The sequence below is a fragment of the Microtus pennsylvanicus genome, chromosome 2, assembly GCF_037038515.1.
Source record: "Microtus pennsylvanicus isolate mMicPen1 chromosome 2, mMicPen1.hap1, whole genome shotgun sequence".
NCBI classification, from domain to species: Eukaryota; Metazoa; Chordata; class Mammalia; order Rodentia; family Cricetidae; genus Microtus; species Microtus pennsylvanicus.
In genome coordinates, this window is record NC_134580.1 from 139,266,670 (window position 1) to 139,408,206 (window position 141,537).

Sequence of the window (141,537 nt, forward strand, 5' to 3'; positions counted from 1 at the left end):
AGGAACTGTCTGTCCCACTATCAGTTTTTCTTGAGGAGCCGTATAGACTGTGGCTTAGGCTAATGATTAAAAAATGAGTCCCAGAAGTTAAGTTCGCTCCAGCTCTTTTAATCTTGATGTTGAGAGATGTGCTCACAGGTTTCGGTGTGCATTATAATAAAAAAGCTTTAAATATGACCTAAGATTAGGTTAATACGTTTTTGTTAATGGCTTTGAGATAGAAAAATCTTGAAAAATAATTTTAAAAGGTATATTCTTAATAGTTGAGCAAGGGACTCGTTGAGGTCAGGGAGTAAGAACAATGGCAGTCTGGCTATTGCTGGCTAATTGCTAGGATGGGTTGGTAACCAAAGGTGATTATTACTTCCTGATATAAATACTATTGATGAATGGGTATGGGCCCTGAGGATTTAAAGTACAGCTGACTGGTTGTTTTTTCATATATATATATATATATATATATATATATATATATATATATATATATATATATGATTAGATTTGTGATTCTTTTAAGATCCATCATAAAATTAAGTAATAAAGTGATTGATCCTTTCCTTGTGACTCCAAAATGCAACCTGCAAGTAAAAGAATTGCCTGAGAAAAATACCACGCTTACTTGCTGACACTCTGTTAATCTATAACAAGTTGTTTGGGTATAAATATATGTGAGTTCTTGGGACAACTTGTTTTTCACCTGTAATGTGTAAAATATTTAATCATGTAAGGGAGACAGAAAACATGTTGTTTTTACTTTTACTCACTGTAATTATTCACTCAAAAAGAATGTAACCACCTTGTGATGTTTCTACTCCTTGAAAGATTCTGCTGGGATATATAAGCTATGAGGGAAAAAATAAAGACACGAGAGAAGGAAAACACCAGGAAAGATGTAGAAGGAAGACATCCAGAGAGACCGAAGGGAAACGTCAGTGTAGAAAAACAAAGCAGAAAGGCATAGAGCAGAACAAGCAACAGTAAGAATACAAATGGCCTACTCTCTAGGACCTAGTCCCTGGAGGCACCCGACTTGCCCCAGAAACCTGGGAGCAGCCTCCCCACACCACGAAACCACTCTTCATGGCATCTATGACCACCTGAGCCTTGGCCCCGCCCCCACCTGGAGAGGTGAGTGTCTAGGTCACCTGCTTTAATTCCCTGCCCCTAGAGGTACATCCCACACCCTACCCCTACCCACCAAAGTTTCAGAGATCAGGGGGCAACCTCCCCACATGCCCAGCCATCCTGCATGGCATCTGAGACCCCCAGAGTCTTGGGCCCACCTACACCTGGAGGAGCTTCAGAACCTTATCAGTGTCCACCAGAGGCACAGACCCACATGCACCTGGAGGAAGAGGGACCCCCCTGAAGCACAGATCCCACCTTCACCCATTGAAGGAAGAGACGGGCAGATGGCAGTGTAAGAACACATCCAACAACATAAAGACCAATATGGCACCACCAGAAACTAGTGGTTATACATCAGTAAGACCTGAACATCCCAACACAGACAAAGCAGAAGAAAACAACCTTAAAATAATTTTATGAAGATGATAGAGGCACTTAAAGAGGAAATGAAAAATTCCCTTAAAGAAATTGAGAAAAGGGCAAACAAAAAGGAAGAAATCAACAAATCCTTAAAGAAAGCAAAGAAAGTTAAGATAATAGTGAAGGAAATGGTTCAAGACTTGAAAACTGAAAAAGAGGCAATAAACAAAACACAAACCAAGGGAATTCTGGAAATAGAAAATCTGGATAAATTATCAGGAACTACAGATGCAAGCATAACCAACAGAATACAAGAGATGAAAGAGAGAATCTCAAGTGTTGAAGATACAATAAAGAAAATAGATTTATTGATCAAAGAAAATGTTAAATCCAACAAACTCTTAACACAGAATATCCGGGAAATCTGGGATGCCATGAAAAGACCAAATCTAAGAGTAATAGGGATAGAAGAAGGAGCAGTCCAGCTCAAAGGCACAGCAAATATATTCAACAAAATCATAGAAGAAAACTTTCCCAACCTAAAGAAGGACATGCCAATGAAAGTACAAGAAGCTTACAGAACACCAAATAGACTGGACAAAAAAAAAGAAAAGAAGAAAAGAAAACACACAACTCTCCCCTTGTCACATAGTAATCAAAACACTAAACATACAGAATAAAGAAATAATATTAAGAGCTGCAAAGGAAAAAGGCCAAGTAACATATAAAGCCAAATCTATCAGAAATACACCTGACTTAGTGGAAACCATGAAAGCCAGAAGGTCCTGGGCAGATGTGCTGCAGATACTAAGAGATCATGAATGCCAGCCCAGACTACTATACCCAGCAAAGCTTTTAATCACTATAGATAGAGAAAACAAGATATTCCACGACGAAACCAGATTTAAATAATACCTATCCATAAATCCAGGCCTACAGAAAGTACTAGAAGGAAAACTCCAACCCAAGGAAGCTAGCTACACCCACAAAAACACAAGCAATAGATAATCCCACAACAGCAGAACCCAAAGAAGAAAAACACACACACAATACCACCACCAAGAACAAAACCAAAAATAACAGGTACTGATCATTAATATCTCTTAATATCAATGGTCTTAATACGCCTATAAAAAGACACAGGCTAATAGAATGGTTACGAAATATAATCTATCCCTTCTGCTGCATACAAGCAAAACACCTCAACTTCAAAGACAGACATTACCTCAGAGGAAAGGGTAGGAAAAAGATTTTCCAATCAAATAGACCTGAGAAACAAGCTAGTGTAGCTATCTTAATATCTAACAAAATAGACTTCAAACTAAAATTAGTCAAAATTTGATAGAGAAGGACATTTCATATGTATTACAGGAAAAATCCATCATGATGAAATCTCAATTCTGAAAATCTATGTCCCAAATACCAGGGCACACACACTTGTAAGAGAAATATTACTAAAGCTTAAATCAAACACCAAACCCCACACACTAATGGTGGGAGACTTCAAGACCCCACTATCACCAATAGACAGGACTGCCAGACAGAAACTTAACCGAGAAATAAAAAAAACTAACAGAAGTTATGACTCAAACGTGTTTCACAGACATCTATAGAACATTCCACCCAAACACACACACACACACACACACAAATATCTTCTTATCAGTACCTCATGAAATCTTCTCAAAAACTGACCACATATTAAGTAAAGGAAAACAAATCCCCACAGATGCAAAAAAAAAAAAATGGAATAACCCCCTATATTTTATCAGCTCACCATGGCTTAAAGTTAGCATTCAACAACACTAATTGCTGAAAGCCAACAAACTCATGAAATTGAACAATGCTCAGCCTTTGGGTCCAGGAAGAAATAATGAAATTAAAGACTTCCTAGAATTCAATGAAAATGCATGTACAGCATACTCAAACTTATAAGACATGTTGAAAACAGTGCTAAGAGGAAGGTTCATAGCACCAAGTGCCTGCATAAAGAACCTGGAGAAATCTCACACTAGTGATTTAGCAACACACCTGAAAGTTGTAGAACAAAAGGAAGCAAACTCACCCAGGAGGAGTAGACACCAGGAAATAATCAAATTGAGGGCTGAAATCAATAAAATAGAATCAAAGAAAATAATACAAAGAATCAATGAGACCAAAAAAATAGGTTCTTTGGGAAAATCAACAAGATAAATAAACCATTATCCAAACTCACCAAAAGGCAGAGAGAGAATATGGAAATTAACAAAATCAGAAATGAAAAGGGAGACATAAAAACATATACAGAGGAAATCCAGAAAACCATCAGGTCATACTTCAAAAATCTGGATCCCACAAAATTGGAAAATTTAAAAGAAATTAATGATTTTCTAGATAGGTACCACACAGCAAAATTAAATCAAGAACAGATAAACAATTTAAATAGATCAATAAACCCTAAAGAAATAGAAGCAGTCATCAAAAGTCTCCCAACCAAAAGAAGTCCAGGGCCAGATGGCTCAGCACAGACTTCTACCAGAATTTCAAAGAGCTAATACCAATACTCCTCAAATTATTCCAAACAATAGAAATAGTAGGGACTGCCAAACTCTTTTTACAAGACAAAAGTAGCCCTTGTACCTAAACCACACAGAAATTCAACTAAGAAAAGGAATTACAGACTTGTCTCCCTCATGAACATAGATACAAAAATACTCAATTAAATACTGGCAAACTGAATACAAGAACACATCAGAAAAATCATGATCAAATAGACTTCATCCCAGAGATGCAGGAATGGTTCCACATACAAAATCCATCAATGTAATCCACCATATAAACAAACTGGAAAAGAAAACCCACATGATCATTTCATTAGATGCTGAAAAAGCCTTTGACAAAAGCCAACACCCTTTCATGATAAAGGTCTTGGAGAGGTCTGGGATACAAGGAACATACCTAAACATAATAAAGGCAATATACAGCAAGCCAACAGCCAGCATCAAACAAAATAGAGAGAAACTCGAAGTGACTCCACTAAAATCAGGGACAAGATAAGGCTGTCTACTCTCTCCAAATCTATTCAATATAGTACTCAAAGTTCTAGTTAGAGCAAGACAACAATAAAAGGAGATCAAGGGGATAAATATTGAAAAGGGAGAGTCAAAATATCACTATTTTCAGATGATATGATAATATACATAAGTGACTTCAATAATTCTATCAGGGAACCCCTACAGCTGACAAACACTTTCAGTAATGTGGTAGAATTCAAGATTAACTAAAAATAAAAATAAAGGGACCAAGAAAAAAATCAGGGAAACATCACCCTTTACAATAGTTTTAAATAATATAAAATATCTTGGGGTAACTCTAATCAAAAAGTGAAAGACCTATATGACAAGAACTTTGAGTATTTGAAGAAAAATAATGAAGATATCAAAAAAATGGAAAGATCTTTGTTGGAGGGAGGTAGATTGTTGGTTCCCGGGCCGCCCAGCTAGCTTAGACGCAAAATAATTGGGCCAAGCAGTGATTTAAATAATATACTTTCTGTGTGATTATTTCAGTTCTAGGCGGCCGGGATGAACAAGCAGCTCCCTACAACAGATCTCCCATGCTCTTATATAGGTAGGATCAACCTCATAAAAATAGCAATCTCACTAAAAACACTAGCCGGGCGGTGGTGGCGCACACCTTTAATCCCAGCACTCGAGAGGCAGAGGCAGGCGGATCTCTGTGAATTCGAGACCAGCCTGGTCTACAAGAGCTAGTTCCAGGACAGGCTTCAAAACCACAGAGAAACCCTGTCTCGAAAACCAAAAAAAAAAAAAAAATTAAAAACTATTGTTACTTTCAAGAGATAAGCATAGCACAGTTTTACAAGGGCTCCTGGGACGCATGGTTTTAGACTAAATGTCCATTGGCCTCAGGATCCCATCTAGACTTGGTCTTGCTTATTTAGGATACTGTGTTCCTGGGCAGGGGAGCATGTCCCTTCATCTCTATCAAGTTCTTCATCTCCCTATTAATTCAAGGTACCCTGTGTTCTGATTCTCCTCTAGATTCTAGAAAATCCCAGTGGACATGGAAGGGACAAAGTTCCCTGTTTTCTCTAAGCCTCAGCAACACCAGAGGGCTAGAGTATGTCAAGGTTTTTGGGGATTTTTAAGTGTCATCTCAGCAATTTATAGTTCACTTCTGATACCGAGTGATGTCGGGGAGGAAGTCAGAAGTTGGAGCTGAGTTATGAACTTAGTATAACTGTTACAATTAGGTTCACATAAATGCCATTTGAGTTTCTATGAAGGCTCAAAATGCACAGATGATACTCAGCATCCCCTAGTAACAGCACACAAACATTCACTTTCTTTCTACCTTTCATTCCTGAATCCCAAAGGCAGCATGCAGTAGAACCTGGTCTATCGTCTGCAGTAGGAACCACTCTGCTCACTTCTGACTCCATAAACACACACCTGAGTCACTGTCATGACCCTTGGACAGAACTAGACACCACAGCTATCTTCTACAAAGATCTTTCTGCTGAGCCCACTCAGGGTAAACACTGAGTGGAATTAGCAGGTAAATTCAGGCACTCGGTGTTTACAAGTTCTTGATATTGCCCCTATCACAACACATAGCTTTTTCATCTAATTTAGAAGATGAAGTTCAACTTGATTATTAGAAATCATACCACTAAATGAGAGATAAGGAAATGAAGTCCCAGAGAGGTGGGAGATGGATTCCCTAATCACAGAGTGTTCTCGATGGTACTGGAGGATCTAGAATTTGCTGTATAACCAACTTCTTAATTTGTCCACATTTAATGATAGAAGCCAGCCTGATCTCACTCTTCTGCCTGCAGGTATTCAGTTTTCCCAGAGCCATGTGTTGAAGATGCTTTCTTTTTCCAGCTTACATTTGGCATCTTTGTCAAATATTAAGTGACTGAAGTTATGTATACTTATGTTTGGGTCCTCAACATTGTTCCATTAGTCTCCATTTCTGTTTTTGTGCTGATTTTTATTACTATGGCTCTGAAATATAGCTTAAGTTTTGAAATTGTAATTCTAGCATTGTTTTTTTGGTTCAAGATTATTTGGGCTATCTGGGGTCTTTGTGGTTTTATTAATTTTAGAATACTTTATCATTTCTAGATATTCTCTGGTAGAACCTTTGAAATCTCTAATGTATAGTCTCATGTGTTCTACAAATAGGGATAGTTTGTGTCCCTTTGATTTCCTCCTCTTGCATTGTTGCTCCAGCTAGTATTTCACAGTATTTTAGTTTGCCAAGCACTTGGTAACTGTGGCTTTCAAGCATCCTCAAGTTCCCTTACTTCATTGTTTCAGGTTTACTTTTTCCTTTCAGCATGAAGACACCATGTCTATGACTTATTTTCCACCAGGTACCCATTTCCTTTTTACGTCATGGGTTTCACCTTATTATTGCATTAATTTTTTATGTTTCCAAAATTCCTTGAATTCTGCTCTTAAAATATCATGCCAGTTAGTATTGCATTTTTGATTTTTGTTTACTTGTTATATTTTGTTTTCTTTTTCCAGTCTTATTATCCTTTTTGATGTATGTGGTCTTTGGCTCAGAGGACTGGACAGGACTTTGTTCTTCGACCCATGAATAAGATCAGCATCATCCTATCTGTTTATTACTAAGCTCAGTAAGAACTGGTTCTTGGCACACAGTAAGTACTGAGCTCACAGGCACTGTGCTCAATGTTAGTTGCACGCTCTCTCAGTCTAATCTCCAAGGCCTGCTTGAGGGCAATGGAAAAGGATTAGACAGATTCCTAGGGTACCACGTAGCTCTCCTATCTCAGATTTGACGATTGTGCTTTTATCTATGTTCCTTCTTCAGCACAGCACAGGGAATGGATTTCTCTGTGACATTTCCTCACATGCACTTCGTGTACTAGGCTCACACTCCGCCTCCATTGCCTTGTCTCGTTCTCTTCCACCTCTCTCTGCTTGCCTTTATTTACCCTACCGTCCCTGTCTTAGGTATATGCACTCACACGTACACAAGTGCACACACACATGCATGTGCGCACACATACACACACAAGATTTCCCATGCAAGAAAAAGCATATGGTATCTATTTTTATGACTCTGTTTTATTTCATTTAACATAGTGATATTCAATTCAATTCTCTCTGTATGTCCCTTTCTCTCTCTTATTACAAATGACATAATTTTATTCTCTTTATGATTGATTAAAACTAAATTATATACTGGCCAATCATTTGTTGGTAGACATCTGGGCCTATTCCACACTTTTGCTATTGTGAATAGGGCTGCAACACCAACGTGCATGTGTCTCTGTGGCAGCTATCCTGCCCTTGTGGTCAATGCCGTCCCCAGAAGGTATAGGTTATTAAATGAAAATCTCAGTACCAGGCATTGGATTCCTCATTATGAGTTATTGACTATAGTAGTATTTTGTTTTTCCCCTAGGTCCATGGTCAATCTAGTATCAGATTCTTAGCCACCCAAGCAGTGTTAGGGATGGGCTGCTTCTCATGGAGTGGGTCTTATATCCAATCAGATAGTGGGTGGTTACTCCTACAACTTTTGTGCCACTATTGTGCAGACTTATGATGCAGGCAGGACACCATTGAAGATTGAGGGGTTTGTAGTTCTTTTAGTATTTACCTTTCTCCTCTGGTAACGTGCAGAGTACCTTCCAATACCATTAACCTAGTAGTGTGGGTGAAGACTTTTGGTAAGCAACGGCTTGACTTCTTCATGTTCAGTGAGCTACGTAGGTGTTATTTTCAGCAACAGGGCCTCCCCATCCATTTGTGGAGAGCACCCAATAGCCTTGACAATAACCTGGGTTGTTTGGGAGGGTTCCAGGGGCCCCTTTACCCAACAACTCAATTAGATGACACCCAATTAAGGCTATGTCTCTCCTATTATTTGGTCATTCCATTTAGATTTCTTTTATATATGTGTATATTTTACAATGTTTCTATCGTATTAGGTTTTCATTTGACCCCTCAAATGATATTTAGTTTTAGCTGTACTTCCCTGTGTTTCTTCCTTACCCTTATCTTCCCTCCCCCTTACTGTTGAGTCTTCCCCTTCCAGTCTCTCTGCACCCCATCCACCCATAGCTGTAGATACTATTTCCCTTCCTCGGAAGAGCCTTCCTTTCCCAGGAATACCTTACTCTATACCAAGCAGCTGTGATTATACTGATTGTATCCTGCTTCATGGGCTCTGCAAGGTTACACAGTAGATCAGCTGACATTTGGAAGGCCGACACACCATAGATTTACTCATCTGGTGGAGGTTAGATTCACGTAGACTGACTGACTCTAACTGCAGAGTCTCTTGTGTGATAGCATGCCCCTGTGGTGTGTTTCTCATATCAAGCGCAAGTTTCCTATGCTCTGTTAGAAGGATGACTTTCCCCACAACTTTGCAATTTTGACAAATAAAATAAAACAGTCAAACCTTTTGTCATACCCTGCAATTTAAAAAAATTAGAAGCTTGTCATCTATAATTAACTCCCTGGCAGGATGATTTGGCCAAATGGAAGTCCTTGTGGGGTGATTGCAAGATGGACTTTCACAGAATGGAAATAGTACATGTGTTCTTTGTGTCTTCCTGAGATCTCTCAATGGTTTAATCTTGTCCTTTTGCAACCTGAAGCAGCCCTCTTTAAGAGATGGCCAGGACCTCCTCACAGCTGCAGCTGTAGTTGACTACAAACTAGCTGCCTTTGTAAGTTTTTGATAAGTTTTGCTTCTTATCTTCAAAGAATGCCTGAGTCCCTGAGAATTTTCCTTGTAGTTTTTTTTATTACTAACAAGTTACTAATGAATGTGTGTGTGTGTGTGTGTGTGTGTGTGTGAGAGAGAGAGAGAGAGAGAGAGAGAGAGAGAGAGAGAGAGAGAGAGAGAGAGAGATGCTTGGGAATTTGTAACAACAGAAGAAATAAGATTGAAAGAGTAAAGAATGTAGAAGGATAAAGAATGTAGGAAAATGAAGGAGAAAAAAGAATGTAGAATAATTAGAGCAGGAATGAATTGGAACAGAGATTTTTGTTGTTTCTTTCAAGACAGGGTTTCTCTGTGTAGCCCTAGATGTCCTAGAACTAGCTCTTGCAAATCAGGCTGGCCTCGAACTCACAGAGATCTGCCTGCCTCTGCCTCCTGAGTGCTAGGATTAAAGGTGTGTAAGAGAGAATTAGAACTGGAATTAGAATCGAAGCAGAGAATTACAGCTAAGAAACTATCAACAACTAGGACAAGAAAATTAGAATTAAAACAGAACAACAAAGGGCCATGGCTGGAACGGCAAGCATATGAGTTCAATCCATAACCTAAGTCTCCTTTGCTACTCTGAGGCCACCTAACTGAACCCTGGGAGGCCGTTAGCAGAACTGGATTCTGTTGGATTTTGATATCTACTTATTCATATACATATTACACACACTTTGCCCCTTTCTGCACCCTCTGCAATTCCATACACACTGCATCCTTCTGCACACCCTGCACATTATACACACTCTGTACCCTGTTGCAACCGCTGATGCCCCTTTCATTGTACTTCAGTGGTCTCAGTTAACACTTTGAAGGTTAAAAACATGGTATGTAGGAGGTAAAGTCATTTTTCCTAATGTCACAGCATCAGTACAGTTAGATTCATAGTGTAGATTCAAGAGTTCCCACACCTGGTATCATCATGCTTCTCCTCCATGAGTGTAGAAGGAAGTCTCATCCCCAAGCCTACCCTTATTGATTCTTCCCACACTCGTCCTCTCAGTAAATCACAGAGACAGAGTGTGCTTAGAGAAGTAAACACGTTTATTTATTTGCTCTCCAGTGGTATTTCCTTAAGACCTCCTGAGTGCTGAACAAAAGGAGCTACTGGTGACAGAAAACCCTGTTGACAGGATCCAAGCCTGGAAGTTGGGGAGCCTGGGAGCAAAGAAGTTTCTAGAACACACAGAGCACAGGGTAACAGCTGTCTCCAAACATCAGGAATCAGGTTAAAAGGGAAAATAAGATAAGACCTTTAACATAGGGAGCCAACCAAACCATTTCCATAAGATCCTCCATGAGGAAATCGGTGGAAAGAAATTAAAAGCAAAGTGGGGCTGTAGTTGAGATGATTTGGACTTCAGGAGAATGAACTCGAGGGTCTCATTTTCATTGTAAAATTCAAAATTCAGAACACTGAACTAAGCAATCCTCTAAATATATCTATCCTCTGTGTTTTGACCCTAGACACCATGAAGTAAACAAATTGGATAACAAATAATGTATACAGTGCCTTGCAAACCCTTTTTAACTTCAGGATTTCCGTTCTGCAGATAGAGAGACTCAGAAAGTCATTCATCCATGGCTCTTACCCAGACAACCTGCAGGAGACTCAAAGACACAGGCAATCCTATGTCTTTCCCTAAGATATATGGGAAAATGCCTTAAAGGACAAGCCACACAGCTCTTGGTTAGAGTCTCCCTGCCCATAAGCCTTGACCTCCAGAGCCTAAAGCTGAAAAGGGCTGAAGAGAGATGAGATCTATCCACCAGAGCCCACTCCGTACCTTACTGTGGGGGAAGGCAGATTTTCCCACACATGCCCTGGCAACACTTATAGTTGCCATGGCACTGGCCATCCCTCTCACACTTATTGGGAGGATTCAGCATCAGACATCGTCCTTGAATCTTTGGGCACTTTCCAGAGTATAGATCCTCATTCCAATAGCCCACAACTTCCAAGAGAAATATCTGACTAGCCCCAGGTGAAGAAAACAAAACAAAACAAGCAAGCAAAAATGACAGACTTGGTCAAGCAAGACATGACCGGGAAAACTCACAGACTGAAAACAAAAGGCACAGGGTGCCCAGTCAGGTTTTTCCACCTCAGGGTTAAGATAGAAGGGGAGACAGAAAAGACAGAAGTGGAGAGAGGAATAATGGAGGCCAAGATAGATAAATATGAAGAGAACATGTGAGATCAGTTGAGAACTAGGCCAGAGGCAGAAACGGAAATGTTAAAGGATAGGAACAGAGATAGAGTGAGATCTGAGCTCGCAGGATGGTTGAAAATAATGAGAGCATTTCCATGTGCCTTGAAGCCTCATAGAAACCTCAGACCCCAGAAAGACATGGGTTCCTCCAGCAGGTCCAGAGTAAGCTGGAATACCTTAGAGGAGGGAGCACACTCAAAACTACCACGAGCCCTCACCTCCTACATTCTAGGCAGGTTGGGACCAAAGTAACTCCAACTCACCTGTAACTAGAACTATTCTCCATCCCTGTTCGTTCCCTGGACCAGTTTTTCTCTGTCCACCTGTTCCTGAAGCTGCTCATGAAGTAACCGCTGTGAGGCTTATTATCAGTTACAATTGTTTGGCCATGACTTAGGCGTCTTACTGAGTAGCTATAACCTTAAACTAACCAATTTCTATTAATCTGTGTATTGCCACAAGGCTGTGGCTCATTGGGGTGGATTGTTACTCCTTCAACAGCTACATGGTATCTCTCCTCTTTATCTCTATTAGGATTTCCTGCCTGGTTTTTCTCTATTAAGCCATTGGCCAAAACAGCTTTATTCAACAACCAATAAGAGCAACACATAGACATAAGGACATCCCACACTATCTCCCCTTTTCTGTCTAAATGTAAAGGAGGGTTTTAACTTTAACATAGTAAAATTACATATACAAAATAGTTATCAAGCAAGAATTACAGTTACAATATTTAGTCTACTTGTATTAGGAAAAAATTAAAGAAAATATTCTATCATCTATTTTATCCTTGTGAGTCTAAAGCTTTGTATCTAATTTATCTTTTATTTATAACTAAGGAAAACTATAATTATCTATCTTTAACTCCATCAAAGACTCCAGAAAGATACATTACCTAAGTAAACAGGAGTTAAGTGCATTGTAAGCAATTTCCAAATTTCTAGAAATGACAGAGACATCTTACAGCCTGGACAGTCACTCAAAGTTCTTTTGCAATAATGGGGCATCTATCTTCAGCCTATAGTGCCATAATATCTGAAAGACTTTTCAGTGAAGTGCAAGAAATTAGATCTGTTTTGCCTTGTACTGGCAAAGTTTGTCAGTTTCTCTCTTTTGGCATCCTGAAATGTATCACCATTTTTATCTCCTTCCACAGTCCGGGATGCCAGGATCCCCAGAGCAAGGAGCCCCATGAAAGAGTAGAAACTGTTGAACTTTTCAGTGAATGCAAAGTGACTCAGATGACCAGTCCCAGGCATCACTCTTGTGGCTCCAGGGGAGTGTATTCGGACTCTCCCAGATGCTATTGCATAAGCAGGAAGCTTAGCCAGAGAACAAAAGTCTTGATACTAAGTGGGTAGAGGGTAGACACCCTGTTTCAGGCAGGACCATGAGGCCAGCAGAGGAGCTACCAGAGAGTTGAAAATGAAAGAAGTTGGTTTGACGTTGTCCTTAGAGGGACATTCCAGGTGACCAATCACCTGAGCCCTAAGCACTGTGAAATCTGAAGGCCTGTTGCCCTTACTGATAGAGAAGAGCAAAAAGGGTCAGTCACAAAAGGGCCACCAGGACCTGACACTGAAACATAAGACGTGGATTCTCAGTTGAGATTGTGCAATGCACCTCTACTTCTCATGTTCCTGGACCTTCTGAAATTTTGAAACTCTAACCCACCCACCCCCAGCCCATCCCCATCTACTCCTTAGAAAGAGTAAGGCCTCCCATGGGGAGTCAACAAAGCCTGGCACATTCAGTTGAGGCAGAACCAAGTACCTACTCTCTGCATCGAGGCTGAGCAAGGCATCCCACCATATGGAATGGACTCTAAAGAGCCAGCTCAGGCTCACATGGGGGAAAGCAGGAGGTGAGGGAGGGGGAACTGTATTTGGTATGTAAAATGAATAAAAAAATTTTAGAGTATAAAAGAATTCATCATACTCCCATTACCTTACAACCTGATGCTTTGTTTTTGTCCTTCAAAGCATTCAATATGTATTTGCAAAGTTGGTTAGAATATAGGTGCATTCTGTAAACATTACAAGGAATTTTTACAAAGATTAGTTATCATATTAAAATAATTTCATTTTCATTAGTTAAAATATAAAATGATACTATATTCCATATTTTTTCTTTTTAATCTTTTAACTTTTGGTATTATGTTATAACTGTTATAACTACATTTCTTACTCACTTTTCGTTCCTCCAAACTCCTCCATGAAGCTTTCCTCAATCTCCATCCAATTAATGGCCTTTTTTTCCCACTGCCGTTGAATGCCTTTATATATGTATTCCTAAATATAACCTGTACACTCCCTCTAAATATAACTAAATAATTATGACATAAAAAAGAAACTCTAACCTATTGCTCAATGCAAATTTCTTCTCAAAATACAGATGACACATGGCTCAAACCACCGACATTTATCTCTGCCAAATTATTTGCACCGCTGTTTGCCCAGTGCCTATTCCATGACTGAAACGTGGAAAGCAATCCCTAAACAAATAAAAAGTGTACCCAGAAGGGCCTTGCCTTCCGCAAATCTCTTGGGAGATCAGTTTCCTAGGCATGAAAGGACTTGGAAATGAGATTATTCCTGGGATTAAGAGTTTGAAACAACCCTTAAAATAATGAATGAATTGCATCCCTTGCTACAAGAGTTCATTGCTGAGAGCAGCTGATAGCAAAGGCTTTACCGGGGCTACTGAGAATCTACAACAGATGACAACTGACATAAGTTCAACCCACCAAACATACAACTGTCTGATAGAGAGAATCTCATGAAACAAGGCTTACGGGACCATTGTCTAACTGGACAAGGGGAGAAGAAAAAGAACGAATTAATAGCTTTACACTGGGTGCTTTGTAATGGAGAACCAGTCAAAAATGGAGATGTGTAAGCCACTGTTTTTACAATAGTGTAAACATTTTATAATAGTGTAAACATCTTTTATAATATCATCATTACTGCTGCCACAAAACCATAACTGCAATGAAAAGCAGAGACCGAGGCAGGATTCATAAATCAATTCACAAAATATCCACTCAACCACTTCTCTAAAGCACGGAGATGAGAGCATTCAAAACAGCATGGCCCAGACTCCTTGAAGCTAGGCAGAGCTGTGATCTGGGCGTTACTGATAAATTATATTCTCACGGTCTTGAGGCAAAGCAAAACTGGAAAGAAGCAGAGTGAGGGCTGCTTTTGCAGGTGCACACCATGGCAGAGGCGGAGTCTGCAGCCAGGACTTCCTAAACTAAGGCCAAGGGCACCATGACTCTGGGGAAGGGAAATTGTATAGCACTGTTGACATTTTCCTCTTACAGCCCTTGGAGTAATTTCATACGCTATCTAATCCTGGTAATAAACCACCTTTTCATCCAAACAGAAGCATTTTTGCCAGGCACTAAGGCACACACCTTTAATCTCAGCACTCAAAGGGCAGAGACATTGTGATCTCTGTGAGTCCTAGGCCAGCCTGGTCAACATAGGGAGTGCCAACTTTGCATAAAGCAGACAGATCTCTGTGAGTCCTAGGTCACCTTGGTCTACACAGGGACTGCCAAGCTTGCCTAGGGTCAGTTAGCCTGTTGATGGCAGAGATGAACGAAGTCCAAACCCAGTGTTCTTTAGGATGTGACCTCCTGCTCCCCAGTCCCAGAAGCCTCTGCGATCGGGACCCTGCCCACAGGGAACATCAAACAAAATTCTATGGGCTTCTGTTTTCACCCTATTGGTGAAAGTTCTTTCCACATGAGAACTGTTAACGATGACACCTGACACCCAACACCCACCTCACAGATGAGTACCACAGCCGATACTGGTCAGTCACAAATGCTCAAAGCCTGGGGATGAGACACCAAGGAATAGCCTTGTGTGGCGGCACACTCCTTTTATCCCAGCACTCCGGAGGCAGGCACAGGAGGATCCCTGTGAGTTTGAGGCCAACTTGATCTGAAGTTTGAGGCAAGCTTCAGAACAGCTAGGACTACATACAGAGACCCTGTGTCAAAATAAAGAGAGAAAAAAAAAGTGTGATGTGTTCCCTAGTGCCCAAGGGAGGATATGGTTGGCTTTGCTGAATAATTTCCCCAGGTGTCAGGGATAACCAGAAACCAGACCTGGTCCTCTGATGAAAGGTTGCTTACCTGGGGGGAACAGGGACATTGTCTGTGAAGAGTTGGGGGGAAAGAAAGGAAAATTTACTGTTGGAAAAGTCGGATCTCAGAGGTTAGTAGCACTGACTTCGCTTTTAAAGGACCTGGGTTCCATTTCTAGCACCCTACATGGCAGCTCACAACCACCTACAACCCCAGTTGCAGGAGATCTGAGAGTGCTGCATGCACGTGGTCCACGGACACGCATGCGGGGGAAAAACTCATCCGCATAACACAAATTTTTAAAAAAGAAAGAAAAGCCCAGGCCCCCTGATCCTATCAGGTGTCAAGCCAAGGCATAATTTGAATCTGAATTTTAGGTGTCGTGCTATTGCAGAAATAATCTGCCTTCCCAGTGAGTAATCCCTCTACACACTTAGCAACTAATAGAGGGAAGAGCTCTTTGATAATAGCGCACATCCTACTCTGGTTAATGCCCAAGGAAGTGCCTGCCACAAATAGATTTTACTGACTTGTATACACCCTGGGTTTATGCATTCCACGTACGCTGTCATCCTTAAATCTCTTTCAGGTTCCTGCTCCAGTTCACTCTTTGAACAATTTAAAAAGAGACAGGAGACTCAAGTTTGGCTGCTTGAGCAGACCGGAGACTTCCACAGCAAGAATCGTCAGAATGATTTCTTAAGCACACCAGTGTTGTTCTTGTTGAATTGTCTTTACCCAGGGTCATCTTGCCCACTTGGCAAAATCACATTTTTCCTGATAAGGGCACAGGGGAACTTGGTGGCAGTCTAGGACTTGACAGTTGTGACCCTGCCTGCCCCCTTGAACTGTCTGTCCTTCAGAGTCCCGTTCCTTGACGTGAGCGTGAAACTACTGGCTGGTGGCCTGTCAGCATTGTCTCCTTTTGTTATAGGAATGGAGCCTAACTGGAGGGCAATCTTGCTGAATAAACATTAGCAGAAACTTCCTTGGCAACTCTAAGCTTCAATTACAAAGTAGCTCTCTCCCTGTTTCTAACCAGCCTCCTTAGTATACCAGGTACCTCCCACTCCCATTGGGGGAAGTGCTCCTTTAACTAAATTCTTCAGGTAACTTAATATTTGCTAGGCAAGTTTATGAGTGATTTTTTTATAATATCAGTTTTGATACTTCAAGTTTCTCCTGCATCAGTACCACCGCACGTTGGGCAAAACCATTGAGATGATGACAGTTGGCTCCGCAGTTAGGAGCACTTGTTGCTCTTGCAGAAGAGCCTGGTTCAATTTCCAGCACCCATCTGGTAACTCACAACAATCTGTAAGTGCAGTTCCGGGGATCTGATGCCCTCTTCTGACTTCCAAGAGCAAAATCCTCATATACATTTTAAAAGATAATAAATCTTGTTTAATTTTTTTTTTACAAGAAGAGATGATGAGGGGCTGGAGAGGTAGCTCCATAGTTTAGAGCACTGACTGTTCTTCCAGAGGTCCTGAGTTCAAGTCCCAGCAATTACATGGTGGCTCACAACCATCTACAGTGGGATCTTTTATGCCCTCGTCTGCCATGCAAACAGCACTCATACATAAAATAAATGAAAATCTTTTTTAAAGAGTCAGAGAATGAAATAGTTGAAGATAGAAGTGTCAGGCAGATGTCTCCCCAGTGAGAATAAGCAGGTGACTTCCTATTGATTGCCAGACTCACCAGGGAGTGAGTTTCACGGAATCAGCTGTTCCTGGACTCTTCACAGTCGACATACATGCCTTTCCTTACATGGCCTCAGAGTACTGAAAGTCACTTTGGCAATGGTCTTTCTTCTTTAGGGGTTTGGCATCACAAATTGGCCTCTGGTGCTTCCAGGACATCAATAACAAAAGGATAACAAAAGGCCACAGGACATCCCCAACTCTATGCTCTTGCTTCATCACTTCCTCCTGTTGGTGCAACATAGCCTGAGGACTGCCATCAAGAATAAGCAGCTTCCCCATTCGCCAATGTTGAACTTCCCCTGGCAATACAACCCATAATTGTAGCCATTTTCTGGCTTCTTGCCTCTTGGCAATGCCATGGACTTATAGTTAACGCCAGATATCTTGATGAATAGATGATGCTGTTTGTTTTGTTCTATTCTTAATCGGCGGATTTGATGTAATCATATCTTTTCTCTATTCTAATATCTTCCCCCATCATTTATATAAACATCCCTCCTTCTAGAACTCTAGATGAGTGAATTTGCCCCATCTTATTTTCCCATATCCACCTGCTCTTGATTCAGACCTGCCTGGTTTCTGTTTTGACCTCTTCGTTTGTGGAGTTAGTCCTTCTAGCCCCTTAAGTGTTGTGAAATTACTATGATTTTTTTTTTAAGAATTGGGCCCTTAGCAACTGGTTTTGAGTCTCCTCATTTCTAAAGTGTATCAGCTGTCCTCTCAAGTGCTTAATCTAAATGTCTTTTCTAAGTCTGGACACTCCTAATTCTCACTTATCTCTGTTGACTTAAAAACTTAAACTAGGAGTATCACAATTAATCAAGTTATACTGAGATCAGTATGTATTTTCAAAAACATAAATCTTACATGTTACAACAAATAGAACAGGAAGAGATTACAAATTACCACGGGAACCACTCATGCCAGTTGGCTTTTTAAAGCTACAAGGTGCGTAGGTGTGTGAGAAGGGTGTGCCATTAGGACCTGCCTCGGGGAGAACAGTACTGTTAAAAACGATCTCACCACAACTAATAATTTGTGCACCGAGAGATTAGGAAAGGGTTGTGATGCCTCCTTTCTCAAAGATGAAGCTGCTAGGAGCTGAAGAGATGGCTCAGTAGCTCAAGTATTGGCTGCACTTCCAGAGGACCAGGGTTCAGTTCCCCACACCCACACAGTGGTTTACAACCATCTGAAAGTCTAAACCCAGGGGATCCAGCATCCTCTCTTAATTGACATTTCAGAGATCTGAACACTAGGGACCTTGTCATCTTATCCAGGTATTACTCCATTCTGAGCCTCAACTACCCTATATAAACAAAGACTATTGTTCCTTTAACCAAAGATGAAGCCTCTCCCAGCACTGAAATCCCTGGACACTCTGGGAGTGCTTTCTGTGCTCCCTAAGCCAGTCGGGGCTGCCGAGCCACCAGTGACCATTGATCTATGACACCCAGCTTCAGGCATGTTTCTTGGAGGACAGGAAGACTTCTTCTGAAATAGGGCCATTATAGCCATCTCTGGTCCCTCTTGACTTCTATCCCTCTGCCAGAGCTTCTATTTTTAGGATATATTTTATTTTTAATGTGTGTGAGAGAGAGGGGGGAGGAAGAAGGGGAGAGAGAAAGAGAGAGAGAGATGTTCACATGGGAGTGTGGTGTCTGTAGGGTTCAGAGGAGGGGGTATCAGACCCCTAGAATTGGAGTTGCAGGCAATTGTGGGTCACCAAGTGTGGGTGCTGGCAACCAAGCCTTGGTCCTCAACAAAAGCAGTTCACAGTCTTGACTGCTGAGTCATTTCTCCAGCCCCTACAGAACTTCTTTAGATGAAGTCCATACATAGTTCCTTCCAGATCCCTAAATCTCAGGAACGAATGTTCAAGTGCTATGTGAGTTTTTCAGATGAGTCCATCAGAATTGCAAAGTGATCAAACACCAAAAAGGCTAATGCCCATTGATTTGAGTTTAGTTCATGCTTTTGGCCTCTCATCTCCTCTCCTACGCTGGATGATTCTCTGGTCTTCCTCAGAGTTATAAATTACCCATTTGCCTGCATCACCCTGAAGGAGACGAAGATGCCCTTAAAAATTAGGAACTTTATTAGCTTTTCCCCCTCTCTGTATTCTCAACAGCCTAGGACACACCACGCCAGTATGCAGCACTTACTCGATGACAGAGGATGTGAGTCCCCAAGAATATGCAGTCCCACTCATGTTGGGTCCTTTTTCTTTCCTCAGCTAGAAGAGACAGGACTGACACCCAGCATTCAACAAACATTAAAGGCAGAAAATATGTGGAACAAACAAATGGGTGGGAGAATGAAAGCACCCGGGCAAGAGCTCTACTCATCCGGGGAGCCATTAGATTCTGTCCCAAAGTTCAGGGCTTTTCTAGTTTTTTATTAGAAAGGGTCTATTTTTTCCCATTGTAATTTGTTAATGTTTATTAGAAGCAATACTTGTAACAGCAATATTATAATTTCAAAAACTAGGGAATCCAGATTTCCCCTGAACACCAAGTTTTGATTCAGCCTTAGATGGATTCAGATGGAAGCATCACAATAGAGACTGGCTTCGAAGTTCCCAACACAGTTACAACCCACAATGCCCCTGTGCTCTTTCTTTCTCCCATCTACCCCTGTAACATCCCAGAGTCCAGCAGGAGACAGAGCAGGGAGTCGCCAGTAATGCAGCTTCCTCTTGCCATCCTGCTGGCCCATGGCTTACAGCTTGCTGTAGATTTGGATGATCCTGCCTGTCCACTCAAGCAATCAGTTCATTGATGGGCAGAGATGCTAGTCTGAAGTATGCTGTATGTGTGGAATGCTGAATCCAGAACGTTTCCCAGGGTCAGAAGGAACATTGCTTTTCTCCTCAATCTACACGAAAGGAGGTTGTGGATTCTGGAAGCTTGAGATTTTGAAGATGTAGATCCCATAATGTCACCTGCTCTGATTCCATGCTCACCAAGCTTAGTGGGGCAGACACTGGAGGGCCGCAGGTCTGATTGCATTAGAAATTAAGAAGCAGGATGTGGTTTCATGCCTTCTCTCTTGAGAGTTTCCTAAAGGACTGGTGATCTAGACGAACAGGTTAGGTGAACTCCACACGCTGGCCCTTTAAGGTTCTGAGACAGTTTAGATGACCTCAGTGAGCTTGTCCCGGAGAGTACCACTCAGTGAACAGTAGAAGAAGCCAGCTGGGCTCTTGAAGACTCTCCTGTGCTTACAAAGAAAGGGTCTATTTTTTTAATGCTAATTTGGGGGCTGGAGAGATGGCCCTGTGGTTAAGAACATTTGTTGTCCTTGAAGAGGACCTAGGTTTGATTCCCAGTATCCACATGGGAGCTCATAACCTCCATAACTCCAGTTCCATGGAATCCAATGCCCTCTTCTGACCTCCTTGGCACCAGGTACAGAAGACATCCATACACATAAAATAAATTAAAAAATAATTAAAACCTGTTCTTTAATTTCAATGGCAACTGTGAGAGGAAGGAAGGGATCAGCTAGTGTTGGACTGGACACAAGAAGATCATCAAAGGCCTCAAATATGAGCAAATGTATTTCATGTAAATGCATGAACTCTCATAATGAAATCCATTTTCATGTTTAATTAATACATACTCATAAAAAATTAATGCTGTTTTACACTAAGCTTGTTAAATTTCCCCTAAACGGAGCCAAAAGCTAATGACTAGGGTCATTGAGATACATCAGCGGGTAAAAGCACTTAACGCCAAACTGATGACTTGCAGTTGATCCCTGAGTGGTGGCCACAGTGAAAACACCTCTGAGTGAGAAGTGAGAGAGTGAGTGAGAAGGATAATAAGGGGGAGGGGTGAGCAGTGAAACCGGAAAGATCAGGTCCTTTTGACCTGATAACCAAAGGCTCTTCCCACACAGAGGACTACTTTGTGGTCAACCACTCCCTGTGGGGTTTTCCCTGATTAGGCTATTCCTGACTTTTGCCCCACTGTCCAGGATTCCCAGAAAATGATCTTTGCAGGCTGGTAAAGGCATGCTCCTCTTCCAAAATGGAATGTCCACTGCGGTGCTTGAAGGTCTCAGAGAGATGGAAACCAGAACCTTGGGAGAAGATGGGGAACCCATACTGGGAGATCTCAAGTGCTTCCCCACCAATAGCCACTCCAAATACTATCTAGGATGAGATATGCCTGGGCTTTTCCAGAAATCCCTCAAGGCCCTGGGGAAACATTTCATTTACTGAGTCCTTAATGTGGGGAGCTCATGTCTTCCACAGACTGCTGGTTTTCGGAAGACCTAGAAGAAGCCTCATTGGAGAACAGACACCTGCCAGTTAGAACCAAATGCTACCTTCATGGAAGACTCAGGGCCAGGCATGGATTCTCTGAGACCTCCCTGTGTTCAGTTTAGTTTTCCCACCTACCTATATTCTGCCCTGCTGTAGGTCAAAGCAGCTTCTTTATAAACCAATTGTAATAAAATATATTCATAGCATACAGTTGGGAATCTGACATCACCAACAAAATGCAGGATATTTCCATTCCCTCATGCCATTTCCTTGTGCGTTCCCTTATAATCAGTTTTATAATCCCAATGCTAAGATTGTCTTGCTTTCTTTCACTATAGATTCATGTTGTCACTTCTAAATATTCAGATATATGGAACCACATTTTATATAAACTTTTATATGTGGTTCTTTAAAAAATGAAACATGTTGTTGAGCCTAATTCATGCTGCCTGTGTTGAAAGAATGTTACTCTTAATGCTAAATAATATTCTACCATAAATGTATAATGTTCTCCGTTGATAGACACATGGATTGTTCTCGCTTTGGATATTCTGGGAAGAGATTTAATAAAAATCTGTCCACATGCTTGAACATACACACCTGGCCAGAAATGAGTTGCTGGCCATAGAGTAGGCACATATTTAACTTTAGTATAAACTATCAAACGTTTCCAAAGTAATTGTACAATATTGAGCATATGCATAGTACGGTGACCCTATTTTGTCATTAGCTGTGTGTGAGAGTTCCAGGAACTGGACATGGTGGTACACACTGGCAATCCCAGCACTAGAAAGCCTGAGGCAGGAGGATCATGAGTTTAAGGACAATCTACTACATGTCAAGGCCTGCTTGCAGGGCTCAGGGAATACCTCGGTTTACTTGCCCCCGCATGTGTGAGGCCCTAGATTTGATCCCCTGAACTACATAAAAATGAACGATCGTCTTTCCACATTCTCAACAACATTTCATATTGTTACGTCTTAAACAGTCTAGTGGGTGTGAAGTGCTATCTTGCTGTGGATTAAATTTATGTTTTCTGGTGTATAATGATATTGAGTATCTTCTCCTGTACTTAATGGCCTTTCCTAGATAGTCCTTGGCCAATTTGAGGGCTGTGTGTGTGTGTGTGTGTGTGTCTATCTGTCTGTCTGTCTGTCTGTCTGTCTGTCTGCGTTTTGTCTTCATATGACTGACTTGGTGTTCTTCATATATTGTCACTGTAAGTACATACTTTGTCAGACACAGGCATCCATGGTCACATCCACGTACTGTGAATGTTCTCTCTAGGTCCCGGGGTCAGACTTTCACTTCCTCGCCAGTTTACTTGAGGTACGGAAGTTTTAAATCTGGAATAATTGTCAAAGCACCATTGCAGTATGAAAACCATCAGCTTCTGGCTCTCTGCCCCCTTTCTGGGACAAAAAGGACAGGCTACGGCACCATGGCAAGCTGGGGCCCACTTCCGAATGCCTTCATCACATCTGGCCCTCACAGCAATCCTACAAACTAGGTCTTGTTAAGGTTTCATTACACAAATGAGAAAGCGGATGTACAGAGATTTGTCTGAGGCCATAATTCAGAAGATAGACACCTCAGACCTGGAAGACGAGCAAAGGCTTCTGCATCTACCTCTAGCGTCCAAGGAAAGAGCAGTGGGAAGGTGCTGCCTGTGGTCTTCCTGAGGCAGATAATATAGGGCTCCACCTGCATTCATTACCTAATAAGACATCAGTGGAAACCAGTGTGAGCATCTCGGGATAAGCAAGAGGCCGGTTCCTTTCTGAGCAGTCTTAAAGGCCGTTAGATCATTGTAAGACTCCAATGGAAACAACAGAAAGTCCATCAGTGGGCAAATGACATACAACGTCAGTCCTAATTTAATTAAAAAAAAATCATTGGAAATCCTTCTCATACCCAGTCACTAGAGGAAAAGAAAATCTTCCAGATTGCTCTGCCTGAGTACTTCCCAAAGTCGTCTTGAGCTGCTGTGTAGTGGTGTTCCATCCAGTGAAAACGCAAGCCCCAGCTCTCTTAGCCAGCCTCCCACTACTGAAAACCAGGCTTGATTTGCACTGGCCTTGAATCTGGGTCCTACCTCGTCACCTGCTAGTTGTGCACCCAAGCCAGTCACTTCCCCTTTCGTGCATCTGCAGACTGGACATTCAGATCATCTGTGAAGACGGAATGCCGCCTCGGCTTGTTTTTGCTGTCTTAAAACTGCGAGCTCCTCCTCAACTGTTGTGTTCTCTGTGCTCAATCGGTGGACTTGGTTCCTAGAATGTAAACCCCCAAGGAAGCCAGTAAGACTTGTGAACCAGAAAAGTGGAAGGACCAACTGTGGGAACCAAAGTTTAAAACCGAACTCTGCACTCAGAGCAGATGCCAGAAAAGGGTCAGCACCACCTGCTCTAAGAACAGACACTTCGGAAGCCCAAGCTCAGCTCTTCTACTCTTTCTTTCCTTGGTCAGCAGAACTCAGAGCCGGCCCTCCTCCGCATCACCTGGTTCGCCCCTCCCATAGAGTAAGTGTTTCCATGGTATGACTTTAGAAAAAGAGTTGTGCTGGGCCTCAGGCTCCTCCTAACATTTGCTCCCAATCCCAACACCACCCAGCTCAAAGTTCTCACGTTACCTCTTGTAACAGCACTTTCACCCGCTGGTCTGCCTCTCAAAATCCTAAGACTCCCTTTCAAGCATGAAAAACACCATATGAACCCCAATTAATGAATTGCCTAGGAAACACCTGACTTATACTCCCCAAAATTATCAGAGTCAGGCTATAGAGGTAGCGCCGTGAATGAAGGCATTTGCCAACAAGACCTGATAACTGAACAGGGCATGATAATGCACACCTTTAATCCCAGAACTCAGGAGGCAGAGGCAAGTGGATCTCAACGAGTCTGAGGCTAGCCTGATCTACAGAGTGAGTTCCAGAACAGTCAGGGTTACATAGAGAGACCTTGTCTCAAACAAACAAACAAGAAACAAAGACTTGATGATTTGTGTTTAATCCCTGGAACTCACACAATGAAAGGAGAGAATGGACTCAATGGATTCCCACAAATTGTCCTCTGACATCTACCTATGCACCCTGGCATACAAATGCTCCCACAGACACACACAATACATAAGTAAGTATAATTTTTAAAATTTTTAATGAGCAAGGATATTAGAAAAAGGAAGGTCTTGGAAGCAGTCTGGAAGAGTCTAAGGAGATTTGAGAATAAGCCCTGAGTAGACTTATGAGATACTGGAAAAAAATAAGAAAATGTGAAAAAATATGGACTGGAGTTATAATAATGTGTCCATGCTGGCACATTTGTTGTAATGAATACACACCAAAATAGATGCTCAGATGAGTACACACACGGAGACAGACCCCCAGAGGAGGACTCACACCAAGACAGACGCTCAGACGAGGACTCACACCAAGACAGACGCTCAGACGGGGACTCACACCAAGACAGACGCTCAGACGGGGACTCACACCAAGACAGACGCTCAGACAAGGACTCACACCAAGACAGACGCTCAGACGGGGACTCACACCAAGACAGACGCTCAGACGAGGACTCACACCAAGACAGACGCTCAGACGAGGACTCACACCAAGACAGACGCTCAGACGAGGACTCACACCAAGACAGACGCTCAGACGGGGACTCACACCAAGACAGACGCTCAGACGGGGGACTCACACCAAGACAGACGCTCAGACGGGGACTCACACCAAGACAGACGCTCAGACGAGGACTCACACCAAGACAGACGCTCAGACGAGGACTCACACCAAGACAGACGCTCAGACGAGGACGAAGACGACATGATGACTCCACATCTCCAAAAGCATTCTGTGAATCTGAAACTATTCTCTAACAAATTTTTTAGAAGTAATGTGTGTGAGTGTTTTGTCTGCATGTCCATCTGTGCACTGTGTGCATGCAGTGCTGGTGGAAGCCAGAGGAGAGCATCAGATCAGGAGCTGCTGGAACCGGAGTTACAGCTAGCTGTGAGCCACCATATGGGAGCCGGGAACTGAACCCTAGGTCTCTGGAAGAACGGCCTGAGTTCAATCTGTTGAACCATCTCTCTACTTCCCTAACACATCTTTGAGTTTATCTCTACAGTTAAATTTCCTAGCCAGAGGCAGGTAAGGTGTTGTCTACAGCAAAACTGCCCCAGGGGTACAGGAGAGGGGTTAGCCGGAGGGAACCGTGGGGGGAAGAAGTGTAATTATATTATAGTATCAAAAAAATAAACAATTATTAAAAAAACGACTCCACTCATGCTTGACAAACACAGTGATTAATCCCAGCACTCAGGAGGCAGATGCAGCAGATCTCTGCGAGCCAGAGCTCAGTCCAGTCTACAGAGGCATTGCAGACCAAGTAGAGCTACATATTGAGACTCTGTCTCATAAAAAATACTCCTCTCTCTATATAAATATATATATATCATATATAATCTCACCATATCTTACATATAACATATAAAACTCCATGTAATATATACCCTCCCTATATAAAATATCATGTATATCACATTAAATATAGCATATATAATCCCTGGCTATTCTGTATATGATGTATATAATCATGTTCTATATATTTATGCACACTCTCTAATCTTTCCCTCCCCAGCACTCTCTCTCTCTCTCTCTCTCTCTCTCTCTCTCTCTCTCTCTCTCTCTCATGCCTAGTCCAATCAGCTCACAGAACTCCCAACTCCACGTCACTCCACTTCATCCCTGTCAAAGTCACTACTGACTTCCAGGCTGCTAAGCACAAAGCTCAGTTGTCATCACTAGTCACTCTCTTCCTTGATTTGTTTCCTCCACAGCTGTTTCTAGGACACCATAACGTCATAGTTTGACCCCTTCTTCTCCAACCTAGAGTTGCTCCTCAGATTTTCTTCCTAAGTCCTGCTCTCCTCCCCAGCCTCTGAATCTAGGTGAGTAGGGAGGACAAGCCTAGGTTTGGGCCTTCCTGATCCACACGCACTTCCTTCCCCTCCATCTCATCCAGTACTGGGGCTCTCTGCATCAGCTACACAGTGGAGGCTGGCTAGTCTCTCCAGGCTCTCTCCTAATTCCCAGCTCTCAAATCCAACCGACTTCCGATTTCTCAAGTTGAGTGCTTCCTACATGCCTCCAGCTTAATATTTCTGAAACTGAAACCCTGATCTTACCTGCCCAAACTGCTTTACCGATTCTTGTCTCCAGTGATGACATCATCCTCGAGTCATTCAGACCAAAAATCCTGACATCATCTGACTCATTTAGCTCCTAATACCGCATGTAATGCACTGAGAAGCCCAACTTATGCTACCCTTGAATGTGATTGTGAAATTGAATTTGAAGGACCTATAATTTCCTAAATTGAATGATTTGCCAAATGGAGGTGGGGAAGTTCTGCCTTCCCATCTCTTTCTCAATATCAAGATCTAATGCAGTCTGGCCTACAGTACTTCCCAGACACATGGCTGCCAAGCATTATTCTCCAACCCACTTCCTACTTCCTATTCTCATTCTCTTAAGATCTCTTCTCCTGACACCAGGAAACATCTTTAATCCCAGCACTTGAGGCAGCAGTAGGCAGATCTCTGTGACTTCAAGGCCAACCTAGTCTACAGAGTGAGTTCCAGGAGAGTCATGGCTACACAGAGAAACTCTGTCTTGAAAAACCAAAAGAGAAAAAAGATCTCTTCTCCCTTGCTGTGATTTCTTCCCTACTCACTTAGTATGTTCCCTATGCTCACAAAATGTGTTTCTTCTAATTTGCTGTTTCTCTCAATCAGGAGGTGCACCCAGCTTCCGCCTTTGTCCCAGATCAGATGTTAAACCTGGTCAAGTTTTCTTGACCCTTTCCCAGGTCTCAGGAAATCTCTCTGCAAGGCTCCATAAAACTGGGGGAAGCGGTGTGTTCTTGTCTGCAGTCCCAGCACTCGGGAGACTGAAAACAGAAAGAAGACAAGCTCCACGGGAGCCAGAGCAAAACCTTGTCAGAAAGAAAGAACATTTAATTCCTAGGACTCACACGGTGGAAGAAGAGAATGGATTCAGTGGATCCCACAAATTATCCCTCTTCCTGTGCGCCCTGACATACATATGCTCCCACAGACACACATGGCCGCCCCCCTTCTCTCTCCCCCTGCCTCTCTTTTCCTTCAGACAGAGGCCCCTCAAATTCCTCGCCTCTCTTCAATTCTGCCGCCATCTCTGGCACAGCACCAAGTGATGAGCTGAGTTCAATGCTAATTTATCCCTTCTCGGATGTGCAATGAGGGGAATTACAACATCTACTCACTCTGCGAGCCAGTCTGGAGATTATTGAAGATGATGGATGTCAAGGGCCTGGCACACAGCAAGCACGCAAATGATTGTTGCTGTCATCTCTGCTTATTACTACCATCCTGTGGACAGTGCTTCGCATGCATGCTCTAATTGAATCCCTGCATTCAGGCTTGAGATATACAACCGGGAACGGGCTGTCATTATCCCACAGAGAAGTTAAAGCTCAAAAAGACCGCGAGTGGGTTTTTTTCCCCCTAACATCATACATCTGAAAAAAGAGAAGTGACTGAAACTTGGATATGTCTGGACTTAAAACTTTGTTCTTGCTGTGAGATGCATGTCCTCCTTAAAATTACTTAAAACACAAGTTGGAAAAACGTTCAGTAGACACAGTCCTCCTATGGAAACAAATCAAAGTCTTATAAAATGTCTTCATAAAATGGTGGGGATTATGAAGATCGAAACAGTATTGTGTACCTTTGGGCTGTAGAGATGCAGATAGAGTTTCTTGTTAATTTTACAGGTTTTATTTCTGTGGTCTGGAGGCCACACCTTTCTAGATTGCAGAGTGTAAGAAAGTGCAATGGGTATATAATCAAAGAGATCAGTGAGCCCATGATTCCTCCATTCTCCTTCAGGAGACATCAGGGTGCTTTAGGCTAAAAGTGACATTCTCTGGAGGAGGGAGGATGTGAACAGCTTCTGTCAGAGAATGTAACTGTGGTCTCGATCTAGTTTGTATTGATCAGTGCTGGCATCCAATTCACCTCACATATTTAAAGGGTGGTATTTGTTCACTATCTGTCATTTTCTTTCTATCTTTTCATTCACCATGTGTTTCCCACATCTGAGATAATACATAAGTGTTGTAGGAGGCTGCTGTGTTAAAGTTAAAACCTTTCTTTTGCCGGGCGGTGGTGGCGCACGCCTTTAATCCCAGCACTTGGGAGGCAGAGGCAGGCGGATCTCTGTGAGTTCGAGGTCAGCCTGGTCTACAAGAGCTAGTTCCAGGACAGGCTCTAAAACTACAGCAAAACCCTGTCTTGGAAAAAAAAACTTCCTCCTTTTTATTTAAGCAGAAAGGGGAAATGGTATGGGAAGTCCTTCTGTATATGTGTTGCTTTTATAGGTTAATGAATAAAGAAATTGTTTTGGCCTGTGATAGGGCAGAACAGAGCTAGGCAGGAAAATCTAAATTCTAGGAGTCATGAGAAGCCATGTAGCCCAACCAGAGACAGACACTAGATGGAACTTTACCCAGTGAGCCACAGCCATGTGGCGATATACAGATTAATAGAGATGGGTTAGTTTAGGATATAAGAGTTAGCCAGAAATACACTTAAGCTATTGGCCAAACAGTATTGCAAATAATATATTTTCTGAGTGATTATTTTGGGTCTAAACAGCCGGGAACGAACGAGAAGCCTCCCTTATCACATAAGCATGATGGAGGATGATCTACTGTAGGGCTATGGTATACAGTATACCGTAGGGCTTCTATCTTGCTTGGCATTTGCTGTGGAGTCCAGATGCAGGTCCTTCAAGAGCAACACAAGTATGCTCTAGGTAGTAGGTTTTTATTGTTAAATTTTTTTAAAAATGAGAATTGCTGGTTGGTTAAAGATGGCAAAATTACGGTGACAGCCCCCCATGTCTTTCCCTGAAAGTCAGAGCACACTAATGAAGTTTAGAAAGAAATTTCAGCCCTCAATCACAAGTTCATTTTGAACATGGAATAGGAGGGTAAGAGCAAAAATAAAATCCACCACAGAGGGGTGAGGCGTGGTACACACGGAGACCACAGAGGTGAAAAGGTCCCACACAGGACCTAGCACACAGTAGGAACTCCCAAGAAGCTCACTTTAGCCGAGGGACTGCAAAGTTTGAGTCAAGTTAGAAAGGAGGGTCTTGGTTGAGAGAGACAGAGAGAGGAGGAGGAGGAGGAGGAGGAGGAGGAGGAGGAGGAGGAGGAGGAGGAGGAGGAGAGAGGAGGAGGAAGGGCATTCAAAGGGAAGGGGCATAGTCCAGGCCATTCATGGAATCGAACACTGGGGCAGGACCAGCTAGCAAGCAGTATGAAGGAAGCCCGAAGTATTCAGAGGTCATTTGAGGACCAACTCCTCACTCTAACTAGATCCTCCTGCCCCTTCCTACCCCAAGCCTCCTGTCCAAACCATCTCCTTAGGCCTCCCTCCAAGGCTGCAGAAGGCATGTGCCTGAGCTTTGGCTCCGACAAAGGCCCCATTCTCTCTGGCTGGCCACAGCTGGAGCCCATGTGTGGCTGCGAGCCAGGAGGCCTCGGTCTAGCCCAGCACTGGCATTAATTTGACATAAACTTGAGCAAGGCACCCTCCACTCCACAGCCTTGTGCTTCCTTTCAGTCAAACAGCAGTAATCACAGTGCCCTGTCCTTCCCTGGGGTGGCATGTGGCCCTGGAGTGGCTCTGCTGAGTTGTGACCGATGGGAAACTTCCTTATGAATCACCGTAAACACAGTCCCTGTGACTATTCCTGCCATTGCCATCAGCATGGCTAGCCGTTGATTCACATGTCTTCCACTCCCTCTCTCTCCTCCTGCCCTTCTGGAATGTGACTTCAAAGAACAGAAGGTTCCCAGTGCTCATGCCCTTCCCTTCCCAGCTCCTCTCTCTCCTCTAAGATAGCCAGCCTCTTGCTGCCTCGTGTTGAGTCCAGACCCCTCCCTTTTATCCCAATTCTGACTATTCCCTGTTTCCTACCACCCTGGTGAAGCAAGGAGAGCCCTGGACATGAAGAGTGAATGGTTTGGGACCTGTCTTCCCCTCTCTCATCTCAGTTGTTTCCTCTGACAACGAAAGTGGACATGCTAACCTCACAGTATTGCCTTGAGAATCACATGAACTCCCGTAGGAATCCAATCCCTGAAAACAAGACAGGCCCAGGACACTCATGAGACCTTGGCTGGCTTAACCTCTTCCATCTCTTCTCTTTGGACAAACCATTGCTTCTTGGCTGCTCTTAAACTTTTGTGTGTTTTTTTTTTGTTTGTTTGTTTTTGTTTTGTTTTTCGAAACAGGTTTTCTTGTGTAGCCCTGACTGTCCTGGAACTCTCTCTGTCGATCAGGCTGGCCCAGAACTGACTGATATCCTCCTGTCTCTGCTTCCCGAGTGTGGGACTAAAGGCCTGGCTGACTCCTCTTACACTCTAAAAGCTGCTGGGAAAACGGAACACATGCCGTCGGTCTCCCAAGTTAACAGAAGCTGAATAGCTGGCGCCTCTCCTTCCTAAGCGAAATGATAGAAGACCGACGTTGAGAAAGTGTGTACGCTTAGGGGGAAACGGAGCAGGCATGAAGGCTGTTTCCATCTTAGAGTCACCTGTGACTTCTTCCCTGGCCCACCGACCTTGCCGCCATTCTCAAACCTTGGTATTAAAGGGAAGGGCCATCATCGGCCCAGGCGGCAGATGCCAAGGGCCTCCAGCGAGGGCTCGGAGTTACAGTTCTAAAGCAGAGCTTCAGGCGCCATCCTGTGGCCACGAGGGAGATTGCAGAAGTAAAGAGAGAGGAAAGGATCTAGCTTCCTCCTTTCCTCACAGACCCCATCGGGAAGTGCCCTATTCGGGTCTCACACCTCCGGAAGTCTTCTGTCTGGCCCTGCGTCCTCTTAGACAAGAACCTGCGTCCTCTAGGGCTCCCTTTCTTTATCTTCAAACTTGAGGGATTAGGCAAGGTGAGATCCAGGTGTCATGCCAGGTGCTTAGTTTATCTTCTCGTGGTATCTAAGCAAGCTCAGATCAACCCAGCTTCTGTGCCCAGCTGCTCCTGACCCACATAGGCAAACACGGAAAATGCAGCCACGTGGTTTAAGGTTTGACATGAAAAGTCTCCTCTATCCCCCTTTCCTGCCCTCTGCAGCATTCTCTCGTCAGACACACTCTCTTTCTGTACAGTTCTCCGCAAGTGGACTTCGCTCCCCTCGATCCTTGAGCTCCCCCAGCTCAAGGGCTGTTCTCAGGGACACGAGGCTCCGTCTCCACCCAGCCTAGCAGGGCGCCAAGTACATGGCGCATCCGCTCTGAAATCAGTCAGCCTGCCTTCAGCCATGGATGGTAGCAGAATCGTGTGCCCCTCAACAACTTCCACGTATAAATCCTGGGACGCTGTGAGGAAATCTCTGGCACTGAGCGACAAAGGAGACCTCTGCAGATATTTTGATGTAGAGGCATATCTGCAATTGTCAAAGTCGCAGGGATATAATCACACACAGAGATAGGACTGTCCAGATCAGAGGGATGCAAGACTGTGAGCCAAGGAATTCTGGAGGCCTCTAGGCTGCAAAAGAAAGCAGACCTCTCCAGAAGGAATGCACACCTGCCTCCCTGCCTCGAACTTTCTGTTTGGAGAACTGTAAAACAAGGAACTTCTGCTTTCAGGCTCCTCCTCCGTTTGCTAGAGCATGCACCAATAACATGCCCGCTCAGCCTCTCTCTAGATATGCGGCTTTGGTGAACTGCGTGCCTCTATTCCTTCATGTGTATAATGGGAATGAGGCAGACAACATTTACTTATTAATCGGGGATATGGGTGTGGAGGTCAGAGGACAGCCTGCGTGCCTTGGTTATCTGCCTTTATCATGTGGGTCCTGAGAATTGAACTCAGGTTGTAAGGCTTGATGGGTAAATGTGCTCGCCAGCTGAGCCATCTTAGATAATACTTAGCTCACAAGATTGTGTGCATAAAAGAGGATACCGTGGCAATGCTTGAAACTCACTTAAAACCATGTCCAAGATTGAACATGATACCAATTACAGTAAGAATAGTTGCCAACTACCATTAACTGAGAGCCTAAAATGTGTGTTGGACACAAGAGCAGGCGCCTTAGCCAAAATTCTTCTAACCACGTCAACCCCTTTGGGTATAACAACAAACCCAGAGGAATTTACCTGAAATTCACTCTGAAACCGAAAGCATTGTAAGCTTTAGTTTCCCGTGTGTATCTAGGAAGTTTGTGTTCTTTGACGGTAGAGGGGTTTATGTTGCTTGGCTTTGTTTCTTGAGGGGGTGGGAAGGGCAGAGGGAAAGCCACAGGCTCAGCGTGCCACTGAGTGCCAGAGGCAGGCCCAATCCAGATGAAGCGCATCTCTCATGCCCCACTCGACCGAGGCTCCCACCTCCTCACCAAATCCCCAGCCAGGTCCCAAGCGGCCCTTGAGCGACTTTTTTGGCGCCAGGAGACAGGAATAGCAAAAGAACGAAGTGATGGAGGATGCGGGACTCAGACTTGCTCAGACTCAAGGGTTCTTGGGGCACCCCCTCCTTCCCTGCGTCCTGCATAACGGGCCATCTGTTCTGGGCTGAATAAACAAGGAACGGGAAGCGGCGGCCGGGCCCCCTGTCCCTAGCCCCCGTCCTGCACAATGCGCCTTTCTCCGAGAGGACGCCGTCCGGGCGCCTGCGAGAGAGCTCCATCTGAACTCCCTTCCCCCTGGCGGGGCAGCAATAGCCACAAACCGACGCAGTGGAAACCCGTATAGGCTTTTTTTTTTTTAAGAAAACAAAACAAATTTAAAAAAAGAAAGAAATCCAACAAAGAACTGGACTCAGCACGCGGCGAGGGCATGCGAGTGTAGCGTGTTTCCCCACCAGCACCTCCCCATCTCATCCCACTCCAAATCCGGCTTCTGGTCCAGGCGAGGCCAGCTCTAAGGCAGCGCTGGGGGCCCGCCAGCGCCCCCTCCCGGACGGTTCATGCCGCGGGGCACGGGTGCTCAGACGGCAGGCGACCTTCACTTTCGGCTAGCCAGCTGGTTCTCCAGCTCCTCCAGGCGCTCTGTCAGCTGGGCCAGTGCGCAGTTAAGGAAGATGTGGGCTCAGAGATTCTCTCACCTGCCCTGCAGCCCGCGCCTCCAGGCCCAAAGGATATGATTCTGCGTCAGGCTCTCAAGCGCTCCCAGCGTGCGGCCCTGGAACTCCACGAGACTTTCGCATTCGCAGGGACTCCGAAGTTCTGTCCCCGCGCCAATGCCCTCCTCTGCAAGCAGAGCACCAAGAGTCAGGAGAGTGAGCCAAAGGAAGCCCTTCGGTCTGCGGCCTTGACCTTCTGATCTCTACCAAGTCGATGGTTGAGTCTATACAGGCTTTGGATTCAAACCTGGCCTGAGTTCCAGCCAAGGAGCCCAGAAGTCCTGGGGAAAACTCAACCCCTGTAATCCTCAATTCCTGCATCTGTAGAGAGAATCTAGTTTACCCACTGGTGGTTGTGAGGATTAGACTATTTGTGTATGTGTACAAATTCTGAAACCCCGGTGCTTTCTGGGATATCCACGGAGCTTACTAGAATCCAGATTTTGATTCATAATGAGGGTCTGTATTTTCAATAAGCTCCTAAAACATGCGGATATTAAAGTCTATGGATTTCACTTTGATTAGAAATAACCTAGAGGCCAAGCAGTAGTGGCGCACCTCTTCAATCCTAGCACTAGGGAGGCAAAGGCAGGCGGATCTCTGTGAGTTCCAGGCCAGCCTAGTCTACAAAGCAAGTTTCAGGACAGATAGGACTGAGAAACCCTGTCTCAAAAAAAATAAAATAAAATAAAGACTCCAGAGTGACAAACACTCTCCACACGAGACATAAAAAACAACAGGAGTGTTCCGTATCTGTCACACCCGACTGGGTAACCACAAGTCACCTGGAGCTACTTAGCCCTGGAAATGTGGCAGCTGCATCTAAGTACTCAGTTTGTGTTTTATTTACTGTGTTCAGTTGTAATTCATTATACACAGAGAGCAACTGAAAACCACACTGACACAATGCCTAAAGCCATGCCAGGCACAAGCCAACCCTGTACCAGCATTCCTCAGACTGTAGTCTGTGGACAAGCAGAAGACCATAACCTAGGAATAAACATAGGTTTTGTCCAACCCTACCCCAGACCTACTGAGTCACGGTGAAGCCCAACAATATGTGATTCCATTGGTTCTGAAGAAAATAATGTTTAAATTAAGGATCCACATATATCTCCACATGCATTTCAGCATCCGAGAGTGGAGTACAGTTTTTCTTAACGGGACATAAATAAAATGATGGTGAATCTTACCAGAGATAGCGTCACTGTAAGCCCATGCCTTTTTATTATGTACGTGTATGGTGTGTGCGTGCGTGTGTGTGTGTGTGTGTGTGTGTGTGTGTGTGTGTGTACATGCCACAGCACTCCTGTGGAAATCAGAGATCAACTTTTGGGAGTCAGCTCTCTCCTTCCACCTTGTTGAGACGGGGTCTCTGGTTGTTTCTGCCCCCCTGTGTACACTCAGGCTAGGGTGTATTTCCAGGCTAGCTGGCCTACAAGCTCGCAGGGTCTCCTTCTGTCTTCCCCTTCCATCTTGCTGTAGGGATGCTGGGTACAGGTGCGACTGTATCATACCTGGCTTTTTGTGAATGTGTTCCAGGACAGAACTCAGGTCATCAGGCTTGCGTGGCAACTGCTTTTACCTGCTGTGCCACCTCACCCATTCCCATTCTCAATATTACAGGTAATAAAGTCATTGGCACAATTCTTGGCACTTGCCCTCCCTATAAAGTTAGCATTATGACTCCCATACTTGGCAAACTACTTTGTGTCATATTACTTGATGGTCTCAGTAACAACCCCAACAGGATTGCCTATGGCTTTAGAATCGTAGCCACAGAGGATCACGGAAGAAAGAGGATCAGACCAGGCCATACTACAGCCAGCCAATGAGGAGCCTTAACCAGAGAGCCCCAACTTGCCTCAGAAATCTAAAGTTGGCAGCAACTTTGAGCATCCTTCCCCTTGCAGAAAAGGGTGAGGAGGGGAGAAGGGACTTATCCAGAATCCCCTGCAAATGACAGGGTCAGGACAGGAAAGGCCCTAAAGCCCAGTGCTTCCAAAACACCTTAGTTAATCATTAGAGTTGATTACAGAGACTCTGCTCTGGGCACAGCCCTGCTGACCTACCTCCATGGGCAGTGCCTGACATACTAGATGGAGAATCCCATCTTAGCCCTGTGTTGGACTCTAAAGACCCTGGGGTCAAAATCAAGACCTCCCAAGAAACTCTGTCCCTTATAAGGTCCAACTGCCACCCCCTACCACACACACACACACACACACACACACACACACACAGGTACATCTGAGTCTGTATCCCTCAGGTACATTAGAGTGATTGCATTTATGGTCTGTGTCCCCCAGAAAGCTCAAGCTACTGTGTTAAAACCCAGTCCTGTCACTTTGCCAAGTCCATAAAGTTGAACTCCAACAAGCTGGAGGGCTATAGTTGGTTCCACTTACCTATGCTGAATTTGGCTGGCTTTTTACAGTTTTCTCCCGGGCTGGAGAGATGGCTCAATGGTTAAGAACACTGGCTGCTCTTTCAGAGGACCTGGTTCAATGCCCAACACCCACGTGGTGGTTCACAACTATGTGTAACTCCAGTCCCAGGGAATCCGACCCCCCCCCCTTCTGGCCAACACAAGCACCAGGCACATATGTGGTGCACAGACATACATGCAGGCAAAAGACGCACATAAAAATGCAATAAAAATAAAATTATGTTTTCTCAAAGTATTCCAAACACTATTAATTTGAGCAACAAATCAAGAGCTTCCTTGATTCTGATGTGCACCCAAAACACTTGCGGGTCTGACTCATTGTCTGGGGCCTATGTTTCTGACAAGCTACAGTAGGAGACAGGCCTCTGCTGGTCCGGGCTTAAATAACAAGCTCTGTGTAGAGAGCTGTGATGGCTGAAGGGTGTGTGAAGTGCTGAGGACAGGGTATCTATGAGAGGCAGGGCAACAAAAGACCAGAAGGCCCAGGGGAGATGCGCTCACCTGGGCAAATGCTGCCTTTGAGATTCTCCAGCAGGTGAGTCATGGTGCCAAAATCGGGAGAGTAAGACACATGCAGCTCGGACGGTTCTGATGCGATCTCACGCAGTTCTTCCTCCACCGCCTTACCCACGCCCACAGCATACATGACGATACCTAGAGGGCCCAGGCACTCGAGAGGTCTCCAAGCTTCGAGAAAACTGCCTCCCGGCCGCCCACTCCAACCCCACCCAAGTCCATCCCTTGCCAAACTTACCTTCCTCTTTTGCACGAGCTGCCCACACGGAAATGTCGTCCTGAGAGCGGCCATCAGTGAATACCAAGCCCACACGAGGCACATTAAGGTCCCGAGGCCGTGCACCCTGCGCCTCTGAGAAGCTGTGCTCCACCATGTGGCGCAGCGCCAGGCCAGTCATGGTGCCCCGCTCCATGTACTCCACAGCCAGGACTGCCTGCTTCACCTCCGCTGCGGTGCCATAGCGGCCCAGAGGGAACTCGGTGCGCACCCGGCTGGAGAACTGCACCAGGCCAATGCGTGTGCCTTCGGGGGACACGTCCAGGAAATCCACGATCTGGTTCACAAAGCGCTTCACCAGCTCGAAGTTCTGTGGGCGCACACTCTTGGAGCCATCCACCAGGAGAACAAGATCCACATGGCCCTCCCGGCACCCTGCCAAGGAGAAGGTTTGGATGGAGGGGTCAGGTCCTTGATCAGCAGAGCCACATACTCAACCATATTCACCGCCAGTATTAATTATATAATGCATGCCAGTTATGGGTCCTGCCCTGCGTGCCACTGGTGTGTTCAATCACTGCTACCATGGTTACACCATCCTCTTTTATATGACAGACTTTAATGGGTTAGTGCTTAGCACTAACCAAATGCTCTGCTAAAAAGCATTTTTTTCGGCCGGGCAGTGGTGACGCATGCCTTTAAACCCAGCACTCAGGAGGCAGAGGCAGGTGGATCTCTGTGAGTTCAAGGCCAGCCTGGTCTACAGAGCAAGTTCCAGGACAGCTAGGACTGCTACACAGAGAAACCCCATCTCGAAAAAAACAAAACAAAACAAGGAAACATTATTTTAAATAACCAACAGAAACAATACCACCACAGCTATCATTCATCGATGACCTAGTACCTATCTTCTGTCACAATTCGAAGCATCGTATCTGTATTAATAGCAATGACAAAAACACCACTTACTGGTGTGTACCATGTGTCAGGCACTGAAAACGCGCACTGTGTTCACTTTCTCCTTGAGTGTTATCCCGTTCTCTATAAACTGGGATTCAGAAGGATAAAGTAATTTGCTTCCATAGTTAGTAGTGGCAAAGTCAAGACTGGAAGGCAGGGTTAGCTAAACCACAAACTGCTGGACCTGATCTCTACATCCTTGCCCCCTTTGCTCTGAACCAGGAGATTCGGAAGTACCCCAAGGAGCACAACAACAAGGAAAACATAATCCTGGTCCATGAGCTCAGGAAAGAATGTGACCGGGTGAGGCATGCCATCTGCTACAGCTAAAGAAAGTGCATCATGAAGGGACACAAGGGAGCCCAAGAGAGGATAAATCATTTTACCTGGAGAGGCCGAGAAAGGCTACACGGAGGTGGTGAAATTCAGTTCAGTATTTGATTTGGATTGGATAACCGTGTAATTCAAAGCTCATAGACCAGAACCCTTCCTCCTAACGAAATCATCTTTGGGAGTCCATATGCTAGAAGCTTGGTCCCCAGTGTGGCAGGACAGAGTGGTGATTAAGACCTGCAGGGTCTATTTTCCATCACTATGACAAGAATACCTAGCATAAGTAACTCAGAGGTGAAAGGATTTGTTCCAGATCATGTCCATGGCTGTCTGGCTCCATGGCCTTTGACCTGGGGTAATGCTGACATCAGGAGAATGGTGGAAGAAAGCCACACCCTCCATTATAAAAGGAGAGACGGACAGGAAGGGACCGGATCAAAACACTCTTCAAACAGGACGAGGTGGCACAGGCCTGTAATCTCAGCACTTGGGAGACTGAGATAGGATTCCTGTGAGTTCAAGGCCAGCCTGGAATACTCATCAGTAGCTCAGTTGGTGGAGTTGCTGCCTAGGACGTACCAAGTTCTGAGTTAGGTCCTGAGGCAGGAGGATTAGGAAGCTCAAGGTCATTATCAGTTACTTAGCTAGTACAAGGCCAGCTTATGCAATATGAAACCCTGTCTCAAAAAAGAAAGAAACTCTCAAAAGACATATACACTCCATGACCCTTTTTCCCCAGCTGGGGCCCAACTTCTACAGTTTCACCTCCCAACAGCCCAAAACTCTACTCCCATACTTAATCTATGCTTGGATTAATCAATTAATAAAGGCAAAACCCTTGTGATCCAATCACTTCCAAGAAGTCCAGGCTCTGAACATTCTTGCATTAAAGACCAAGCCTTTGATACATGAGTCCTGAGAGGAAACACTTTATATCGAAACCATAGCAGGCCTTCTGGGAGATAATTAGGTCATGGAGCATGCCCTAGGAAGAAAGTAATGCCAATATCAAAGAATGGAGTAGGTCTCGAGAGACTAGCTTAATGATCCTGACAGCAAATCGTTACAAAGGACAGGCAATCTCCTGTATTTGATCCCTGGTACACACACGCTCCTCACTCTCAAGATGGTCATGTGGCCATCACCAACACTGAGATGTTGATACTATGCTCTTGGACCTACAGATTTGGGTTCCATAAGCTTTGTTCTTTATAAGTCGCCCAGCGTTGAGCAACACACAACAGCACAGCCACACGGCAACCTGAATGTCACCCGGTGTTGAGCAACACACAACAGCATTGCCACAGAGCAACCTGGATGGACGAATGCACTCTGACGACGAGGAATTTGCCAAGGCAAGAAGAGACATTCTAGAAGGTTGATGGAAGCACGTACAAAGGAATGGGAGCTGGGAAGCTCATGCTACATTTGGGAAGAAGTAGGCCAGTGTGACTAAAAGGTTCAAGTGTAGCAAGAGATGGGCTAGAGTTGACTAAAGCGAGATTGTAATGAGCTTAAGTGATACCTTCAAAACTGACCTCAGCCCACAACGAGAAACGAGAATAATAATATATCACGATGCACTTCACATTCTTACATGGAACTAAACTGCTGCCTCATGAAGCAATACTTGCTTTCCTAAGACCAGGAAACCGTTTTCTCTTCTTTCCCTTAAATGCTGATTTTAACCCACTAATTTGGTTTCATTATCCATTAATGTGGTTGTACCCAGCCCTGGAAAAACTCAAGGGAAAGGCATTTGATCTTTATTTTGTAGACACTGGTGAGCCACAAAAGGATTTTGAGTGAAGGAGGAATATGATTAGATACAGATTTTGAAATCAGCCTTGGCAGCAGGGAAGAGGACTGGTTGGAACAGAAGCTGGGAATAAGCCCATCCCCCCCGCAGACAGACATCCACACCACATCTTTGGGGCTATAACAAGGGCATTGAGGAGGTCAGATTGTAGGCAATGGGGCAGAAGAAGACCCTCTGCCTATAACTCACGGTCGCAGCTCTTGCCATCAGCCTGAAGTCGCCTCCCCTCAGGGCACAGGCAGCGGAAGGAAAGACCCTCACTCACACACTGGAACTCACAGCCGTGATCCACGCCATTGCAGAAGTCCCTGACTTAGAGGAGATACCAAGCAGAAAGAGTCAGGTTAGACCCCAGCACCTAGAATCACCTCCCATTCTCTACAAATCTGAGAGACACCTCCTCACCCCGACAGCTCCTCCCATCAGGCAGCAGGTCGTGGCCCTCTCTGCAGCGGCACTGTGGCCCCGCTAGGGTGCTCACACACTCGTGCTCGCAGCTATGGTTCCCAAAGCTGCAGTAGTCAATGGCTGAAGGAAGGAAGAAATGGAAGGATATCACTTCTGGGTGAAGCCAGCAGGAGTCTCGGTCTAGCATGTTCACAGGGGTGGGTGAGCAGGGCTTACTTACCCCTGCAGCTCCTCTGGTCCTGCTGGAGTGCAAAGCCAGCTCGACAACGGCAGAAATAAGAGTCCAGGAAGTTGACACAGAGGTGTTCGCAACCGTGAGTCCCTTCTGCACAGAGGTCCATGGCTGGGAAGAAGATGGAGTCATCGCTCAGAGCTGTATTTCACAGCCGGGCCACACAGCCCTCAGAGGAGCTCTTTAACAAAGTCTGGGGCTGAGCATCAAGGAGATGGCGTGGTCTGTGAAGTGCCTGCCGCATAAGCGTGAGAACCTAAGTGTGTCAGGATCCCCAGCATCCACACGAAAGCTGGGTATGGTTGCTGTAACCCTAGCTCTGAGATGGGCAAAGACAGGCAGATCTCCAGAGACCACTGGCAAACCATACTAGCCAATGGTGAGCTCCAGCTCCAGTGGGAGGACTTGTCTCAAAAAAAAGAAAGAGGAGCTGCCAGGCAGTGGTGGTGCATGCCTTTAATTCAGGCGCTCAGAAGGCAGAGGCAGACAGAGCTCTGTGAGTTCAAGGCCAACCTGGTCTTCAGAGAGAGAGTTCTAGGACAGCCAGGGCTACACAAAGAAACTCTGTCTCAAAAAAAATCTTAAAAAGAAGAGAAAACAAACAAATAAATAAACAAAATTTCAGGAGATCACTCCATGGTTAACACAATATTTGCCTCACAAGCCTATGACCTGAGTTCAAAACCCATTTCAAGTCCACAGAGTTGTCCTCTGGCCTCCACATGCACACTGCCACACACACACACACACACACACACACACACACACACACACACCTGAACTCACACGTGATACACACTAATAATAATCAAAAATTGTTCGATAATGATGAAGTGAGGAGTGGGGGGGGAGATACTTGACACTGACCTCTGACCTCCACAGGCATTTGCATACACATACACGCACCAATTTTTTTTAATTAAAGAAAAAATGCTAACACCCATGCCTTGCCCTACCCCAAAGGTCACAATTAATTAGTCTGGTGTGCTTTCCAGACATTTGTAGTCCTCTTTCTACAGGGTCGGGTGACACTTCCCAGAGCCAAAGGGCCCACTGCTGAGTCCAGCGTGTGGAAGACTGCAGTAGGAGGCCATTGTTCATTTCCTAGCCATTTAGACTCCCAAAATAATCACACAGAAACCATAGTGCTTGCAATATTATTTGGCCAATAGCCTAAGTGTATTTCTGGCTAATTCATATCTTAAATTAATGCATCTCCATTAATTTACCTGTGGCTTACCAGGTAAAGTTCTGGCATCTGTCTCTGGCAGGACTACATGGCTTCTCCTGACTCCACCTCCCTTCTCCCAGCATTCAGTTTAGTTTTCCCCACCTAGCTCTGTTATTCCCTGCTCTGCTATAGGCTCAAAGCAGTTACTTTATTCATTAACCGATGGTATTTACAACATACAGGGGGGAATCCCACATCAGAGGAGGATCCCATCCTCCACAAGCTCAATGGCTCACAGCTGAGTGTGAGGAGCAGCATCTTCACCTGTCCGAGAAACGCGGTAGGAAGAAGCTGTTTACTATTTCCTTCTGAAGGGGCAGAAGGAAGACCTGTTGCTGGATAGATTACTTTGACGGTTTGGATATGCAAAGATGGCCTAGATCTGAACTGGGGAAAATGGTGAAATTTTGGGATTCCTGGAGAAGGGACTTCAGGGGACAGGCGGAGATACGTCACAGATAGGATGAAGTTTTGTAGCCCTGTGAACTAAAGATGGCAATGGGGAAATCCCTGTAGTAGGATAATTGAGGGCTTCCAGAAACAAGGGCATCTAGTGGCAATTACAAGTAATGTTTTTCTTTGTATGTTTGAGTTTTACATTACTCATATCCCTGCCCACCTCCACCTTTTACAAAATGGACATGTGTACACGTACATATGAAAGCAGAGCCTTCTGTGCACATATGTTTAAACTGAAGACTGTAACAAGGTGAGCACATGGGACTAAAATTTGGGAAAATATCATAAGTAAAAAGAATGCAGCAAGGTGAGGCACAGTGGAGCATATCAGTTATCACCGTACTCTGAAGGTTAGGGCAGAAGGGTCATAAACTTGAGATACACATCAAGAAAGTAAAGGAGAGGTGGGGGAGACAAAAGAAGAGGAGAAGAGAAGAGAAGAGAAGAGAAGAGAAGAGAAGAGAAGAGAAGAGAAGAGAAGAGAAGAGATGAGGAGGGGAGGGGAGGGGAAGGGAGAAGGGAAGGGAAGGGAAGGTCAAAGGAAGAAGAGGAAGGGAATTAAACAAAAACCCAGAGCAAAATATAGCTACCAAAATGCACGTTCTAGATACCTTAGGAAAAGAATGTTGACAGTAATCAAATAAGGTGCATATCAAACCTTTTTAAGCTTGACTTTTGAATATTTGTGTGTGTGTGCGCGCTGGTGTGCACAACTGTATGGCACTCAGATCAGAAGGGTGTTGGACATCTTCCTCATCGCTCTCCACCTATTCCTTTGAGGCAGCATCTCTCCCTAGACCTGGAGCTCCTGTTTTCTTGGCTACGCTGGAGACCAGCAAGTCCCAGAGAGCTTCCTGTCTCTACCCACCTCAGAGCTGGGGTTACAGGCACTTCCCAGATGACTGTCTGGTCATGACCACTGAGATCCAAATTCCAGTCTTCATGATTATGTAGCAAGTGCTCTTAACCACTTTGAGCCATCTCTCCAGCCCCCCAAAACCTTTCCAAGTTTCTAAACAGAAGAAGACCCAGGTGGTATCTGGGTTATTGGGATCACATGACCTCTTTTTCCAGACTGTGAAGTTAAAACTGTGGAACTAGTTGCTGTGAATGTATGGAAGTCTCCTAATACAAAGTCTGATATAACTGGGACTATGTGAGTGGTAGAAAACACAGTCCCAGGAATACTCACCAAAATATGCTCATCACAAAGAAAAACCCAAATATTCATATATGTTTGCTTTTTTTAAAAAAAGCCACTCACCAAAAAGAAAAAAAAAACAATCATCTAACGAAGGTATCACACATCATAGCTTTTCAGAATTAAAGTGAAAAAAAAATAGTCAGGCGAAGATGGCACATGCCTTTAATCCCAGCACTCAGAAGGCAGAGGCAGGCGGATCTCTGTGAGTTCGAGACCAGCCTGGTCTACACACCAAATTCCAGGACAGGCTCCAAAGCTACAGAGAAACCTTCTTGTCTCAAAAATAAATAAATAAATAAATAAATTCGCAGAGAGGAGAGGAGGCACCACAGAGAGAGAGCTGAGGTGCAGAGGTAAGAATGAAGAACATTCAGGGTGAAGAGTTGAGAAGGCCGCATAGCTGAGGATATCCCAGCGGTGTCTAAATGAGAAACTTGAAGGGTTGGACTTGGAGGAGACAGGAGAAACAAGTCTGGGAGGTGGATTGGAGACAGGTAGGCGATTGTACCAAACGGAGGAGAAAGAGTACAAAAACAACGATTAACTGGGTGGGGTCAAGACTCCTAGATCTGGTTCACCATAGACTTGTGTGGCCCCAATTAATATCCCCTCTTTCTGTGGCTTGTAAGATAAAGGGGGCGTGCTTCTACTTCCAAAGGACTTGCCAAAATCGTTGTTGTGATGCTGGGAAGGCAAAGAAGGTTCAGGAACAATGAGACCCCAGGATGGGGCAGTGCTCACCCAAACACTTCTTGTTATCTGGGGCTAGCTTGTAGCCAGAGTTGCAGGTGCAGTAGAAGGTTCCTGCAGCATTGACACACTGGTGTTGGCAGCCATGTCCCTGCTCGGCACACAGGTCCTTGCCTGAGGACACACAAGGAGAAAATCAGCAGAGAACAGGGGAGCAGAAGTGTCCAAGGAGAGGGCTCAATGGTAGGCAGCGGGGTCTTGAAGTAAATACCCAAGTCTGAACTTGGGTAGGCTATGGATTCCTTTCTTTGAGAGGGCCAGTCCAGGGGAGAGGGCTAGGGGAAGGAAGAACCTTTGAATGGTCTTAGAAAAGAACACTGCCCTCCATGAAGAGGGTCATGCAGGAAGGTGGAGAGGTACTAAATCACAGGAGATGAAATAGCTCAACGTGTGAGAACAGAGCTAGTGCCCCATGCCTGTAATCTCAACACTTAGGAGATGGATTCGGGAGGATCTGGAATTCAAGGTCAGCCTCAACTACAAATCGATTTCAAGGCCAGTCTAGGTTACAAGAAATCTTGTAGTCATTTCCCCCCTCAAAACACATCCCCCACAAAAGTGACTAAGAGAGTTCTCATAGCTATTGTAAAGGGAGGCGGGGCTTAGAGTGGGAGGAACCATACTCCTGTGGGCGGAGCATGACTCCTGATAGCCAATGCTCTTAGTTTGGAGGGTTGATGATTCTGTTTGTTTTTTGTTAATTAATTTGGTTTTTTTTGTTTGTTTGCGACTGGGTTTCTCTGTGTAACAGCTCTGGCTGTCTTGGAACCGACTCTGTAGACCAGGCTGGCCTCAAGCTCACAGAGATCTGCCTGTCTCTGCCTCCCGGGTGCTGGGATTAAAGGTGAGTGCCAATATTGCCCAGCAGTGATTCTTGTTTAAAAGACATTTTTGTGTTGGAGTTAGACATTCAGCGTGTGACACATGACGCAAAGGACATAGCAAGTCCCTGGTCCAGCACGACTGGCTGCAGGGTGTTGTGGGACCAAGTCTGAATTGTGATGCACTTTTCTGCAGACATGAACACCCTACTGTGCCTGGAGGGTGGAGTAAAGCTGAGGGGCCACCCCACAGAGAGTGATTTGTTTGTAATGACGCAAACTTGAATGTAGCCTCTGCCAAGCCAGAGTTCGCTCAATGCTCTAACTCACCGCACAGCCGGCCCTGGAACTGCAGGCCAAACTCCTGGATGAGATCGAAGGACTCCACCAAGAAGACATGCTGGTCCAGGGGCGGTGAAGCCATGGCGCGTAGAGAGCCCACGTCTGCTCGCTGCACTCCCACCGCATAGATCTCAATGCCGCGGGCGCGCGCCTGCGCAGCCACTTCGGCCACTCGGTCTTGAGGTCTCCCGTCGGTCACGATGACCAAGATTCGCGGCACTCGCTCCTCAGATGGGCGCGCGCCTTCGGCCTCGCTGAACGCCACGTTCATGGCATACTGGATGGCCAGCCCGGTCATGGTACCCTGAGCCAGGGGCACTACCGCGCGGATGGCGCGCTCCATGTCCTCCCGGCGCGAGAATGCGCCCAGGGGAAATACACTCTGTACTTGGCTAGAATACTGGATCACGCCAACACGCGTGGCGTTCAGCCCCACGTCGAGGTTACGGAGGAGGCCTACTAGAAACTGCCGCATGGTCTCAAACTCGAAGGGGCGCACGCTGCGGGAGCTATCAATCACGAACACCAAATCCAGGGGGCCAGTGTAGCACCTAGGACCTGCGGGGAGATGGGAAAGAACTCTCTCAGGCCAACTAAAGTTGATCTCTCAGGAAAAGCCAGAAGAAATGCTGTTATCTGAATGAAACAGCGCCCAGCATATTAGCCTAACAAACATGTCTTGGACACAGCCACTCATTCATCACTGACCCAGGAAATGCACAAGTTCCCTGCATACAGCTCTGGGGGCGGTTCTGAGTCGGCATTATATATTTGAGAAGTGGGCAAAGAGATGTCCCAATCTCCAATGCCTTCATGGAACAACCAGATATCATAAATGTATGAACTGGTTCAGTTATGTCTATGATATCACAAGCCTCTGTATCCCTGCTAACGTGGGTTGTCCCAGCTACATATTGTTATAAACCCAAATGGACTGGATGTTTAGCAGGTTCTTTCATTTTTTTTTTCAGGAAAATTCTCAAAGAGGGGTTTTTATGTGAAATCGCCTGATTTTTCCATATTTTCAATATACTTCAATAAACTGCAACACCAGATGATCAGTTCTGCATGAACCCAAAACTCTACCACATACTCCAGGTGTAGAAACAACAGGAGGGGTGAGGTGGGAAGCCCAAACCCAGCCCAAAGTCCCAAGGTCCTTGCTCCCCCCACCCCAGCAATGCTGGCTGGCAATGGATGAAGGCACTGTTTCTGCACCCTTCCTCCCGTGATGAGGGCTGGGCCCCAGCTCACCTGCAGTCTGGAGCTGGATTTCCCAGGGCTGGAGAAAGAGCAGCAACAGAAGCAGTGGCCAGCAAAGGTGGCCTCTCATGGTGCTTGCAGGGTGAAAAACCGAGGTACCACAGCCTGAAGGGAACAAAACAACAGTTTGACTTCGCTCTCATCTCAGGGGGTGTGCACTTGGTTTCTGTGTATGTTCAAAATGTCTTCCCAAGCATGGTTGCACACTCAGGAGGCAGAAGCAGACAGATCTCTGTGAGTTTGAGGGCAGTCTGGTAGACATAGCCAGGGCTACATAGTGAGACCTTATCTCAAAACAAAAGCTTTATAATATTTTTTCGATGTCACCACCCTGGGATTGCTGAAATTCACAGGTGAGTCTTAGTAGAAAATGACATTTTGCAGAACTACAAGACACCAAGTAAATAAAGAGTAGACAAAACATATAAAATTCAAAAGGGGATAAACGCCTTTATAAAAAGATGTTTTACATGTATTTTTTATTGTGTGTGCATATACACACTACGACACACACAGAGGTCGAAGGCTCTCTCCTTCCATTATATGGGTCCCAGGATTAGACCGTCCTGAACTCCGGTGGTCGGTCTTAGCAGCAAGCACCTTTACCCACTGAGCCATTCTACCAATCCCCCCCCCCAAAAAAAGCCTTTTTTCAATACCAGGTACAGCGTTAAATGAGTTCATTCGATGTGGCATTAACTCTCTACCCAGTTCTGACACTCGAGGCAGTTGTTGGCTTGGCGGCACCTATTCAGAAAAAGAGGTTTAAAGAAATTAAATGCTGCTAGCCAGCCTCGCGCAGCAGGAAAGTGGCCACACCGGGATAGAATCCTGTCTGTCTGGCCTGGGAATCAGCCAAGGTGCTCCATACTCTCTTCTTCAGCAGAGAGAAGCCAACCCCACTGAGAAGAGTAAGCCCTTTGGGATTCTAGGGTCTTTGTGGTAAGCCAGTGAGTGGGCCATGAACAAGAACTGCCTCCGCGTCTTTGTTACTCGCCTGCTCTAAGAAAAGGCCGCCAGGGGGCGCCGCTGGGTCTGGCTTCTACGGCCGTGGGAAGCCCACATCTGCCCAGCAGGTGCCCCTGCCCAGAGCAAACAGGACGCTGGGGAGCCCCGGGACCTTGAAGATAAGGCTTGGACGAAATATATCCGGTGAGAGGGTTGGGGGGTGCAGAGGTGTGGAGGGTACCGAAGAAAGAGGCACTAGACGTGCCCAGAGAGCTGCTGGGGCCCCGACCGGCGGCCATGGACCCTATGGGGACAACAGGTGAGTCTTCACCCTCCTGCATAGCCTAGAGAGGTCCCCTGAGAACGAGAACACAGACACACACACACACATACACGGACACACACAGGAGCACACAACACACACACACACGGACACACACAGGGACACACAACACACACACGGACACACAACACATACTGTACTAATGGAAAATGCAGGGCCCAAAAAGAGTGCCAGCTGAGCTCCAGACACAGAACTAAACCTAGGCCCCCCTCTTTTTCTCCAGAGTTCCCAGGTTCCCTGGCACCTAGGAATCACTAAGCCTTTCTTCCTTTCCCTACCCCACCCCCACACGGGACGCTGAGCCTGCTCAATCCATTTTTCTGTCGCTGTTTCTTGGCAAAGCAGTCCAGCGCCCCCTAACCCACCGCCGCCCCGCCCCCCCCCAGTTCCTTGAATGGGCCCATTCTGAGTAAAGCCCGTGTGTGTCTCTGGCTCCAAACTGCCTTCCTTCCCATCCGGGATTCCTTTCCCTTCTAGTTTTCCAGGCAGGGTAGAACAAAAATCCCTCTGGCAGGGCCCTGTCGTGGTAGAGTGACTGAGCTAGCAAGATATGTCAGCTGCTTGCTGGTGGAGGTAAAAGGAAGGGGCTGCCTTTTCTGGAGTGGGCCATAGCTGAGGCACCATCCGGGTTACCATCTGAGTAAAGGTCCACGGAGCCTTTGAGACTCTGTTGGCTCTTGACTGTGATCCCTCTAATCCTACTCTTGGCCTAAGTCAACACGTACTTGGTATCACCTTACCTGCACCCATGAATCTTAGAAAGCCAAAGTAGCTACGGTCTAAATTCAACTGCCATTCCCCCAGACGAAAGTCGGTCCAGGGAGGGCCAAGGGAGTCACCACTCAAGGACTTACTTTGAAGTGGTGGTCCACCAGACTGCCACTGGACCCCAGTTCTCCTAGACCTAAAGAGTCAATCCTTACATTGAGGAGGAAGTTTCTCCCACGCCCTTAGGGAAGGGAAAGCGCATTCCCGAGGAAGGGGTCTATGAGGTCAAGAGCTGACCAGGAATGGGCACTTTGGGAAGCTGTTAGAACCTAGAGGGAGGAGATTAGAGAATGAGGGCCTATGGTTAGTCGGCCTTGCTACAGGGGCATCGGAAACAGTACTGCAGGTTAGACGTGGGCACGTAGGCGGCTAAATACAGTCCCCCCACGGTTTTTTCCGCCGGCTTCCCTACAGACCCTTCGGTGCCCCCGGGCCCTTTGACTCACCTGAGCCTGCGGGACAGTTCAGAGGCAAGGCTACAGAGCGACGGGCCAAGCCTCCTAGGGAATTGGACCAGGTAACGGCGTGGGCAGCTTGCCCTAGGTGGGGACTGCCAGACAGCTAGAGCGAGGCGAGGCGGCAGCTGCATTTAACCTGGGGCGGGCGGGTGGGGAGGGGGAGCGCGGGCTGCGACCCCTCCCACTGGCAGGGAGAGATCTCCCCCTTCCTCTGAGTACTGGGGCCGGGCAAGCGCGGTGCCCCCTTCTCCTGCCACTGTCGGAGCTGCAAGCTCGAGCTGCGGGCCGGAATTCAGCTACAGCTGGAGTCGGGGCGGCGACACTCCCGGCAGCCGGAATGCTCTGGAATCCTACACGAGACACTTCCCAGAGGAGAGCCCCAAGAGGCGGAGCGGTCCTGGCCGCCGACTGCCTGGCCTGGCTGGGCTTCCAAGGACGCGCCCGGTTCTTGCCCTCAGCTGTCCCTTCCAGGAGTGATGGAAGGCCAGGACTTGGTCCTGCTAAGAGGGTTAAAAGGACTCAAAAGGACAGCCTCCGAGTTCTTAGCTCTCTTCAGGGCCCAACTGCTCATTTCCCAAATATCTCCCACCATGCTCCTTTTAATTGTGTAAGTTTTGTGAAAATCCATCCTCACCTGCTAAACCCTCAGACTGACAAGTAACAGACCCCAGAGAGCTGGCCTAGCTCACCCTACAAGGCCAGTTCTTGACTCCCTGTATTCGAAGAACGGAAAACCCTCGTAGTAATACGCCAGCGGTATTGTTTGCCCATCAGAAAGACTCGGTTCTATCTCCATCCTACTAATGTGGCTTGGGGCCTCATTCACATGTACACCCATCTGCCTGCGGGAACTGCGCTTGTGCCCTGGACCTGGGGCCGGTAAAACCTGTTTCTTCTTATTCTTCTGGGGTGAAGGCTTAATTACCATTTCCACAAAGCCCACCTCCAGATGAAGACCAAATGTAGGGCTTTCAAATGCAGCTCTTCCTCCGTGGCCCCAGACTACAACAGCCAGGAAGTCATCCACAGAGTGCAGCACCTGGGTGATCTGCACAGGCCCTTGACCCGACCCCCTGGGGGAATGGAAATCAACCCCAGTCTCCTGCTTCAGCCCACATAACCCTTGACTCTTCCAGTGGCTGGTTGTCCCATCCCTATTCCTAGGACACCCCCAGAGCACGCCACCATCCTGAGGGAAGGTGTGCGCACATGCCTGCAGCAAAGATGTGAGCAGACTGTGTGGATCCTGCATGCCAAGGTGGCTCAGAAATCCTACGGAAACGAGAAGCGGTAGGTGACTCTATCCACGCCCAGGTCTCTGCAGCCTTCAGCCCTGTACACCCTTCCAAACCTCTCACCATTTAGCTGCTTTGACATCTTGGAGGCCTTAAGGCTGGCACCTCAGGTATTGGCCAACCAGAGTCCTGTTCCTCAACCAATAATGGCCACCAACTGTGATCTACAGCAGAATTTGACAGGGACTTTCAGATCCCCACATCCCCACACATTACCCATCCATTCAGTTACTTATGAGGTTCTGTGGTCATTGCTGGGCACTAAGCATCCAGCTGCACAAGACAGATACATGGCATCTTTACTCAAGTGCAAATGAGACAGTTACCTCCCCACAAATCAGCAAAAGGATACTTTAGATTGGGATGAGAGCCACAAGGAAAACAGAGAAGGGTTACATAGTAGAAACCAGAGGGGAAAAGCTTAGCTTGAAAGGTCAAGGGGGGTCAAAGGCTCTTTAGGACGTGACATCAGAAATGGGGTACCAGTACTGAAATGGAGTCAGCCATGAAAAATCTACAAGTGTTCCAACTAGAAGGAACAGAAAATGCAAGGGCCTCAAAGCTACTAGTCCTGTAAAGCTAGTCCTGTAGGAGACAGAGAGAGACAGAGATGGAGTGGAGAGGGAAGAGAGACTGAGACTAAACAGAGGGGGGCATGTTGCAGGAAATAAACAGGAGGAGCAGAAAGTGCCCAGGTCATGTGAAGACTTAGGATTTTAAACCACTAATACAGAATAGCATAATTTGACTCATGTTTTCATCATTATTAATAATATTGCTTAATTTGTTTATATTTGGGGGTAATAAGACAGACTCTGGCTTTATAACTCGGGCTGCACTTGAACCCACAGTAATTCTCCTGTCTCAGGCCCCATCCCCTTCAGTGCCCTGTGCTGGGATTAGGATTACAGGCAAGAGCCACCAAACCCAACTTAGTTTAACTGTTTTCTTAAGATTTATTTATTTACATATTTTATGTTTATGGTGCTTTGTCTACATGCATGTCTGCACACCAGAAGAGGGCATAGGATCCCATTATGGATGGTTCTGGGTCACCATGTAGGGGCTGGGAATTAAACTCAGGACCTCTGGAAAAGCAACCAGCACTCTGAGCCATCTCTCCTGCCCCTTGACTGTTATTTTCATTGTTGTTGTTACTGTGTGGATGTGTAGATGCTACAACTCGTGTGGAGGTCAGAAGAGGACAACGCTGTGTGGTTGGTTCTCTTCTTCCACCTTTCAGTGGGTTCTGGGGATTGAACTCAGGTTGTCAGATTTGCCCTGGCAAGCATTTTATCTTCCAAGCCATAAGAAGTAATCTGGTAGATGGGCGGTGGTGGCCCATGCCTTTAATCCCAGTACTCGGGAGGCAGAGACAGGTGGATCTCTGTGAGTTCGAGGCCAGCCTGGTCTACAGAGCAAATTCCAGGCTCCAAAGCTACAGACAAACCCTGTCTCGAGAAAAGAAGGAGAAGAATAAGAAGTAATCTGGTTGCTGGGTGAAGAACAAGTTCCAAGAGGGAGAGTGACCAGGGAGAAAGAGTCGGAAGGCTGAGAGTGGGGAAGGCAGGAGGTAGCAGTTAGGATCGAGGTGGTAGGAAGCCAACGGATTCCAGATATGTTCTGAAGATGGAGTGGGCCGGACTGACAGGTTTTAATAAACAAAAGAATGTTCCGTGTTAAAGGGATTCACTCGATTAGGGGAGGAGAGGGAATTATGATTCTTTGGGTTTATGTCTCTTTGAGACACTTTCGAGACAGTGAAAATGATATATCCAGTTCTCTGCGCGTTTCCAGGTTCTTCTGTCCTCCGCCCTGTGTCTACCTCGCCGGTCCAGGCTGGAGGGTGAAGCCGCTGCAAGACCAAGGTGAGAGCGCCTTCAGGGACTGTTTTCTGCAGGTAGGGCCAACTAATTCAGCAGGGTCCTGGAGACCAGCCTTTTGCAGTGGCAGTCTCGTTGCTCCCTCTGGCGGCAAGAACTAAGTTTGACTGGTACCTTGAGTTGCCCCAATCCTTCTAGGGTTAATTCCCGTCATTTTCTAGCCCACCAGTCTGCGGAGACCGGACCCACGGTCTGCGGCTACATGGGACTGGATGGCGCGTCCGGCAATGCTCCTGAGACGCAGAAGTTGAATTTCGAAGAGCAGCCGGACTCAAGGGTGAGACTGAATGAGAGAATATCCAGATCTTGCCTTTTCTTTGCAAAGGAGAACTCCCAAGTCCTCTCCAGAAGCCAAGAGATTACTAGCGGGGAGGCCAGAGGGTGGGTTCTGATCCAGAGCCTAGCTAGTGCGGCTTCTTGTCTTCTCTGATGGGACGCATGTCATAACTGCGGAAGGTTCGCGCATCCGCTGGCAGAGTTGAAATAAGACGGGCCCCATCCCCATGAGTCCCATAGGAATTTGGTTGTGCCAAGACCCTGTACATCTCCGACGCCGATAAGAGGAAGCACTTCCGGTTAGTGCTGCGGCTTGTGCTGCGAGGAGGCCGGGAGCTGGGCACCTTCCATAGTCGCCTCATCAAGGTGATCTCCAAGCCCTCACAGAAGAAGCAGTCGCTGAAAAATACAGACCGTGAGAGGGGGTGGAGTGGGAGGGTGCCATTCAAATCCAGAGCTGTGAAGTTGGGAGGAGGGTGCAGGGGTGGAGTCAGGGGGAGAGGTGGAGACTGAGTCGAAGAAGGGAGAAGTCTGGGGAGTAGGTGGCTGGCCAAGACCAAGAGAAAAGTCACGCGCATACATGGAGATCCCCATGTGATGCAGGAAAGAGAAGAGGCACCAGATTTGAGGACGACAGTGGGGGGCTAAGAACAGATAAAATCTGCAGGCAGGTGCCAAACCTGAGGCCAGTTAAAAATGACCTTAAGGAAGTTGTGTCCCAGATCCAAGCAGTGTTCTAGGTGGCCCTTGGTATTCAGGAAACATGGATGGCGTGGTGACATCGTGTAGAATCTGGCGGTCTGGATTCGAGCCCTGCCCTGAAGTTTGCTAGCTGCCTGATTTCGGGCAGACTGATCTCGGGCAAACTGATCCCTTAGCTGGAAATAAGAGAATCTACTGAGCTGATACACATAGTTAGAAAAGTAAAGGATGGGGAGACGGCTTGGTGGGTGAAGAGCTTACACACAAGCAGCAGGGTCTGAATCTGGGTCCCCATAAAAGTAGAATGTGACCCCAGCACTGAGCAAGTAGGGACAGGGAGATCTTCCTCGGCTCTATGGTCAGAAAGTTCTAGAAAAATAGTAAGCTCTCAATCCAGTAAGAACCCGTGTCTCAGAAAATAAGGTGGAGAGTCACACACACACACATACACACACACACACACTCACACACACACACACAGGTGTGTGCACCCACCCACACATGTACACACATACTCACACACACACTCACTCACACACTCACTCACACACACTCACACACACACTCACACACACACACACACACACTCACACACACTCACACACTCACACACACATACACACACACTCACACACACTCACACACACACTCACACACATACACACACAGGTGTGTGCACCCACCCACACATGTACACACACACTCACACACACATACACACACACATACACACACACTCACACACACAGGTGTGTGCACCCACCCACACATGTACACACACACTCACACACACATACACACACATACACACACACTCACACACACAGGTGTGTGCACCCACCCACACATGTACACACACACTCACACACACATACACACACACTCACACACACAGGTGTGTGCACCCACCCACACATGTACACACATACACATGTACACACACACACTCACATACACACACATGCGCACACACACACACACACACAGGTGTGTGCACCCACCCCCACATGTACACACACATAGAAAAAAGAAAGGAAGGAAGAGAAGGGGGAAGGACAGACGGACCTATTGTATAATAAATTCAATGGAAGGGGGCCTGGACTAGGTATAAATGGTATGCCAATAGTCTGACCAGTGTTGGGAGCAGAGAGGAAGACACTGCTCAGGGCCATATCCCTGACTGGTCTAAGTCAGTGAGAAAATAAAGCTGGGTCACTGAGCACATGCCATAGGCTGGAAGACACATTGAGCTCTCGAAAAGTTCCCCTGTTCTTTCATATACGTGATCTGTGCTTGGAGGCTGGCCGCCTGTGCCACCCCTATCTGCTTCACACTTCCCGGCCTCCGGAGGCCTCCTGAACTCAGCCTAGTGTTAGCATTTGGTATTGAAGTCCTCCATGAAGACCCATGAACTCGCTCAGAGCAAAGCCCAGTGCACACCATCAGCTCCCAGCACAGTACCTACAGCCAACCAGGCCCTGAGTGACTTTGATGATCTCAGCCTACTGAACTGAAGGATGTCCGGTCATGCCGGGGAGCTGGCAAGCTCAGAAGCAGAACTAGAGTGGCCCTAGCTAACCCGTTGGGAAATTCCAATCCCTATCGTGTCCAGGCCAGTGGGCAGAGTAGGCAGGCTGTCACAGAGGACAGGAGATCATCTGGGGAGACCGAGAGACCACATGAGGCCAAGGCGCTGATCCCACTTCCCTCACAGTGTGCATCTCCTCGGGCTCCAAGGTCTCCCTCTTCAACCGCCTGCGCTCCCAGACAGTGTCCACGCGTTACCTCTCTGTGGAAGACGGGGCCTTTGTGGCCAGCGCAAGACAGTGGGCTGCCTTCACACTCCACCTGGGTAATCATAGAGCAGGCGCGGGCTGGGGGCTCCATGTGTGTTAGCATATTTAATCAACACTTCAGGAAGGTAAACCAGTGTTACTGAGCCTTGGGAGGGGAGGACAAAGGTTTGCCCCCCCACTGCCTTAGCTCACCCACTCTATTCTAATCCCTGTGGCTATGCCCTTTCCCCTCAAGCCAGTAGGTGGCTGGCCCAGGGAGCACACCTTTGTGGGGATGACGGCAGATTACCTCTCCAGGACTAGATCCCTAGTCTTCGCTTCTTCCGCCGTGGCCAGCTGTGGTGTGTCACAAAGCCAGAAGTGGAGAAGCAGGATTTGGGGCAGAAGTTCTGAAGCCTTTGTCCCTTTCTTTCATCTCCAGCTGATGAGCACCGTTCCCAAGGGGACTTTCCACCCCAGGAAGGTTACATCCGCTATGGCTCCCTCGTGCAGCTCGTCTGTACAGTCACGGGCGTCACACTGCCTCCTATGGTATGAGAAAGGACTCTGTATCCACACGGGTAACCACAGATCAGCACAGAAGTGTGACCACTGTGGGCAGGGCTGGGGGCGGTGAGGCCTGAAGGTCTAAAGACACCGATTCTCTCTTAGTGCTTCATGGGAGTGTGCCCGTGACCTCATGGCTATCAGAATAGAACTGCCTGGCTGGGAGAGCAGCCAGCCTCTGGGGAACCCCGCACCTTGCCACCCCTCTTCCTGACATCCCTCTGCTGCAGATCATCCGCAAAGTAGCCAAGCAGTGTGCCCTCCTAGACGTGGATGAACCCATTTCCCAGCTGCACAAGTGCGCATTCCAGTTCCCAGGTGACACTCCAGGAGGGGGTGGCGCCTACTTATGCCTTGCCACAGAGAAGGTGGTGCAGTTCCAGGTGAGAAACAGAGACTGCCAAGCACATCAGGAAGAATCCAGAGGCCGTAGGATGTAAGATCTTGCCCACAAAGGTTGCTGCTTCTCACACAGTAGTGCCGTCCATAGACAAGTAGAGTCACAGAATGTAGAAAAGCACTGTAATTACTGTTAGTAACCAATACTCCTTCCCAAGGGCTTTTAGATGTTGGGATATGAAATTGCAGACTATATGAACTGGAGAGATAGCTCAGTAGGTAAGAGGATCCAAGTTCAAGTCCCAGCACCCACAAAGTGGGCCACACCTTTACAGCCACCTGTAACTCCAGGTCTAAGGGATCTGACAACCTCTTCTGACCTCTGAAGGTCACACACACATGGCAAAGATTCACATATGCATACATAAAAACAAAAAAATTGCAGAATATAAACAAAATCATAGTAGGAAATAGCATTGAATATTACTGAACAAAGTTATGGAATGTCAAGGCACAAAAATTATACAGTGTGAAAAACAATAATTATTAAGTAATATTTCTTCCAAAAAATATTATTTAAGAATGTTAGTAGATAGAATCATAAAATATAGAAAACAATAATTATAGCCAGATGATGTGCACATCATCCAGCATCCAGGAGGCAGGAACAGGCAGATCTCTGAGTTCAAGGCCAGCCTGGTCTACAGAGACACCCTGTCTCAAAGAAGAAGATAAAAGGAAGAAAGACAGAGAAGGAAGAAAAGAAGGGAAGAGAAAAGAAGAAAAGAAAACTAGGTTATTAGAAACTAAACTGGTTCGCCAGGTGGTGGTAATGAGAGGCAGAGCTCTGTGAGTTCGAGGCCAGCCTGGTCTACAGAGTTAGTTTCAGGACAGGCTCCAAATGCTACACAGAGAAACCCTGTCTCAAAAACAAGAGAGGGGGGAGGAGAGAGAGAGAGAGAGAGAGAGAGAGAGAGAGAGAGAGAGAGAGAGAGAAAGAGAGAGAGGGAGAAACTGAGCTAACTAAGCTGGTTCAAGGACTTAGTGTTCTCTAAGGGAGAGGATGGAACTCTTGGGGCTGCAGAAATGGTTAGTTGGTAATGTACCTGTCCTGCCAACTCTGGCACCTGAATTCAATACCCTAGCACTCACATCTGTTTTTAAAAATTGAACACGGTGGCCCACACCTGTAATCCCAGAGCCAGGAGAATTCCAGGGCTTTTCTTAGCCAATCTAGCCTTTGGCCAACTTTAAGCTTAGTGACAGACTGTCTGGAAAATAAAGTGGAGAGCAATTGAGGAAGATTCTCCGCACACACACACACACACACACACACACACACACACACACATACAGTATAAATAAAAAATATTGTTTTAAAAGAAGAATGTATTTGGATATATATCCCATACAGTATGGGGGTCACACTCAAGCTCCCTGGAGCAGACAAACCGGAAAGCTTAGGAGGGAAACTTGATAAGGCTGAACCACTAGCGAGGCTTCAGTTCCATTCTTTGGACCTCCTGCCAGGCTTCCCTCTGCCCCAAGGAGGCCAACAGGGCGCTGCTCAACGACAGTTCTTGCTGGACCATCATTGGCACCGAGTCGGTGGAGTTCTCCTTCAGCACCAGCCTGGCCTGTACCCGGGAACCTGTGACTCCAGTGCCGCTCATCAGCACGCTGGAGGTGAACTGCAGAGTGGGCTGTCTGCCCTGGGACCCGGGAGGCTCCCACCCCTACCCCCCACACACCTTCCCTAGTCACCTACATCTGGTCCCATCCGCCCCCAGCTGAGCGGCGGAGGTGATGTGGCCACGCTGGAGCTGCACGGAGAGAATTTCCACGCTGGACTCAAGGTGTGGTTTGGAGACGTGGAAGCAGAAACTATGTTCAGGTACCGACGGCGGGGAGGTGGGAGGAGGAGGACAGCTTGGCCCCAAGGCTCAGAGGTTGGAATGTTTGCCAATCTATCCTCCATATCCCACCACCCACAGAAGCCCGCGGTCCTTGGTGTGCGTGGTGCCAGACGTGGCGGCCTTTGGCAGCGACTGGCGTTGGCTGCGCGCTCCCATTACGGTGCCGGTGAGCCTACTGCGTGCAGATGCGCTCTTCTACCCCAGCGCCTTCTCTTTCACCTACACCCCGGAATACAGCGCGCGGCCGCGGCCGCCCGACGCGCACGAGCCCGCCCCTGATGCAGATGCGCTTCTCGAGAGCATCCACCACGAGTTCACGCGCACCAACTTCCACCTCTTCTGCCCCAGCTAGGCCCCGCCGCCACCTGGCCACCTGCGGCTGACGCCTGCCGCAGTTGTCCCTAGGGAGCATACTGACCCTTTGCTGTAAAAGGGCAGGAGGGAGGGAGATTTCTCACGTGTCCTCAGGCCACTCGCTAGCCTCAACTGTCAATCAAGAGTGATGTTCTACCGTCTTCACGGTTTGGGGTGTGTCCTGTTTGGTTTGTTTTGTTGTAACCTTGTAGATCCATCCTTCTGTCTTTGTCTCTTTCTGGCTTTTCTGAGTCCTTGACAGACGCTGAGGATCCATGCCTAGGGGATCTGTGTCCCCACTTGAAAACAAGTCACATGACTACTGCTAGCTCGTCTTGGGCGCTGATCCTATCTGGGGTCCCTCTTAGAACTAGGCATCAGCCCCTGGCTACGCACCCTATGGCACCCTTGCCTAGGTTTGATCTCTGGCCCACAATATTAGCAGTTGGGCAGTGTCCTGGGACAGAAGTCAAGCTTTGTCCTCTTTGATTACCCATAGCCACTTCTCCTTCAGGCCCAGTAGGAAGCAGTCTGAGGATAAAGATCGCTCTACAGTCCAGGTATAGGTGGATGAGAACTGTGGCAGGGGGTGTGGGGCAATGGGGTGCTTCTGGGTGCTCCCCAGATCCTGTCCAACTCAGAATCTGATAGAGCAGTATCTTTAGGACTCTGTAGAGAAGAAATGCCGTTGGAGAGAGCAGACATCCTAAGCCTGGCGGACATCTGAAAACCCTGGCAGCCAGCAACTAGCTATTCCGCCATGCCAAGCAAGACAATATCACAGATACAGAGGCAAACCTGGGGCCTCTTCAGACCAAAACTTTCCCAGGCAAGACAGAAGTTATGAGACAACTGGGCAATAATGGAACTGAGAAATGGGTCTCTGAGCATAGAGCCATGGCTGGAACCACAGCCCCTCTCTGGTCAGCCTTCCCTTTCCCTGCCTGCTCTGGGCTTATATGGAAAAGGAGACCCTGGAGGACCCTGGCTTGGGCTGTGAAAACCAAAGACAGACAACAGTGAGTGTCAGCCTCTGGTCTTGCCTGGTAGAGAGAACTGACTTGAAATACGGGCTCAGTCTCCAACCAAACCACCCTGAACATGCCAAATCCCCTCTGAAATGTGGGTTCAAAGCTCTAATGAGCTGGAACTTTCCTTAACCCTTGGAGGAAGAGGTCACTTCCTGTAAGACCTCCCACCCACAAGTGTGGAAAGTCCCATATGAAAACAACAATAAGATTTGTTCATGCTGGGTGGTGGTGGCACACACCTTTAGGTCCAGCTCTCTGGAGACTGAAGCAGACAGATTTCTGTGAGTTTGAGGCCACCCTGGTCTACAGAGTGAATTTCAGGACACCTAGGGCTGTTACACACAGAAACCCTGTCTTGAGAAAGAGAGAGAGAGACTCAACAATCTTTTTCTTTTCTTTTCAACCCCCGAGACAGGGTTTTTCTGTAGCTTTGGTGCCTGTCCTGGAACTAGCTCTTATAGCCCAGGCTGGCCTCGAACTCACAGAGATCCTCCAGCCTCTGCCTCCCGAGTGCCAGGATTAAAGGCGTGCGCCACCACCACCCCACTGGTTTTCACTGATTTCTGTCATTTACTATCGACAAGCTCAAATACACCATGAAAGATAAGGAGGAAGCTTACTCAAAGCCCACGTGACCCTGACAGTGAATCTTGGCTAAGAAATGCAGGTACATTTTTGATGAGCTATATGCCCAGTGTGAGTACCTGCCTCAAAGACTTTGTATCATCATCCCATGGTGATGCTGAGACAAGGAGGAGGCAAAGGAGAGTCCAGAGTATACCAAGAAGGGAGCTGGGCTCACGGGCCATTCAGTTGTCCGCTTAGCTTTCTCTGCAGTGCCCCAAGGCCGGTCTGAGCCCAAGCCCAGGCTGCAGCTCTGTTGTCTACCTTATAACCAATGGTCCCACATAAAAGACTTAACTCGGAGCTCCAGCTCCAAGGTCTTGAGTTCCAGCTGCGGGGACAGATGGTGGATTTACTCCTTGACTGGAGTCTGCGTCTTCTGATGTGAAAGCTTTTCCTGCCCGTCGTCCTCACAGCACTGGGTCTTCTGTCTCCTTCTCCAGCAGGCAATCCCGTCATCAAGGCTTAGGGATCCTATCACTTCTTCTGCAGCAAAGCCCCCCTCCCCTTCCCTCTCTCTCCATTGCTCAGCCATCCCGATCCAGGAAAATGCCATAGGAATTCTCAACTTTCCAGTGTAAAATGAAAATCCATGAGCCCCCTAAATTAAAATCTTATTAGTAATTTTATGACAGGAGATGATTAACGCAGGGCCAGCCAGAGTTCTTCTAAGGGCTTCACACACTCCTGAAACCAGCCCTAGCCACAGGTTTTCATCTTGTTATTCTACCAAGTTGGTATTCTACCAAGTTGGTATTCTACCAACCCTGTATTGGGTTGTCCTCGCTGTCTGTGGGTCCATATGGAAATGGGGTCATTTATTTGTTTATCTCTCTGTAGCGCAATGCCTTGCACAATAAATTGGGGCTCCATGTTAAAAGGAACTGTATTGCATTGCCAGATAATGGCTTGCAAGTGCAAAGAAAACCACCAGGTGGCACTGTTCCCCTCACAAACAGTATTCTGTGAAAAGGTGATCAGAATCTTTCAAGAAAATCTTTTTCATGTCTTTGGAGCTCCCTGCAGGTTACACAGTCAGTTCTACATATCTCCAAGAAATTTATGAAGTCTCTAAAGTCCACTCATGGGTCCGCTTACTTCACTAGACTCAGCTTAGTTGTAAAAATTAGCTGTCCTTAGTGGATGTAGTAGCAAATGCATTTAGTACCAGCACTTGGAGGCAGAGGCAAGCAAATCTCTGTGAGTTCTTCATAGTGAGTTCCAAGACAGTCAAGACTACATAGAGCAACCCTGTCTCAGAGAAACAGACAAACAAGCAGACAGATCCTTCCAGGCCACCCCACAGATCAATTAGATTGAAATCTCTGTGGAGAGGGGACTGGGCATCTGTACTGTTGACAAACCTCCCGTATGACTCCAAAAAAAAAGTCAAAAGTTGAACTACCCTAGTACTCATTCTCTCCCCATCTTGAAAAAGGGTAAACTGAGGCTACAAGAGAGGAGGCTAAACTCACAGCCTGGCCTGCACTCCTAACACAAAGCATGGGGTTCCAAGAGTCTCTTAGCCGTCATACCACACTAGGCTACAGATGGAATGTGTGTGTTGGAGGTAGAACCAAGTGGGAGGACAAGACAGACATCTGGTCCCCAAACTCCAGTTCCCCGTCTCTCACAGTTCTGAAGTTCTGCCGCTCAGGAAAAAGTCTCCCCATTTAAAGACTGACCTTGGGCTACTTCTCTGGCTTTTGTTTCTGTTGAATTAGGTTTTCTGCAAAGAGAAATTACTTAGAACAACAGCATGGTGCAATTTTCAGACATTTCCCTCCCTGGGGAGGATGTGGATGTCTGAGATCATAGACCATGAAGATGTCAAGGGAGAAATGAATGGGGAAGTAAAACCAGCACCATAGTATCTACAGATTTTGTCTAGGACGAGTCCTATATATACTCTACTCTTCCGTCCTCTCTCTCTCTCTCTCTCTCTCTCTCTCTCTCTCTCTCTCTCTCTCTCTCTCTCCTCCCTCCCTCCCTCCCTCCCTCCCTCCCTCCCTCCCTCCCTTCCTCTCTCCTTCTCTCCCTCTCTTCCTCTCTCCCTCTCTCCCTCTCCTCCATCTCTCTCCTTCTTCTCTCTCTCCTAGTCAAGTTTGGCTCTGTTCCAGACCCCCCCCCAAAGGGCCGAAGTAAGGGTAGTGGTAACACAGTAACACTTTTAGTGGGTAAAGTGGCAAACACCTGCTGCAGCTGGCTGCTTGCGGTGAGTGGGGGTTGTGGGGTAGGAGTGCGAACAAAATTCTGTGGAAGGCAGAACCTTGTGGCTAAGTTCTTCATGAATAAACCCCAGCTAAAGAGCATTTTAGCCAGCAGTGGGGGAGGGAACCGGGACTGTAGCTCAGTTGGTACAGTTCTTGCCCAGCCTGCACAAAAGCACATAAAGCAGGCGTGCTGGCATGTGCCTGCAATTTTAGCACTCAAGAGGCTGAGTCAGAATCAGGGGTTAGAATCAGAGGTTTAGGAAATTCAAGGTGGTGAGTGGGGTGGCGCACACTTTTAATCCCAGCACCACTCAGGAGGCAGAGGCAGGAGGATCTCTGTGAGTTGGAGGCCAGCCTGGTCTACAGAGCAAGCTCCAGGACAGCCAGTACTACACAACAAAATCCTGTCTCAAAAAACAAACAAACAACAACAACAACAAAAACCCACAAACAAAAGAAATTCAGGGTCAGCGTCTAGGTACATAGTGAGTTCAAGGCCAGGCTGAGCTAACTGATACCCTGTCAGAATATAGGGAGTGTGGGGTACTAAGGCAAAGCCCATCTCCACCGGATTCATCCGCCAGCCACTTCTCTCCGATCTTGGCTGTTAGTCTGACGGGGTATGCTGCCCACAGTCATGCCTGGGCACACGTACATTGTGTGTATTTACTCTGTACCTGTATTTATAGTCTCTTCACACTACCATCCACAGGTATTTTCAGAGGTGTCTTAAGGTGAAGAAAAGCAGCTCCAGTTGTAGCTGGATCCAGTAGGTGGCAATCCTGGAGTCAAAGCCACGTGCGTCAGCTGGGTGCGCTTAGCAGGCTCAAGTTATTTAAGATCTCCAAGCCCTAGTTTCTGATTCTGTAGATGGGAATTGGCAGCCTCTGTTTCATAAAACACTGTAGGTGAAGGCTTTTTTCTGGGATCTGACCCACAGCGACCACTTCCTGTGGGCTACCTGCTGCCGCTGTTCTTGTTTTGTTTTGGGGGTGGGAGGGTAGAGAAGCAAGTTCTCACAATAGCCCTGGCTGACCTGGAACCCAAAGAGACCCCCACACCTCTGCTTCTCCAGTGCTGGGATTAGAGGGATGAGCCACCATGCTTGGCCAACATAAGCACCTTTCAAAGGGGAGACTATTATCCTATTTGCAAGATGAGGCAATCATTAGGCCACGGGAGGTAAGAGACAGCTCTGGACCAGTTTTCTGTTGCATAACAAATAACCACAAAAGTATCAGGTTACGACAATACCTATACATTGTTTGGCGTTTCCATGGAGTCCAAGAGCAGCTGCCCAGCTTAACTGGCTTGCTCAGGGTCTCCTATGGCTGTAATCAAGGTCTCTTTGATGCAAAAGTCCTGTTCTATGCTCGTGTGACTATGCTCACGTGACTATTGGCAAAATTAATTTCTCGAAGCTGTCAAGCGCATGGTACCTTGCTTTGTTAAGACCAGCTAAGTCAGCCTCACCTAGGATAATCTCTCTTGCTAACTCATGAGTCAACTAATTGGGGACATTAATACATCAGCAAAATCCTTCTACCTGTGCTATCTAATGTAACCTGTTATAAACCCAGGGGCACCCTACATAATTTACAGGTCCAACGCACATCAAGGAAAGAGAATTAGGGACCTGGAAAGATGGCTCAATGGTTAAGATCACCAGCCGCTCTGTCAGAGGACCCAGGCTCCATTCCCAGTACCCACTTCAGATAGCTCCCGACTGCCTGTAACTCCAGTCCTGGAGGATAAGATGTCTGAGAACCTCGAGGGGACTAGCATTCACATGTAATACAAACACAAGGTCCCACACACATACCCATAACTCGAAATAATAAAATACGGAACTGGAGAGATAGCTCGGTGGTTAAGAGCACTGGCTGCTCTTCCAAAAGACCGGGGTTCAATTCCCAGCACCCATGTGGCAGTTCCAGTGTCTATAACTCCAGTTCCACAGGACCTGCACCCTCACACAGATACACCATCTATGTAGGCAAAACACCAATGCACATGAGATTTTTAAAAAGTTTAATTATAAGATAATAAACATTTAAAAGCGAGGGAGAAGGGATTCATCAAGTGTGCATATGTCATGGAGGAGGGAAGAACTCGTGGGGTCATCTTGGGAGTTCTGCCTATTCCCCAAAGCTTCATAGCAAATACGGACACAGGAATATCTGTCTGACATGTAAGCTTTTCCATGCCTTGTGAAAGAAATTTCCAGTGGAGGGGCCACTGCTCCAAGAGTTTCTGGAAACTGGCAGACTGTAAGTTAAGAATAGTACAATTCTATACCCCTTGTTCAGTTCTCAGAAATAATACACCAGTCAGTGTAAGCTTACCAGACAAATTAGCCCCAGTGTAGGACTGGGAGGTAACGAAGGGTGTGGTTACCAACCTGAAAGATGGTTTTTATTTTGGTTTGGACATGAAGTGCCCACTTCCCTAAGACTTAGGTTTTGTTTGGTTTTGGTTTTAGTATTTTGTTGGGTGTCTCCCTCCCACCCCACCCCCACCCCCTTGCAACCCTTGGTTTTTTGAGACAGGGTTTCTGTGTATAACAGCCCTGGCTGTCCTGGAACTCACTCTGTAAACCAAGCTGGCTTCAAAGTCGCAGAGATCCTCCTGCCTTGGCCTCCCGGTGCCAGGATTAAAGGTGTGTGCCACCATGGCCAGGCTAAGGCCTAGGTTTTGCTCTTTTTTTTTTTTTAAAGATTTTATTTAGTATGTTTACAGTATTCTGTCTGTGTGTATGCCTGCACACCAGAAGAGGGCATCAGACTTCATTATAGATGATTGTGGACCACCATGTAGTTGCTGGGAATTGAACTCAGGACCTCTTAAAGGGCAGTCAATGCTCTTAACTTCTGGATCATCTCTCCAGCCCCAAGGTTTAGGTTTTAAAGGCTTGATTGCCAACAGTTTTGGGGAAGTGAATGAATCCTGAGGCCTCTGACCTCATCAGAGTATTAACCCCTTAATGGCTTTTTAAAGATAGCATTATTGGGAAGTGGTAAACCACAGAGGTGGGGCCTAGTTTGAGGAAATAGGTCACTGCGGTGTGCCCTGCAAAGCTGTGCTTGTCCCTGACCCCTTGTCTCTCTCTGCATACTGGACACCACTAGACGAGCAACTTGGCTCCAGCATGCCCCCATTTGTCCCTTTACGGGCCAGGTAAGGACAGAATCTCCAGTTAAAATAAAGCCTGGCTCCCTGCGCCTGGCTCAGGCATCCTGTCAGTTGTGGAAGTAGACTAAGACAGCTTCCAGGGAGGCCGGCCTCTCCCGCCATTCCTGCTTTGGTGGAGTTGACTGACCCGTATCCATGACTAAGGGGCCGCTGTGAAAAGAGACTGTGTGACTTCCAAAGCCAGGACATAAAAGGCGTCATAGCTTCTACCTGGCTCTCTTGGATCACTGACTCTGGGCCGCCTGCTGCTGTCGTGAGGGCACGCATTTGTACGTTAATCCATGAAGTGAGCAAGGGAGGCCTCTTGCCAACAGCTAGAGCCAAGTTTCCAGGCATGTGAATGCACCCTGTTGGAAACGGATCCTCCCGCCCAACCAGGTTTACAGATGACTACAACATAGCCCATACATATCTGGATTGCGGCTTTCTGAGACACGCCCCCACCCCACCCCTGAAACATCCACCTCGGCTGCTCCTGAGTTTCTGACTCACAGAAACTATGGGACATTTGTTACCCTAAGCCCCTGAGTCTAAGGAGACTGTTAAATAGCAACAGATAATACTTCTGGAGCTATCTCACCCAGAGGACGGTACTTGTGTTGCGAGTATCACTGGAGTGTCCACTGCCAACCTCCTGCCTTTTCCTCCACAGGCTGTGGGAAAGCAAGGCAAGAGCTAATGGAGGCAGAAGTCCGAATGCAGATGTGTAGACCTCCACTCTAACATAGTGGACATATTGTGTCCACACACACCATCCTGTTTGGGAGCCACTAGCTACCTGTAGCTACATGTAGCCATTGTGCACTTAGGAAGGTTTTTGCAACTCAATTTGCATTTTAAAATGCAAAGAGCCACAGTGGCTGGCAGCTACTGTGTTGAATGAGCAGCTCCATCAGATGAGACTGGATGCCACAGGAAAGGTAACGAGTTCTAAGAACCAGAAACATACCCAAGGGGCTCAGAAACAAAATATAGCTTTGATCTCTAGAGAGATTTGAGAGCCCAGCTACTGCTTCAGAGGGAACTGTGAGGGTTGAGCATCCCCCAGTGAAGGAACTATGGACAACATCACCCTCTTTGATAGACACTGCGATCATGAGTGGACCCCAGAAGCTCGCTACGTGGGTTCAAATCCCACCTGCCCCTGGCTAACTGTAGATCTGGACAAGTTGTTTAACCTCGTAGACACAGTTTTTCCATTTCTAACAACTGTTCCATGCTGTTGTGATAATTAACGGGTCCAAATGTTTCACACTTGAGTGGGTTCCTGCGTTGTATGGGATGTAAGGTCCACCAGGTTCCTCTTGGTGCCTTCCTTCCCACTGGGCAGCACAGTGATGCCAAGCCCAGGTGTCAATGGACCTCAAATTGAAGTTCCACTCTCTGGAGACCGTGGTGAAAGGGTCCCTGTGAATGTGACAACTACAGCAGGGCCTTATGACCACGCAGATGACATCAGGGAAGCAGAAACTGTGCCAAGACAAGACCACGCAGATGACATCAGGGAAACAGAAACTGTGCCAAGACAAAGCCAGTTTCCTCTTTCCCACTTCTAGTCATCGTACAGACTTAACAGTTGACAGAGTCTCATTTTTTAATCCCTAAGCTAAGTGAGCTATTTGGACTTTGATGAGAAGCATCATGTTTTCTGCACAATGATTCACCTGAGGGTTATTTTTACTATTAACTAATATATATGTGCATCCTCCACATGACACACGTGTAGGCAGTTTCTCTGTGTCCTGTATGTGTGTGCAACCTCCACAGGACACACGTGTAGGCAGTTTCTCTGTGTCCTGTATGTGTGTGCAACCTCCACAGGACACACGTGTAGGCAGTTTCTCTGTGTCCTGTATGTGTGTGCAACCTTCACGTGTAGGCAGTTTCTCTGTGTCCTGTATGTGTGTGCAACCTTCACATGACACACGTGTAGGCAGTTTCTGTGTCCTGTATGTGTGTGCATCCTCCACAGAACACACGTGTAGGCAGTTTCTCTGTGTCCTGTATGTGTGTGCATCCTCCACAGGACACACGTGTAGGCAGTTTCTGTGTCCTGTATGTGTGTGCATCCTCCATAGGACACACGTGTAGGCAGTTTCTGTGTCCTGTATGTGTGTGCATCCTCCACAGGACACACATGTAGGCAGTTTCTCTGTGTCCTGTATGTGTGTGCATCCTCCACAGGACACACGTGTAGGCAGTTTCTGTGTCCTGTATGTGTGTGCATCCTCCACAGGACACACGTGTAGGCAGTTTCTCTGTGTCCTGTATGTGTGTGCATCCTCCACAGGACACACATGTAGGCAGTTTCTCTGTGTCCTGTATGTGTGTGCATCCTCCACAGGACACACGTGTAGGCAGTTTCTGTGTCCTGTATGTGTGTGCATCCTCCACAGGACACACGTGTAGGCAGTTTCTGTGTCCTGTATGTGTGTGCATCCTCCACAGGACCCACGTGTAGGCAGTTGCTCTGTGTCCTGTATGTGTGTGCATCCTCCACAGGACACACGTGTAGGCAGTTTCTGTGTCCTGTATGTGTGTGCATCCTCCACAGGACACATGTGTAGGCAGTTTCTCTATGTCCTGTATGTGTGTGCATCCTCCACAGGACACACATGTAGGCAGTTGCTCTGTGTCCTGTATGTGTGTGCAACCTCCACAGGACACACGTGTAGGCAGTTTCTGTGTCCTGTATGTGTGTGCATCCTCCACAGGACACACATGTAGGCAGTTGCTCTGTGTCCTGTATGTGTGTGCATCCTCCACAGGACACACGTGTAGGCAGTTGCTCTGTGTCCTGTATGTGTGTGCATCCTCCACAGGACACACGTGTAGGCAGTTGCTCTGTGTCCTGTATGTGTGTGCATCCTCCACAGGACACACGTGTAGGCAGTTGCTCTGTGTCCTGTATGTGTGTGCATCCTCCACAGGACACACATGTAGGCAGTTTCTGTGTCCTGTATGTGTGTGCATCCTCCACAGGACACACATGTAGGCAGTTTCTCTGTGTCCTGTATGTGTGTGCAACCTCCACAGGACACACGTGTAGGCAGTTTCTCTGTGTCCTGTATGTGTGTGCATCCTCCACAGGACACACATGTAGGCAGTTTCTGTGTCCTGTATGTGTGTGCATCCTCCACAGGACACACGTTAGGCAGTTTCTCTGTGTCCTGTATGTGTGTGCATCCTCCACAAAACACACGTGTAGGCAGTTTCTCTGTGTCCTGTATGTGTGTGCAACCTCCACAGGACATACGTGTAGACAGTTTCTGTGTCCTGTATGTGTGTGCATCCTCCACAGGACACATGTGTAGGCAGTTTCTCTGTGTCCTGTATGTGTGTGCATCCTCCACAGGACACACATGTAGGCAGTTTCTCTGTATCCTGGTAGCTGCTCCCATGTAACCAGAGAGACTTAATATTAATTATAAATGTTTGGCCAATAGCTTAGGCTTGTATTTAGCTGGCTCTTAAAAATGAAATTAACCCATTTCCATTCATCTCTGTGCTGCCCTGAGACTCATTTACCTCATGTATATACTTCCCATCCTGCTCGCTCTTCATCTGTCTCAAGGCTCTCACGATTCCCTGGCCCACCCCTTCTTCCCAGCTCTCTCTGCCCTGAAAATCCTCTCTAGCCATTTTCAATAAGCTTTTTATTAACAATTAGAGCAACACGTCTTCATAGTGTACAAAAGAATTGATTATTCCATGGCATTTTCCTCTTTTGTCTAATTAAAAAGGTTTTAATGCAGTAAAATTATATAACAAAAAGTTATCAAGTAAGAATTAGTTACAATACCCAGTCCATTTGTATTTGGCAAAATTAGAGAAAACATTCTGTTATCCGTCTTATCTTTGTGAGTCTAAAGTTTTATATCTAATTAACCTTTTATCATAATAAAGGAAAACTTTAAGTGTGGCGAACTTCTCGACCAGCGAGAAAGAACCACCACCACACGAGGATTCTTCTCAGATCACGCTTTAATGGAGTGCCTCTTGGTTGATGGGGAGCAGGAAGCGAGAGGGCCGAGAGCACTAAAGCAGCTGCTTATATAGGGAGTAGGCACACGGGTCGCCCTGTGATTGGTTGCCACCATCAGCTGTCACCATACTGCATCGGAATAGGTCCAAGGGCCCTTATCCACCAGGCATGCGGGAAGCAGGGGACACGCAGCTCCCAACGGGACAGGATGTCAGCGCCATCTTGTAATGGCGATTCTGTCCGGCTCCCTGCATATAAGTCTAATTATTTAGTCTTTAACTCCTTCAAAGACTCCAGAAGGGTGTAAGGTTATCTAAGACAGGGACATCTGACTGACATCTGGACAGTAACCTAAAGTTCTTTTATATGCTATAGGAATGATAGAGATGGTCCAAGTTAAAACCTTCCTTTTTATTTAAACAAAAAAAGGGGGGAAACATTCTTTTGCATGTATGAACATATGCCACTGTGACTGGTTTAATAAAGAAGCTGACTGGCCTATAGGTAGGCAGGGTAAGGTTAGGTGAGAGAACCAGACTAACAGGATGCTGGGAAGAAGAGGGCAGGGTATCAAGGAGATGTGGAGTGGAGATGAACTTGCAGTACTGTCAAGATGTACTGCCATGTGGCAGAGTGTAAAAACATGGGTTAATTTAAAATGTAAGAGCTAGTTAGTAATAAGACTAAGCTATTGGTCAAGCATTTATTATATTATTAATAGTAAGTTTCTGTGTAGTTATTTGGAAACTGGCTGGCAGGACAGAAAAGTTTGCCAACAGAGGTGAGAGGACAACTTTACCACGGAGTCCGAGAATCACACTCAAGCCATCAGACTAACTCCATAGGGATTTCTGTGTTTGTTTTTAACCCTGACGTTGCTTACTTAAACATGGAGCTGGATAGTGGTGACACATGCTTTTAATCCCAGCACTTAAGAGGCAGAGGCAGGCGAATCTCTGTGAGTTCGAGGCCAGCCTGGTCTACAGAGCAAGTTCTAGTACAGTCAGAGCTACACAGAGAAACCCTGTCTCGAAAAACCAAAAAGAAACGTTAAAACATGGAGACAGGATGTTCTGTCCAGACATTCAGGGTTCATTTTCTGGCATCTTTCCTCCCTCTTGCTACTTCAAATCTGTCCTTGTGTCCGGCACCTGAAAATGTCTCTCAAGCTTCATCGAGTTCAAGGGCTACACTCCCAAAATGGATGATTTGTTACAATCTTTAAAATGACACTGAGCAGGGTGGAGCTCGCCTCTAATCCCAGCACTTGGCAGGCAGAGGCCAGTGTATCCGAGTTCGAGGCCAGCCTGGTCTACAGCGCGAGTTCCAGGACAGCTAGGGCTACACAGAGAAACCCTGTCTTGAGTGAGTAAAAATAAAAAATGACAAGTTAGATAGAAAGTATCAGGTTTTATTATCCTTTTATCAAAAACAAAATCAGTAACAGACGACAGTGTGAGGGGTACAGCAAAGGTGCAGGCACCGAGGCTAGAAGAGGACCCAGCCAGCTGGGGCCCGGACTGAGGTGCTCATGGGACTTACAGGCACAGGCATGGTTGAGGGACTCCGACCTCCCCAGTCCACACACACCCTGGACTTTGTAAGCCGCTCCGTAAGAGGGGGAGTCCTAGACGACAGAACTCGGGGCCTCATCACCCTCCTCCAGGTCCCCTTCTCTTGCCCCGGGATACAAGCAATGCTGAGTGGCGACCTGCTATGGCGCCTGAGCACTCAAACTGTGGCCAGAGCAACTGAGAAATGGATTTCTAATTGTGTGGTCTGAACTGACCTGATTTATCCAGCCACACGAGGTCACTGTCATCTACAGACCCTGGAGAAAGCAGACCCAGGAGCCCGGCAGCTGGGTCCCCAGCAGAAGGCAGAATGAGGGTTAGAGTCAGCTACCCTCAACTACTTCAGCTCAATCACTAGAAGGCACCAGGAACAGGGCAAGAGAAGGGGCCAAAGCCTACTCAGCCACACGAAAACTCACTCACACGGCCACCCAGCCAACATGAAACTGGTAATACCATTCTATATCCTAAAAAAATATATTCATCTATTCTCCTAGAGCCAAGTAAGAATAATATATTACAAGAACACATACACAAATATCCCACTATCCCTTACATTATATTCTGGAATCTGCTAGAACATTATAGCTACTTCTTAGACAAAGCAACTTCAGAAAGGGCCAAAGTTATAAACAAGAGGGCAGAGTATTTTTTTAATGATGGGGGAGGGGCAGTGAAGAAAGGAAGAAGAAGCAGCCCTGTCTGAAGCTATAAATAGTAACAAAAAATTAATAAAAATCATTATCTCCAACTCTTCTCTCATTTCAAAAGACAAAACAACATAAAAACCGTGACACACAAACTCAGCTGGTGGAATGGAAATGTTCTGCATAGAACATTTGCCCATCCCCACATTCTTAGCCCGGGCACAAACACTCACAGAAAGGAATGAACCATTTTTCTTTTTAAAAAAGCAATTAGTTTTCTCAATCTTCTACAAATGCATTTCGGCACTTCACCCCTCCCTCCCCGGATTTAAAAAAAAAAAGTGAGTTCCAAAAGTCACTGGACAGAGCCTAGAATGGCCAAGGCGAATCATAGAGACTCTGTAGTGTGACCCACTCGTGAGTGGACCATCTCAAGGTGCAGAGGGTTCTAGCTTCTTGTCCCAGCTCCTGATGGATGGGCAGGGTATTTAGCATGTGGACAGCAGCCAACTTGGCTTCCAGAGTCAAGGCAGTCATAGGTGAGGCACATTCAGTACAGGCTCTACACGGGTCCTAGATTCTATTCTGGAAATCTGGGGGGAATAAAATGAACCAATCCCAGGCTTGCCTTTAGAAAAGGCAAGTTTAACCCTTTCTTTCTGCCAGAGCAACCGACACACATACCCCTACCCCCAAATCCAAGCGAGGCAGCACAGTAGATGATCTCTCTGCTGACACCAGAGAGGTGACCAGAGACAGAGATACTGACGAGTCAGTATTAAGGTGCCCTCCCTCTACTAATGCCCACCATCCAATCATTTGACTCCCCTCCCCATTAAGTCCAAGCAGCACTCATGGGAGGCTTCACGCGTAGAACTCGTTGGTGGGGGCTTTTTTGTAGATAGGTTTCTTGCCCAGGTCGTAACTGCCTTCATCCTTCTTCTTCATGCGGTACACCAGCAGCAGGATTAGGAAGACGGCAAAGAGGATGCCCACCACGCCGCCCACAATCAGAGCTGGAGGAAGAAGGGAGCAAGAGATGAGGGTGAGATGATCCTTGGGACTTCAGGGTCCATGTGCTCAGTTTTCTCGGTCACCACGACCACCCCACCACACCCAGGGAGATGATAGAGAGGACTAATACCCTATCAGCTTTGACCTTCATTACTTCCGTGACAAGGTACTAGTAAGACCACAGCTAAAATGGGCCACAAGGCAAAACCACTATTTCATCCCACATCTGGCCTAGTCCAAAGCTCGGGCTCTAAAACATCACACAGACGCTCCAGCAACCGCTTAGCACCAGGCCAGGAACAAGAAAAATGGTGAGCTATTCTATCTTTCTCTGTGTGCACAGGGCCCACCTAGACCCATACACCTGAACAGGCACAGTCTATAAATGTGCAGAACACACTCATGTCCACACAGTTACTGCAGAAATAATTCCTGATTATCGTGGTTTGTGTTCCCATGTCTCGTGGGGATTCCCACTGGTTTCTTCTTAAACCTCGAACCTTTCCCCATTGACTACTATGTCTACTGAGGCAAGCTTCTCCGTCTCTCATTGCAATATGGAAAAAGAACCTAGACTAAAATAAATTCATCTCCTTAAAGCGCTTGGAGTGGTTAACGTGGTGCATGTGCTCAAGCTCCCAGACTTGTAAACTTCTGGCTTTCTTGTGTCCCCTCGCACTGAATTAGACCTGCACAACAGTTAAGTGCTTGAGAGGCAGGCACCTGCCCGCCCGCAGTCCAGCTCCCTGAAAAGCACCTGGCTGGGGGCAGGCAGAGGTATACTTCTTTCTCCACTTGGGTGAGCATCTGTCTGGCTACTGTGCCAGGTGGCCTGAATGACTCATTTCTGTTTGTCAGGGGGAAGATGAGCTGACAGAATCCTTCCTGTGGCAGACTGAATCCCCTAATTCGGTCTTAACCAGCCCAAGAAGATTAATATCTCTCTCTCTGTCTCTCTCTGTCTCTCTCTCACACACACACACTCCTACACAGAATGGAGCAGAACAGCCAGAACTCAAGAATTTCAAAAAAAGAAAAGCAAGGGGGGTACCAGACAAAGCACAGGCACTAACTATGAAGAAGCCACCTCCTTGCTGTCTCCAGCTGCTCCTTTCCCTCAGGTAACTCCACTCCTCCTTCGGGTCCTTGATCTGTGCTAGGAAACCCTGCAGGAGCAAGGCCCAGCCACAGGAGAAAGGTTCAGCCACAGGTTCAGAGGCCGACTGTGCCCCAGGTCCAAACACCAGGTCCACCAGAGACGGACACACACTGAACGGAACCCCTGGGTGCTGTTTCAAAGCTGTCAGCTGTGACTGAGCCTCTGCTGTCCCTTCAGTGGTGAGGCCCCAGGGGCTAGAAAAACGGATCTTTTCTAGAAAAGATCTTATGCCGGTGTGAGCCTGATTTGGAAGGAAAAGGGACAGCCTGGCTTAATTCTCCTCTTACTCTGAGAACCAGAGCGGGACCTAAGTCTCCTCACAAATAAGAAACGGCAGCTTGACTGGATTACTGGTTTTCAAAGTTTTCTTGCTGGTGGTGGTGCTACTGAACCGATCCAAAACTCCACACAGATGTAAATAAAAACCTGTAGCTGGAAGGTCTAAAATAGGCTAAAAGCGAAACTCTGTGGTTGAGGAGACAGAGATCAACTCTTTCCACAAAGCTCAAAACATCTAAGGCCTTAGAGGTTTCTAAGGACCGCTCACTCGGACACCAACACAGACTGGTAAGGGAATGGGGACAGGAGACCAGAGGCAGGGCTATGCCGTGACCCAAGCCTCTGAGGTCTAGGAGACAGGCCAGTGAGAGCCTGAGCAGGTGAAGGAAGCAGATGGACAGGTGGGCACAGGCTCCTTACTGACACCCCAGCCTCCTGTGGCTCAGCTGGCTTCCAGGAAGCAGGACTTACCGAGCACGGGCCTGCTGCACCCACGTCTGCTCAACCTGTCAGCCCCCCGCCCCCGGCTGCGCATCTCTGCAAAGTTTGCTCCTTCCTCTGACAATCTGGTGCCACCACCCCATCTCAAGCTGCCAGAGCAAGGGCGGCACTATCCCCAACTGATGTCCCCCCGACAGGCTTGACCCGGCCCAGCCTAAACTCTCGTGCGGGGCAGCACATTCCCTGCCAGGGGTCTCAAGCTGAAATAGACGGATTCTGTAGTATAAAAACACCCCCGTCCTACCTACTAAGGGACAATGAGCACACTAATGAAGACTCAATGCAAAGCAATTTCGATTTTCATCTTACACAAACCAACTCAAAGAAGTCTCAACACTCCTATTTTACAGAAGGGGGGGGGAGAGACTCCAGTCAAAAAAAAATGCATCCTGGCCAAGGTCAGAAGGCTGTCAAAAAAGTGAAAGGAGTCTGTCCAGTTCCCCAGGGCCTCCAGGCTTTCAAGGGAAATTAACCCTTAAAAAATTAACCCCGGGTGCCACTCAGCCCGGCTTTGAAAAATACCTAAAGGGCTTAAAGAAACAGTTCCTCTTTTATTCTTTGGAAGTCTTTGATATGCATGGATCCTTCCTCCCAGCTCCCACCCCCTAAGGGAGATAAAGCCCTCAGAGCCCCAAGGGGAACAAAAGGGCTAAAGGGACTAGTCCCTTCCCCGCGGGGGGAGGGGCGACCAAAGAGCCTCACCTGCCAGGACCTCGGTTCGTTCAAAAATGTTGCTGTCCTGCGCAGTGCTGGACATGGACACTTTGTTGGATATGTCATCACCCACTTCGGAAGGTGAGACCCTTTTGGGAATGACTTCATTTTCCTCCAGCTCCTGGGTTTCTGAGGGGACACGGATCCCAGGCTGTGCCCTCTCCGGAATGTGGTTGTGTAGAGGCACCTGAAGAAAAAGGAGGGAGAGAACACTGAGCACATTAGCAGAGGAAGGAGGTGGAAGGGGACCCAAGAGGATGACAGGTGGGGAATGACATCGGCCCCAAAGGGGAAAAGAGCGTAAGCGTGGCGGGGAAGGGATGGCCTTCACACACCAGCACGTGTATGCTAGAGAAACCACAAGAGGTGTGGCAATTCGGGAAGTCAGTTTTGCACCTGGAACTCTCTCCTAAGGCAGAACGTGCGTGCGTGTCTGTGTGTCAAACACACTTGATGCTTGTTGGGGTGTTTTACTTTTAGGGTACCAAAATTTACTGACAACTATTTCATCAATAAGACAAAGAGAATGCAGCCTGTAAAAACGGAAACGGTACGACGATGCAAGAAAACCGGTCCTGAGGGCACCTGAACGCCTGTGCAATTTGAAAGCGGGGTTGGCAGACCGCTGCAGATGCACAAGGAAGCTGGGGTGGACAGTGATCGTCCTCCAGGGAGGATGGCCCACCAGCCCTGCCCGTGCCTGTCTCAAAACGAGCCCAGGGCCCCAGTAAAAGCCTTCTGACAAAACGGAGTCAAATACCATTAGCTACTGAAGGGGCTGTATTTTCCGCCCTTCTCCACGCTTGTGGAAGAGCGAAGGGGGAAGAGACCAAGTGCAGCACTTACCAAGGGTTGTATCCCTTCTGGGAAGGTCTTGGTCTCCTCGGTGCCATCTGCCAAGGTTACAGGAAGGACAGTGTGAACACGAGGTCCATGGGATCCAGGGAGCTAACTCGGTCAGCCAGGGGCGTCCTACCCTCACAAGCCCCAGGGCAACTTCAGTCAGCTATCCCCCTAACAGGAGACTCTTGGGAGACCTGGCTTTCTTCCTCAGCAGTATGTATGCCGATAGTAGGTAGCTTTCAGTCGCTCTGCGCTCTGCGAGCTCCAAACCCCTTCCCATGTCAGGTGTGGATCCACAGACTACAGAAATATCTGGGAACTGCTTAGAAATACAGAATGTCCCTGCGTAAGTGGCACACATCTGAAATCTCAGAGCATCAGAAGCTCAGGCTACCTGACGGTGAGTCCCAGACCAGTCTGGGCCGCCCTCTAAGAACCTATCTCAAACCCCGAGGCTGGAGAGGAAGTTTAGTGGTAGGACACTTCAGGCAAGGCCCTAAACTCGGTCTCTATCTGGGAGGACTGACCAGCCTAGGGTCAGATTAACTAGAATTTACATTTGAACACACTCCCCTGGAAATTAACCTTTAGGAAGGAAGCAATTCATTGTAATACTAAATACTACACACTGTACGTAATATTAACTACAGGAGGCCAAAAGCTCGTTTCTCCTCCACAGCAACCCTTTGCAGACTATCCTAGCACACAAATGGGCACCACCGTACACATGGGAAAATTTACTTCTAAAAATACAGAGTTACCCGAAGCTTGGTAAATTCAGTCCTCAACACTAGTCACAACCCTTCCAAGACTTATCTTACATAGTGAGAAACCAAGGCTGGAGTTATGGACTACAGGACTCCAAAGCTTAACACTAGGAATCCCTGAACAGGAGAGGGACTCTTCTCAGCAGCTGTCTGACACAGAGGCCAGAAAGCCCATGAAAGGCCTGGTACCTGGTTACACCCAAGAAACCTCTCTCCCGCCATCTTATCTGAAGCAGGGGCTTTTCTTGGGCTCCGCTCTCCACATCTCAACCCACACACGCCCCTCCCACTCCACCCTCACTTCTGAGCCAGTACTTTTCCTTTTCCAAAGGAAGAAAAACACTCCAGGTCTTTCCCCACACCCCCTCTACCGTCCACCAGAGAAAGGAGCCTATTGGACAGGTTCGGGCTCGTGCCCGAACTCCACTCCGAGGAATGAATCCGAAGTTGTTTACAACTCCTCCCAGAGACCTGGGGGTGGGAAATGTTACTTTTGTTTCCCTTTTTGCAGTGGAGGGGGGCTGTAGGGGAAATCTCCACTAAAATACACGTTCTCGCAGCCCAGGTCCCCAGCCTGCCCAAGCACACCCCCCTCCAAGCCCCATACCCAGATCTCCAGAGCCCGACAGCTCAAAGTCATCCGAACCCTGCTCGAGGCCCCCAGCATCTTCATCATCAGGGAGGTCTCCAGAGTAGTAGCCGCCTTCCAGGAGGTCCTGAGGGTCTATGACTTCAGTCTCTCGAATCTAAGAGAAAAGATAAAGTATCATCCCAGAGCTCCATCCCCCTCCCTCTGGACCCTCTGGAGGCTGGGTTCCCCCAGAACCAGTGAACGCCCATGCACAAGCAGGATTACAGAGCTAGACAGCTTCCTCTCCCCCATTTGCTACCTAACTTTACCAAGTTTCTGTATCATTTTGGGTTAATAAAAAATGTTTCAAGTAGTAACAAATAAGTTATTATTATTTCTAGGTGTCATTTACTGAACCACCTGCAATCTCAGTTGTTTATAAAAATTTAATTTCTTTCATAACAAAAGACACTGGGCACTAAAGGCCTTAGCCATTCTCTTTTGATGGTACAAGTGACAGGCGGGAGGGGGATGCACTCAGAGCCAGAGGTTCCCGTCCACACAGGCAGGCGCAGGATACTACAGCCTAACTATGACAGACGCTATGATAGCAGCTGGTTTCCACATGAAAGGGAGTAGGCTACTGGCTCTGGGCTTGCCCAGTCAGGGACACGTTCCCCAACTGAGTCACACTGCTCTGAGACAGACAGGCCAGGCTCACTCACACTCCAAGACAACCACAGACCTGGTGACTCACAGGCACACTCCTGAGAATCCATCAACTTCTCTCAAATGTCTGTTCTGCCAGTTCTGTGCAGGGCACAAAGATCCTTGCTCCCCCAGACCGTGTCACCCATCCCACAGAGACCCAAGTTGAGGTCGATTTCCCATCAAACAACTTTTGAAAGACAAGCATTTAAAAGCCCCACCACCACCACGCGCACTCGGGAGGCAGAGGCAGGAGGACCTCTGAGTTCAAGGCCAGCCTGGCCTACAAGAGCTAGTTCCAGGACAGGCTCCAAAGCTACAGAGAAACCCTGTCTCAAAATAAATAAATAAATAAATAAATAAATAAACTAAAAGCCCCCCCCCCAACACCACTTATTCGGTCTCTCTCACACGCATCGCCTAAACCTGGCTGGGTATTAAACAAAGCTTCTTCAGGGGCACAGGATGTGTTGAGGTGCCCACTGCCCTTCCATTAGCCTCTGGACTCTGGCTACTGTTCTTGTAAACAAGGGCCAGGTACAAGGGTCACTGTTCTACGCCTACCAAGCCTTCTCAGCCTTCTCTCTTCCAGTCGTCAGGACCGCAGGAGATGAGGCTCTACTCAGACTAGATGTTCAGAATAAAAATAAACTAGACGTTCAGGCCCAGGAAGGCCCTTTTCTCTTTTACAGACTTCTGACAGCATTCAAACCAGAAACAAGGGAGTGACAGCCTAAAGCCACACCACACCAAGCTTTGGGTAGAAAGTGGCCAGGTCTGTTTCTGACAGCCCCAGGCAGTCCTTCACGGGGGTCCAAGGCCGCAGTGACACAGCTGGGTTAGTGAGGAAGAATGCATTCCCGAATGAGTCTGAGTGGCAGGAGAGGCCAGGAGATCAGCTTGGGGAACAGGCTCCTCCTTCAGGCACCCACAGGCTTCCGGGGGAGAGGTGGCAGGAGCTGACTGTGCCCTCTAATCACCCCCGTGGTCAGGAAACTAGATTCTGGGAAGGGAGCTGGGAGGAAGTTGGGGAGGCATCCCTTTCTCCCCGGGGTGGGGAAATCAATGCAGAGTGCTTGGTCCGCGTGGGAGTAGGGAGCCAGCAGGGGTTAAGCCCTGCTTAGGAATGACTTCATGACTCCGGAATCGGGAGCTGTAGGGCTGCTGGTGCTGGAACTCCAGCCCCCGCACAGGGCCCGTGCCTGTGGCTTTGGTTTGGCAGCACAGCAAGAGGGCTTCTCCAAGGTTGTACAAGTGCCCTAGACGTCAGGCCGGGTCCCAACCCCCTTCCCCACACCCTTCGCTACAAATTCCCTAGGGCTCAAACTCTGAAAAGAGCAAGGCCTCCATTGCTTACAGTGTGCCAGGCCTTAACACGCACGCAGCTGCGATGACGTAGACCCTTTGGCAGGGGTGGAAACCAAGGCTCGGAAAAGCAAATTATTTCTCTAAGGTCATACAAGCAGAAAGTGACTAACAAGACCAGCAGCAGGGCATGAGATCACCTGGGCTTTTAGCCACAGACGCAGGAACACATTTGTCTTTAGGGCTACCAGCCTGCCTGAGGCTAGAGAGGAACACTAAGTGGGCGTGTCTAACCCAGTTAGGGGTGGGAGAAAGATGAGATGGAGGGAAGGAAGGATGCCGAAGCAGGGAGGCTGATATTGATACTTTGACCACCGAAGCCTGAAAGACTGGTCACTGGATGCTTAAATTCAAACTCCTCCTGACGAACGCTGAGGTTCTTAGCCTAAGGTTTGGATTCCAGCACAGGTCTCAAGACCTTCCCTACTCCACCTCTCCCCTAGGAAGGAGCTGAGAATGTTAAATCATACACAGAACCTCCTTAAGATGTGAAAGTGTTATGGGGTGTTTCAAACTAACCCAGGAGACTGGAGATAAGCACATTCATTGACTTTCGGTAATTACTTCATCCCATGTACTCTATCCCTTCATTTTGAGAGTCTCACTAGGTAGGCAGCCTTGCCTGACATGGCACACATTATACAGACCAGTGCTGGGATTACAGGAATGTGCCACCATGCCCCAGCCTCCTATCCCTTTACCACCTTCATGTTAAATTCCAGAGGTAAAAAACCATAGTCTGAGATCACAGCTAGGGTCAGATAGACCCTTTGCCCCAGTGGTTGGATAGCTCTTCAGAGGCAGTCTTGGAGGACGGAAGAGTTAACTCCTTCAGCACTTCAGAGGCTTTGGGGACAGGTGAAGGGACATGAGAGACTGAGCCTCCTGAGTCCTCTCTTGACCCCTTTCTGGTTCTTTCTACTCATAATCTCAAACAAGAGAAAACCTCTCAAGTGGACAACAGCCATCGAGGCCAGGATGTCAAGAGAGAACCAAGCCCAGTGGGATTGCGAGCAATGGTTTGCTTGTTTTGTTTGTAAAGCTGAGGAGGTACCAAGAGCCTTTCCTTCCCCTACTCTTTTCAAACAAGGTCCATTCAGTAGTCTGGGGTGGCTCTGAAACGCCAGGCCACCCATCAGGCAGACCCAGCCCTGACCAGAGAGGGACCCAGCCCTCTCCTGACTACAGATGTGGTCCTATTCACCTCAGCTCAGCACAGCTCTGCCCAGGAGAGCGTGCATTCATGTATATATGCCCACACATGTACCCCGTGTTAGCCGGACTCATCTTTATCCCTTTCGCAAAGATACAACAGAAGTCAGATGAATAAGGCTGTGGGTCAGGACGCAAAGCTCTTGCAGGCCCTGGAGTAGATACCTGGTCTAGTGCGGACAGCTACAGACCTGGGTTCTTCCCCAAGGCGTCTGGGAAAAAGATGTAGACACACTTTTGTTTTAAAGGAAATAACACCTGCAGCCAGAACGGCTCTGAGGCCACTGAGCCCAACCGTTTCATTTTATAACCTGAGACAGATTACTTTGCCAAGGTCACCCAGGGGAGCTAGCAGCAGAGCTGGGCTGACAACTTAGGTCTCTCAGCTCCTAGGGTGAGGTGGCCTCCCGCCCTTTTGTCTGTCCCCAGGGTTCTCAGCAAATACCCAGGCTGCTGCAGAAAGCTAGGGTTTTGAAGAAAAACAAACAAACAAACAAAAAAAAAAACACTGATCATATCCCAGAGTCTTACAACGTCCATCACCCCAGGAGAAGCGTGGAGGCGGGGTGACTGCAGAAGCATCCACTATGCATCAGGTACCCGCTCTGTAGAGACTGAATCTACTCCAGGGCACGAGGTGCTCTACCTGGTTAGCAGGTGAGAAAACAGGCTGAGCCATTTAAGGAAGAGCCACGGCTAGATAGGCACACTACTGTGAAAGCCAGGCTCTTTCTCTGGACCGTGCCCTGACCAAGGCCAGCTTTGTCACCATCACCCACTCTTTGGCGCCCCCCCCCCACGTAACCACAGCACACTGGCCTAGCCCGGGCTCCAGGGCACCCCCCTTCCCTTGCCCAGGAATAAACAAAGGTGAAAGCGATATTGCTTAAACAAAGGCGCAGAAACCTGGCTGGAACACCAGGGAGGAGTTCAGGGTCAGAGCTTGGTTAACTGCGAACTAAAGAGAGCCTCCTACCTGCCTCCTCCCCAGGGAGGGCAGGGTCAAGGCCATGCTTGATCACGAGGTCAGGAAGAGACCGTAAAGGTGACAGAGGAACAGGTAACTTCAGGGGCAAAGTCACACCCTTGGGCACCAACAGCTAGACTTTTCGGAGTGGTTCTGCAGCCCCACCAATCTCACTTCCTACAATGCACAGGAGCCACAACCACTTCTGCGAGTCTAAGAGTTTTATTCTGGCTTTTACATCTTCGGTTTCCTCTTTTGTAATCAGGGCCGGTAAGCAGGAGTGATGAAAATCCTGCAGAAATGTATCCACCTGCACAAGTGACCCAGCAGGTGACCTGGTGCGTAGCAGGTGCTCCACACAGGGGGATGCTTTCCTTTAGGCTGGGGCGGGGCCGGGGGAGGGGATGAATGCTCACCCAGGCCAAAGGGCTGGGGAGACAGACCCTGGCCATCAGATGGGAGATGCTCCTGCAAGCTAGACAGCTAGGCTTCTGCTGCTGAGACCAAAGAAGTGAACGGTAGGCTTCTTCAAGCTCAGGGATGGGTAGAAACCTGCCCAGGGTAAACTTTGAGCATGTTACCCTAAGCAAACAGAGACCAAGAAAATCTCTTTTCCCAGGAGTAGTGCAAGGCACTAACCAAAGCCACCTGAAATTCTCATGACCTCAATCCTCTATATCCCGGCTTGCCTTGAGGGGACACTCCCCCACCCCACCCCCAATCTAGAAGACAAAAGGAAGTCACACATCCATCTTTAGTCTGGTGTCCTAGTACCTGAAAGGGTTAATTAAGCAAGGTTTGGAGAATGGGGGTGGAGGGAGGGTTCAGATGTCAGTTCTGCCCACTTCAAGGTCAAGTTACCCTGAACACAATCACCCTGTAGAGAGCCAGGCCTGGCACAGGCAGCAGCCAGCTTTTCTCTGAGCCCCAGGGCAGTCCATTCCCACAAGAACTCTAGGATCATGGGGTACCAGGCAAGAATGAGGGAGACTGGTCAGGAGCCTCAGGACAAACTCCTGCCAGGGACCAATCCAGTACCCCTGCCACTATCTAGGTGGTCCTGAGTGGTGGGTTCCCCTTTCTGGGCCTTGGTTTCCCCACCTGTAAGAGGTCGCCAAGAGACAAGCCTCCCTCTGTCCTGAGGCCTGGTTACCAAATTGGGCATTGCTCCGATTACCAGTGGAGACAGCTGGGAGGGACTGGCTCCCTCAAAGCCTCAGAGACAGAGGTGCATTGAAGCTGGGGCTTGTAATCTAGGCAGCAGATCCAAAATCCCTACTGGATCTGAGGCTGGCCAGGAGACTCTCGGGACGCAAACAAGCCTCCAGTGTTCTGAGGGCAGAGTCCAAGGCCTACTTTGCAGCTCTGTTGCAACGGATTAGATCTACCAGAGCCTGGTTTATGGCCCCGGCCCCTCCCCCGACACTGGGGAAGCCACCGCTCCAAGTCCAAATTGTCTCAATCAGCTCCAGGCTGGGCTTCCCCAGAGGCAAGGAGTGTTCTTACTCCTCAAGTGCCCAGCCCAGCCATTTGCTCGCCCAGAGGTTAGAGTGGTGTGGCCAGTCCCCACAGGTCCACAGGTCGGGCCACCACAGCCCGGCTTCACCCAGTCACTGTTTCCGTACACACCAGCCTCTCCCTGCCTCCCTCTCCATTACCCTGGGTGTCACCTGACCAGCAGCCTCTCCTCTGCCAGAGAAAACTGGGGCAGCCAACTCCCTATACTAGGAGGACCCGGTGTGTGTGTGTGTTTGTGTGTGTGTGCGTGCGTGTGCTCGGGCACCCGTGCCAGCAAAGAAAGGATGGAGGGCACTCAGTAAGAGGGGCTAATTCAAGGTGAGGGTGGGAAGAAACTGGGTACTGGAGGGGGGTGACAAGTGACAGCTGTAAAAGGTCAAAGGTGACTGGCTGTGGTGGTCCATGGCTGTAATCCCAGTACTTGGGAAGCAGAGGCTGGAGGAACAGGAATTCAAGGCTAACCTAAGCTACACAGAGGCTCTCAATCTCTCTATTTCTGGGGAAATCCGTGATCTCTTAAGTCCTAGAGCCCTCTGAGATAAAGGGCCTGAACCCCAGGAGTCCTACTTAGCTCATTTATATTTCCTGCCCGTGTTCAGACACCACGTCCCAAGCCACGCTCTGGCCCAGATCGCAGCCCTTGTTTAGTGTTGCTAATGATAAATGCAACTTTAACCAGCTCTTTACAAGTTTGCTAAACAACAATTATGGCCCTCAAGTGACTCGGGTGTTTTATAGAGGACAACTGGGGCTCTCACATCAACAGAGTGACTTATTAACTCACTGTGTGCCCCTGGGAGAGTGGCAGAGCTGGGGCAGAGACTGAGACTTTCTGGCTCTAAGACATGCCCACATTTCCAGTTTCCCAGCCTCTTGCAGACACCACCAGAGAGGCCTGCAAGGGGCAGCCATGTGTTCAAAGGTCACCAGCGGGTTAATTACAAACCAGCTCTAGAAGTCAAGTTTCTCTAGGGTTAAGTCAGACCCCAGTGGTCCACAAACAGGCCAGCAAATGAAGCAGGGAAAACGCCTTCTCAGCGCACTCGCTGCCTTTGCTTGTCCACCAAGCCCAGAACGCTACAGCTACACTTGCAGTTGCTCAGATGCCTGAAGACTGCCCCTCCAACTTTTAGCTTGAGCAATAGCCTAAGAGGATCTGGTCCCCTTGTCAATCCCTAGCTCCCCTCTCTCCCCGCAAATGGCCTGGGACACCTGCAGATCCTGGCAGGAGAGGTGGGGCTGCCAGGAACCGGTTCTTGTTTAAATATAAACCCATCTGATAACCTGCAAACAGCCCACTTCTAAGATAAACAAATAGAAGATTTGGGCTCTATCAGCCCCACCCCTAGGCTCGTCCCTTCCCACCCAGCAGCTGCAGGACTAGCTGTGGGGGAGGAGAAAGGTCCTGGGCAAGTCAGGGAACGGTCACTGAGGAATGTCTACTCCGGTCCACTACTTGGAGCTATACTCAAGAGTCTCATCTGCAAGTTCATCGTTTAAGTCTCTCTATAATCTTATTTATTTATTGACTGGCGCTAGAGAATTGAACCCAGAGCCTCAACAGACCATTGACATTTTAACTCCTAGCAGCCTCAGAAATGTCAGAATCCTAGAGCCAATCAAACCTGAAGGCTACTGGTCTGGCCCGAACTCAGACCAATTGAAGCCTCAGTGTTGCTTAAGGGGGTGTGTGTGTGTGTGTGCGCGTGTGCGTGTGCGCGTGTGCGTGTGTGTGTGTGCGCGTGTGTGCGTGTGCGTGTGTGTGTGTGTCATACTTCCTCTGTACCACTTGTCCAGGGTCAAAGTGCACACACAGGCACTGTGAATGTTCAAAGGCTCTGGTCACCGGTGTTGACTCCCAGAGGCGAAGATAAACAACCAAACCCAACACAGCCCCTCAAACTTTCATGTCATTGCAACATTCTCACCCTCTTATTAGGCAAGAAAGTGCTAGGCAGCGAGTGACTCGGGAAGCCTCTAGCACACAGTGAGTCACAAAGCCCAGTCCATCCCATTCCCCTGCTCTTGGGCATTGATTGGGAAAGAGTACCAACTCATCCAGGAGTCAGAGAACAGCTAGAGGCCAATCCCTTCCAACAGTGAGCCCAGCTCCCCAGGTCCTCATTCAGGCCAGTTCAGCACTCCAAGTCCTTGGAAAAGCCTCCTGTTTCTAGGCACTGGGGACGGCAGCGGCTGAATGTCCACCCCACTTCTCTTCTGAGACAGGGACTCTTTTACAGTCTACCCGAGAAGCCAAGAGAACTCCCCTTTTCCCCTCCTCACTGGGCTGTGGGTCGCAAGAGACACTCAGATGGCAATGGTCCAGCCTTCTCACTTTGGAGATAGGAGGGACACTGTGCCCTAGACACAAGGTGTGTTCGCTAGCAACCATCATCTAGAATGTTCTCTGAAAGACAAACTAACCAGACACCTAGCATTCTCCGTCAGACCTGGTTCCTGAACTTGGCAAAGCAACACATTCCTTTCAGCATCAGTTTTCTGTGAAAGGGGAGATAAAAACGCCTAGCATGATGTACCGAATGTAGTCGCACTAGCAGGAAGTGACTTTGGAGCGCCTTTTAGGACGAGGTTCCATACGTGAGTATATGCATTCATAATCATTGCCTGTAGGAAAGGTAGATGTTTCACTAGAATATATAAAACACAGTTCTTGCCCCAGATGTGGACGGGTGGGGCTCTCTCCCTCTCCAGAATTTGGCTGTATGTTTTCATTTCCTGGAGGGAATGCCTTAGATGTCTCCTATGGTTCCCTCTGAATACTCACTGCATAATATTTCATCAAGTGTCAGAGAGCTGGACAGATGGCTCAGAGAGAAGACCGGGGTTCAACTCCCAGCACCAGCTTAGAGTTCACAACTGTAGTTCCAGGTGAACTGACACCTCTCCTGGCCTCCTCTGGCACCAGACACAAACATGCTACAGACATACGTTCAGGCAGGTTGCCCATACACTCAGGTAGTAAAGCAACAATCAAGTATGCCACCTGGGAAGGTAGTCTAGAAGCTTCCTAGCTCCCTCGGATTCTGCAGAAGTTCTCTAAACCCAAAGAGGTCAAAAGGAACCCTTCCCAACACCACAAAGCTCTCCAGATCCATGGCCCAAGTATTTTCCCGGATGTGTGGCAATTCTATGGGTTCCCAAAAAGTTCCAAAGAGTTCTCACCAGCCACTCATAGGTCCTAGAACCCCCAGGCTTCCGCCCCCTCCGGCCCACCCCACTCTCAGCCCAGACCCCTTCCCTGCTTGATAGGAGAGTTCTCAGGTAGACCAGAAATGCCTTTCTGTTGAAGTACACCTGGTGGGTGGGAGATACTGTCTCAGAACTGCCTGGGATTGGTGCCAAGTAGTGGGCCGTGCCCCTGGGCAGCAACACCTTGCCCTACCTTCCCCCCCCCATCCCAAAACAAGGCTGCCTTTAATTGGCCAGGGTAGGAGTGGCAGGAAGGCAGAGCAGGGAATGCTCCCAGCTGGACAGGAAGAACAGGTTTAGGATGGCAAACCCGCCAAACAGAGGAGAGGGCAGCTGTGCTTAGCTTCGGCTCCCTTCCCCAAATCTGGGTTTGGACTAAATGCAAAATTTGGAGAAAGGCCCTCATAGCATGAGGAAGACGACTCTATCAGACAGTTAATATGGCCTGCAGACATGGCCTGAAGACACTGTATTAAAAGGTGCCATCATTTAATCTCTCAATATAATTTATCTGAAAAAGAGAACACAATAACATAATCACCACGGGCTATTTTTGAGGGCCTAAATCACCACTTATCAGAAAGTACTCAATAAATCTTAACAGCTGTGAGCCAAGCCCTGCTCCCCAGGCTTCCTTTTTTTCCTCTCTCTAATTCCAAAAAGAAGAAAAAAACGGAGGGCAGATAGTATCATCTCTCCATTACTCTAGGCGAGTATGATTTGGTCTGATTTTTTTGGCCACAATTTAAGGGAAATCCCTGTTCCCCAATTAGACATTAAGATGCCATAACATTAGCCAGGAAGAAGAGTGTGCTGAGATCGGCTAAGAGATTGAGACAGAAGCCTCCGGAAGCAGCTGCTTAAGGCTGGCTTCACCCCCACCCCCCCAGCTGGATCAGGTCAGCCACAGGCCTGGCCTGACCTACCTCCCCTAAACCACATCCTCCTACTGATCTGGGGGACGCGGTGGTGTCTACTCCTTCCCCTTAAGCCAAGCACCTGCTGGCTGAGCCGAGATCGATGGCATGTGACTGGCCACGTGGGGACCTCAGCCACCTCTTAGGTCCTTTTCCTTCACACTGCCCAACCAGCATTCCTTCAGAAACCTCCCCCAAAGAAAGGCTCAACTTCACAGTACCCTTAGGCAGCGCCTCCAGAGTTACTGCACCAGGGAGGCATGAAGTTTGGGCTCCACAAACCTTTCCGCAAAGATGATTTAGAGTAAAGCCATGGCCCGCACTCTGATTTGTTCCACTCACTATTCCTTGAGGCTTTCTAACCCCAGGTATCAACAGATGTCAGGCCAGTCTTGAGTTACAGGAAAATGGGACCCAACGGCAGTCACTAGAACCAGAAGATAAATGCAGGCACTTACAAGCCTGGCTGCCTAACTTCAGTCTGACTCCCCCGGGGTTATTAGCTGTGTGACCTTCAGCAAATTACTTAACCTCTCCCGCCTCGGGACTAGTTTAAGAACAGTAAACAGCGAGGCTTTCTGGAGCTAAACACATTTAATTCCAAACCCGTGTGAGAGCTGCTAGAACGGAAACCTGCACGCCATGGTGCAGGGTTTTGACTGCGATTGTGCTGCGTGTTGCATGGGCTCTCACTCGGTCCTCACCTGGAGTCTCCTGAACAGAATCAATGTGCCCTAAGAAACCCAGAGAAAAGGGGACTCACAAAGGAATGGATATTAATAACTCAACTCCAGGGTCTCTCTCCCCTTAAAACTTGGGACAGAAGGTACAAACGGTCCAAACTCCTGGGATAGACCCCCGCTCCCAGAAACTGCCATGCCTGCAACTTCCCGTTCGTGTTTGCCTCCTAAACGCCTACGAGGAGGGAGGAGGGAGGTGTAAGCGTCCCAGGGCCCTGTGGACGCTGGTAGGGACTCTGAAAAGGAAAATGGTTTCTTTAGGCTCCCTGCGACCTTTTCTCCTCCAGCTCCTTCACCTCGCTCAGGTGAAGTTTCCCCCGGTGAAGCTCAACACAAATATTTCTCACAAGACAACTTTAACCCAACCTCTAGCCCGGGCTGAGCGTAAGTTGTCTGGAAAGATAAATGACCCAACTTTTTAGGCAGCCTGAAGCAGGAACGGTCACCTCTTGATCCTATTGCAACAAATCCGTTTTGTAGATGGGAAAGGTGACATTGCAAGGAGCAACTCCTTGTCCCTTCCCAGGTCAGTGGCAAGGCTGTGACCAGGAGTAAGTTCTCTCCACTACCGTAGGTGTGTGAAACAGGATCCCCGCACAGCTCCCAAGTTCTCCCACTTCCAAATACACGCTGCCCACCTTGTCCCCAGGCCATCTCGGACTTGGGCCGCCTGCTCTGGACACCCAGAAAGAGAGAGAGAGAGAGAGAGAGAGAGAGAGAGAGAGAGAGAGAGAGAGAGAGAGAGAGAGAGAAGGGCACTCTGTGCGCAGAGCCTGTCCCGAGATCACAGCCACAGGGAAGGGGTGAGGGTGTGGGAGGAGAAGAGTTGACACCAACTTAGTCACGTCCAACCCCGGAGCCCCGCAGCAAAGCTGAGGCCAGAACAGGAGCGCAGAGCAACAACCTAGGGGCGCACTGCGGAGTAGTTCCCGCCAGCCTCTCCACGACCCCTGTGGAAACTTTCCCCACAAAGTTTTCCCGGCCTCGGAGCTCAGATAGAGGTGGCGCGGCTCGTGGTGGACCCCACTCCATCCGAAACCCGGGATCTAAGGAAACAAAGGAGGCACCGCCCCCATCACTAAGACACCCCTCAAACACCTACCGACTCGGCGGGGGCGGCGGGGAAGCCTCCGAAGAGCAGCAGCAGCAGAGCAAGCAGGCTAGCAGGCGCCATGGCTCCAACGGCACAGACCAGTGGCGCGCCCCTTCTTATAGGCGGCAGCCCCGCCCCGCCCTGCCCCGCCCCCCAGTGCCCGCTCGCACCGCCCGGAATTCCCCCGGGAAAGCTTGGGCCTGCGGGGCGCTGAGCCCGGGCGAGCTGGAAACCCCGGGGGGGGGGGCAGGAACAGGGGGGACCCTGGGGCAGGGGGGACCCGCCCACAGTGCACCCGCCTGCTCTGGGATGACCCCGATCTGCCGCTCACCACCACCACCACACACACACTCGGGGGACCACGTCCAAGCCCACTTTATAGCTGTGGAAACTGAGGCCCACAAATGGGAAGGACTGAATCAGGGTCTTCTGTTTATACCAGTCTTTGAACCGGTGCGGTCCCCTCTGAAGTCAGGGAAGATTTCCCAAGTGGAGCTTGAATTCGGATAGTTTTGATTAGCCGCCCAGAAACGGATGGACGAAAAGGTTCGGGCTTTTCCGGGCCTGTTGTCACTATTCCAAGCCCAGGGCTCTAGCGCAAAAGCAACCAGTATAATTTATGAGAAGAAATGTGGGGGTTTGTGTAATTCTCACGTGTCACGAAATACTCTTATTCTTTCGACTTGTCGTCGTTTTCCTCACATGGATGGAAAACTAGTTCATCCTTAGCAGTGGGCCAAACAAAAACAGGCTGACTGATCTCTGTCTTGAGGGATTTTTCATCTCTCTGAAAACTGGTTTGCAAAGTTTCCCTCTGGGAAGCTTTCCACGTTGGATCCAAGCACGTCTCTTCTAACATCATCCTAACAGGGAGTGGGGGGATGGTAAGATAATTCTTTAGACCCCAACTTTAGGTGCCGTTGGAATTAATAATAGAGAGTGGAACCCCATCCTCGCCCACGTGATGGGGAAGGCCTGTCATCCTGGCACTTGAGATATTGAGGCATGAGGGCCTGAGGGCCGTGAAGTTAAAGACGTGGGCCAGTTGTTTCTAGAATGAGACCCTTAAAAAGGAAGGTGTGTGTGTGGGGGGGGGAACATGCTAGAATCATCAATCAAAGTATCAATCTTTGACATACAGATATATTGTAATAAGGGTGTGATGTGGCTTTGGAACCAGGGCATTTTGATCTGTCTTGGCATATTATGAATTCATTCTTTTATTTCTTTATTTTTTTGCTTTTTTTTTGAGACAAGGTTTCTCTTTGTAGCCCTGGCTGTCCTGAAACTCACTACATAAACCAAATTAGCCTTGAACTCAGAGAGCCACCTGTCTCTGCCTCTGTCTCTGCTTCCCCAGTGCTGAAATTAAAGGCCTATGCTACCACCACCTAGCTGAATTCACATACTTTTTTAATGTGGAAATGACCCCTCCCCCTCTTTGAATTGTCTAAAATAACCCCTAACTCACAATGTCCCAATTCACACCCAGACACAGACGCACATGCACCTGCACAGGATGGGATCACAGGCAGAGCGTACTGTGTCCTGTTTCTTGACTTCCTTTATTCTGTTCCTTAATTACTTTATAAGAACGAAAGCCTCTTGTGACAGAGATCCTTGAGAAACAATTTTCAAACACTCACTGATCACGTTTTTTTTCCCCCACAGACTTAATGGTGAGTAATTGTTTTCAACTATTTTAACATACTTCCCTAAAAATTGGGCACTGAGAAAATAAATGAATCATTCTAGCTAGAATTAGAAATCCTTTCTCATGATCTGGGTGTGGTGGGTGGCTCATGCCTTTAATGCCAGTACTCGAGAGGCAGAAGCAGGTAGATCTCTGAGTTCAAGACCAGTCTGGTCTACACGGTGAGTTCTAGGACATCCAGGGCTGTGGAGAGAGACCCTGTGGGGAGGGGGGAGAGGGAGGGAGGGAGGGAGGGAGAGGGAGGAGGGCGGAGCAAGGGAGGGACCCTTTCTTACAGGCCTGCTGGCACAGGAGAGGCAGGCAGAGCCCTGAGCTGGAGGACAATTTGTCTACATTTCAGGTTCTAGGCTGACTAGAGATACACAACCAGACCCTGTCTGTCTGAAAGAAAGATCTGAAAGAACCTGTCTGAAAATCATTTTGCAATTCAAATGGTTTACAATCTTTGCATCTTTGCTTTCCACAGGATTGAAGGAGAGCCTAACCTAGCTGTCAGGAAATAACTCACTTCTGGTGATAGTGCAGTTCTCAAGTGCCTGTCACCGTGTTAATGTAAAAAAAAAACTAAGAGGAAAGGGAACTTCTCAACACTTCCAGCTCACCCAGCAGGAGAAGAGACTAATTTGTGCCTTCTGGCAATTTCTCTGGCATAAATACCCCCTCTGTGGTTGATTTCAACCCACCGATGAAACCTTACTGAACATGGAATTTGGAAGTGATCTGCAGTGCTTACATCACACAATAGGTATTAACATTTCCAAATCTGTTAATTAGCGTATGTATTTACTTATTTATTTATTTATTCATTTTCACTTCGAGACAGGATCTGGCTAACTTGACCCAGACTGGCCTTAAACTCATTACACGCCTACGTCAACTTCCCAAATCACTGGGATTACAGGCCTAGGCCACATCAGGCTGATATAAGCAATCTTAAGAACACAAATAATAAAAGTATTGTGAGAAAATTCAGAAGCAATAACTTTTGAGTGATTTCCTTTATGTTTCTTTGTTTCGTGATGGCTAGCCTTGTGTTGATGGCTAACTTTAAGTTTCAAAGTTTAAAAATTCTAGTGCTTAGGAGAATTACAAAACAAAATTGGACCTCGGAATGTCAAGGGATTTTAAGGGCTGTTTTTCTAATTGCCTGGTCCTGTGCAGCTTTAACAAAACTTGCTGTTTATACGCTGTAATAGGTCCACAGAGTTAACTGCTGTTTCTGCTTCTGTAAACAAAAGCTTGTTTTTGCTAGGGATAACTGGACACCTGCAAGACCTATGTTTAAAAAACAGAACGTAAAAACAAAACAAAATGGTGGGATGGTGGCGCACGCCTTTAAATCCAGCACTGGGGAGGCAGAGGCAGGTGAATCTCTGTGAGTTCGAGACCAGTCTGGTCTACAAAAGCTAGTTCCAGGACAGGCTCCAAAGCAACATGGACCATTGAAAATAGCCATCTGCTAAGGCATTTGATTCAATGAGCCACGTGTAAGAGAACAATGTAAACATGTTATTTGTAAGTGTTATGAATTTACAGTAAACTGGGCTGTGCAATCCTTGCAACATTTAAACAACTATTGAAAAATTTAGCTACTAACTTTATTTTTTTTTTGAATTTTTTCGAGACAGGGTTTCTCCATAGCTTTTGGTTCCTGTCCTGGAACTAGCTCTTGTAGACCAGGCTGGCCTCGAACTCACAGAGATCCATCCACCTGCCTCTGCCTCCTGAGTGCTGGGATTAAAGGTGTGCGCCACCACCGCCCGGCGCTACTAACTTTAAAATGTTGCTTTAAAATGATAGTAACCTGGGAAAGAATACTGCCAGAATAGGTTGAAAATGGTCAGCTTATAGTTAGCAAAAGTTCTTTGCAAGACTGTCCCAACTACCTGGAACTACGGACTTCATTATCCCTTTTCCAAGTTCTGAAAATCTCTTTGAAGAAATACGAATGTGTTTTGATGCAGTTATCTGTGGATTTATGGAAACTGAACCTGGGCTTCGTGGATTGGGAGCAGAGAGCACGCATGAAAAGTCTCTATGAAGCGTGGACAGCTTCAGAGGAAGCAGACACAGGTGGGTGACCTAATAGCTTCCTGCCTGCCAGTCTAACTGACTCATCCATTTCTACACCAATGAGAAACCTGTCTTAAACATAAATAAATGAATTAAAATAGTGGCGGTCTACTCCTTTAATCTTAGAACTCAGGAGTCAGAGGCAAGCACATCTCTGTGAGTTCCAGGCCACCTAGATAGTAAGACTCTATTTTAAAAAAAATAGCTCCTCGGGAATGACAGCCAAGGTTGACCTCTGACCCCCCCCCCCACACACACACAATTGATAATAGCAAATTAAGGTTCCCAGTGTCCTACATGGAGCTGAAGCTTAAAAAAGGAAAACAGAAAACCAAAAAGAAAAAAACAAAGAGCTGACTAACACAAAACCTAGTTTCAAAAAATCTCGATTATTGTGGGGGTGCGATAAAGGGGTCGTGCACATGTGTGGTGGCAAAAATGTGGGGGTCAGAGGGTAAGTATGTGGACTTGGTTCTCTCCTTCCATCTTTATGTGAGTTTCTGGATGGGATTCTGAAGTCATCAGCCTTGTACAGCAAGCACTAATGACTGAGCTCTCACACCAGCCCCTTGCATAGCTCTTACAATCAGAAATTGGTTCCAGGAATTGCAAGGACAGAGCAAAGTTTGCAAGCCAGTTTGTTCCTAGGCTCCTGGGGCAATTAGGAGACCGAGGATAGGGTGGCGGGCACATAGCACATACTCAGCTGTGCTGGTTTCTGCCGCTGTTCCCTTGTTCTGTATCCCTGGGTTGGGGGAGTCCGTCGTGGGTCACACACTTATGCCATCCCCCAGCTTTCATTTCAAGCAAATGAAAGTGATGTGCAGTATCATCAGGTATCCTCCTCCAGCAGAACTCAAAAGATCAGCTGAGGCACAACCTGTGACGAGGTGAGGTGTGTATCTGGAACATCAGAGACTCCGAGCCCCAGGTTCTCCAAACTGCCATTAGATGCTCCATCTCCTGGAAGTCCTGGATGTCTAGGACTTCCTTTGGGCGATTTCCCTTTCCCTCTTGTGTTAGATGGCACAGGCTCTTTGATTAGAGAGATTAAGGCTGTGCAATCTGGTGCAAGACACTACCTCTCTGTGCCTCCATGTCCTCATATACCACTTGGGAGTCATCGGAAGAATGTTGACAGCAGTTAGCCCAATACCTTGCCCATGAACTTGTAATCAAAGAGGTCTCCCATGTAACACCTATTGAGATATTCCTCACCCCAGTAGCAGCCCCCACGCAGCAATCAGGTAATTTTAACACTCTTTCAGAACAGCTAAGGGCACTCTTTCCCTCAGAATGGTGGCTGCTCTTTCTGATCTTCCTCACTCCACACAAACCTCTCCCCAGTTCCACATAATGACAGCTTGGACTTTCCAGAGCTCATGGAATGTCCAGCCGCCGCTGCCTTGCATAACCACAGAAACTGGAAACACTCTGGTCAGAAGGCTCCTTCTAGACCACTGAATCCAACAGTACCCCCATTGTGAGATAGGCAAACCAAGGCCAGTACTGGGAGTTAGCAGCCACCAGAAGTATTTGCAGGTTCTGAAAATAGCTCCTCTAGTTATTCTATGTGCTTTGCCTAATTTTTTCCTCATCTGACATCATGGATTTGGTTTTTCACTGTCATCTGTTTTGCCTGTCGGATATAAGTTACATGAAGCAGGGATATTGCCTTGCCCATGGCATATCTATCCATATCACGTGTTGGGTGTGGTGTTGCATGCCTTTAGCCCTAGCACTCTGGGAGATAGAAGTAGGCAGATCTCTGAGTTCGAGGCCAGCCTAGTCTCCAGAGTGAGTTCCAGGACAGCCAGGCTGCACAGAGAAACCCTGTCTCGAAAAAACCAAACTAAACAACAACAAAAAACCATTCCATCCTGCAGGAAAGCGCCTCAATCAGGAAGGCAAACAACTCAAAATAGTCCCAGGAAGTCCCTGAAATTGACTAGATTCACTAGGCCACTGCCAGAGTAAACAATGAAAACAAAAGAGCAGAACCTAGCTGCAAGAAGACTCAGAAGAATCGAAGCTGCAAAGATGACTGAGACCAGAGCAGCTGCCTGAAAGAAGCAGAAACCATCCGAGGGAGCTGCCGGGAAGAGGTTTAGACCAGGTCACTTGGAAAGGACAGTCTCCAACCCGTGGAGCTGCCTGTAGGCTGTGCAGTGTGCTCCAGGTTTCCCAATTTTGTGAGCTGTTACCTGTACTGGAGTGGGCCTTGGTGATGCAGTTGCCTTTGATTCTTTTGGACTCCTGTAAGTAACTCCTCACCTGTATTTCTGTAAGCAACCCCAATAAAGCCATTGGCTCGCCAAGTTAGACTTTGGTGGTGTCTGTACTTTAGTCCGTTGTGAAATCCCTATCTAGGGTGAGTAGATGGCTCCTCGGGAAAAGTTTTATCATGTGACAACACTGTGGGTGATCCTCTTGGCTTTCTCTCTCTAAATCCAGCTCTTGCAGATGTAAGGAACATACATCCTCAAACATCTTAAGAAAAAAATAAAGGTGGATGCAGAGGCACACACCTGCAACCCCAGCACTGAGAAGGCAGAGGCAAGACCGTGGAGAACTGGAGGCCGTCCTGGTATATATAGTGAGACCCTGGCTAAGAAAAGAGATGAAATAAAAGAGGGGAGAAAACAGGAAGGGAACTTGAAGACGTGGACTCCAAACCAAGACTGAAAGAATACACATACTATGGTGATTTTCTGGGTTTGTAAACTTATCTACAGATTTCCTTCCTTTCTCTGTCTTTCCTTCCTTTCTTTCATTTTTTGTTACCCTGAGACAGCATCTTTCCACATGTTCTGGCTGTCCTAGAACTCACTATGTTGGTCAGTCTAGCCTCAAACTTACAAAGATCTGCCAGCCTCTGCCTCCCAAGTGCCAGGAAGATTAAAGGGGTGCACCGCCATGCCTGACCCTTCTTCTCTTCCTCCTCACCCCCCATTCTTCTTCCCCTGCCCCTCCTCCTGCCCCAGACCTTGCTAGAGTTCTGCGTTCACCTGGGAGATGTGCCCTGCCATTAGCTCCAAGTCTGCATGGTCTTTATTTGAGAGGCTTCTTTTCCCTGGGTGTGCGCTTCTCTTCCTTCTGTTGAGTCTAGAGTCTCTCTCCTCCAGTCGGTACTTGGGGGGCAGCTATTCTCATTGGCTTCTCCAGTAAACATCTGTTGTTCCTCGACTAGAGACCTGCACCTGAGACAACAGTACTCATTATCAGTTGGCTTAGGAGTGGGCACCCAGCTTGTGACATCCCCTGATGTTAGCACCATCCTCACCTTGACCTCATGAAGTCAGTAGCTCATCTCTTATTTTACAGGTGAGAAAGGAGACACGACAGCAAAGCTTCCCCTCCTGACCTGCAAACCCTCCACCGAGTCATATGTGCCAATTGTCTTTACCACTGAGATCTGGGGCTGTTGGTTATGCAGCAAAAACTGACGAGTACAGGATTCAGACCCAGGTTTCTTTGGTTCTCTCTGCCTTCCCATTCTGTCCCACTGAGCTTGCAGCCCTGCTTCCTGCTCTAGATAGCACACACACATGCACAGACACACGGACAAATGTACACACACTCACAATCGTTTTAAAGGGCCGGTGCTGTTACAGCCCCTCTTTCTCTGCCCCTCTCTGCACTTTGGCACTGAGAGAGCGTTCTTCCTCTGAGCTACACACCTCACGGTCACAATCATCCAGCAACTGAGAAAACAAATGCTTGGAGGAAATCACTGAGTTGTCTTGGAGGAAAAGCTTCACTTGGAAACCCATCCCTGGGATAATTCCACAGCAGCCTACCGGTGCTTAGTGTTTGACATAGACCATCACCTGGGCACTTCTGTGCGGTGGGCACGATGCCATGCAGTTCACATGCCCAGCTCCTGGAGCAGAGTGCAGTGAGGATTGTGGAACAGTGACCCAAGCATTTTGCTGAGCCTCCTTTAGCCTCCCTAAATGAACATCTGGTCAAAGAGGAGGCGTGCGTGCACCTGTGCTGCAGATGTTACTGAAACCAGAATAGGCTTGCAGAGAAAGATCCTAGGGAAGTGAGGGAAAGATTACAGGCAGAGAACTTGCTTGACTGGTGTGTATGACGCCTCAGGTTCATCCCTAGCATGGAACTGCAGGGAACATAACTCTCTACAGTCCTAAACCTGCCTGGTTCTAATCTTCATTGTGTGCAACCCGTATCTCGGGTTCTTGCTTTTTGGTCCATCTATTTGGTGACACCCGGCTGTTAGAAACACTGATGACAATGACTGGCTTGTCCTTGCCCTGGCTCACACTCCTCACCTTTCAGGATGAGTTTGAAATGCTACTTCCTCAGAGACATCTTCTGCTAAGACCGGCTTGTTTCCCTGTTCTAATTTTTTTACACAGCTCTCCTTTGTTGTTATTATTAGTTTGGGGGGACGGGGAGTGGCAGTCTGTGTGCCATAACAGGCATGTGGTGGTACAGTGGGCTCAGGGAGTTGCCCTCAGATCATCTGCTGTGCACAGCAAACACCTTCACCCACGGAGCCATCCCACCGGCCCTTCACTCTTCCACGTCCACGCTGGGTGTTTGCGCTTGTGTCCTTGTGCCTTGTCCATTTCCCCTCTCGCATGCTGAGGGCCCTAGGAGGAGGGGCTGTTTCTGTTTTGCATTCACTCTGTGTCCCACAGCCCAGCGCGGTGCCAGCTACTTAGTAAGCACTCAGAAGTACTTGTAAAGTAGATGAGCTAATGGCCTACTCCCCTCCCCCACTGTCCCCTCATCCTTCGCTTCCCCCGAACTCTGTTCCTCTGCCCGCGTCCTAAGGGTGTTGTGAGTTGATAGAGGCAGGTGCTTTGACCACTGCTCTGCCTCACCAGCCCCTTCACGCTTTTCATCGCTTGATATGAAATATTCCATTACCACCTGGCTTGCTTGTCCGCGGTCTTCATGAGGCTAGCAGTTCATTAACTTTGTTCGTTTATGCTGTTTGAACCCGTTCTTGGCAAACAACATAGGCCCAATGAATATTTATCAAACAAATGAACAGCTTAAAAAAAAGTCTGAGTGTTAAAGCTAAGAGCATAGAATCATTTCTAGGCAGGGACAGGAAGTTACGTCTATGACAGGGTTGGGAATGCTAAGAGCCAGACATGATAGCACATGCCTGTAATCCCAGCACTTGAGTGGCTGAACACGAAGATGAGTTTGAGGTAAACCTGGGCTACATGATGAGTTCCAGGCCAGCCTGGACTGTACTATGAGACCCTGTCTCAAAAAGCCAAAAAGAGGAAGAAAAAGAATCAAATCATGTGAAATGGGGAGGCACCCATTTTACCTCTCTTTTTCCTTTCCAGGGTGTCTCAGGCATCTGTAACTAAAGCCTGGATCAGAGTCCTGTGTTCAGGGAAAATGGTACCATCCAACTAGAGGCCCAGCCACCCACTATTATGCCTGGCATCACCCCTCACCATGGAGAGATGGTTTACAGAAAAACTACCAATGATCAGGCTTAGAGCACAGAAACCTGTTTCTCCACTCCTCTGGTGTACAGGGATAAACTGGAAATTTGTGGAGTGATGGCAGATACACACATTCTCCAGATATTTCTTAATTGTGTTACCATTGTTTGGTTTGCAGCGCTGGGGATAGAATCCAAAAGCTTCTGCGTGTTAATCTAGGGCTTTCTCTCTGAGCGACAGCTCTAGCCATTGTGGTTCTTAGTTTGATTATTCCTGCTGAGGAGACCCTCTACACACCAGCTGACTGGGAGGTTTATCTGTGAGATAGGACAATAGTTATGCTCACTTTGCTGGGGAAAGCAGATGAGGTTATGTAGAGTTTTATGTAAACTGTAACCATCCCGATGCACTTTGTGGAGAGGAGTCAGACTGACTTGGGCTGGAGTTCAGCTCTGCCCTTTTCTGGAGGTGTGGCTCTGGGCAAATCAAGCCTTTCTTTGAGCCTCAGGTTCCTTATCTGCGAAGTGTGAATACTAACAGTATTTACTACTCACGGGCTTATTTTAGAAGTCAAATAAGGACCAAATGAGATAACAGAAGCCTGTGGCATACAGTAGGTGCCCAGCAAATGTTCCTCCTCAAACACATGTGCACACACACACAGCCCTTGACGCAGCCAGAGTAACAGAGTGTTCTCAGTGTGGAGGAGAAAACAGGCAGCCAATAGGCTGGCTCTCTAGTTTCCATTCTAAGAACGGAACTCACTGGCCAGAGTCCAGGCTCGTCACTGATGTGGAGAATAGAAACGAATGCCAACCTCCTACATGGAGTTTCCAAAAAGTGTGAGCACACTGTTGCATAACCTGTCTCCGGAGAACTTCTACAAACTATTCCCCAAAAGGAAACGTGAGCCGGGCTGTGGAGCATCCTCGAGAGGAGGGAGGAGGGGAGCTGAGGTGTGGGGCTGGGATCGGGAAGAAAAGCTGCTGGCTCTGGTGGCACAGGCCTGTAATCTGAGCTATGCCAGAGGCTGAGACAGGAGGATCACAAGTTCAGAGGCTGTCAGGAGTACAGAAAGAGTTCAGAGCCAGTCTGGGTCACCTAGACTCTGCCTTAAAATAAAAAGTGAAAATAGGGCCAAGGAAACAAGTCAATAGTAGAACACTTGCCAAGCACAAGCAAGCCCTCGGTTCAGTCTCAGTATGAAAAGGTGGACAGACAGACACAGAAGGAGCCATATTTATTGGACTCCTACTATGTCCTAGGCTCTAGGTTCATTCTGTCTGGTACTTATTACAGTAAGAGCCTTGTCTCAGCTCTGAAAGCTTAGGTATTTCCACTCCCACATTCCAAAGGAAGAAATAACAGCAGTAATTAATACTGCCAACATTTACACAACACTGACTGCTTATCAGGCTAAGCACACATTTGATCCTCAGTACAGTCCACTATAAGGTGCTACTTGTGATCCTTGTTATGGAAGAGAAGACCAATGAGAAGGGGGTGGGGGGAGTGAAATAAGTTCCCCAGCAAGGCTGTAGTAGAGCCAGGATTTGAACAATCCCACGTCACCTGAGTGACTTACCAGGGTAGATCAGGAGCTGACCCTAGTACTAATTGCCCTTAAATGCTTGTAGTTAGGGCCAGTGTGGGGCTGAGGTAAGTGACCAAATGATTAGACATTCAGAGGACAGTTTGTCCTAGCTTGTGGCTATTCGCCACCTCCGCTTCTGACCCAAAGTTTGGATTTCATTCATAAGTGTGTAACCACAGACTTGGCAGTGCAGGGAAGGCCCTTGGGGACCAGCTATTCTAGTCCAACCCCCTCGTATTACGAATGGAAAAAAACCCTAAAACCCAGGGAGAGCCAGGGACACATCAAGGTCACAGAGAAGCAGTCTGTTGGATGGAGGAGTTGGTTTGGGGTCACCTACAGGCAATCTTTTGTGGTTGTCAGATATCTCTATGTATCCAAAGTTTCGGGAGTTTATGATCCTATCTCAGCCTCTAGACTTGAGAGTATAAGGATTATACGCATGTGTCACCATACCTACCTTGGGATTAGCTTTAAATGTACAGATTTTTAACTGGAAGGGTCATTCAATAGCACAGTGTTTGTATAACATGTGAGGCCCTGGGTTTGATCTTTAGCACTGGACACACACACACACACACACACACACCACACCACATGCTTTTGGAGGTCAGGGAACAAGCTGAAGGAGTCAATTTCCTCCTCTCACTGTGCAGGTCTGAGAAACTGAACTCCGATCTTTAGGCTTGACTGCAGGTGCCTTTGCCTGCTGAGCTAGCTCATCAGTCCCACGAGACTGATCTCTATGCTCTGCTTTCATAGAGGAATCCCAATGTGCCTTGTTTCTCAAGGGGTTCTGACATCACAGGGTATTATTGCATTTGGAAGTTGGAATCCAATTCCTGGCTTTTCCTTTATAGTCCCGGATATTAGGGCCCGCCAAGGGACTTGCCCAAGGTCATACAACAAGTCTGTGACGATCTAATTCCAGAAATAGGCTAAGGGACTGGTGAAGAGACCTGTCAGGGTTCCTTTAGCTCTTGGCTTCCTTGTTGGAGTCAGGTTAAGACATAGATGGTGGCCATTTCCCGGACTCGGCAAGGTAAGAACCCAAAAGCTGAGCCTTCGAAGGGAAAAGGAAACAGCAGAGCAAGAAAGGACGTGGCCAGCCACTGGGGCTTTCCCAGAGGCAAGCTATAAGCTCCAAGAATGACATCAGATGCTATCTGTCCACACAGTTCTAAAGCTACTTGTGAGTCCTGTCTCAGGACGACAGGGAGCACTTCTGCTGTGGGGGACAAGGTGGGGTGGACTGAACCCAGCTGTGACGTGAAGAGGGTGGATGAGGTATAAAGAGACCTGCCTGTGGGAAACCAGGACAAACCTCTCCACTCTGTGCCTTCTCTAGACCTCCACGCGCTCCTCTCCCTCATTCCCTCGCTCCAAGGCTGACTAGAGGAATTTACTGGCCCTTTCCCTGCAGTGCCACGCTCTCTCCTCCCTTGTCCTGCCATCTGGAAAGGAAGTTGGTGTTTGCAGCCAGAGACCCTTCGTCTGAGTCCATCCTCGGCCTCTCTCTCTCTCTCTCTCTCTCTCTCTCTCTCTTTCTTTTTTCTCAAGACAGGGTCTCTCTGAGTAGCTCTGGAACTCGCTCAGTAGACCAGGCTGGCTTCGAACTCAAAGATCTGTCTGCCTCTGTTTCCCAAGTGCTGGAATTAAAGGCTTGCACCACCATGACCTTCTCAACCTCAGTTTCTTTACAAACAACTGCCTTGGGCTTTGAGAATTATATCGCTCACATGTACTTGACAGTCTCACCGACACTGTATCCTGTGAATCAGAGGACTAGAAGAGTCTGAAACGTGCTGAGCTGTACTGAGGTACCTAAAAGATGGTTGAGTTGAGAAGTACCTCAGCAATCTTTGGGCTAGACTCCAAGTGAATTATTTACAGTTTCCAAATGACAAGAGAAGTCACATACCCTGGCCAAAGCCTTGTTTCTTTACTTTTGTCTGGGGTTCTAGCAATTCCAAGTGATCACATGACTATCGCTTTGCTCTTCGGACTGGCAGATTATGTGGGGCTTTCGTAAAGCCTTTAAATGGGAAGATAATTCATGCAGTGTGAAGTAGATGTTGGAAAACATTCATGTAGTCCAGCTCCTCATTTCATAGACGGGGAAGCTAAGGTTTAAAGACGGGAGTGGCTCAGTGGTCACATTGCTAGCAAGTGACAGAGCCGGCGGAAAGCCCACACTCTTCCTAGGACCTCCTACTTCCTTCCTTTGTGCTCTTCTGTGAAGTTGGGGAACTTGGGTCTTTGGGAAGAGAAACCAAATGAGTCATGGGTTTGCCTTTGCCCTTTCTCTGCTCTTGATTCATTCAGCAAATATTTACTGACTGTCCACTATTCCGTCTCAGGGAAGGCGGAGATAAAAGTGAACATGGAGGTAGGCAAGGTCAGGTTTGATGCCAGCTGTGACTTCAGGAGCTGTCTTTTTCTCTCCGTTGGATGGCCACCTTAGCACCCACTACTCGGCCATTTAATGTAACCGTGTCCAAAGTGCAGGGTAATGTCTCATGTGTCCAAATCTTCCGAGCCTCAGCTGGATTGCAATGCCTAGTTTGCCGGGTATATGGGGACACACCTTTAATCTCAGAACTCAGGAGGCAGAGGCAGGCAGATTTCTGTGAGTTCAGGGCCAGCCTGGTCTACAAAGCAAGTTCCAGGTCAGACAGGGTGGTTACACAGAGAAAACCTGTCTTGAAATGAACAAACAAACAAAAGGCCTGTTTTCTCACCAACTTTATGTCTTTAAGACAGTATGTTGCCCCCTTCTCTGACCTTTAAACATCATGATAATGAGAAAGTGACCAAAAGAAGATATGTAGAAAAGCTTGAAAGTTCTGGATTAACTAAGGAGAGAAAACACTGAGAATCTAACATGAAGCTGGTCAATATTTAACTCATTTTTTCCCTTGAAAAAGTGTGTGTGTGTGTGTGTGTGTGTGTTCCAGATGGGCCTGGAATATAGCAAGTTTCAGACCAGCCAGGGCCACATAGTGAGACTGTTTCGAAAAAAAGTTCGTTTTGGTTAAATTTAATTTGTTGTGTGAGCACAGCAGGCAGATGACAGCTTGCAGGAGGGAATCAGTTCTCTTCTTCCAAATTGTGGGTTCCAGGGATTGAACACAGGTCTGGCAAGCCTTTAACACGTTGAGCCATCTCGCCATGCTTCAAATGGTGAATGTTTTTTTTCTTTTATTTATTCCTAGACTTTCCACCCCTTTCCCTCTTAGGAATGGACCTGCTGGGTTTTTTTTTTAATTTCCCTCTAGAGGGCGCGCAAGATTCACGGCTTTGCGCCTCGCTTCCGTTTGCCTTCATCCTTCCTCCTGCGCATGTGCACAGTTGACTTCCTGGCCGCTCTCAGTACGGCCCGTCGGCCGCCGTCCCCGGAAATGTATTCTTTCCACGCAGCCGCAGGCCGCTGCTCTTCGTCCTCTCTAGGCCGGCAGGTCCTCCGCTCCATGATCCTGTCTGTCAGCGCAGTGTCGGGAATCCACCGGTGAAGCCGGACCGCGCTCTGACGCTTCAAACCCTCGAGCCGGTCGCGGGTGAGTGAACCCGGGAGGAGCCCGGCGGACGGAACCGGCAGGGTTTCCTCTGACGCCGTGAGTGGGTCCGCCCGCCCCGCCTCCCCCACCTCCCGGAATGGTGTGGCTCCTGGGTCCCAGGCTCTCCCTCCCGCGGCGTTGCCACGGTGACCGCCGGCCGGCTGAAGCTCCGGGTGTCTCCCCGCAGGTAGCCCGGCGACTGCGGGCCGATGGCGTGGCTGCGCTGAGCGGCGCGAGTGGCTGCCGAGCCCCGCGGGCCGGCATGGCGGGCCAGTTTCGCAGCTACGTGTGGGATCCATTGCTGATCCTGTCGCAGATCGTGCTCATGCAGACGGTGTACTACGGCTCGCTGGGCCTGTGGCTGGCACTGGTGGACGCGCTGGTGCGCAGCAGCCCTTCGCTGGACCAGATGTTCGACGCGGAGGTAGGCTTGGAGGGATGGAGTAGGAGTGGGTTTTTGTGGTCCGGCACCGCCGAGCGCTAGATCCAGGTAGGCCACTTTCTCATTTTGGGAACCTAAGAAAGAAGGGATTCCAGGCCCCCACCCCCATCTGTGAAGTGGAATGACTGAGGGCAGGGAGGCTGATGAGTTCACTCTCAGGCGTGTCCAGTCTTGTGATGTTGGGAAACGACGTATCCACGCTCAGGAACTGCGCATTCGAGTTAAGACAAAACAAAACAAAAAAAGGGGGGGGATGTCATAGAGTTTTAAATAACTTTACAGTTTTGTGTTGGGCTGCGCTCATAGCTAGCTATGTAGCATAGCCCGAGGTTGAACACACATGCAGAGGCAGACACTACAGTCAACAGGCTTGTCTCCCAGGCAAACATGGAAAGTCTCTTTGCTGAGACCCTCCAGAAAAGAGACTACACTTCTCTCAGCTCAGATTTCCAGGGACCACAGTAGGAAGAGGAGCAGATAAAAGGGCACCCGGTGTGGTGCGGTGGGAACTATTAGGTGTCCTAAGCATCTTATTTAAATTCCACTCTGCTTGCTGTGTGACTTGTGGCAGATATCACCTCTCGTGTCTACAAAATCATGCTGTTGGCATTAGGTGGTAAACTGTAGTACAAAAAGCTTGCCCGTGTTTAGAGTCCAGTCGAGCTGGAGGAACTTGGCAAGTTGTTTTACCTTTCCAAGCCCTTTCCTCCTCTGGAAAGTGACAGAATAACCCTGTCATGTCACCCACAGTAAAATGGTAAAAGTCCCAGAGGGGCCTAGGAATAAGAAAATGCCGTGTTTGTGTGTGTGTGTGTGTGTGTGTGTGTGTGTGTGTGTTGCACGCCTTTAATACCAGCTCACGGGAGGCAGAGGCAGGTGGATCTGAGTTTGAGGTCAGCCTGATCTACAGAGTGAGTTCCCGGATAGCCAGGATACACAGAGAAACCTGTCTCCCAAAACAAAACAAAAAAATACCAACAAAAGAGGGAAATGCTTTGTAAGGAATGGTGAGCGCCTAGGAGGTTGTTGGGAGAAGGGGCTGTGATAGTGATGGGCAGAGCTCTTGGTTCAGGAGACCTGGCATGGGGTCCTCGTGCTTGTTACTCACCCCCTGCCTTTGGATAACTAATTATTTGAGAAGAGATAGTAGTAGCATTGTGAGATCATGGATGTCAAAGGCTTTTGCAAGCTGAATTATGTTCGGATATTTAGTACTTAATAGTACTCTGTCAGTAATAAACACTGCACACATTCTAGGTGCTGAACACTTTGTGGGAGGCGCCATCCTTCTTGTAAGGGCATATGAGAATCCAGTTTTGTTGCAGAGGGGCTGATGCACACAACCTGGGTTCCAACTCAAGGTTCAGCAAACAGTTTTTGGAAGGATGAGATAGTAAGGGTTTTTTGGTAATGCCATTCAACTCTACCTTTATAGTACAAAAGCAATCATAAGTAAGCCAGAAAATTGTGAACTATGTTTCAATAAATCTTTATTTGCAAAAACAAAGCCTGGCCTGTGGAGCATTAGTTTGCTGGACATCCTTTTTGACTCTTGCTTCTTAGTCACTGCATCACCTCAGGCAACTTCTCTAAACCCTGTGTCTTCTTTTGTAAAAGGAAAATGGTATCCTTCCCTCATACCATGAGGCTCAAATGAGATTCCACAGGGGGTGTGTGCAAAAGAACCATGTGGGAAATAGGTTTCTGTGTGGATGAAGGTGTTGTCTTCTGTACTCTGGGACGAGTGCTTGTGCCATAGGCTGTTTGCTAGGAATCTGGGGCTCCGCCAAGTCGCTTCTCTAGCATATCTCCCTTTGTGATTCCCCCTCAGATCCTGGGCTTTTCCACCCCTCCAGGCCGGCTCTCAATGATGTCCTTCGTCCTCAACGCCCTTACCTGGTGAGTATCACCAGCTCTACTGTACTTTTGTGTCTAACGGGAACCAACTTCCTAAATGTAAACAAGAGGCAGTCTGGCACTTCTTGGGAATGGTAAGATGGGTGGAAGAGCATATTTCTATGGACTGGCCCTGTCGTGGGTCTCCATTGTTGTTTTGAATTAAGTTCAAAGTTCTTCGGTCACTGTGTGTGTGTGCTGCTTGATCGTGTACCCAGATGTGGCGTGAGCTGAAGAATTAGACCAGGAACCAGGAGAATTGGCTTCCATTCTTGCTCTGTGCCATTGACCCAGTTACTTTCCTCCTCTCTGGGACCCGGGCTCCTTGTATATAGTCCAGGGGTTGGACTAGGTAACATTTAAGGTCACTCATGACCACTGCCCTTTTTTGAGGATCAGTCTAGCATAGGGACCAAGGTCTTAGACTTAAAGCAGACTCGCCTGGCCTTCAGTCATCCACCACCTTACCACTAGTGTAGCAAATTTGGACAGCTTTATCACTTTTCCTCTTCAGTAAAGTGGGACTAATCTGATCACTTAGCTCCTAGTTGTACGATTTATCCATGGGTAGTACTTTAAACAATCTCGTGTACATTATATTATGACTTTATGCTGAAGGTGGGGAATGTCTAGATTTCTGGCTTCTCTTGAATAGTGGGAAAGTGGATTGATTCCAAGTGCCAAGATTTGCCTGGGTGCAAGTAGCTTCTGTCTGCATTTTGCATAGAGCATGTGTACTTTTTGGTACACACCAGTCTTGGTGTGTACCATTCCTGGTGGGTGTTTGTCATCCAACTCATCTTCCCCCGTTCTGTCAGACCCAGTCTTGATGTCACCCGGCAGGTCTCTCAGCATCTGAGATAACAACCCTTGCTTCTCACTCACTTTGCTCGCTTCTGACCACTGTGCTGTCATCCTAATTGTCCCCCACGTCCCCAAGGACTTAATGTAAGTAAGGCCAGGACAACCCAGTGACAACGCGCTGATGTCCTTTCCCCACAGTGCCCTGGGCTTGCTGTACTTCATCCGGCGAGGGAAGCAGTGTCTGGATTTCACTGTGACTGTCCATTTCTTTCACCTCCTGGGCTGTTGGCTCTACAGCTCCCGCTTCCCCTCGGCGCTGACCTGGTGGCTGGTCCAGGCTGTGTGCATTGCACTCATGGCCGTCATCGGGGAATACCTGTGCATGCGGACGGAACTCAAGGAGATCCCCCTCAGCTCAGCCCCTAAATCCAATGTCTAGAGTTGAGCCCTTCGGATACTCTGCTGGCATTTGGGCCCCCTGTCACCTTGGGCTGCTCAGACCTCCAGATGGGGTCCAGCCCAAGTCGGAGAGGAACCCTGGAAATGTGAAGTCTGTTGGAGAGATAGTGAGGTCCTGTCACAAAGGCAGGTAGCAGTCATGATCGCAGCTGCAAGAATGGCCTCTGCCTGCTGGAGCTTTGATATCTGGAAGCCAGGACGGGGACCTCATAGAGGGTGGTAACAGATTTGGAACCATGTCAACTCTTGAGCCATCATACCGTCACCAGCCTGTTATTTTTAAAAAGGAAAAAAAAAATCAAGAATATCTGATTGGCGCAAACACTCTTCTGGTTGCCTGTCTTGCCCTTTGGGACAGCTGGTACCTTTGCCCCGTTGCCAAATCACAGTGGTTCTGTGTGGAGAAACATTTGACTTCTGGGTTCGTAGCCACAAAAGAGGTGTAGGTGCAAAGTACTAGGCCGCTGTCAGAGGACGAAGGATGAGGCCTCAAGCACAAGAGCAATGCACAGCCTGTGCCCTGTTAGACACATACAGAAGTGTGTTTGTGTGTCCGAGAATCTCTGTATGGACTCTACCCAGCGGGCCGCAGGACCCAGAGAAGCACCCCTTTCCCGCAGCCTTAGCTTCATAATAAAAGCCACGGTCTGCTCTCTAGGAATGACCAGGCCCCAGCTCCCACTGGACCTCAGTTGTGGCAAGAGTTTCTTTTTCCTCTCTTGTTTGAACTCTGTGGTGGGGGAGGGTATGATGGGTGCTCAGCTTCCCCATGGTAGGCTCCACTGACGGTACTGGAGGAGACAGGAATTTGCTGTGAAGGCTAGAGTTTGCTCCTAGCGTTTCCTCTGTGAGGTGCTGGCAGCTGTCCTTTCTAGGTACATAAATACGGTATTTTCCACACTTTTGCCTGTACTTACTTTATGATGTCACTTTTAGGGCAAGAGAAAGCAGCTGTGCACAGGAGTCATAAGAATTAGTATTTCCTCCTTTCCCAGAGTGATTTCTCCAATCAGATGAAGTACTAACTGCCAGGATAAGTATGGTAGCCCTTGGTTACCCTAATACTCGAGACTAAGGTAGGAGGATCATGAGTTTGAGGCTAACCTGGTCTGAATGATCAACACAGATGTTATAGTGAATCCCTGTCTCACAAAACAAGAGCACTCGGCCTGCATCTGCCCCTGCGATGCTGCACGCGTGGTCCCTGAGCACGTACACGGCATGCACTTGTATGAAGCAGGCCGTGTTTTTTTGGTTTCTGGAGCTTGCCCAAGAGAGCTGAGTCTCACAGCTAAAGATGAGTTTTGCTTCCTCCCTAGGGAGCCTTTCTTGCCTCTTGGCTCTCGGCCTTGTAGAGTAGGGAGTCTCAACTGGCAGAATGAAAATCTGAGAATGAAAGCGCCCGGGCAAAAGCTGTGAGTGAGCTAGCATGAGGCCCTTGGTCACTCGGGGTTGTGGCTCCGCGGCTGCAGGGCCTCGACCCAGCTGCATTGGTGGATTTCCTCCGACACACTCCTCGGGCACGTGACCACAATGAAGGGCTAGAACGTTGAGCGTGGCTGTGGTCTCCCTGGAGCTGAGGAGTCTGCCTCTCCAGGCAAGAACAGTGCTGGTGTTCTCTTCAGTTGCTTGTGCTAGCTTTGCCTGCGTAACTCCTTTGATGAGAAACCTATGTCTTTTGATGCCCATTCGATTTTTGGAAATTGAAAAAGCACCAGAAGGAACCAAGGTGACTTTTTTGTTTGTTTTTTTAACCCCAGTAATATAATGACAGCTGAGTGACAGTTGACTAAAAAATTGCATGAACTTCCCCAGAAGGCAGGGAGACAGAAACTGAGGGTATGGAGACAGGTATATCCCCATAGCTTGCTGGCCGTCTTGCCTAGCTGAAATAACAGGTTTCCAAGTCAGTGAGATACCTGTCTCAAGATACTAGGCAGAGTGTGTTAGAAAATAACATCTGATGTTCTGCTCTGGGCTCCGCACGTGCGCACACACAGTGTATGATTTTCAGATGCGTACAGTTTCTAAAGCAGCAATGTGAATGGTTTCTAGAAGTGAGTTACAGTCTGCAGTGGCAGTGACATTTTGTCAATTTCATAACAAATGCATCTATTCTGTTGAGTGCTTAACGGGTGTCTATCTAGCAGAAGGCCAGGGATTTGTTTTTTCTCATGTGGCAATCTCAGTAGGAAGTCCCATCATCCATATCTTCTGTTTTTTGTTTGGTTGTTTATTGTTTGTTTGGTGGTTTTGTTTTGAGTCAGGGCCCTGTGTAGCCCTGGCTGACCTGAAACTCACTCTATAGACCAGGATGGCCTCGAGCTCCTAGAGATGCACCCGCCTCTTCCTCCACAGTGGCCAGGGTGTTCTCCACCACCGCCCAGCTCCATCATCCACACCTTACAGATGATGAAACTATGGAACTTGCCTGTGGTTATTTGTCAACCTCAGAATCTGGGCTCTGAAAGTGGCAATGATACGCTTGTGCAGCAGAGGTCAACAACTGGGATGTATAAGCTCTGATTGGTTCAGCAGACTATAACCTTAGACCTTCAAATCCCAGTGCTTGAGCAGAACTTTATATACGTCACTAGCTATTCAAGAACAGTGCATAGGTAACATACAAATTAGGACCACGGATTAGCAAGTGACGCAGGAACGCAGGCTGGGTGTTTAACTCGGAAAGATAAAGGCTACAGTCTAGATGAGAAACCTACGTCCAGCTTCCTGGTGAAAGAATATACCTTTCTGGAGAGCTCAAGTCTTGACCCTGCCTCTTCCTTCACTCTGCCTAACATCTGAATTTAGACCATTTGGAGAGAAATGTGGAGAAGTGTGTAATTGCCACTTAAAACAGTTTATAGCCCCAAAAGATGAGGGAAGTGTGGCTCAGAGGCACCTCTAATGCTTCCTGTCTAAGCAGCCCTGTCTAGATCAACTATGTGGAAGCCAGAATGCACTGACAGAGATCTTGGAGGGAGGGGTTTTGAGGAAGGCTCTAGGTCCTCAAGTCCTGAAGGGTTCATAGCTCAGTAAGTCTTCTGGAAGCTGAGTTTCTTGGACTCTCTGTGGCTTCAGGGTGACTTCCTTCTGACCAAAGGGCAGGCACATCTTGGAGGAAGGTGATAAAGCTACTGAAAAGAGTATTGAGGCAGGGAAGAGAATAGAAGCTGAGTCGTCCTGGCCCTCCATCCTCGAGTCTTTAGGAATGGTGGCAGGATGGAGGACTAGGAAGCTGCAATGGCTCGAGAAGAATTGCCGAATTGGTAGCTGGCTTGGCTAGGGTGTGTTGGGTCTTACTCTCCAACCCCCACCCCTGCAAAAGATAATGGTGTAGTGTTTCCTTGTAACTATATACATGTTCTTCATACTTCAGATGGTACAATATCAGGATGGTGGTGGGGGCTATACATCATTGTTCAGGGAACAGGGAAAGTATACATGCTCAGTATGGATGGACATCTTTACTGAATATTTTCCATTTACAACTGGCTGAATCCCAGGGTATAGAACCCATGCATGCAGGACTGTGGAGGGCAGAGTGTACTCATTTCTTTGATTATTGTGAGAATTGCACAGTGTCTGGCAGGTAGGAAGTAACCCGTGATTCTGAGTTTCCAGCTTCCCTCCCCCTTTCCCGCTTTACAGTGGAGGGGACCGCATCCTGCTTTCTCCTCTTGGCCGAACCTGCAGGGCGCTGATTGTGAGTTCTCTCTCAATCCCTGTATCGGGACCACTATTTGTTTTATAGACGTGGGAGTTCACCCCAACATCACACAGCTGCTCAAAAGCCTCGTCTTTTTACGTCCTGCATGATTGAGTGAACTTGAGCCAGATAATTGGGACATATTGGGAAACTGACAGCTAGGTCAGGCTCTTAGGTAGGAGGAGCTCACCAGGGAGAGGCGGAGCCAACACTGAGCAAGTCTGGCGCAGAACTGGGGAAGTCTAGGGAAAGGCTGAAGTCCTTCAGCACCCCACAAACTGGCTTCCCTGCATAAGCCTCATTACTTCAGACTCTCTGAAATGTGTGTTAGTGTCCCCCTTTTTTTGAGACAATGTTTCACTATGTAGCCCTAATAATTGCTATATAGACCAGGATGTCCTTGAATTCACAGAGATTCATCTTTCTTCTGTTTCCAAATGCTGGGAATTAAAGCTGTGCCACTACTCCCAGCTTATGTCCCTTAAAAAAAAAAAAACAATTGAAATAGTGAGCTGTGGTGGTGCACACCTTTAATCTCAGCATTCTGGAGGCAAAGGCAGGCAAATCTGAGTTTGAGGCCAGCCTGGTCTACATAGCAAGTTTAACACCAGCCAATGCTATGCAATGAAATTCTATCTCAAAAAAAGTGTGTGGGGGGGGAGCTGGGGATCTGGCTCTTTGTAGTGATAGAGTGTTTGGCTAGCATGTGCGATACTGTGGATTTGATACCCTGCGCACATGTGCACGCTCGCACACACACACACACACCCCAAAAATAGGAGAAGCCAAGTTCAGAGGTCCTATGACTTAAGTTGTTGAGTAGATGCTTGAGTTCAGTTTGATCATACGTATATACACACATACACACCCCTCCACTTTACTCTTAGGAAGCCATTTCTGGGATATGCTTTCCTCAAATAATGGGTTTACCAAACCCAGAAGAACGTCAGACTTAAGTGGACTTCCTTACATACAGGAAAGTGGACAGTGGGATGTAAGCTGATGGTGGTCATGTCAAGGGTATGGGGAGGCTGGAAGAAGTCCTGTTGGGAGATACTGGGCCTTCCTTCCACAGGCCATGCTAGACCTCAGGCTCTGCCCACACGGCTCAGCTCCCCTCTTCTCTCGGGGCACACAGGGGAAATTGCCAGCCCTGAGCAGGCCTTCTCCACTGGGGCCTGTACTTGAGTCCCTCTCTGAACAGGTTGCCATGAAGACAGAGCTTGCTGCCCTGGCTACCCACTGAGGGATACCCATCTGAGGTCACAAGTTCACCACACCATTTGATAAGAAGGAGGTTGGAAAGAAATTGAGGGGGGGCTGGAGAGATGGCTCAGAGGTTAAGAGCATTCCCTGCTCTTCCAAAGGTCCTGAGTTCAATTCCCAGTAACCACATGGTGGCTCACAACCATCTGTAATGGGGTCAGGTGCCCTCTTCTGGCCTGCAGGCATACAAAGAGACAGAATATTGTATACATAATAAATAAATATTAAAAAAAAAAGAAATTGAAGAAAAGTTTACCAAGGTTGAGGGGACTCAAGATGGAGACCACTGAGCAGGAAACAGCTGGAAGGAGTGACTGGGGAAGAGGTTGCTGGGAAATGGCAGGGGCGGTGACGTACAGAAGGGCCACACAGAGTGCTCAGATAGCACTGGGCTGCGCCCATAGGAAGCAGCAGGATAGTGGGACAGTCCTGGTGCCAGGTTTGGCTCTGACTGGCCCATGTGAGGCTGCCCCTCCAATGTAGATGGCAGTGCCATGCATAGTAGGCAGGGGCAGTGCGAGAGGAAGGTTAAGACACCGGTCCTCCCATCAATCTCCCTCCCAAATGAGATCTTGTCATCACTGCCCTGCCTCTCCAGAAGGGCTCTGCGACCCTGCCCTTCGGTGGCTCAAAGGCCGGGTACCTCACCTGCAGGCACACCCATTGATTGCTGCTAGCCTCAGGAGGCTATTAGAAGGATTCTAGTCTTTGTCCAAAGAAAACCTGGGTTCCCCTGCCCCATCTCCTCAACCGTGTGTGCAAGGCCCTATAGTTCCTACTGACAAATAGTGCTCCTGACCGATAAAGTCAGCCAGGGATTGGGCTTCAGGGTGACTGTGCTATTACACCTGAACTGTAGGACACAGTGCCAACTCCCCACCTACCCTGGTGTTTCCTATGATCTGAGATCCAGGAGGCCCAGTTATTGACACCACATGCATTGATAGTCAATGGGGAGCTGGATTCTGGGATGACTCCATTGGCCAAGGCGGGCTCTGCATGTGACTTTTTCCCTCTTGGGAAAGTGGGATGGAGAAGCCAGGAGACTGGGGCGGGGGCAGGGGGATTAGATTTTGCTCCAGCGCCTCCTCTCTGTGGAAGCTGGGGTAAGTCATTTGCTATATAGGTGTACAAGTTTCTGCCTCTCGGATCACAGGACCATTGTGAGGCACCTGCACCCAGGAGACAAATGACTTCATAGAGGAAGTGTGCACTGCCCAAAGGAGCCAGCCTGTGGGGGATGTTGAAGGATTACAACTTGGTAGATTTTCTGCTGTGGTTTTAGGAAATGACTTTAGGAGCCTAGGGATGGACCCACGACATACACTCCCTCCCCCCCTGCACCTCCCCCAGGATCCTTGCCCTTCATATGTATGTGATTGCCAGCACTAGACAGGCGGAGCCAGTGGTGATATTGTTCAGTGGCATATGAGCGATTATTGTAAACTCGGGAAATTCCTGCTCTTCCCTCCCATTAGCTGATTGCAGGATCTCTACTTCTCTTCTTAAACTTCAAGTTCCCTTCCAGGGTTACACCACCTGCCAGCAGAGAGCTCCATGTTAGTCATAGAAATAACCCCCAGGGGGTGCTGTTGTCCAGTGAGTGGGCACAGGGCCTTGGACCCTTGGTTTTTGTGGCAAGTTGGGGCTATCTCCAACTTAAAGGGAACCCTTTAAGGTGGACCTCAGGAGTCAGTCGCCCTCTTCCCTTCATGAGCACCTCAAGCCATGATGGGAAGAGTTTCTTGTCTTTGTTTAAGAACTTTTTCTTTTTAGCATAAGTCTTACTTAAAACGTGACTAAATCAAATAGAGTTGATTTAGCCTAAGGGGGGGAGATGCAGCAAAGCCTGGTGTGGCTACTTCCCTCCTCCCTAGCTTGAACATCCTTTGGGATTCAGGGCCACAGCGGTGGTTCCCACTCTCCTGGGGTCTCCAGACAACTAGATGATATACTGGCTTCCACATTTCCATTGCACCTTCCCTAGAGCCCAGTCAGCTGAGCTGCATCCTCAGCCCAGCTATTACCCTGCTGTGTGGTCTGGTCAATGGCTTCCTCTCTCTGGGTATGGGGCCTCCCAGTCCAGCCAGCCACAGTCAGCAAGACCCAAACCCGAGTCTAGGGCTCAGGTGTGGGCCTGCATGAGGGGCTGCATCTTGCCTTGGCCTGGCAGTGGTGTCGTCATACCCACCTCATATGGATGCTACACAGGCAGCTCAAAGTGACACCGAGCAGAACCGGGTACAGGGGCGCCTGACGTGGCGTAAGGCAGATGATCTGCACATGATCCGGCGCCCTGGGGGGTGGATGCGTGTGGGAAGCCCTTCAAACCAGACCAACTGGTCAGTTTCATCCAGTGGTTTCATGTTCATCTTGAGAGTTCTGTGATTGTAGATCTTCAGGAAGACAATTCGGGGCTCCTTAACATGTAGTTTCCTCTTCTGGGCTCTGGTAAGCAAGCCATGATTCTTTGCTATCTTGGGGACTTTAGGCTTTGCCTGCTTTTTTCTCCGTGCCGCTGCTGCAGGTGACTCCTCTGACCCTTCCGTGGGTTTCCACTCCTCTGACGTGTTTTCATTAGGTTTCTCTATGGGCTCTGCTTTCCTGGATTCCGGTTGCTTCACCAGGGCCAGAACGTTTTGCAGCTCTTCATTCTTTTGTTTCATTTTCACGTTGTTATCCCTGACGGGGAAAGGAAAGGTCAGCGGAGCAAGGGTCCTTCTAACCCAGTCCTGAGCAGTCGCTATGGTGCTGGTTCAGGGAGCCTGCTAGAGCTAGACTGAAAGAAATGTCTCTAGTGCCTGGAGGTACTATTAGTTTTAGTAGAAAGGATGTGAGACATTGGAAAGGCAGAAGGCATGACCAGTATTTGAGGAGCCCAAGGGTATATATTTTGTTGGCACCTTCCGCTACACTAGGCTTCTGTCTCAGCCAAGAGGGAAGACTGCCCAGTGTTCCTTTCCAATTATATTCTAAGAAACCATGGGTCTCTGAAGAAGCTTCTCCGTACCCTCACCTGGGCTAGGTAGAAGGCAGGATGAGGGCAAGGTACCTCTCACATTGAGATTTAGGGACATGTTTTTAAGAGATATTTCTGTGCTTCAAGAACTGTGGTGGTCTGTAACCCTGAGCTTGATTCTGGGCTTCCCGGTCGTTCAGGGGCCACATCAGAGAGAGATGCCTGAGGAAGGAATTAACAGTTTTCGGGAGTCTGAGTATCAGATTGAGCCAGGCAAAGCCCCGTGCCTGCTCACCCTGGCTGATGACAGTGATGGCCACCAGGGGCCTATTGTCAAGATCTGTCAGGTAGGAGGCAAGGAAGCAGCTGGTCTGGAGAGCAGTCTTTGGAGACATCATCTGGATGGAATAAGACATTTCACTTCCCAGAGCCCAGCCAGGGTCTCCATCATAAGATGGATAATCTCATGTACCTAGGTTGTTGGGAAGAAGCAGCCAAGGGGGGGGGGGCACATGTGTAACATGTAAGCAGAGTGGCTGGCACTTATATAAATGCTCCCCAAATTCTAGAGTGGCCCATGAATAATCAGATTCTGAGCAAGATAATGTATCTTCAGATTCAGAGGGCAGTCTGTGAGACTGTCTCTGGGTTGGGCTGCAGGCCCAGGAGGAAGAGAAAGCTCCCCAGTACCACAGTTATAGGTGGGCCCTTCACTAGATGACTGTGGTCACTGTTAGAGCCACAGCTTTGATTTCAGGTGGGAATGGAATGACTTCAAACAGGTACTCTGCCAATTGTTAGTTCAGTTGGCTGAGATAAATCCCTTCATCGCTGGAGTCTCAGTCCCTGCCAGTAAAACACCTTGCATAAATATCTGTTGCACAGAGCCCTTGTGTAAAGCAGGCCACTGCTCCCCAGTCCCTCACCACAGTGCCTCTTCCTAGGAAAGATAGTTGCTGGGTATTTTGTGTGTGTGTGAGGAGGGGGTGTGGATGGAGCTCACCCAGAGGAGATTTGGAGGATCTTTGGAACTCTGATTATTAAATTCCAACACCTTCTGGCCAGGCTATGCAGTTCTCGGATCCGGTCATTTGAACTCTTGAGTAACTTCAAGAGGGACAAGTTTTTTAATACCTGCCAGGGTCAATAAACCAGAAAATTAGAGGCTGCCGTTCTCCAGGGTCGCCTTCCATACCCTTTCTATGGCTTGGCTCAGCTCAGGGCTAAATCTGCTGGCTCCCCGGGGTCACTGGGTCTGGCACCTGGGGTAGCACTTCAGAGGGGGTTTGGTTCTCCTAAGCAGGGGCTAAAATGGAACATCTCACCATTTTAAGTCTGTTCCGCTCAATTAGTTTGCTGACAGGCTGATTTATCTTGTCCTGCAGTTTCTCATCTTGCATCTGAGAGATAGGAAGAGAGGGAGAGCTAGCATAGAAGGAAACCCCTTGCATACTGCACTGTGTCTCTCCATTTGACTGAGCATGCTTTGACCAACCCTAGACTGGGAGTCTTGTCAGTTTGGCTTTAGAACAAAACTGAGACCATTTTAACTGTACCCTGAGACCATTTTAACTCTGCCGGCCTCCTTTCACCCTTCCTCTTTCCCTTCTCTAAAAGGCTGGATCATTGATAAGATCCCTCACTTGCCTGGGCTTCGAGACAAAGTCTGACCTTGGAAACCACTCCATTCTTGGGCCTCTTCTTTGTAGATGGATTCATGCTGGGGCTGTAGGAGCAAGACTGGACCCCACACTGCTTGCACCCTGCCCCTCTCACTTCAGCCAGCCCTTGAACTGAGCAAAATATGATGGCGCTAGACCTGCCAGGCAGTGAGCTGTGACATCACTAAAATGTGTGACAGCGTCAAAGCTGTGTCTCTGGAGGGTCAGAAGGCCACTCCCGTCTGGAGAAACACAGCAGGTGACAGGCACCCATGTCCATGATCACAACCTCCCTGTGAGGTAAGATGGTGGACCCCTTCTTTTAGAAGAAGCTAAGATTTTAAAAGGACGGGGCTAGATGGTTCAGTGGTTAAGAGCACTGATTGCTCTTCCAGAGGACGTGGGTTCAATTCCCAGCACCTACATGGAAGCTCACAACTGTCTGTAATTCCAAGATCTGACACCCTTACACAGACATACATACAGGCAAAACACTAATGTAAATAAAAATAAGTTTAGAAAAAGACTTTAAAAGGTTACATAATTTACCCAGTTCACACGGCTGCTTGGCGGTAGAGCTGGGACTGTGATGTAGGCCTGACAAGCCAGTCCGTGAAAACTCTCTCCAGCTGCTCCTGCACTCAGCCACGCCACGTGTGTTGCCGGGCACCTGCTGCATGTTTGAAAGTCATTGTGTGTTTGTGTGTGTGTTGGTGGAGGTGCCAGTCAGTGTGATCCCTTGGAGCTGGAGTTGCAGGCAGTTATGATCTGATTGGGTGCTGGAAACCAAACTTGGATCCTTTGTAAAAGCAGTTCATGCTTTTAACCACTGAGCCATCGCCCCGTCCCCTATTGCTGTGTTGTCCTGGCTAGCCTCAAACTTGTCTTCCGGCCTTGGTTTCCTCACTTGGAATTGCAAGCATGTGTCAGTCACAATTTAGCTGACATTTGTGTTATACTTTCTTTGAATCTTGCCCACATCTTCCATGTATGGCTAGCATGTGGTTATGTCTAAACAGATGTGGTATCCACATCTGTGTTGGTGTTTGCACTCGAACTGAAGGGTAAGAAGATGAAAATGTGAAGCAAAGTGTGCCAAAATTTTCTCAGCTTCTAATGATGGGCTCTGCATTACTAATATTTGCTCCGGGGCTTGCCTGCCTGCCTTCCTTCCTTCCTTCCTTCCTTCCTTCCTTCTTTCCTTTCTTTTTTCTTTCTTCTTCCTTCCTTTCTTTTTCTCTTCTTCTTCTTCTTCTTCTTCTTCTTCTTCTTCTTCTTCTTCTTCTTCTTCTTCTTCTTCTTCTTCTTCTTCTTCTTCCTCCTCTTCCTTTTCTTCTTCTTCTTCTATTTATTTTTTGGTTTTTCACGATAGGATTTCTCTGGATAACAGCCCTAGCTGTTCTGGAACTAGCTTTGTAGACCAGGCTGGCCTCGAACACACAGAGATCTGCCTGCTTCTTCCTCTTGTGTGCTGGGATTAAAAGTGTGTGCCACCATACCTGGCCTTTTAGATAGTTTCTTAAGGCCAGACCAGTGGCCAGCCATTTTCTTCTGTAAAGGGCCACTACTGTGGGACTTTTCAGCTATAGTTGTGACAGCCTACTTTAATTCTGTAGCCACCGATAGTATGTAAGTGAGCGACCATGGCCTTACTGAAGAAGACTGTTCACAAAGACAGTCGATAAGCTGAATATGGCCCATGGCAACTGGGGACAAATCAATAAAATGACACAGTTAAACTCAGTTTGTCATGCTTCCCTCTCCTGTGATGTGCTCCTTCTGCAGTTAATTTCAGCTCACCGGACTCAGAGTAGAGAACAAAACACCCAGGAGTAGTCTTTATACACCATGTGTACCGCTCTGCAGGGCTGCAGGGTAAAGGCGCTCAGGGAGACACAAATGATGGCTTTCAAGGTTAGAAAGTGACAAGCGAGAGCATTTTTACCTTCGTGTGTGTTCAGTATCATTCATGTAATTATAAGTTTAGTCATTTAACTTTTGATGATGGTTGCACTTACGAACCAGCTTGCAGAGCTTCTTGGCATGAAGGGGTAGACTTCCTGAGCCTCTGAGGCAGATTTAAGATGTCACTTAGAATAGATAGAGCTAAGCGCTTGGACCGAAGTAAACGGGGAAGGGGACAAGAAGGATAAGGAAGGGGTATGCTGTATTAACAAGTGTGATAATGCAAGGCTGGAGCCTGGGGCAGGAGGATAGTTCAAGACCAGCCTGGCTACACAGAGAAAACCTATCTTCAAGACAAGACAAAACAGGGCTGGAGAGATGGCTCAGTGGTTGAAAGCACGTCTCTTAAAAGAGGACCTGGGCAATTCTCAAAACCTATCTCCCGGCAGCTCACAGCAGCCTGTAGTTTCAGTCCCACGGGGTTCTAACACCTCTGGCTTCCACAGGCACCCGCACTCACATGCACATACACATAATCTTTTTCTTTAAGACAGAAGTATGATTTGGGAAACATTTATCAAGAAGGTGGGGTTTAAGCATAGCCCCGAAGGAAATGGATGCTGTGGTAGCAGAACATGAGATTGAAGAGGAAGTTACAGTGGGCTAAGGACAGATTGTTGCACACCCTGAAGGATAACAGACTGTCTGAACCCCTAGTGTGTAGTTGGCTACATCAGAATGATCCAAAGAGCGTGTAAGAAATAGCTTCTCAGGCACTGTCCTGCTCTCTGGCCAGTCTGATACCCACTCCATACTACACTTTCTTAAATGTCCTGTATCCATAATATACAGGTATGGGGATGTTAATTTGCCTCAGGGAGGATAACAAGGAGTAATAGGAAGGAAGTTATCAAAGACAGTCCCTTTGTGCTCACTCTTGTGTGGATTCCTGTACTCTCAGGCCTCTCTGCCTGCCCAGGTATCCTTCTCCTTGCTAGAGCCATTATGGTGTTTATCATGTGGATTGTATTAGCCTGCACATTCTCCAAGGCCTTGGTGCCTGGTAGCTCCATCAGCTCCATCCACTGCAGGGGCTGGGATCTGCTACAGGCTAGGCACCGTGGACAGTAACCATAGACAAGGGCATGCCCTTTCTGCCCTCCTTCAAACCCATAGGCCAAGGAGAAAAGTACCTCTAGAGCGTGGACTCCTCCAGGGCAGGAGTTTTGTCTGTTTTATTCATTGATAAGTTCCTCAGGACCTAGAACTGTGTCTGACAGGATCATAGATCAAAATCAGGTTAAAAACAAAAACAACCCCCCAAATATATAGCATTGTCTGCGACTTGGGTAAGTGAGGAATTAGGGAAGGAAATATATATAGAAGTTAACCAAGTAAAGGACATGAGGTAGCAGGGCCTTCTCACAAGAGGGAAATTAGAGGACGTAGGTGTTTTCTAAGTCATTTTGTTTTACTGGGAAAGTAAGTGGGGCCAAGTGTGGAAGGGTGGACCTGGAAAAGTGAGGATGGCTTAGGTGCTGTGTGCTTAGGAGCCAGGCTGAGAGCCTTGGAGTCAGCTCGGAGAGCACCAGGAGGGCTCTGTGCTGGGGCAAGCCTGGCTGACTGCCTTATTCTGTTCTAGTTCATACATCTTTTAAAATGTTTATAAGATTTTAGAGGAATTATATCAAAATTAAACAACTGGATGTGGTGGTGCACACCTTTAATCCTAGCACTTGGGAAGCAGGTATCTAGGTGCTCAAGGCTATCCTGGACCACATAGCAGGCTAACCATAGCTACATAGCAAGATCCTGTCTCAACAAGAAAAACAAATTAAATCGAATGCACAGTAGTTTTCCCTGACCCTCCCGCCCTTGTATTGAGTAGCCCCTCACTCCATCAGCATTACCAGTTAAGCTTCTGACAAACACACTGTGTGATATATTAGCATTATCACCCAGGGGATTCCTTGTACGGCCACTATATGGGTTTGGAGGAATGTTTAATGATGTGTCCTTGATATTACATCACACAGAATTGTCTCACTGCCCTAAAAATCCCATGCTCTACTTTTTTCATCCCTCCTCCTTTACCAAGCCCTGGCAAACACTGACCTAATCCTTACTGTCTTCATAGTTTTGCCTTCTAGTATGTCCTACGATCAAAATAAAAAAGTAAGTGTCTCTAGTCATTTTGGACCAGCATTTCTTTAATAACAGCATTTAAACAAACTCCATGTCTGTCCATTCCTTGACTGCTCACCTATTTTTAGTGCCAAATAATACTTTCTATGTCAGTTTATTTATCCCTCTCCTACTGGAGAACATCTTCTGTGACCCCAGGTCTGGGCATTTATGAGTAGAGCTGCTGTGCACATCTGTGCTCAGGTGTTGTGCGGACACACGCTGTGCACATCTGTGCTCAGGTGTTATGTGGACACACTTATGCTGTGCACATCTGTGCTCAGGTGTTGTGCGGACACACTTACGCTGTGCACATCTGTGCTCAGGTGTTGTGCGGACACACTTACGCTGTGCACATCTGTGCTCAGGTGTTGTGCGGACACACTTATGCTGTGCACATCTGTGCTCAGGTGTTGTGTGGACACACTTATGCTGTGCACATCTGTGCTCAGGTGTTAATGTGGACACACTTATGCTGTGCACATCTGTGCTCAGGTGTTGTGCGGACACACTTATGCTGTGCACATCTGTGCTCAGGTGTTGTGCGGACACACTTACGCTGTGCACATCTGTGCTCAGGTGTTTGCGGACACACGCTGTGCACATCTGTGCTCAGGTGTTGTGCGGACACACTTATGCTGTGCACATCTGTGCTCAGGTGTTGTGCGGACACACTTATGCTGTGCACATCTGTGCTCAGGTGTTATGCGGACACACTTATGCTGTGCACATCTGTGCTCAGGTGCTGTGCGGACACACTTATGCTGTGCACATCTGTGCTCAGGTGTTGTGCGGACACACTTACGCTGTGCACATCTGTGCTCAGGTGTTGTGCGGACACACTTACGCTGTGCACATCTGTGCTCAGGTGTTGTGCGGACACACGCTGTGCACATCTGTGCTCAGGTGTTTGCGGACACACTTATGCTGTGCACATCTGTGCTCAGGTGTTTGCGGACACACGCTGTGCACATCTGTGCTCAGGTGTTTGCGGACACACTTATGCTGTGCACATCTGTGCTCAGGTGTTGTGCGGACACACTTACGCTGTGCACATCTGTGCTCAGGTGTTGTGCGGACACACTTACGCTGTGCACATCTGTGCTCAGGTGTTGTGCGGACACTTATGCTGTGCACATCTGTGCTCAGGTGTTGTGTGGACACACTTATGCTGTGCACATCTGTGCTCAGGTGTTAATGTGGACACACTTATGCTGTGCACATCTGTGCTCAGGTGTTGTGTGGACACACTTATGCTGTGCACATCTGTGCTCAGGTGTTGTGCGGACACACTTACGCTGTGCACATCTGTGCTCAGGTGTTGTGCGGACACACGCTGTGCACATCTGTGCTCAGGTGTTGTGCGGACACACTTACGCTGTGCACATCTGTGCTCAGGTGTTGTGCGGACACACGCTGTGCACATCTGTGCTCAGGTGTTATGTGGACACACTTATGCTGTGCACATCTGTGCTCAGGTGTTGTGCGGACACACTTACGCTGTGCACATCTGTGCTCAGGTGTTGTGCGGACACACTTACGCTGTGCACATCTGTGCTCAGGTGTTATGCGGACACACTTATGCTGTGCACATCTGTGCTCAGGTGTTGTGAGGACACACTTACGCTGTGCACATCTGTGCTCAGGTGTTATGCGGACACACTTACGCTGTGCACATCTGTGCTCAGGTGTTGTGCAGACACACTTACGCTGTGCACATCTGTGCTCAGGTGTTGTGCGGACACACGCTGTGCACATCTGTGCTCAGGTGTTTGCGGACACACTTATGCTGTGCACATCTGTGCTCAGGTGTTTGCGGACACACTTATGCTGTGCACATCTGTGCTCAGGTGTTTGCGGACACACTTATGCTGTGCACCTCTGTGCTCAGGTGTTATGTGGACACACTTATGCTGTGCACATCTGTGCTTAGGTGTTTGCGGACACATTTATGCTGTGCACATCATCTGTGCTCAGGTGTTGTGCGGACACACTTATGCTGTGCACATCTGTGCTCAGGTGTTATGTGGACACACTTATGCTGTGCACATCTGTGCTCAGGTGTTATGCGGACACACTTACGCTGTGCACATCTGTGCTCAGGTGTTGTGCGGACACACTTACGCTGTGCACATCTGTGCTCAGGTGTTGTGCGGACTCACTTATGCTGTGCACATCTGTGCTCAGGTGTTATGTGGACACACTTACGCTGTGCACATCTGTGCTCAGGTGTTGTGCGGACACACTTATGCTGTGCACATCTGTGCTCAGGTGTTGTGCGGACACACTTATGCTGTGCACATCTGTGCTCAGGTGTTTGCGGACACACTTATGCTGTGCACATCTGTGCTCAGGTGTTGTGTGGACACATTTATGCTGTGCACATCTGTGCTCAGGTGTTGTGCGGACACACTTATGCTGTGCACATCTGTGCTCAGGTGTTATGTGGACACACTTATGCTGTGCACATCTGTGCTCAGGTGTTGTGTGGACACACTTATGCTATGCACATCTGTGCTCAGGTGTTGTGTGGACACACTTATGCTGTGCACATCTGTGCTCAGGTGTTGTGCGGACACACTTATGCTGTGCACATCTGTGCTCAGGTGTTATGTGGACACACTTATGCTGTGCACATCTGTGCTCAGGTGTTGTGCGGACACACTTACGCTTTGCACATCTGTGCTCAGGTGTTTGCGGACACATTTATGCTGTGCACATCATCTGTGCTCAGGTGTTGTGCGGACACACTTATGCTGTGCACATCATCTGTGCTCAGGTGTTATGCGGACACACTTCCACTCCCCTGGGTAAATGGCTGAGACTGCAAGTGCCGGTTCTCTGCTCAGTTTCGTAAGGCAGCGGCGAGCCATTTTCCAAGTGGCTGTACCTGAGACAACCTTTACAATTTTTCTTTTGTTTTGTTTTTCAGACTTTTTGGGGGAGCAGGGGTGGGGTTTTCAAGACAGGGTTTCTCTGTAGCTTTGGAGCCTGTCCTGGAACTTGTTCTGTAGACCAGAATGGCTTTGAACTTACAGAGATCCACCTGCCTCTGCCTTCTGAGTGCTGGGATCAAAGGAGTGCACCACTACCACCTGGCTTGTTTTGTTTTTTAGTGTAGGGTCTTGCTAGAGAGCCCAGCCTAGCCTGGAACTCACTATATCGTGCAGACTGGTTTCACATTTGCAGTACTCCTGCCTCAGCCTCCGGAGTGCTGGGAGTGCTGGGACTCCAGGTGCGAGTCATCACACCATCTTAGTCCATGCTGTCGCTCTGTGTCGCCACCTTCTGGAGTTAGAAACACCTGAGCATTTCATACCCAGGAGACCAGATTGTACAGTAACAGGGGCTCATGAACAGTTTTCCAGATCCTATCTTGCTTGCTCTTTCCATCTACACAGCAAAAATACAAGTTTCATGGGGGAGAGAATCTATCCAGTGACACAGGTGGTAAGCCTTGAAAAATAAATACAAGAAAACTTTAAAAATAGGTATAGTGAAGCCAGGAAGAGGTGACGCAAGCCTTTAATCTCAGCCCTTGGGAAGCAAGGCAGATCTCTGTGAGTTCAAGACCAGTCTGATCTACAGAGCAAGTTCTAGGCCAGCTAAGACTATACAGAGAGACCCTGTCTCTAAAAACAAACATATAGAAAAAGTATAGTGTATAGAACATACTATTTATCATCTTAATTCTTTTTTATTTTTTCAAGACTTTATACACATACACAGTGTATCTTAGTCATATCTACCCCCCATTCCCTCCCATTCAATTTCCCCCAGGCCCATTCCCAACCTATCTCCCTCCAAATTTAAACATCCTCTTTGTTATTTTAACACACTGAGTCCAAGTAATGCTGTCCATATGCTCATGGGTACAAAGTCCTCTATTGGGGCTTGGACCACCTACCAGTTGCCACCTCTGGTGGTGTGACTGGAAACGGCTCCCATAAGCCTATATTTTTGCATGATTAGTCCCCGTTTGATGAGCTGCTTGGAAAAGATTAGGAGGTGCAGCCTTGTCGAAGGAAATGTGACCTTGTTAGAAAAGATGTGTCACTGGGAGTGAGCTTTGAGGTCTCAAAACCCCACTCCAGGCCTAGCTCCTGCTGCTGCCTGTGGTTCAGGACATAAAACTCTCAGTTACTGCTTCAGTACCATACCTGCCTGCTTCCTGCCACATGGTAACGGGTTAGTACCCTCTGACTGTAAGCAGGTAACTGTAACTGTACCCAGATTAAATGCTTTCTTTTATGAGTTCCTTTTTCATGGTATCTAACACCACCCCAAAGAAAAACGACTCTTCCTCCTGCAGCCATAACACTTGGGTACTTTGTCCAAAATTAAAATATAACTACACCTTTTCTGCCCTCTATGTCCCCTCCCACTTTCTCATATTCATAGCCTCTTTTTAAAATTATTTTACACACTATATGTATAAAAATGCAACTTGCCAGTATATGATTTTAAGGCTGACCAGTGGTATTGGTTAACCAATTTAGGGGGCTCATTCCTAGGGAAAACTGTTTCTCTCACTGTCAGCGTTACTTGGTTCTTTGTGTGTGAGCCAGGTCTCATGAGATTTGCCCTTTCTGTGTTAATATGCCTATTGGTGCTGTAATTCTTCAAATCTTGCTTAGGCAGCCATGCTGTTGAAATATCGTGAATAAAGCTCCCCTATATTTCTAGGAACCACGATCTCACAGATTTCCCATCCTTTGGCCTTAGAATCTTCCCATCTCCTCTTCCTTGATGTTCTCCGAGTCTTTTTCTTTCTTTCTTTTTTAACTTTTTTAAAAAAAATGTTTATTAATATTTATTGAGCTCTACATTTTTCTCTGTTCCCCTCCCTGCCTCTCCCACAAGGTCCCCATGCTTCCAATTTACTCAGAAGATCGTGTCTTTTTCTACTTTCTACTTCCCATGTAGGTTAGATCTATGTAAATCTCTCTTAGTGTCCGCATTGTTGTCTAAGTTCTCTGGGATTATGGTTTGTAGGCCGGCTTTCTTTGCTTTATGTTTAAAAACCACCTATGAGTGAGTACATGTGATAATTGTCTCTCTGTGTCTGGGTTACTTCACTCAAAATAGTGTTTTTTTTTAACTCTATCCATTTTCCTGCAAAATTCAAGATGTGGGTTTTTTTTCTGCTGTGTAGTACTCCACTGTGGAAATGTACCACATTTTCCTTATCCATTCTTCGGTCAAGGGGCATTTGGGTTGTTTCCAGGTTCTGGCTATGACAAAGCTACTATGAACATAGTTGAGTACATGTCCTTGTGGCACGATTGAGCATCCTTTGGATATATACCCAAAAGTGGTATTACTGGGTCTTGAGGAAGGTTGTTTCCTAATTTTCTGATAAATCGCCACACTGACATCCAAAGAGGCTGTACCAGTTTGCATTTCCACCAGCAATGCAGAAGTGTTCCCTTTTCCCCACAACCTCTCCAGCATAAGTTGTCATCAGTGTTTTTGATCTTGGCCATTCTTTCAGGTGTAAGATGGAATCTCAGAGTTGTTTTGATTTGCATTTCTCTGATGACTAAGGATGTTGAACATTTTCTTAAGTGTCTTTCAGCCATTTTAGATTCCTCTGTTGAGAGTTCTCTGTTTAGGTCTGTACTCCATTTTTTTTTGTATTGGATTATGTGATCTTTTGATGTCCAATTTCTTGAGTTCTTTGTATGTTTTTGAGATCAGCCCTCTGTCTGATGTGGGGTTAGTGAAGATCTTTTCTCATTCTGTAGGCTGTTGTTTTGTCTTTGACTATGTTCTTTGCTTTACAGAAGCTTTTCGGTTTCAGGAGGTCCCATTTATTAATTGTTTCTCCCAGTGTCTGTGCTGCTGGGGTTATATTTAGGAAGTGGTTCCCTGTGCCAATGCATTCAGGTGTACTTCCCACTTTCTCTTCTATAAGGTTCAGTGTGGCTGGCTTTATGTTGAGGTCTTTGATCGATTTGGACTTGAGCTTTGTGCATGGTGATAGATCTGGGTCTATTTTCATCCTTCTACATGTTGATATCCAGTTATGCCAGCACCACTGTTAAATATGCTTTCTTTTTTCCATTTGATATTTTTTGCTTCTTTATCAAAGATCAGATGTTCGAGGATGTGTGGGTTGATATCCAGGTCTTCTATTCAGTTCCATTGGTCCTCCTGTCTGTTCTTATGCCAATACCAGGCTGTTTTCAGTACTGTAGCTCTGTAGGAGAGTTTGAAGTCAGGGATTGTGATGCCTCCAGAAGTTCTTTTATTGTACAGGATTGTTTTGGCTATATTCATGCATTTTATGTATTCGCCAGAAGAACGAATCTGGTCCTATTACAGATGGTTTTGAGGCACCATGTGGTGCTGGGAATTGAACTCAGGATCTTTGGAAGAGCAGTCAAGTGCTCTTAACCACTGAACCATCTCTCCAGCCTCTCTCTCAGTCTTTTTATTTGCTTTTCGAGACAGGGTTTCTCTGTGTAGCCCTGGCTGTCCTGGAACTCACTCTGTAGATCAGGCTGGCCTCAAACTCAGCAGAGATATGCCTGCTTCTGCCTCCCAAATGCTGGGATTAAAGTTGTGTACCACCACAACAGGCCTTCTGAGTCTTGGGTGTAGGAGTTGTGTCCTGGAACTCACTCTGTAGATCAGGCTGGCCTCAAACTCAGCAGAGATATGCCTGCTTCTGCCTCCCAAATGCTGGGATTAAAGTTGTGTACCACCACAACAGGCCTTCTGAGTCTTGGGTGTAGGAGTTGTGTTGTAGTGAGGTCACGGGCCTTATAGAACCTATCAGTTGTTCCCCATTTCACTAAACCAGCATAATTCCTAACTGTATTCAGGACCTGTGCTCTGAATGCTATAATACATGTGGCCACTTTGAGAGATGAGTTAATGTTTCTCAAACCAAAGAACTGCAAATTTTTTCAATTTTCTTTGAATCTATCTATAATCATTTCAAATTTTTAAAAATAATTTTAGGGCTGACAAGATGGATTTTGGGAAAAGATGCTTGCTCTAAAGCCTGACAATCTGAGTTTGATTCCTGGACCCACATGGTAGAAAGAATCCTGCAGCTTGTTCTCTGACCTCCACATGTGCACTGTGGCAAGCTGGAAGTAAATAAAGCAATGTCTTTTTTTTTATGTCTTCCAGCTTGGCTATATTCTGTTAAGCCATTGGCCGAAAGCAGCTTCTTTATTAACCAGTCAATAAAAGCAACACATATATAGGACTTTGTAGTAATAGGAGCTGCGGGGCTGCGTCCCCAGCACCCCGGCCGCCTGGCTAGCTTATGCCCCGAAATAACAACACACAAACTGTATTCATTTAAACACTGCTTGGACCATTTCTATCTAGCCTCTTCTAGGCTAATTCTCACATATTAATTTAGCCCATTTCTAATCATCTATGTAGCACCGCTAGGTGCGCTTTCTGGAAGAGTCTAGCCTACGTCCATCCTGGATTGGAGCTTCATTGCATGTGCTTCAGAGAGCAGAGCTATGGCGTCTCTCTGTGGCGTCTGCCCCCGAGAGGAGAGCTGTCGAGTCTGAGCTCATTTCCTCTTCCTCCCAGCATTCTGTTCTGTTTACTCCTCCCACCTATGTTTTAACCTGTGAGGCCAAGCAGTTTCTTTATTACTTAACCAATGACCTTCCTCCATCAGGACTTCCCACTCCCTTTCTCTTTTTCTGTTTAAATAAAAAGAAAGATTTTAACTTTAACATAGTAAAATTACATATACAAACAGCTATCAAGCAAGAATTACAGTTACAGTATTTATATCTACTTTATCTTTTATCATAACAGGAAAACTATAATTATAACTATTCTTCAACTGCATCAAAGACTCCAGAAGGATATAATATTACCTAAGTAAACAGGAAGTACATTGTAAGCAACTTCCAAAACTCTAGAATTGACAGAGACATCTCACTACCTGGACAATCACCCAAAGTTCTTCTGTATCATTGGAGCATCCATCTTCAGCCTACAGGTCCATAGTATCCAGCAGACTTTCCCACAAAGCAGGAAATCTGAAGATCTGATTTGCCTTGTATTGGCAAAGTCCATCAGTTGCTTTCTTCTGTGTCCTACAGAATGTCTGGCAGACTCTTTCATGAAGCAGGAACCCCAAAGAATTGTCTCACCTTCTTCAGGCAGTCATTTTTCTGTGGGTCTTGCAAGTCCAGTCAAACAGTTCAGGCAAGAGCGGTTTCTTGCCCAAATGGTTAACAAAGTCCATGAGGAGCCTCTTCGATGCACGTCTTCCTCCTTTTTTTCAAGACCAGATAAACAATTTATTTATTTATTACTGTTTTTATTGAACTATATATTTTTCTCCGCTCCCCTCCCTTCCTTTCCCCTCCCCTTCTACCCTCTCTTATGGTCCCCATGCTCCCAATTTACTCAAGAGTTCTTGTCTTTTTCTACATCCCATGTAGTTTAGATCCATGTATGTCTCTCTTAGGGTCCTCATTGTTGTCCAGGTTTGTTGGGATTGTGAATTGCAGGCTGTTTTTTCTTTGCTTTATGTCTAAAAGCCACTTATGAGTGAGTACATATTATATTTTTCTTTCTGGGTCTGGGTAACCTCTCTCAATATGATGTTTTCTAGATGCATTTATTTGCCTGCAAATTTCAAGATGTCATTTTTTTTTCTGCTGTGTAGTACTCCATTGTGTAAATGTACCTCATTTTCCTTATCCATTCTTTGGCTGAGGGGCATTTAGGTTGTTTCCAAGTTCTGGCTATGACTGTTTAAAAAATATTCTTTTAGGGGCTGAAGAGATGGCTCAGAGGTTAAGAGCACTGGTTGCTCTTCCAAAGGTCCTGAGTTAAATTCCCAGCAACCACATGGTGGCTCACAACTGTCTATAATGAGATCTGGTGCCCTCTTCTGATATACAAGCATACATGCACACAGAAGACTATATATAAATAAATAAACCTTTAGAATAAATACATAACATTTTTTAAAATATGTATTTATTTATCATGTATACAATATTCTGTCTGTGTGTATGCCTGCAGGCCAGAAGAGGGCACCAGACCCCATTACAGATGATTGTGAGCCACCATTTGGTTGCTGGGAATTGAACTCAGGACCTTTGGAAGAGCAGACAGTGCTCTTAACCTCTGAGCCATCTCTCCAGCCCAATAAATAACATTTTTAAACGGTGAGGAAAGGCCCCTGAACTCCCCAAGTCTATTGGCTGTAGAGGTTGAAAACACCTCATCTGGGACTGAATACACACAAAGGTGGGATGGCTGAGAACAGAGTTCAAGAGCAGAGTCCACAGCAGGGTGTGATGGCACACACCTGGAATTCTGAAGTCTGGGGGCAGAGGCAGGAGGATTGCCATAACTTCCAGGGTGGCTAGAACTGTATTACAGAACATGCTCACAAGACAAACAGAACAGAATCAAAATCCTACTGGAATTCTGCATAGAAATCAACAGTCTAACTTATTTTAAAATATATGAGGAAAGGCCAACGCGACTTTGGAAGTTGCAGGATCACCGATTTGAAGTGTCACTGTGCAGCTAGCTGTGCAGTATTAGAAAGGCACTGTGGGACACAGCTGGAGAAGATCGTCTTTGCAGTAAATTGTATTGAAGTAGTTGTGCTGAATGCAAGTGAACTTTAATCCAGATCTTATTTATAAAAATTAACTCAAAGTGAGTCTCGTGAAAACCTAACACTTAATAATTTTTTTAAAATGTATGAGGAAGCCAGGTTTGGTGGTGTGTGTCTCAGCACTCAGGAGACAGAGGCAGGAGGATCTATGTGAATTTGAGGCCAGCCTGGTCTACAAAGTGAGTTGCAGGACATTCAGGGCTACACAGAGAAACTGTGTCTCAAAAGACAAACAAATAAATCAAAACAACAAACAGGCCAAAAGAAGCACAGGAATAATTCTAGACTTTAAGTTGGGTCCTGAAAGACAGTCAAGAGTCAGGGCCTTTGGAATCTGACGTACTCATGAGGGCAGGCTCAAACAAGAGGCCTAAGGAGGGTGACAACATTAGTTTTTAGTGGTAATTTATGTTTAAAATGTTCAACAGGCAATTTTTGAAATTGTATTGAATATAATTAAGGTATACAATCTGCTGTTTATAGGACACAGATAGTAAGACTGTGATAGTGAGGTGCTGGAAAGATGGCTCAGCCAAGAAAGTACCTGCTGTGCAAGCATGAGCAGCCGAGTGTGGATCCACAGCACCACGAGAAAGCAGGTGTAGCGGTCGGAGTCTACCCCGACAGCTGGCGGCAGGGAAGGGCTGCCCCAAGTGGATTCCTGGGGCTCCCTGGCCAGTCAGGCTAGCCAGCATGTGATATCCAGGCCCAGAGAGAGATCCTCTCTAAAAATAAGGTTAAGTGATGGAGGAAGGTACCGCTGGCCACACACGCACACACCAGCAAGAACACCTGTACACACTTGTATTCTCACATGTACACACGCGCTCGCACACACAGAGAACACTTTTAACAATTCAACACTGACTCCAAAGCCGGGCGGTGGTGGCACACGCCTTTACTCCCAGCACTCGGAAGGCAGAGGCAGGCGGATCTCTGTGAGTTTGAGGCCAGCCTGGTCTACAAGAGCTAGTTCCAGGACAGGAACCAAAAGCTACAGAGAAACCCTGTCTCGAGAAAAAAAAAAACACTGACTCCATTAGCTTGTTATTTATAACCCTAAATATTTTTATTTGGTTCTTTGGTTCTGTTTTATTTTTGTTTTTCAAGACAAGGTTTCTCTGTGTAGCTCTGGCTCTCCTGGAACTAACTCTGTAGACCAAGCTGGCTTCCAACTCAGAGATTGACCTGCTTCTGCCTCCAGAATTCTGGAATTAAAGACCTGTGGCAACATACCCGGCCTACATCATTTTTTTTTTTTTTTGGTTTTTTCGAGTCAGGGTTTCTCTGTGGTTTTGGAGCCTGTCCTGGAACTAGCTCTGTAGACCAGGCTGGTCTCGAACTCACAGAGATCCGCCTGCCTCTGCCTCCCCAGTGCTGGAATTAAAGGCGTGCGCCAGCACACGTTTTCAGTTTTTAAGGATATGCTTCCATGTGTGTACCTATCTCTGGACACAGGATGGTAGGCACTAAGCACAGTGTTCTCTGTGCCTGGAAATTTCTGTCTTGTGCTAGGCCAGTGTAAGGGACTTAGTTGTATCTGCCGCTGTTCTGTCATCTGGATTCCCACAGATTCTGCTCCTGTCCGAGCCACAGTGGGCCGCCAACAGTTCAATAAACATTTTAGCTATTTCTTCTAATTCTCCTTCCCTTCATGCATGGAGATTTCATTCCCCCTCAGAAGTAAATCAGTGTTTAATTCTATGTCTTCCTAGAGACTCCTGTCCTTTAGAATTCACATTAATTACTTGCTTTGCAACCTGGATTCTCTGAAGGTTGACAAAAGCTCTGAAACCCGTCCAAGTTTTCAGAATTGTTATTAGCTTAGTAATGCTCTCCCCGCTGTCTGCATCTCAGCTGGAAGCCAGAGTATCCAGTCTACTTTTTGCTGTTCTTTTCATCTCTCTTGGCCATTCCGTTCCTTGTCAGCCTGGATCATTCTTCTTGATGACACTTCCAGTGTAGCTCAGTGAATTAATTTCAGATTGGATGTCCCACTCTTCCAAAGAGTTTTTGGCAAGTATCTGGCAACAAGAAGGGACAGACATCTATAGTCTTTCATCATCTTTGATTGAAAATAATCTGTGGGTCAGTTGATGGTTCACAATCAGTTACAGATGAACTCCTGTTTTATTATACCCCCCTTCAGTACTGCACTGACTAGTGGAAGAAAGGAAGGAAGGAAGGAAGGAAGGAAGGAAGGAAGGAAGGAAGAAAGAAAGGAAAGAAGAGAGAGAGAGAGAGAGAGAGAGAGAGAGAGAGAGAGAGAGAGAGAGTCAGTCCTTGGAGTCCTTTTTCCAGAGATGAGTTTGAAAATAGGGCCGGGGTGGGAGACGGTGGGAGACAGCGATATGTGACTTGGGAGCTGAGCTCCAGCCCCTGTACTCTAGACGTGGACTTATTTTTCTGTTGCAGAAAATGAGACCAGGTATCTACTTTATCCATTAATAAGAAATAAGACTCAAACTTACTAAAATGACTCTTGAAAAATGGAAATTACAACCGGATAAAAGAACATGCTGCCAGCTGCGGTGACAGCTGTCTCAGGAGGTGGCCTGCCCAGGTTCCAAATCCAGCCCTGTCACAGACTAGCTGTAGGACCTTGAACAGTTCCTCCACCTCTCTGTAGGGAAGTAGACATAATAGTATTTACCCCAGAGGATTAAGGGTTAATATATGTAAAGCACTTAAAGTAGCGTCTGAAGCCAGTAACTCTCATAGGTAGTTCTGACAATTAGGACTCCATCCCTGTCCTGTCACAAGTTCACTATAGAATGCAGTTCTTTCCCTTTCTCAGAACCCATCCCAACCAAGGGAGCTAAGGTTTATGGAGCATTTCCATTGTATCCAGAGTCCTACACTGAGTATTTTGTATGAATTATAAGAGGGGGATCAATTATTTCTAGTTAATAGACAGGATCAAGGGTCAGCTAAGTGTTTGCCTAGGTGGCCAGAAGCTTCAAGAAGGGGGTCTGGCGCAATGCCAGTAATCTTAGCCACTGAACTCACTTCCATAAACTATTTCCACTCTTCCGAAGGGGAAAGTGGCCCGCTGTAGTTACCTCCCAGGGTGTCTCACCTAGTCACACAAAGGAGTCTGTGCCTGAGCATTGCTGGAGTCCAATCTGCTGGGGAAGTGCGCCGCAGTTCTCACGGCCATCCCTTTGCACATGCCCATCCCCTTCCCTGCTTTTCAAGACTTCACTTAGAAGCTGAGCATGGTGCACACCTGGGAGGCAGAGGCAGAAGGATCTCTATGTGTTCAAGGGCAGCAGGACTATACAAAGAAACCCTAGAGAGAGAGAGAGAGAGACAGACAGACAGACAGACAGACAGACACACACACACACACACACACACACACACACAGAGAGAGAGAGAGAGAGAGAGAGAGAGAGAGAGAGAGAGAGAGAGAGAGAGAGAACTGAGTTACAATACCCGAGCACAGATTTTATTCTGACAAAGGACGGCATTTGAGCTCTGAACTGCCCAAGCTGACTGCTGTGTGAAGACTGTAGCTAAACTTAGGACACAGGAAAACCTGATGGAGGCTACTACAGTAGGAGCCGAAGCCAAGAGAGTGGTGGAAACAGGAATGGTGGATTGGAAAGATACTTAGGAAACATAAAATGGAGGTTTATTTTATTTTTTTATATTTATTTATTATGTATACAATATTCTGCCTGTGTGTCTGCCTGCAGGCCAGAAGAGGGCGCCAGATCTCATTACAGATGGTTGTGAGCCACCATGTGGTTGCTGGGAATTGAACTCAGGACCTTTGGAAGAGCAGGCAATGCTCTTAACCTCTGAGCCATCTCTCCAGCCCATGGAGGTTTATTTTTATATGGGCCGCAAAGGAGAGGAAGATGCCAAGAATGGCTTGCAGACAGCACGACCCCAACACAGGTTCTAATAGAATACACACACAGAGTCTGTGGCCTATCCTGACACTCCTTTCAGGGGCCAGAAAGCAAGGGGGGGGGGAATGGGGATGGGAACGGAGTCTTGATCCAGAAGCTGCTATACTGGACACTGCTAGCACTGGTCTTAGCCAGGAGATGCTGCGAAGGGGGCAGTTTCCATCCGGACTGCCCACCCACGCCAGGCCAAACATCTGGCATCCCTGCTAACACCTCGAGGTGTTGGCTCCCTGCCGGCGTGTAGGGTGCGGCGCCGGCTCATCCCCTCCAGCCCTGACCCGCCCAGTGCGCTGACCGGTAGGGCGGCGGCTGGTGTGGTCCTGGGCCCAGCTGAGGGAATCCAAGGCCCAGGGGTCGTCAACCGCAATGCACCTGTCTCATTAGGAGGCAGCAGAACCTTGCTTTCGCATCCCGCACCTCCTAGAGAAGGACGCGCGTAAGCGTGGCCAGGGTGTTCGAGGTGCGGAGAGGCGGGCAACGGGTGCGTGCGCGTGGTCGTTGCGTGGGCGCTGCTCGCAAGTCGGAGCGCATCAAGTGTGCGTGGGCCGGAGCCGGCGCGTGTGCCCGCCGCCGCTGCGCGCTGGGCGGGGGTGCCGCAAGTGCTTCGGGGCGCGCGCAGCCCCGCGCGGGCGCCCGCGGCCGCCAGAGCAAGGAGGGATGCGTGCGGGAACTTTTCGCCCGCCCCGCAAGTCCGGGTCGCGGCGTTCGGAGGGGCTGCCCACTGCCGCCGGCACCGAGTGCCCGCCCCACCCCCACTTCCGCCTCCCGCCTCTTCCTCGTTCCCGACTCCCAGGGCCGCCGGTCCCCAGGGAGCCCCGCAGGCATAGCCCCACCCGGCCGGCGCTGCTCGCTCCCACGCCCCCGCCGCCGCTTGTCGGGAGCGCTTCCAGTGAGCCAGCGGGGCGCGGGCGCTGCAGGTAGGGGTGCACGGGTTAGGCTCAGGTGCGGCGGACCGGGGCCACGCAGCACGGGAACGCGGGGCGCCCTCCTCCGCCCGCCCCGTCTTCGCCCACGCTCCGGTCCCCTTTTAGGGAATTCTTTGCCTCTTGCCTCCTCGGGCGCGGGTGGGGCTGGGGCAGAGGGCGTTCTCCATTTTCCTGGCTCCTGCCTGGGTCTCAGCCGCCTTTCTCCAAATCTCCACTCTTCCCAGTACCTATGGTCGCGTAAACAACTACCTAGCACCAGGTCTCAGCTCCGCGGCCCCTGGTGGGCAATCTCTTCAACCTGGTAAGACCACAGCGTTGGGGGGGGGGGGGGCGAGGAGAGGAGAGGCGTCCGGGTGGCCCCGGTCCGCGGAAGCTCTCTCCCCCCCCTTCCCCGCAGCTCCGCAGACCGCCCTTGGGGCCCTGGGTATTTTTAGCGATGTGACCTGGGCGGCAGCTCTAAGAGTCTTTCTCTGGAGTCCGCGTCAGCGTCTCCCTTCTCTGTGGCCACTCTGCCACAACAGCTCCCGCACTTCCTTGTCCCTGCCTGGCTCTTTAGTTTTGGGTCCCTTGTGAGCTACCCCAGTGCTTGAAGAACTGGCCGAGAGCTGGGATGCACTGTGCCCAGATGAGGTTTTTGGAGGATGACAGTTTGGTTCTCACCCTAGAAATTTCCCTGCTCCTGGTGATGGGTTCAGAGCAGTGTGCCAGGAATGAGAATGAATGCACAGGGCTCTGGTGTTCGGAGAAATTCGGCACTGGAAACATAGAGGCCTGGTCTGAACTGTACCCAGGCCCCACCTTTCTAATTGGTACTTGCTAGCAGGGGAGGTAAGCTACGCAGATGTGTAAGAGGAGGGGGACAAGTCTTGGAGTTGGAGGAAAGGTGGCTAGTTCTCTAGACAGCTCCCCTTCGCAGTATTGTCGTGTAGTGCTCAAGTAGGTAGGGTAATGCCTTCAGATGGAAGCCTGGGCCAGAAACATGGTTTTTAGGGCAGAGGCAAGTCAGGGAGTTAGGTCTTTGACTTCAGAGAAAGGATTTGGACGTGATGAGGATCATGGTGATGGTGTGTGGAGAGAAAGAGGAGTGTGGGGGAGGAACGTTGCTAGAGTCTTTCTTTGGGATTTGAAGGGGTGGGAAGAACCAGAGCTGCAGCAACCTGTACTTTCCCATCTCACCCCGTTCTTCCCTGGCTTTCTGAGGGGAGCTGGGTCCATGAAATGGCCAGCCCCTGCCAGCCTCTCAGAAGGGCATTATAGGCAGTTGGACAGCCATTGGCAGCCTTGGTTAGCAGCAGGCTCTTGCCGTGCCTGGAACTGACATCCCCTTTGTGGAACCAGGACTGGCCCTTTCTCTATAGAGTCTTGAAGTTTGTGGGATGAGTTTTGTCTCACAGAAGGGAAAGAGGCTGCCAAGGCCAGAGCTGTCCAGACTGGAAGCAGAGGCCGGGATGCTGGCTGCTGTGGGGCTCTTTAAGCCTAGGCATCCACTTTTTTCTCTCCCATCCCCACAACTGTTTTACTCCTTTACCCCCCAGGGGCTGACATGGACCCAAATCCACGAGCAGCCTTGGAACGCCAGCAGCTACGTCTCAGGGAGCGGCAGAAATTCTTCGAAGACATTTTGCAGCCAGAGACAGAGTTTGTTTTCCCCTTGTCCCATCTGCACCTCGAGTCCCAAAGACGTGAGTTTCAAGTCCTGAGGAATAGAATTAGGGTGGGTTGGGGAAGATGTCCCTGTGGCTCTCAAATCTTGGGGGCCATCTCCCTTCCTGTTTTTGTGACCCAGTAAACTCTGAAATGGAGATCTTACAGGCATATCTGACTGTCCTCTCGGCTTCAGCCTGATCTGCCTGCCCTCCGCCCTCTTGTTTGCAGCCCCCATAGGTAGCATCTCGTCTATGGAAGTGAATGTGGACACACTGGAGCAGGTGGAATTTATTGACCTTGCCGATCAGGATGGAGCAGATGTGTTCTTGCCTTGTGAGGACTCTCCACCAACCCCCCAGATGTCTGGTATGCCTCTCTGCTTAGGGACCTCGGGACCATATAGCCAGGGCTGGATGTTTGGGCCCAGGAATGAGAGTGCAAGTCTGAGCTGAGGGGTGAATCTTAAGTAGAAGTTGGAAATGTGTGTCTCTGCTAGAGAAACAACTGGCTGTTGTGATTTAGGGAAGTTGACTCAGGGGGAACTGGTCTAGGAATAGCTAATTACTTCAGCATCCAGATTTTTATGTTTGTGAAATTCATGAAATTACCATAGTTAAAATAATAGAAAACATAATGATCATGTTAGACAACCCAAGCAATTTTAGTCATAATACTAAATTTTACCAATTTCCTGGGTTCTTAATATTGTGCTAAAGTACTTCACATATTTTTTCTTGATCCTTACAACATTCTATGAGGACACGGAGGACAGGGGTAGACTCTTCATTTCATAAAGAAGGAAGTTAGAAGCTGGGCGGTGGTGGTGCACGCCCTTTATCCCAGCACTAGGAGGCAGAGGCAGGTAGATCTCTGAGTTCTAGGTCAGCCTGGTCTACAGAGTGAGTTCCAGGACAGCCAGGGCTGCACAGAGACCCTGTCTCAAAATTAGAGGCTAAGGATTGAGTTCAGAAACACAGTATACACAGTATGTTTGCCTGGCAAGTGCAAGGTCCTGAGTTTGATTCTAGCACCGAAAAAAAAAAAAAGAAAAAAGAAAATTAGTCTCAGAAAAGTTCAGTCACATAGGCGGAAAGTGGAAACACTGGTATTCAAACCCTGTCTCTGGCTCCAAGCCCTGGAACGTGCTCCTGAGACTGCTAGTTCCCTCTCATCACAAGTTCAGAAACAGAGGAGGATGATTGTGAGCTTGAGACCAGCTGCAGAGCATGACTCTGTCTGAAAGAAACAAATTGCTAGTATTTCCTGATGGCCTCAGATGCTTGATATGCATTCTTGAGGTTTTACCCTAAAAACTTAGAAATGGAGGTGTCTTTCTCACAGCAGGAACTGAGGGGAAATGACTTGCCTGCAGCTGCTCAGGACGCAGTGAGGTAGAGCCTGAGCTCTCGATTGACTCCAGCACATAAGATAGTATAGTGGTGTGGAAGGGGCTGGCAGTCCTAATCCTGGCCCCTTGCTGACTGGGAAAGTTCATTCTGGACAGGTCCAGATACATCCCTGAGTTCTCTAAAGCCCTGTGTGTGGCCCTGACCAGCCCTTCTCTCTGGGTAGGAGTGGACAGCCATCCAGAGGAGCTGAGCCTGCCGGTACCCACGCCAGACAGGACTACATCCCGGACCTCCTCCTTGTCCTCTGACTCATCCAATCTGCGCAGTCCAAATCTAAGTGAAGGGGGAGCAGACACCCCCTTGGCACAGTCAGATGAGGAGGATGGGGGTGATGGAGGGGCAGAGCCTGGACCCTGCAGCTAGCAGTGGGCCTCTTGAAGACTGATCTATCTGGCCATTCTCCGTGGAGAGGAGATCCCAGGCCCAGCAAAGCACCTGGAGAAGACCTGACCCTTTACTTGCTGTCAGCACCAGAGCGGTAAAGGACGGTGGATACTGTACCTGAGAATTAGCCTTCCCTGCTTCTGCTAACTTTCTCCTGCTGCAACCCTCCCACCAGTGTTTTTCTCCTGAGCTAGGACTTCTAAATGAGAAGCTGGAAGATGAGGTAGGACAAGATACCACTGCTTTCTTAGTATCCCTCCTGCCCCCAAATGACCTGTAGTCTTCCACTAGAGTCTCCTAAGTCAGTGTCTCTGAGGGGAAGGTCTGAGGAGTTCCACTTGGCACTCTGTGAGGTTGTACTGCAGTAATCCTGCCTCTTTAAGTCCTTTTTGGAACAGGATATAGTATAAATAATAAACTATAAATAATAAACTATAATATACCACTCATTTCACCTCATTCTTCACATTGCAGAGATGCCAGGCCTGCCGTCCTTCACTAACTGGCGCCATATCGCCATCATCCATTTACTCCCTGTAGTCGAGAAATACTTAAGACTTTAGCTCTGCAAGGCATTGGAAATAGAGTTCTGATGCGATGGAGCACTTTCCTGTTTTCACAGAGTTTACTGTCTGTGGTGGAGAAGGCCAGGTAAATATAAGTCACAGTATAGTAAGTAGTATGATCAAGTTCTCTTCTGGTATCAGGAAACAAAACTGAAGGAATGATTTCCTAAGCAGAGATCTGAAGGACAGTGAGGAGTAGCCAAGCTGGGCAGAGGGAGAGGGATCCTATCCAGGGAGAAGCTGCAGCTTGTAAACACTAAATGGAAAGACCAGGCTGGGTGTGGGGGCTCCTCCGTATAATCTCAGCAAGAGGGGCGAGGCAGGAGTATCGGGTTCAGGAACAGCTTTGGTTTCAGAGCATATTTGAGGCCAGTCTGGGTTTCGTGAGACCCTGTTTCAAAAAATAAAAAATAAAATTAAGGAAACAACAACAAAAAAAAAGAGTAGTAGTAGGGGAAGACTAAAGAGACCGAGCGTAAAGAGCTAAGAAGCATTTCGTTTGGATTAATTGTTGGATTTGAAAATATACAGGGAGAGGTAAACTTGACAGAGGTCAGATTGTGTAATGCTTCGAAGCCTGTATTAGGTTTCAGTTTGACAGCTAGTAAAAGATCATGACTTAAGATACAAATTTATTTCCTCATACTAAAGAAGTCCAAAATACAGGGCCGTGGGGAAGCTCTCTGGTAACTGAGCACCAAGCTACTTTTGGGTTGTTTTCCTTAGCCATCCAAGGCACATGACATCAGTTTTTGCCCATACCTTGTATTTAGGATGGCTGACAAAGCATCATCCAGCACGGCTGTGAAAATAGCAGAAAACAAGAGAAAACATGGGGAGTGGGCACAAAGGACACAGCCTGGGGTCTGTTCTCACCTGGAAGTTCTAAGAAATGGTACCCACTTGGTTTCATTGCCCAGAATTTTTTAACAGAAAATGTTTCATTTTAGACATTTTATAGACACTTGACACAGCATTTTCTAGAAGAGGAAATTCTAGCTTTTGGAAAGACAGTAACCCTTTCAAATCACTGAATTGCCAGTGCATCGGATTCCAGTACTACCCGACATCTCTGAGAAACACATCCAGCAGGGAGACATCCCTTCTTATAGGCCACACTGCTGTCTTGACTGGTCAGGGTTTTGATACCAAGGAGCCAAGAGGATAGCAGTCATTAGTGATTTACATGGTAAGAGGTCATCCTGTTAGAGTTTGGAGTTTATTGGGAATAATGAAGAATTAGAAGTGATTGTGTTAAAATCTCAAAGATGTGAGGAGAAAGACCACCGACCCAAATCATCACAGCCAAATTAATTGAAGCAAACAATTGAAGCAAGCTTTTTTATTTGTGTGCACAGACTGTCTTCCTCCATGAGGCAGGGTTCCAGAGATCAGTATTGGAAATGGGGAAGATAAGATTTTTATAGCTCAGGAGTAGGAGGTTTCCAAACAGGGGATTTGACAGGGGAAATAGGTGTGGTTACAGAAGCAGACCATAACAAGGTAATCATAGCAACAGGTGGTCATTGTAACCTTTTGAAACAAAGGTAGGGTTGCAAAATAGTCATTAACAACTTTTTTAACAAAGACCTGATTGCCAGTTCCTGGAAAAGGCAGTCTAGGTGGTCATTTGTAGTAAAGGTTACAGGTGGGGCATAGCCCAATTCTTGAGCAACAGGTTTAATCATAAACAGGAATGAACCTAATTTGTCTTTACTATAAGATGGCTTTCAAGCTTAAGATGGAGGTAAGCCAGTTCATCAGTTGGACTCGCATGTTTAAAAAGGTGATTCTGACTGCAGCTTAGAGAATATGCTGGAGGAGGTGGACTCCAGACAGACAAATAACAATGCAGTAATGCATGAGAGTAATAATGGTAGTCCAGTAGGCAGTGGTTACTTAGGCTGGAGCAGGGTGTAAACAAACTGACAATAATCGTTCCATAAACATTACATACTGGTATTTAGCAAGTGTAAACACAAATACAGTACTGGCCAAAAAGAAAAAGAAAAAGTCGGTTCTGTCCTGGAGCTCAGTGTAATGGAGCCCGAGTGTAAATTTACAGCCATGACTAGAGCTGCAAAGCAGCCAGCTTCTTCAGAGAGGTCACCAGGGAGTCTCCCTTGAGGAAGCGACATTGTCACTGAGGTCTGAATAACAAGTAGGAATAAGCTAGGGAAGAAAGAAGTGCTGAAGGC

General features: G+C 47.6%; 6 protein-coding genes across 10 annotated transcripts in view; 3 read left to right on the forward strand and 3 right to left on the reverse strand.

Moving 5' to 3' along the window:
- Positions 1 to 33,337: 33,337 nt before the first annotated feature.
- On the reverse strand, positions 33,338 to 49,732 carry Matn4 (matrilin 4). Of its 2 annotated transcripts, none has more exons than XM_075963002.1 (11): positions 49,236 to 49,732; positions 46,722 to 46,835; positions 45,456 to 46,025; positions 44,296 to 44,418; positions 40,649 to 40,771; positions 40,426 to 40,548; positions 40,210 to 40,332; positions 36,930 to 37,343; positions 36,677 to 36,829; positions 33,746 to 33,853; positions 33,338 to 33,667 (listed from the first exon to the last, which is right to left on the reverse strand). In XM_075963002.1, the coding sequence occupies exons 2-11, from the start codon at positions 46,798 to 46,800 to the stop codon at positions 33,609 to 33,611; spliced, it is 1,875 nt and encodes a 624-aa protein (XP_075819117.1). In that variant the 5' UTR covers positions 46,801 to 46,835; positions 49,236 to 49,732; the 3' UTR covers positions 33,338 to 33,608. The 2 variants fall into 2 exon arrangements, with proteins under 2 accessions (XP_075819117.1, XP_075819118.1); XM_075963003.1 differs by lacking the exon at positions 49,236 to 49,732 and adding an exon at positions 48,157 to 48,342 and having other exon boundaries at positions 33,343 to 33,667.
- Rbpjl (recombination signal binding protein for immunoglobulin kappa J region like) lies at positions 47,850 to 58,515 on the forward strand. The gene is made up of 12 exons (XM_075963005.1): positions 47,850 to 47,997; positions 49,204 to 49,306; positions 50,412 to 50,537; positions 52,340 to 52,410; positions 52,587 to 52,702; positions 52,942 to 53,116; positions 55,118 to 55,255; positions 55,621 to 55,730; positions 55,976 to 56,128; positions 57,615 to 57,770; positions 57,875 to 57,978; positions 58,079 to 58,515. The coding sequence occupies exons 1-12, from the start codon at positions 47,976 to 47,978 to the stop codon at positions 58,350 to 58,352; spliced, it is 1,548 nt and encodes a 515-aa protein (XP_075819120.1). The 5' UTR covers positions 47,850 to 47,975; the 3' UTR covers positions 58,353 to 58,515.
- A 12,279-nt stretch (positions 58,516 to 70,794) lies between these two features.
- On the reverse strand, positions 70,795 to 89,428 carry Sdc4 (syndecan 4). The gene is made up of 5 exons (XM_075963006.1): positions 89,208 to 89,428; positions 77,505 to 77,643; positions 76,134 to 76,180; positions 75,276 to 75,474; positions 70,795 to 72,636 (listed from the first exon to the last, which is right to left on the reverse strand). Exons 1-5 carry the CDS (start codon positions 89,277 to 89,279, stop codon positions 72,485 to 72,487), a joined length of 609 nt encoding a protein of 202 aa, XP_075819121.1. The 5' UTR covers positions 89,280 to 89,428; the 3' UTR covers positions 70,795 to 72,484.
- Positions 89,429 to 103,358: 13,930 nt separating this feature from the next.
- On the forward strand, positions 103,359 to 137,007 carry Sys1 (SYS1 golgi trafficking protein). 4 transcript variants are annotated; one of them, XR_012909735.1, is made up of 5 exons: positions 103,359 to 103,574; positions 103,762 to 103,998; positions 105,848 to 105,915; positions 127,829 to 127,965; positions 128,657 to 129,784. XR_012909735.1 is itself a non-coding variant. In XM_075963010.1 (4 exons), exons 2-4 carry the CDS (start codon positions 103,837 to 103,839, stop codon positions 136,873 to 136,875), a joined length of 237 nt encoding a protein of 78 aa, XP_075819125.1. In that variant the 5' UTR covers positions 103,367 to 103,574; positions 103,762 to 103,836; the 3' UTR covers positions 136,876 to 137,007. The 4 variants fall into 4 exon arrangements, 3 of the variants coding, with proteins under 3 accessions (XP_075819125.1, XP_075819123.1, XP_075819124.1); XM_075963010.1 differs by lacking the exons at positions 127,829 to 127,965; positions 128,657 to 129,784 and adding an exon at positions 136,869 to 137,007 and having other exon boundaries at positions 103,367 to 103,574; XM_075963008.1 differs by lacking the exons at positions 127,829 to 127,965; positions 128,657 to 129,784 and adding an exon at positions 106,915 to 107,861 and having other exon boundaries at positions 103,369 to 103,574.
- On the reverse strand, positions 114,367 to 116,828 carry Tp53tg5 (TP53 target 5). The gene is made up of 4 exons (XM_075963978.1): positions 116,781 to 116,828; positions 116,435 to 116,509; positions 116,113 to 116,243; positions 114,367 to 114,832 (listed from the first exon to the last, which is right to left on the reverse strand). Exons 1-4 carry the CDS (start codon positions 116,826 to 116,828, stop codon positions 114,367 to 114,369), a joined length of 720 nt encoding a protein of 239 aa, XP_075820093.1.
- The window catches only part of Dbndd2 (dysbindin domain containing 2), a 4,890-nt gene continuing 229 nt past the window's right edge, over positions 136,877 to 141,537 (forward strand). The window contains exons 1-3 of the mRNA XM_075963007.1: positions 136,877 to 137,015; positions 137,209 to 137,346; positions 138,553 to 141,537. The exon at positions 138,553 to 141,537 is cut by the window's right edge and continues 229 nt beyond it. Coding sequence (XP_075819122.1) covers positions 136,877 to 137,015; positions 137,209 to 137,346; positions 138,553 to 138,752 — 477 coding nt within the window. The 3' untranslated portion in view covers positions 138,753 to 141,537. The remainder of the gene's footprint in view (positions 137,016 to 137,208; positions 137,347 to 138,552) is intronic.

Bases quoted from the DNA above. Each gene is read 5' to 3' on its own strand.
- Matn4 (XM_075963002.1), bottom strand. From the start codon at position 46,800: ATGAGAGGCCACCTTTGCTGGCCACTGCTTCTGTTGCTGCTCTTTCTC. The intron at 37,344-40,209 runs GTGAGTTATAGG...TCTCCTTGGCAG, and splicing joins TGATGGCAAGAGCTGCGACC to GGTGCCGGGAGGGCCATGTG. The intron at 33,854-36,676 runs GTGAGCGCATCT...CTCTGCTTGCAG, and splicing joins CAAAGGCAGCATTTGCCCAG to AGGAGGGCATTGGCGCGGGG.
- Rbpjl (XM_075963005.1), top strand. From the start codon at position 47,976: ATGGACCCTATGGGGACAACAG. The intron at 47,998-49,203 runs GTGAGTCTTCAC...GCTTCCCTACAG, and splicing joins GGACCCTATGGGGACAACAG to ACCCTTCGGTGCCCCCGGGC. The intron at 52,411-52,586 runs GTGAGAGCGCCT...GTCATTTTCTAG, and splicing joins GAAGCCGCTGCAAGACCAAG to CCCACCAGTCTGCGGAGACC.
- Sdc4 (XM_075963006.1), bottom strand. From the start codon at position 89,279: ATGGCGCCTGCTAGCCTGCTTGCTCTGCTGCTGCTGCTCTTCGGAGGC. The intron at 77,644-89,207 runs GTAGGTGTTTGA...CTTTTCTCTTAG, and splicing joins CCGCCGCCCCCGCCGAGTCG to ATTCGAGAGACTGAAGTCAT. The intron at 76,181-77,504 runs GTATGGGGCTTG...TAACCTTGGCAG, and splicing joins GTCGGGCTCTGGAGATCTGG to ATGGCACCGAGGAGACCAAG.
- Sys1 (XM_075963008.1), top strand. From the start codon at position 103,837: ATGGCGGGCCAGTTTCGCAGCTACGTGTGGGATCCATTGCTGATCCTG. The intron at 103,999-105,847 runs GTAGGCTTGGAG...ATTCCCCCTCAG, and splicing joins ACCAGATGTTCGACGCGGAG to ATCCTGGGCTTTTCCACCCC. The intron at 105,916-106,914 runs GTGAGTATCACC...CTTTCCCCACAG, and splicing joins GTCCTCAACGCCCTTACCTG to TGCCCTGGGCTTGCTGTACT.
- Tp53tg5 (XM_075963978.1), bottom strand. From the start codon at position 116,828: ATGAATCCATCTACAAAGAAGAGGCCCAAGAATGGAGTGGTTTCCAAG. The intron at 116,244-116,434 runs GTGAGATGTTCC...TGACCCTGGCAG, and splicing joins AGCGGAACAGACTTAAAATG to GTATTAAAAAACTTGTCCCT. The intron at 114,833-116,112 runs GTGAGCTCCATC...TTTCCCCGTCAG, and splicing joins ATCCTCCAAATCTCCTCTGG to GGATAACAACGTGAAAATGA.